Raw genomic sequence first — 141619 nt, forward strand, 5'->3', positions numbered from 1 at the left:
GCATTGCTGGGAGCCCGTGGGCAGCCCTGGGACCCCCTTAAAGCCCACGGAGAGCCCCGGGGCCCCCTTGTCTCCCCCGGAGCCGACGGGGAGCCGTAGCTGTGGAGTCAGCTTAAGGAGTCTGCCCTAAGGACTGCTGCTTTTTGGAGCGTTGGGGGAGGGGGAGGGTTGCGGTGTGGGGAGTGGAGGTGTGTGGGAGGAGTCCCGTGTCTTGAGGGAGCTTTGGAGGTGTTGGGCAGATTTGGAGGAGTGGGGGAGGGGTCCCCTCCTTTGGAGCTCCCTGGTTCTTTTCTTCTAGACTGTGGGAGGCAGCGGGCGAAGGGGGAAGGCAATAGAGTGAGTTGCTGTACTTCAGTCCTTGGTTGAGAGTCAGCGACTCTGCTCCCTTGCTGCTCAGCAGACTCTTAGCTCCGTGGGGCTGTTTCTCCAGGCAGGCTACGACAACAGAAACGGCCCCACTTCCTCGGAAGAGTTGTTAGCAGTGAAGTCTCCTGGGAACGTACTGCCTGACGTTGGATAGACCTGGCACCACGGAGCAGCTCAGAGCCCCGCAGCGTATGCTGCCGCTCTCAGTTGGCTCCATCAAATCCTCCGACCTGAGAATGCCAGAGGTACAGAGCTGAAACGGGCCCTTCCTCACCCACTGAGTCAGATGAACCTTTTTGCGCCCAAGTTGGCTGGAGACTGCTTCTGCCTCGCCGCCTTCAGGCGGAGCATGGCTGTGAGCAGGGGAGCTCAACACAGAGTGCTTGCTGATTGCAGCCTGCTCCCTCGGGGGAGCACCCGCAGCCGTGGGACGGGAGGAGGAAGGACAGCACGAGGGCTAGAGACAAACATTTTATTTCTTTAACGTTTCACATAGGGGGTACCCCATAGGGGTTCCTGGCCCCACACCCCACAGCTGCTCAGTATTCGGGGCACTGTTGGTCTTCTGGGCCTGGTGCTGTCACCGCTTGCAGGGCTGGCAGAAGCAGACACGGCTAGTGGCATCTCCACCAGCCCTTCAAGTAGCCCCACAGCCAGGCGCAGCCCTGCTGCGGGCACCTTCCTGTCCTGCACAGCCCTGGGTCTGCCTGGCCACACTCCCTGCCCGTGGTCTTGCAGGACTCCTCCGTCTTTGCCTTCAAGGCCTGGAAAGTGCGGGTGATCTCCAGCACCCGCTCCACCTGGTCCATGTCCATGGCTGGGGGCCTTCCGGGGGACAGGTGCTTGTCCGTGGGCCTCTGTGTCCTGTCCATCCCCTACCTGGGAACCCACTCTTTCTCGGTCCCTGCTGGCAGCTCCTGGCTGAGGACCAGCCCGTTTCCCCACTGCCCCACCAGCAGCCATGGGAGAGCGGGGTTGTCCTGAGTGTGTGAGCACCACTGGCTCTGTTGCTGCACTGGGCCAGGGCTCCAGGAAGTGGTAGAGGGAGCTGTGGGAAGAGGAGCTGCTCCTCAACAGGCTGCTGCAGTCCTCCGAGTTGGCCAGCGAGCACAGGCTGCAGGGGCTCTTGCGGTGGCCCTCGGGGGGCCCAGGAGCCCGGGGGGTGCCTGGACCAGAAGGAGCTGTCCCCACTGATAGGACCTATAGGCGGCAGAGGAGGGCAGGGGGACCTGGGGGCTTGGTGGGGGGGGGCAGGGGGTAGAGAGAGGCATCACTGCTCAGATGGTATATGGTTGGCAGGGAGCCCAGTGGGTCCTGTGGGGCCTGGTGCTCCCTCCTCGCTGCCTCCTTGGTTGCCCTGCAGAGGAGGAGAGAGAAGAGACCCGCTGCACACCGTCTCCTCCGCTGGAGCCCGTGGGCAGCACCCCCTCCTCAGCAGGCGGGCAGGGCTGCCCAGCGCAGGCAGGGCAGGGCACGGGCTGAGGGTCTGGGGCAGGATCTGGGGGTCTCCCCCACACTCCCTGCTTCTCCTGTGTCGACTTGAGCTCCCATCCTTCATCCGCTAGCCGAGAAGCTGCTGAGGGAGGGGACGGAGTGAGCGGCCGGCAGCCCCTGGCACAGCCCCGGCTCAGGGCTGCCGTGGGGTGTGGGCTGTTTGCACGGTGCTCGGTGCCAGGGCCACTCACCTCTCTGCTCCTGCGCGTGGGCTCTTGCATCCGTTATCCCTTGATTCGGCTTCTTCCAGTCCCTCTGCAGGACCCCGGGAGCTGGGTGAGACAGGAGCAGCTCCCAGCCCCGTGCCGCAGCCCCCCACACCACCCCACGCTGCGGCACAGTGCGGTGCAGCAGTCGCCTACCTGGAGCCGCTTGGTCCGTAGCACAGAAGAGACCGCGCTGAGCCCCATCAAAAGCATCACGAGCGGAGCCAGGTGAGCTGCGGGGGGGACGTTGGAGTCCCTCCTGGCACCAGCTGCGGTGCAGCCGCGCAACCCTGGGGTGCCCCCCATGGGAAATGTTAAAGAAATAAAATGTTGGTCTCTATCCCTGGTGCTGTGGTTCCTCCTGCCATCCCGCGGCTGGGGCTGTGCCCCCCTCAGTGCCCGACCCAGTGGGACAGGCTGGCACTGCTGGCACCCGCCAACCTGGGGGGGTGGTGGTGTCGGGGGAGCTGGGTGGGCTGGAGAAAGGGAGGAAGCACCTCTTGAAACCAGCTGGGCCCTCCCCAGCCACAAAACCCTCCCCAGAGGCACCAGAGGGGACCCCCAGATCCTTGAAGGGCTGCCCCAGACTCCCTCTGGCCTGCAAGACTCCCCCCCCCCCCCCCCCCCCCCCCCAGGACCCCATAAGGGCAGCCCAGGACCCCTTATGGACACCCCAGTGGCGTCCCAAATCTGGGTTCTTTACCTGCTGGGCAAGCCAGTAACACACTGTGTGGGAGCAGCCAGCCAAGCCGGTTTCAGAGCACCAGAGGTGAGAGGCAGGGAGCTGCCATCCCACTCAGCTCCATCCCCGCCGTGCCTTGGCTGTGCAGAGAGAACTTGGGGGAGCTGCAAAACAGCTCAGCCCGGGCTTATCTCAAGATGGCACAGAACAACCAAAACCAAATGGCCCTTAACAAACAAAATGCCCCGAGTCCCATCCCACCACTCTTCCCGTGACGTTGAGCACCGGACGTCACAAATTGGCAACAGAGACTTCGCTATGGCACCACCAGAGGGAAATATCCCAGACAGTGTAATCCACTCGGGCATAATCCTGCACCCTCACCGAGTCAGGAAATATAAACCGCAGGGTCTGGGGAGACAAATGGGGAATCCTCCAAGGATACAGCTGGCCCCTCGGAGATCTGTCCCCCCCATCCAGGACGCTGGAGGGGAGCATTTACATCTGAGCACGGCCTTTCCTTTAACCTCTAGAAAAGCCGGCATTTGCTAAAAAACAAATGTTCCCCTCCCGCCCCGGCCCCCTCTGAAATGAAATGAAATAAATAAATAAATAAAATCCTTACAAAACTTAAAAATCACCCTTAGTTTCGTTAGTGTTATATTAATTCTAAAAACTGATGAGCCGCTGCGCTGTGCGCCGCAGCCCAACCTCCCCTCCTCAACGCTGGGCGAGCTCCTCTGGCCATGCCTGGGATGAAAACCCGGTGGCTTTTTGGAAATAAAAAATAAAAAATTAAAAAAAAAAGAATAATAAAACCTCTCTTTCTCTCTCTCTCTGCCTGTGTTAGTCCAACGAAAGGGATAGCGTCGGGAGGTGAGGGAGGAGGAAGGGGGAGGCTGTGGGATGGAGAGAGCCCTCCCCGTTCCCCTCGGCTGTGCATCCTCGCAGCGCTGCGGGGAATGGGGGGAGTGGGGTGTGTTTGGGGGGTCTTTGGTTTGCACAGGGTGGCCGTGGTGGGGGCTCAGCCCCATCCTTACAGTGCTGGGGCGCACGGGGCTACCAGGCACATTGTCCCTCCCCCAGTGAGGTGCTTTGGTGCGTTGAGGTGTTAGATGGGGTGGCACAGCCCCTGCCCGCCCCGGGAGGGGGGACACCGCCTCTCTGGTGGCACTGGATGGGTGGGAGGGATCAGAGCTGTGGGAGCCATGGAGAAAGGCGTGGGGGTGTCCCTCGTCATGGCAGCCCCCAACAGCCCTAACCCGCCACCCCAAGGGACACCCAAGCCCCATCTTCGTCCTCTCCCCGTTGGGTGACGCCCTTCCACCCACCCCGGAGGTGCGCTCCTCTCCTGCGGGGGGGACGCCCAGCGCTCGCCTGGCTAGAGAAGCACCGGGGGGGGGTTGGTTAGGGGGCATCTGAGCTTCCCCATTACACGGGCCTAATTACTGTGCTGTTAATAACCATTAGTAACCACTTTGGCTCTGCTAACCAACTGCGGCGAGGCCCCCACCCCGCTTTAGCACAGGCTTCCTGATGCCAACGCCTCCCACAGCCACTGGGTAAAGCGATGCCTGGCAAAAAACCACCACCCCCCAAAAAAACCCCCACACCACATCCCCCACTCCCCACCCACCCCTTCTCCCCCCATCACAGCCATGGGGCAAACTCCCACCATCACCACCCCCCAATCTCAGCTCGGCCGTGACCCCCCCCGAGACACTGGAAAGAGAGCAACGGAGAGCGAGCTCAGGCTCCTGTGAGCTGGAGAGATTTCTCTTTGGGTTTTGATGTTGTCGTTGGGTGGGATTTGGTTGTTTTTTTCACAGAACACTTTGCAGTAGAGGACAAAAAATTGGTGTCGCAGCCCCCGGGGCCGGCGCTGGCACCGCCACCTCCCCCCACGCCCCGACCCCCCGGCTCCTGTCCCTCCTCCTGCCCGGCGGCTGTTCCCACTTTCCTTCCTTGGTTTGTTTGGTTTTTCCTTTCTACCATTCTTTTTTAATATGTGGGGGTTTTCTTCTTTCTCCCTTTTGTTTTTTGCTTCCCCCTCCTTTATTCTCTTTTTCCCCTTTTTTTCTTTTTCCCTTTTTTTTTGCTTTTTCCCCCTTTTTTCTGTTTCCCCTTTTCCCCATATTTTTTTCTCCTTTTTTTTCACTTCTTTTCCCCCTTTTCTCTTTTCCCCTTTTTCCTTTTCCCCCTTTTTTTTCTTTTCCCCCCTTTTTCTGTTTCCCGTTCCCCCCGTTTTACTTTTTCTCTTTTTTTACTGTTTTCCTCTTTTTCCCCTTTGTTTTTTCCCTTTTTTTTTGCCTTTTCCCCCTTTTTTCTCTGTTTCCCCCTTTTCCCCCGTTTTCACTTTTCTCTTTTTTTACTTTTCTCCCCTTTTTTCTTTTCCCCCCCTTTTTTTTTCCACTTTTTTTTTTCCCTTTCCCCCCCTCCCTTTTTTTTTTTTTTTTTATTTCTTCTCTTTTTAAACAAGCTCTCTCCCGAAGGAGCGGCCCCTGGCTCTCCGCTGGCAGAAGGAGCCTACGGAAGAGCTCTGGCACTGACACGGGCGGGAACACCCACTCACACATCGCAACACAGCAGTTAGTTTGGCAACACCCCCACCCCCTGTCACAAGTGAGACCTGCACAGACAAAAGGCTCCTGAGTGAGGGCACTGGGGCAGCCCCACCTTAGAAGCAGCAGAGGAGCAGAGCCGTCCGGAGCCATCAAGACCACAGAAGGGCTATTCAGGGCCTCATTGTCTGCGCCGAGTGACCGTCTGCTGAGAACCGCTCTGGCGGCTCAGAGCTCAGCCCCAGCAGCAGTCTGGAGCCAACGGGGAAAAGTACACTGGGAGGAAGACTGGCAGCCTTCCTCCACAACGCCCCGGAGAGAATGACCACAGTGCTGCCTATTCCCATCGTTTTGTCCAACTCGTTTCTTTTTTTATTAGAAAATTAATAAAAAAACCCTCCAACTCTCAGGTTTCCAAGGCACACAAAATCTCTAAAAGGGAGACACAAGCGTGAGGTGCTGAGGTACCCAAACCTGCCCACGTTAGTCCAACGAAAGGGAGAGCGTCGGGAGGCGAGGGAGGAGGAAGGGGGAGGCTGTGGGATGGAGAGAGCCCTCCCCGTACCCCTCGGCTGTGCATCCTCGCAGCGCCGCGGGGAATGGGGGGCTGTGTGTTTGGGGGGGTCTTTGGTTTGCTCCCCTGACCTGCTGGGGGTGGGGGAGGAGGATTTGGGAGGGGGGGATGTCCGGCGGCGGGGTTACATTCATCGGGCGGTGCTGGGCGGCACGGCGGGAGCCTCCCTTGCTGTGCTGCGAGGCCGGGGCTCCCGGAGCGTGTTTCTGCTCCTGCTGCTTCACCTGCTGGAGCATTTCCCTCATCTTGCGCTGTGCAGTTATGGAAGATGCACCCAGGTGGGATGCGGGTGGCTTTGCCTGCACAGAGGAGTCCATTCACACCCTGGGCGCTGCTCTGCACGGCCTCCAGAACACACATTTTTAGCTCAATCGAGCCAATCTTCAATTTCAGCACTTGCACAGCTGGGGGGAAGCTACCGAAACACCTTCAGTGCCTCTTGGGGGCACAGAGACCACCCAAAAGAAGAGCAGCAGGTCGCTCGGGTGCTGCTGGGCTCAGCAAGCCCCACGCCTTTCCTCGGTGGATGAAAGCGGCCGGGGAATATCGGGTAACACCACGGCCAAACCGTACCTGACTGGCAAAGAAATGCCCAATGATTTTAACGATGACCTCCTCGTTCTCGTCTGGGGTTTGGTCTCGTGGCACAATGACTGCCGCGCTGGTTAAGTTTTGCAGTTCGTTTACCTGGAGCGAACCACAAGAGGGTGATGCCCTTCCACCCACCCCGGAGGTGCGCTCCTCTCCTGCGGGGGGGACGCCCAGCGCTCGCCTGGCTAGAGAAGCACCGGGGGGGTGGGGTGGTTAGGGGGCATCTGAGCTTCCGCATTACACGGGCGTAATTAGTGTGCCACTAACCACCATTAATAACCACTTTGGCTTTGCTAACCAACTGCCCCCACCCCGCTTTAGTGCGGGCTTCGTGATGCACACGCCTCCCTGTGTGGGAGCAGCCAGCCAAGCCGGTTTCGGAGCACCAGAGGTGAGAGGCAGGGAGCTGCCATCCCACTCAGCTCCATCTCCGCCGTGCCTTGGCTGTGCAGAGAGAACTTGGGGGAGCTGCAAAACAGCTCAGCCCGGGCTTATCTCAAGATGGCACAGAACAACCAAAACCAAATGGCCCTTAACAAACAAAATGCCCCGAGTCCCATCCCACCACTCTTCCCGTGACGTTGAGCGCTGGACATCACAAACTGGCAACAGAGACTTCGCTATGGCACCACCAGAGGGAAATATCCCAGACAGTGTAATCCACTCGGGCATAATCCTGCACCCTCACCGAGTCAGGAAATATAAACCGCAGGGTCTGGGGAGACAAATGGGGAATCCTCCAAGGATACAGCTGGCCCCTCGGAGATCCGCCCCCCCCATCCAGGACGCTGTACAGGGTAACTTCCCCGGGATGGAGCGACCTCACCTGAGAGAGAGAGGGTAAGTGACTAAGAAACATCCGTACGGTATAGGGCATGCGATTGAGTTTGTGACTGGTGCGCTCTTCTAAGGCATTAATATCTAGCGCCCTTGTGGTTTGTGTTGCTACTTGTCGGGGGCATTTGTAGCTCGCAATAGTGGATCCCGCTAGTTGCTTCTAAACCGCAATAGTGTAATCGCCATCGCACACACAGAACTTGCAATAGTGACGTATTGGACCTGTGAGAGAAGTCCAAAGAAATTGTTAATTTGAACCTCTCAGTGAAGCCCTTTTTCCCGTTTTGTCACACACACAGAGCAGAGGTATTTCTAAGTTTATGCCATTAATGCGCAGAAATGGGCTGCTTGTCCCAAAACAGGAGTGCTCACACCTTAGTTCCAAAAATCTCCACTTTCATTCATTGATTATTACATATTCGAACAATTAATACATATTCCCTGTCATTCCCTCTAATGACTGGTCGAGATTTCTTTGCTTCCCACGTAAAGGAGTGCGCAGACTCTGTCTTTTTTTTCCTTCTTTTGAGTAGGTGGTACCGTTTGGGGAGGTGGTCAATGAGTGGGTGGTCACCATCTCCGCCTGCCGGAACTCCCTTTTACCTGCTTTTCCTCTCATCTTGGCACTTCCGAGTGGCTTTCGGGGTTTGCTGACCAGGCCTACAGTTCATGGCTCTCTCGACAGGAACCCCCTGCTTCTCAACAGTGCTCCATCGCCTGCTGGGTAGTTCCTTAACTGAACCATAGATAAATCGTGTCCAGTAACTATTTCTCTATGTGAAGATGAGGTCAAGAAATGGCGTTGGGGCAGTAGAGAGGACTTGAGCAGCAGCAGGTTTCCTTTGTTGCTTCAATGACATTTAATTTTCCTAGTTGATGTCCGTTTTACTACAACAATTCCCCCCTTTGAGACTTATCCAAGTCTTTCTGTACTTGGATGAGCCTCATTTTCTATCCCGTATCACTAATACATAAGATTGAGATAATTGCTTGATAGCGAGACTCTTAAGACATTCGAACAAAACTCACTATGATGACAAAAACCTTTGCAGCCATCCGGTCAGGGAAAACTCAAATGTCGTTCCCTGAACTAACCCGACTGCCATTTTCACTGCCGAAAGCCGCGTTATTTGTGCAATCAAACACCGATGGGCGCTACAGTGCAGCACGAAAGGCCAACGCCGACTCTGACGGATAACCGAGAGGCCTCGCGGCCATCCAACGCCTTCACCCACCCCAATCCTGCTGCCAGCTCTGCCACGGTGGTGCAACGGTGCTCTCCAGTGGGAAAACCAACCAGGGAACAGCACCACGCGGCGCGGACCCAGGTTCTCCTTCACTTTGCACCACCAACCGTGTGGAACGGGTTTTGACGGCTTCAGTTATTTACAGCACAAACCCAGCAAGAGCAGCCCCAGGACTGGAACGTTCAACAACCCAATGTAATAAATTAAGGAGAACAACACATAACCCCCCCCCCACTTACTCCTATAACAAGATAAACATCCTGACTCGTACCAGAACAACAAACCTCACTCCTATCAGAAGAACACTAAAGCCTAAAACTAAGACCTAAAGGATGGCTAGCTAAGACCTAAAACCTACACGGGACTATTACCTAAGGGGGAAACACTATTAAATATAACTCTTTCTCTGCCATTCTCATCTTGTGGGTCTTTCGTGAGTGGGGGCGACCTCGTGGTGGTGGACCCTCCGCAGAGCTCAGGTGCTGCCGGAGGCGAGAGATGGTGGGTGGGTTTTCCCAGAGCAGGAAAGGGACCTGGTTGCTGGGCTGAACCGGCAGTTGCCCAGTTGCCAACTAGAGGCGGTCACCCTCTGGGCTTCTGCCGGCTTCGCCGCCCTTTAAAGACTCCTCTGGGGCCTTCCGATCCTCCTGCAGGCGATGGTATTTCACGTGCGCATTCCTCCCGTTGACTGTCCCAAACACCCTGGAAGGGAGAAAACAAACAGGGATTTTGAATTCCTTTTTTTTTTTTTTTAAAAAAAAAAATAATCATTAGATGACATTTCATTATTTCTACTTTTGTGAGCTTCTGGTCTGTTTTGCTGCGTGGTGCCATACAGCTTGTGCCAGTACCCCCGGGTGGGTGGGACCTCGGTGGTTAAACACGGCAGATCATTAGGGATTAAAATAAGAGAAGTAACGGCGAGACGGCTTAAAATCGGGTCAGACTGAAACTCAAGTGGCTCTGCGTGGCACAAGCGACCGTAGCGCGGGAGCCCTCGGGCCGCAAACCGCAAGAAGGAACTTCAGTGGAACCTTTTTCTCAGCCAAAAAAAACGAGAAACGCTGGGATTCTCGCCCGAGGAGATGAACCGCCCCAGGCCTGTAATGGGAGGAAAGGGCCTTCAAAGGGAGAGAGAGACCCTTGTGGCTGCAGTCAGCGGGAGACGGAGGAGCTCCGAGTGCGGAGGAGATGGGAGGAGGATGGAAATGCCGAGTCTCCATCGGTTTGAGCCCAGATCAGCAGGTTTCGAGAAGAAAAAACGAGCGGCTCACCTTCCACACCACACTGCCCGCAGGGAAACCCAGCCACATCGCCTGCGCCTCCAGCCCCGCACGGAGCGTCCCCGGGATGGCGGGAGGGACTGCCTGTGCCACGGGGTGTCTTTTCGCTGCTCTTCTGCTTCTTGGTGGACCCGAGCCGGCGCCTCTTCTTCGGGCTGCAACCAGCCTGTAAAGAAGACAACCTGTGCTCATTTCTCCTTCTCCTCAGCAAGGGGGACAGCTAAAGTGAAAAACTGGCTGGAAACATCCCCAGACGGCCCAGACACTGAGGGGTTTATTTGTGTGCTGGGTGGAACGCGTTCTATCTGCCCCAGCCTGCCCCAGTGAGCTCCTCCGAACACTAAAACAGCCCAAAAAATGCTGAAACTCGACGGGGAGGATGGGGTGCAAAGACAGATGGTGAAAGAAAAACCGTATTATTTCTACCGTCCTCAGCGGAACAGCACTTTCCTCCACAAAAGTCTGTAAAATGGGTTTAAAACGTAGAATTACTGAGCACTGAAGGGACATGGTTACCCGGTGTCTACCACCAAAAAAAACCCTAAATAATATGTGTTTCTGTGAGCCAAAGTCCCATTTCCTGTCAAGGAAGGTTTTGGCAACACCCGCGCAGAGGTGGGTCACCAACAGTTCCTTTGACGGAGCACTGGGACGTTACGAAACATCCCCAAAAATCAGCAGCAGCAAGTTTAACGCAAAGGGGATCGTTTCCCAGAGCCCGGGACAATGCGTCCATGGAGGAGCGGCATCTCGCACCCACCCCCGGCAGTTTTCCTACCTTCTCTTCAGCCTCCTCCACCTCATCCGTGCCTCGCTGCAGCCTTTTGGCTGTCCATCCTGGTCGGGTGGCGCCAAACCTGACGTGTTTTTTCCAGGTGTAGTAATATTCCACGCACTGGGCCACGGTCTTCGTCTGAATCTGTCGGGAGAAAACCAGAAGCGATCGATGAGGGAAATACCACAGGAAAACAATGAAGGCACAGACCCAGGACGGATCTATCCAGCGCTGTTTGTCCTCCCCTGTGTCTGCGGTTCCCACAGCACAACGCACGGGTGAGATCAGGCCGAAAACGAGCCCCCTTCTTCTGAAAGGGCCGTAAAGAAGCCTTGGGAGGGCAGAACTGTACGTTTCGTGCCGATGGTCAGCGGAACGTGTCAGTTTTCTTCTAGTATTTCCTGTATTTTGTACTGGAGAGATTAAATATTCGCTTGATATTCGGGCAAATTCGGTAGACATTAGAGCCAATTATGTCTTGTACTGGTATCTTTTTAGCATGAAGCAGCATCCCAAGGACAGGATTCCAACGCACCATTCAAAAGACGACTTTTCTGGGTTAAAACTCCCCTCCACGCTACCAACACGTGACCCGCCTCGGTCTAACGGCTTTACCTTCTTCTGGATCAGGTGGAAATTCTTCTTATGCACATAAAAAGCCTCTTTAAACAACTGCTCCTCCAGGGGCGTCCAAGTGTCTGAGCCTGGGAAGAAACAGCCACGTGCAAACGATTAGACCCCTTGCAACCTCACGGAAACGCGCACGATGTATTCGTCACGCGTCCACATGTCTCCTCCTTCGGAAAGCAATTAGCCAACACTGCAGGCAGTTTGTTAGCACGAGCAGTTATGGCTGCCAGCAGAGCAAGCCCTGCACGCAGTAAAGCCGGGGCGCGAGGGAAAGGAGGAGCGTTGGGCGGCGTGGGGTGTCACCGCAAGGGACAGCAGCAGGCTAGAACACAGGGACGAGGCATTCCCCGTGCCAAAAGGCCCCCAGAACAGATTAAAAAGACTACTTCCCTGCCCCAAAGAACACGAGCCACTGCTCGCACGTTTCTAAAAATCACTTCTTTCAATCAGAACAAAGGGAACGGCAGTACCCGCTCGCATTCCCGGAGAAGGAACAAGCTCTGCTTCCACTTTACCTGCGTAATGATAATCAGCCAGGGGATGGGATTCAGGTCGCTGGGGTGCCCCAGACTGCAACATCTCCAGACCCTCCTGCGGGAGTTCAGAGAACAAGACTTAGATTCCCCCTCAGCAGGGGCCAAAAGATCAACTCTTCAGCCCACTGTGGGAAGATGGTACTCAGTCGACGCTCAGCAACAGCGTGTCGGGGTCACCTCCACCCACGGCAGTTGATGAGAATATTTCCTAGTCCAGTAGGAATTCGAAAAGAGCTGCTTCTTACCAGAGCTTCATGCAGGCGGTGCAAGGCGTGCTCCAGGTTGGCTCTTCCCCCCGGCATGACATTGGAGCAGGCGAAGTTGAGCAGATTTGTCACTAGAAATGCAACAAAAACCAACAGAAAGTCAGCTTTCGTCAAGAAAGGAGAAAAAGTGCGATACAAGGCAGAGGGCAAACAGAGCAGACAGACTGGAGACCCAGAAAAGGCACCGAAAAAAAGGCAGGTTATCCGGTATCGCTCTCTCCCTTCAGAGCAGCTTTGGGACCGGTAGCTCCAGAGACAGATCTCCCCTCTCCCGAGGTCGCTGCAGCTGACGGGGGACAGCTACAAACGCCCCTGACCGTCTCTCCCAGAGGACGCGACTCAGAGCACCACCGGTTGTTATCTGTTCACTGTCCCACCAGATCTGAGCCACCCTCGGGTGCTACCAGCCACGAATGCTGTCAAGGAAAAGAGGGAGAGGGTCCCAACGGACAAACAGCTGCTGTGAAAACGTGCAGTTTTCGACCCTTAGTATCTCGGGGGGGACCTGGGAAGAAAAGCGTTAAGAGAAACCTCTGTCCTGTGTTTCCGGGTTCGTTGCGATGTCTCCCCAGGGCTTCCACACTAGCGATGCTCCCTCCTCCTCCTCCTCCAACCGGGATCTGTCCTGGAGGTCTGGGATCTCGGCCTGAAATTCACTGCCGACGTTGACGTGTCTGAAATTGTTAAGGCAGAGGAGGTGAGGAAGGAGAGCTGGGAACAGCACGCTAGCACGCACCCGCTTCGAAGGAGGGGACGTGTCAGGTACGGCAGTTATTTCCCAGCACAGCGTCACCAGCTGCCCTCTAACAACTCCCACAGCCCCTTCTCGCCACCAACAGCATTACCGTTCCACCACGTGAGCCCTTTTGCGCCCCATCGGGCAAGAAAATTGCCACTTCCTTCCTCAAACGCTGAGCAAACTGGCGAGGTTCACTCTGAGACCGACAGCCAGCAGCAGAAGAGCTGCGACGGTGGGCCAAGACCACCGTTGGAATGTTGTGTAGAAGGCGGGAGGCCGGCAACCGGCATCATGAGGTCAGCCTGAGTGGCAAGCCCAGCCTGGGCTAGCACTGGCCATTTCTGGCAAGCACGGGGGTATACTCCAGCCAAAATAACCCCTCTGTTACCCTCTGCAGCGCTGCGGGGCAGTGGGAGAACTGGCCAAGCCATGGGGAGCAGGTCAACAGCAACAGCAAGGACTGGCAGAGCCCCGGTGCCGAACCAACCGTGCACCCGCTCCTCAGCCCCCTTTCCCCAGGGTTTGCGGTTATTCTGACCGCTGGGCCGGAGCTCACGGCCCAACGCTGATTTAGGGTTATCCTTCTTCGGCTAAACCCAAAGTCCCCATCCATTCTGCCCAAAAGATGTATAGAAAAAACAGCACAAGTTAAAATCATCGAGATCATCCTTTAGCCTTCCTCGCCGCCCTCATCATCACACACCGCTCCCCATTCTCCCAGAATTTCCCTCCTTTCGGGGAAACTGCTCACTGGACACGGAAGCTGTGGAGATGGACCCTCTGGATCTCCTGGCACAGCTGCCCCTCACCCTGCTCAGAGTTGGCCCCACAGGGATCAAACCGTTCAGGGCTTTTTCCAAGCCAAAGCCAGGAGCGGAGCAAAACCCCCGTGGGTTGTTTCCATCCCCTCTGCCACAACAGCAATCCCAAAGGAGAAAGGCACCTCCTTTTTCACTTTTCCAGGCTTTCATTAAAAGGAGGAACCTCTGAACAACGTAGTTTAATTCCCGTCAACGTTGGATCCGCGCTCACATTCCTGCGTAGAGCTCACTGCCTGTCTAGCTGGGAAATCTCTGCCGCTCATTTAGTGGCAAAAGGTGGGAACTGGAGAAAAATCTCCAGCGCGACATCAATCCCCGGCATTATCACGATACAGCCTAAAATCAGAAATGCGGTTAAGATCCCTTCTCCTTTGAGCGGCTACGTGAATTGTACCCATTGACAGATGCATACAAATATTCGTTTCAAAGTTACAGACGTCACATTTTAACCGCGACACCAAAAAAGAATGACCTGCATTAAAAACTCCAGGAGCGTTTTCTTTCCATAACATGCTGGAATTTCTGAAAAGTCCATTTCCTGCACGGAAAAACACGTCGTTTGTGGATAACAAATGGCAAACTCAGCGTTTGGGGAAGGTGAGCTCCCAAGTGCTGCGGATCCATCTCTCCATCTGGAAGACAGCAAAGGCAGTCAAAGCTCCCCAGCACAGCATCCTTACTGCCTCCCCTTTCCTACAGCCCAGGAGATCCTCGGAGCCTTCCCACAGGGAAAGGGAGGAGCGGACTGATCACCAAGGCTGGCTGGACCAGGTCACCATTGTCACCACATTCGTTTGTTGCCAAAGAACGATGCAATTCGTCCACCTAACGATATAGCAGGTCCCTTCCCTGCCATGGTTCCAGCGCTGGAGGAAAGGTGCCTCTCCCGAGGCCGCATTGGGACGGCACTGCTGCACAGAAGGATAGAGATTTTTAAATCTCTTTATTTCTTCCAGGGAAAAACTTGCTTTCTCACTCAGTAAAGGACAAGCTCCCCAGGCCGGGCAGGAAGGCGGCACAGCCACAATTTACTTACCGAGAAACGTGCAGAGGGCTGTGTGGTCCCTGTGCCCAAGGAAAGCGGCCACTGCCAAAGCAGAGGGAAGGACGTGTCTCATCTTCAGCACAGAGAACCGATTCACAGACTCACTCTGAAAAAAAAAAAAGCATTAACCACAAAATTAGCTAATGGCTTCCCAAACCTGAATTCAGGGCCTCCCTCCGTGATTATAAAGTAATAATGGTCTTAACAGGCAGGCAGCTCACCAGGAATGAGATGGAGAGTGACCCCCATATTCCCCTGGAAACCCTTCGATGAGGCAAATCCCTGAACGCCCTCCCAGATTGTCGGTTCTTTACCTCCACGAGGAACTCGTGGCCTTTTATTGTCATAGTGTGTGACCAGAACAAGCCCCGCCATTCCTTATTCCAGCCTTAACAGCCTTCAGCGTTTCACTCCGGTCACCTCCCTGTCCCACTTCCGTCCCTGCACAATTTTTAAGATGGCGACTGAGAAATTAGGTCTTGTGGTTCCCATTGAAACACCCATTAATTCATACAACCAAAAGCTAGGCAAATGAAAAGGCCGTGTTAAACCTCAGCCCCCAGGGAAAAGAAATGTGCCCGACGAGGTGCTAAAAGGCGCTCTGGCAAACCACCCCCCTCTCCAAACTGCAGTTTGCTCCAGGAAACTGACAAGTTTTCTTCCTCTGCGGCCTTAGCCAGGCTGTAGATTTTCCCACCCTGCAGGGAAAGAAACAATCCTCAAAAGCAGATGTTATTCTGCCTGCAAGGAAAGCTTTAAAATATTTTTCTTTTTTTAAAGGCAGAATGCCTAAACAGAACATCTGAGCTGGTTTCTCCATGAAAATAACACTTTGCACTTGCACAGCAAAGCAACGCTCATTAACCAATCTCGTAAATCTTCGCAGGCATTAAGAAACACTCCACGTAACACACATGCGTGCACCCTGTAAGCACATGTGCAAAGAGGAATCCCCGTTTACGCACCCCGGCTATATCAAACCGCACTATTTCCCTCACAAGCTGTGATGGAAATGGGCCACGCTCCCATTCCTTGGCTCCAGAGCTCCGGCGATGCCGGGATCATGCCGACCCTCAGCCGCTGCGGGCATCAGCTCTGCTAACACCCCGCTGACGGGTCAGTGACAGGAATCTGGGAGCAGGAAGGGGATTGTACCACACAGGCTCCCCAAAATCCCCCGCAGTTAAGAGGAATGCAAATCTCAGGCTCCCCTAAGCCAACACATTTCTCACCGTGACCGCCGCACTAACACCCAGAGCAGTTTTTAAGCAGCACGCACCAGGTTTAACCTCCGCGCCTGAGAAAGTCCCTGTCCTGAGGGCTGCCGGTCCCCTCGGCCCAATGCAGGAGGCAGCAGCAAACCCCTCCAGACAGGGCAAGAGGTGCTTCTAAGAGTGACATCCAGCTAATAACCAAAAAGCACTTAAACCAATCCCAAACTTTGGAGACATTTAGTCTCGGGCCAGCAGCAGCATGTTGCTCAGTAAGGCACACTTCCACGACTCCCCTCAATTAACCATCACCTCCAGAGCGCGACCTCTGAAGGTGAGAAGTTCCTTTAGGTTGACTCTTGACGTCCCTTTCCCTCCCACAGGCAATGAGACCCCAAGTATTTCCACTTGAGAGTGCGGTTCCCCTTCCACGGGCACCCAGCTCGCTCTGCAGTTTTGGATTATCACCGACCTCTGTGCCAGCTCCACCAAGAAGCCAGGTGAGAGGCTCCGAATCACGTTACTAAAGATCCCAAGGCTTGACCTTGTTCCATTTATTTCTAAACCTTTGGCCCTGGATCAATGAGTTCATTGTTTTCAGGGAGTTCCAGATGTAAGCGCTGAGCACTGTTATTGGTGAATCCAGAACTGTCAACAGTGATAAAAAAACAGAGCGCAGGAAGACAGTAAGGCCTCCGAGTCCCAAACTCAAATAACAGATGGCTAAAAAGGAAGGAGGAGCACACAGACATACTCGAATCCTGCTGAAAATAGTCAGCCATGGCCAACAGGAGCCGAGGAGGCAGTGGCCGTGGACACCTGGCTCGGGGGAGCCGCGCAGCTCTGCACGTATTTCGAGAGCTTTTCAGAACAAGTAATAAAAGCTTGACAGCAGCAGGGAGTGCGGGAGTCGCGGCAGCAGTTGCATCGATAAGCAATCTGCGCAACAGTTCCTAAAACAGGGGCTGCCCACAATCAGAAGTTGACTCTTTGGTACAAACTCCCTCCACACCAGTCATCACACAGGGGAAAAAAAACAACCAAGCTATTGTAGGGCTCAGTATTACCCATTTCTCTGCAGCTGGACAGAAATACACACTTCTGCGGCTTTTCCCACACTGGAAAATTCAAAGCACCCAAACAGGGCGCGCTTTTAGAGACATCAGCAATTAAGTTCTCCATCCCCTCCAGAAAAGCCTTTTCCTAAAGGCGCTCTCCTCCCAAGGGCAGACCCACAAAAAGAAGCCCTCTCTGCTTAATCCATTTCACAGAGAATTTGAAATGCAAACAAGAATTAAACAGGACGTCTTTTCCCCGCTTCAGGGAAAGCCACTAATATAGACCTTTGCAACAGATTTAGCAAATCTATCATTGTAATGCCTTTGCATTGCCCATTTCCACCTGGAGAGCAGGCTGAAAGGACTCATAAAAAAACCTCAAACCAACCACAAAACATATTCCTGTCTAGGGGGTAATTTTATGAAACGATTTGAACACCTTAACGATTTGAACATCTTTTTACAGGTACAAGGCAACAAGAAACATTCTCGAGGTGAAAAAAAAACAAACCACCTATTCACCTCTTTACCCCAAAGATCTTTTCACCACACGGATTCCACCACCAATACACAGCTGCTAAATATCCCCGGCTGCTGCCGATCCGTAAGAAACCCTTCAAAATACAAGAGAACGCTGAGCCCAGCGCGTTGACGGTGCTGCCAGGGCTGTGAGTCGGAGCCCCTGAGGACAGAGTCGCAGCCCCTGAGGTTGAAATCAGCCCCACACTTAGGCACAACCCGGGGTTTTAAGCCTCACTACAAACCAGCCCCCCGCTTTTCAAGAAAAACAGGGAGATTCACCTCAAAATAAACCACGTTCTCGACGCCAAAGGGGCGCTGGTCCATGGCCGCCGCCGCCCTTAGGGCCAGTTCCATGGGGCTTCGCTTGACCTGGAGCAGAACTCGCGGGCGTGAGGACAACGAGCCCCCTACACAAAATCTGAAAAAAAGGAAAAGTTCAATAAGATTTGCTGTTACTCACCCACCAAAGCCTAACCACTACAACTGGCCCTTTCACAACCATTCCTGATCGCAGAAGAAAACTGAAATATCCCAATTCCCGCTTCAAACACAAGGCGTGGAGCTGCCCACACCCCACGTGTGGGCTGGGAAGACAGGGGGCTCTTCTCAAAACCCGCAGGAAGAGAAAGGGCAGGAGTGTTTTCCCAGCCCTGGAAGAGCTGTGGGGAGAAGGTGGGAGGGAGGAAAAGGCTGCCCAGGAGTGGGGTAGGGGGAAGGAGAGGGCTCCATCCATGGGGGAAACGCCGTTCCTGGCCACACAGGCGGCTGTGGGACCACCCTGGGGATGGATTTGGGGGCTCTCCCTGAGGGAAACACTGCTCCCAGCCATGCAGGAGGCTGTGGGACCACCCTGGGGATAGGTTTGGGGATGAGGGGGGATCTATCCCTGAGGGAATCACTGCTCCCGGCCATGCAGGAGGCTGTAGGGCAATGACAGAGATGGATTTGGGGGCTCTCCCTGAGGGAAACCCCATTCCCGGACACACAGGAGGCTGTGGAGCCGCCCAGGGGACAGATTTGGGGGCTCTCCCTGAGGAGAGCCTGTGGGGAGGAGGGAGGCGGGGGCCGCCCCAGGGCCGGGGCCACTCCTGGAAGGGGAGGGGGGGATCTCCAGCCGCCCACGCGGGGCTGCCCGAAGCCTGAGGAGATGAAATGAAGAGGAGAAAAGCCGAAAATTCCCTCACCGCCATCGCCTCTCACAGCCCCGGCCCTCCCCGCCGCGCCTCATGGCGGCTGTGTGCGGTGTCACCTGAGCGGGGGGCGGGGGCTGAGGCAGGAAAAGGCGAGAGGGGGAGGGAAGGGCCATTTTGAATGGGAGGAGAGGGGAAGGGGGGGCGAGAGATGGGGGGAGGGGGAGGAGAGAGGAAGAGAGGATGGTGGGGGGGGTGGGAGCGAGTGTGTGAGGGGAAGAGGTGTTGCGTGAGGGGGGAGTGAGGGGGGAATGGCTTTTCGGGAGAGGGAGGTTTGCAGGGCTGTGAGGTGCCTGTGAGAGAGGAGGCCCCGGAGGGAGGTGAGTGGAAAGGGCTGTGTGTGGAAAGAAAAGCTTTAAGGACAGGCTGGGCTGGGGAAAGGTGGCGGGCCCCGAGGGAGGGATTGGGGAGCGGGGCTAGAAGCGTGGGTTTGGGGCAAAACTCTGGGAAAGAAACTGCAGGAAAGGGCCAATCTGAGTATACAGTTTTAGCGAAGCTTCAAGCAAAAGGTGACCAAAGGTGCCTCTTGCCCTTTTGTGGGCGGGTTCTGTCTAAGTTATTCATGCGAGTGGACTTTTGCCACACGGGATGGGAACGTTCGCTTCCCGGGATAGCTGATGCCCCTGGATAAGCACTGCCCGCGAAGCACTGCGAAACCCCGCGTTCAAAAATGAGAACAAAGGCCGGGTTTTGCCTCTCGGAAGGATCTCTAAGCACCGTCTCCACGTTATTTTCAGTACCTTTCTGGTTGTTTTCTTTGCCCCCATCCCCGTGATGTCCGTCGGGGGGGCTGGCGGAGCTCTGCAGGCGGACGTCCGTCTCATTTTGGAGAAGGCTGGGCTGGTTTCGGGCGGTCCCGGCTGATTTTGGGGAGGGCAGGGATGGTTTCGAACTCGCAGTGCCCGGTGCGGGGCTGCGGTGGGGCCCGGCCCCCTCGTTCTCCTCGGCGCGGCCCCGCCCCTCTCGCCCGCTTTCGCCGCGGCGACGCTGGGGGGCGTGGCCCGGGTTTGCCCTTCGGCGCATGCGCGGTTGGGCGGACGCGAAGGAGAACGTTTCCGGTGTGCGTCGGCGGTCGGTACCGGGAGAGACGGGGGGGACCGGGGCCGAGGAGAGCAGGAGCGGGAGAAGGAGAGTGGGCGGGCGGGCGGGGCGGCGGCGGTGGCAGGAGCGGTGGTGCGGAGGTGTCCAGGGCCAGTTCGGGGGATTGTGGGGTGTCGGGACCGGGCTGGGGGGCTCGGGGGGCGGCCTGGGCCTTTTTGGGGGGGAGCAGAGCCGAGTGGGGGGTCCCCGGGGGGAACAGGGCCGATTTAGCTCCCCCCCCCCCCCGTCCTCCGCTGCCGCCCCCTCACCCCCCGCTCGCTCCCCGCAGATGGCGGCAGCCCCGGCCGCAGCGCAGGGTGCCCGGGGCCGGCCTGGCCGGGCGCTTGGCTCCGCTCTGGGCTCCGCTCTCAGCCCCCCCCGGCAGGTCAGCCCGGCCGTGCCCCATTCGCCCGCCTCCAGCCCACGGCCGAGTCCCCCCAGGTACCCCCGAGATGGGTCGGGGGGTGTCAGCGCTGGGCCCCCTGAAGCGGGGGTGGGTGGTGGGCACGGGCATTGCTGGGAGCCCGTGGGCAGCCCTGGGACCCCCTTAAAGCCCACGGAGAGCCCCGGGGCCCCCTTGTCTCCCCCGGAGCCGACGGGGAGCCGTAGCTGTGGAGTCAGCTTAAGGAATCTGCCCTAAGAACTGCTGCTTTTTGGAGCGTTGGGGGAGGGGGAGGGTTGTCGGTGTGGGGAGTGGAGGTGTGTGGGAGGAGTCCCGTGTCTTGAGGGAGCTTTGGAGGTGTTGGGCAGATTTGGAGGAGTGGGGGAGGGGTCCCCTCCTTTGGAGCTCCCTGGTTCTTTTCTTCTAGACTGTGGGAGGCAGCGGGCGAAGGGGGAAGGCAATAGAGTGAGTTGCTGTACTTCAGTCCTTGGTTGAGAGTCAGTGACTCTGCTCCCTTGCTGCTCAGCAGACTCTTAGCTCCGTGGGGCTGTTTCTCCAGGCAGGCTACGACAACAGAAACGGCCCCACTTCCTCGGAAGAGTTGTTAGCAGTGAAGTCTCCTGGGAACGTACTGCCTGACGTTGGATAGACCTGGCACCACGGAGCAGCTCAGAGCCCCGCAGCGTATGCTGCCGCTCTCAGTTGGCTCCATCAAATCCTCCGACCTGAGAATGCCAGAGGTACAGAGCTGAAACGGGCCCTTCCTCACCCACTGAGTCAGATGAACCTTTTTGCGCCCAAGTTGGCTGGAGACTGCTTCTGCCTCGCCGCCTTCAGGCGGAGCATGGCTGTGAGCAGGGGAGCTCAACACACAGTGCTTGCTGATTGCAGCCTGCTCCCTCGGGGGAGCACCCGCAGCCGTGGGACGGGAGGAGGAAGGACAGCACGAGGGCTAGAGACAAACATTTTATTTCTTTAACGTTTCACATAGGGGGTACCCCATAGGGGTTCCTGGCCCCACACCCCACAGCTGCTCAGTATTCGGGGCACTGTTGGTCTTCTGGGCCTGGTGCTGTCACCGCTTGCAGGGCTGGCAGAAGCAGACACGGCTAGTGGCATCTCCACCAGCCCTTCAAGTAGCCCCACAGCCAGGCGCAGCCCTGCCGCGGGCACCTTCCTGTCCTGCACAGCCCTGGGTCTGCCTGGCCACACTCCCTGCCCGTGGTCTTGCAGGACTCCTCCGTCTTTGCCTTCAAGGCCTAGAAAGTGCGGGTGATCTCCAGCACCCGCTCCACCTGGTCCATGTCCATGGCTGGGGGCCTTCCGGGGGACAGGTGCTTGTCCGTGGGCCTCTGTGTCCTGTCCATCCCCTACCTGGGAACCCACTCTTTCTCGGTCCCTGCTGGCAGCTCCTGGCTGAGGACCAGCCCGTTTCCCCACTGCCCCACCAGCAGCCATGGGAGAGCGGGGTTGTCCTGAGAGTGTGAGCACCACTGGCTCTGTTGCTGCACTGGGCCAGGGCTCCAGGAAGTGGTAGAGGGAGCTGTGGGAAGAGGAGCTGCTCCTCAACAGGCTGCTGCAGTCCTCCGAGTTGGCCAGCGAGCACAGGCTGCAGGGGCTCTTGCGGTGGCCCTTGGGGGGCCCAGGAGCCCGGGGGGTGCCTGGACCAGAAGGAGCTGTCCCCACTGATAGGACCTATAGGCGGCAGAGGAGGGCAGGGGGACCTGGGGGCTTGGTGGGGGGGGGCAGGGGGTAGAGAGAAGCATCACTGCTCAGATGGTATATGGTTGGCAGGGAGCCCAGTGGGTCCTGTGGGGCCTGGTGCTCCCTCCTCGCTGCCTCCTTGGTTGCCCTGCAGAGGAGGAGAGAGAAGAGACCCGCTGCACACCGTCTCCTCCGCTGGAGCCCGTGGGCGGCACCCCCTCCTCAGCAGGCGGGCAGGGCTGCCCAGCGCAGGCAGGGCAGGGCACGGGCTGAGGGTCTGGGGCAGGATCTGGGGGTCTCCCCCACACTCCCTGCTTCTCCTGTGTCTGCTTGAGCTCCCATCCTTCATCCGCTAGCCGAGAAGCTGCTGAGGGAGGGGACGGAGTGAGCGGCCGGCAGCCCCTGGCACAGCCCCGGCTCAGGGCTGCCGTGGGGTGTGGGCTGTTTGCACGGTGCTCGGTGCCAGGGCCACTCACCTCTCTGCTCCTGCGCGTGGGCTCTTGCATCCGTTATCCCTTGATTCGGCTTCTTCCAGTCCCTCTGCAGGACCCCGGGAGCTGGGTGAGACAGGAGCAGCTCCCAGCCCCGTGCCGCAGCCCCCCACACCACCCCACGCTGCGGCACAGTGCGGTGCAGCAGTCGCCTACCTGGAGCCGCTTGGTCCGTAGCACAGAAGAGACCGCGCTGAGCCCCATCAAAAGCATCACGAGCGGAGCCAGGTGAGCTGCGGGGGGGACGTTGAGTCCCTCCTGGCACCAGCTGCGGTGCAGCCGCGCAACCCTGGGGTGCCCCCCATGGGAAATGTTAAAGAAATAAAATGTTGGTCTCTATCCCTGGTGCTGTGGTTCCTCCTGCCATCCCGCGGCTGGGGCTGTGCCCCCCTCAGTGCCCGACCCAGTGGGACAGGCTGGCACTGCTGGCACCCGCCAACCTGGGGGGGTGGTGGTGTCGGGGGAGCTGGGTGGGCTGGAGAAAGGGAGGAAGCACCTCTTGAAACCAGCTGGGCCCTCCCCAGCCACAAAACCCTCCCCAGAGGCACCAGAGGGGACCCCCAGATCCTTGAAGGGCTGCCCCAGACTCCCTCTGGCCTGCAAGACTCCCCCCCCCCCCCCCCCCCCCCAGGACCCCATAAGGGCAGCCCAGGACCCCTTATGGACACCCCAGTGGCGTCCCAAATCTGGGTTCTTTACCTGCTGGGCAAGCCAGTAACACACTGTGTGGGAGCAGCCAGCCAAGCCGGTTTCAGAGCACCAGAGGTGAGAGGCAGGGAGCTGCCATCCCACTCAGCTCCATCCCCGCCGTGCCTTGGCTGTGCAGAGAGAACTTGGGGGAGCTGCAAAACAGCTCAGCCCGGGCTTATCTCAAGATGGCACAGAACAACCAAAACCAAATGGCCCTTAACAATCAAAATGCCCCGAGTCCCATCCCACCACTCTTCCCGTGACGTTGAGCACCGGACGTCACAAATTGGCAACAGAGACTTCGCTATGGCACCACCAGAGGGAAATATCCCAGACAGTGTAATCCACTCGGGCATAATCCTGCACCCTCACCGAGTCAGGAAATATAAACCGCAGGGTCTGGGGAGACAAATGGGGAATCCTCCAAGGATACAGCTGGCCCCTCGGAGATCTGTCCCCCCCATCCAGGACGCTGGAGGGGAGCATTTACATCTGAGCACGGCCTTTCCTTTAACCTCTAGAAAAGCCGGCATTTGCTAAAAAACAAATGTTCCCCTCCCGCCCCGGCCCCCTCTGAAATGAAATAAATAAATAAATAAATAAAATCCTTACAAAACTTAAAAATCACCCTTAGTTTCGTTAGTGTTATATTAATTCTAAAAACTGATGAGCCGCTGCGCTGTGCGCCGCAGCCCAACCTCCCCTCCTCAACGCTGGGCGAGCTCCTCTGGCCATGCCTGGGATGAAAACCCGGTGGCTTTTTGGAAATAAAAAATAAAAAATTAAAAAAAAAAGAATAATAAAACCTCTCTTTCTCTCTCTCTCTGCCTGTGTTAGTCCAACGAAAGGGATAGCGTCGGGAGGTGAGGGAGGAGGAAGGGGGAGGCTGTGGGATGGAGAGAGCCCTCCCCGTTCCCCTCGGCTGTGCATCCTCGCAGCGCTGCGGGGAATGGGGGGAGTGGGGTGTGTTTGGGGGGTCTTTGGTTTGCACAGGGTGGCCGTGGTGGGGGCTCAGCCCCATCCTTACAGTGCTGGGGCGCACGGGGCTACCAGGCACATTGTCCCTCCCCCAGTGAGGTGCTTTGGTGCATTGAGGTGTTAGATGGGGTGGCACAGCCCCTGCCCGCCCCGGGAGGGGGGACACCGCCTCTCTGGTGGCACTGGATGGGTGGGAGGGATCAGAGCTGTGGGAGCCATGGAGAAAGGCGTGGGGGTGTCCCTCGTCATGGCAGCCCCCAACAGCCCTAACCCGCCACCCCAAGGGACACCCAAGCCCCATCTTGGTCCTCTCCCCGTTGGGTGACGCCCTTCCACCCACCCGGGAGGTGCGCTCCTCTCCTGTGGGGGGGACGCCCAGCGCTCGCCTGGCTAGAGAAGCACCGGGGGGGGGTTGGTTAGGGGGCATCTGAGCTTCCCCATTACACGGGCCTAATTACTGTGCTGTTAATAACCATTAATAACCACTTTGGCTCTGCTAACCAACTGCGGCGAGGCCCCCACCCCGCTTTAGCACAGGCTTCCTGATGCCAACGCCTCCCACAGCCACTGGGTAAAGCGATGCCTGGCAAAAAACCACCACCCCCCAAAAAAACCCCCACACCACATCCCCCACTCCCCACCCACCCCTTCTCCCCCCATCACAGCCATGGGGCAAACTCCCACCACCACCACCCCCCAATCTCAGCTCGGCCGTGACCCCCCCCCGAGACACTGGAAAGAGAGCAACGGAGAGCGAGCTCAGGCTCGTGTGAGCTGGAGAGATTTCTCTTTGGGTTTTGATGTTGTCGTTGGGTGGGATTTGGTTGTTTTTTTCACAGAACACTTTGCAGTAGAGGACAAAAACGTGGTGTCGCAGCCCCCGGGGCCGGCGCTGGCACCGCCACCTCCCCCCACGCCCCGACCCCCCGGCTCCTGTCCCTCCTCCTGCCCGGCGGCTGTTCCCACTTTCCTTCCTTGGTTTGTTTGGTTTTTCCTTTCTACCATTCTTTTTTAATATGTGGGGGTTTTCTTCTTTCTCCCTTTTGTTTTTTGCTTCCCCCTCCTTTATTCTCTTTTTCCCCTTTTTTTCTTTTTCCCTTTTTTTTTGCTTTTTCCCCCTTTTTTCTGTTTCCCCTTTTCCCCATATTTTTTTCTCCTTTTTTTTCACTTCTTTTCCCCCTTTTCTCTTTTCCCCTTTTTCCTTTTTCCCCTTTTTTTTCTTTTCCCCCCTTTTTCTGTTTCCCGTTCCCCCCGTTTTACTTTTTCTCTTTTTTTACTTTTTTCCTCTTTTTCCCCTTTGTTTTTTCCCTTTTTTTTTGCCTTTTCCCCCTTTTTTCTCTGTTTCCCCCTTTTCCCCCGTTTTCACTTTTCTCTTTTTTTACTTTTCTCCCCTTTTTTCTTTCCCCCCCCTTTTTTTTTCCACTTTTTTTTCCCTTTCCCCCCCTCCCTTTTTTTTTTTTATTTCTTCTCTTTTTAAACAAGCTCTCTCCCGAAGGAGCGGCCCCTGGCTCTCCGCTGGCAGAAGGAGCCTACGGAAGAGCTCTGGCACTGACACGGGCGGGAACACCCACTCACACATCGCAACACAGCAGTTAGTTTGGCAACACCCCCACCCCCTGTCACAAGTGAGACCTGCACAGACAAAGGGCTCCTGAGTGAGGGCACTGGGGCAGCCCCACCTTAGAAGCAGCAGAGGAGCAGAGCCGTCCGGAGCCATCAAGAGCACAGGAAGGGCTATTCAGGGCCTCATTGTCTGCGCCGAGTGACCGTCTGCTGAGAACCGCTCTGGCGGCTCAGAGCTCAGCCCCAGCAGCAGTCTGGAGCCAACGGGGAAAAGTACACTGGGAGGAAGACTGGCAGCCTTCCTCCACAACGCCCCAGAGAGAATGACCACAGTGCTGCCTATCCCCATCGCTTTGTCCAACTCGGTTCTTTTTTTATTAGAAAATTAATAAAAAAACCCTCCAACTCTCAGGTTTCCAAGGCATACAGAATCTCTAAAAGGGAGACACAAGCGCGAGGTGCTGAGGTACCCAAACCTGCCCACGTTAGTCCAACGAAAGGGAGAGCGTCGGGAGGCGAGGGAGGAGGAAGGGGGAGGCTGTGGGATGGAGAGAGCCCTCCCCGTACCCCTCGGCTGTGCATCCTCGCAGCGCCGCGGGGAATGGGGGGCTGTGTGTTTGGGGGGGTCTTTGGTTTGCTCCCCTGACCTGCTGGGGGTGGGGGAGGAGGATTTGGGAGGGGGGGATGTCCGGCGGCGGGGTTACATTCATCGGGCGGTGCTGGGCGGCACGGCGGGAGCCTCCCTTGCTGTGCTGCGAGGCCGGGGCTCCCGGAGCGTGTTTCTGCTCCTGCTGCTTCACCTGCTGGAGCATTTCCCTCATCTTGCGCTGTGCAGTTATGGAAGATGCACCCAGGTGGGATGCGGGTGGCTTTGCCTGCACAGAGGAGTCCATTCACACCCTGGGCGCTGCTCTGCACGGCCTCCAGAACACACATTTTTAGCTCAATCGAGCCAATCTTCAATTTCAGCACTTGCACAGCTGGGGGGAAGCTACCGAAACACCTTCAGTGCCTCTTGGGGGCACAGAGACCACCCAAAAGAAGAGCAGCAGGTCGCTCGGGTGCTGCTGGGCTCAGCAAGCCCCACGCCTTTCCTCGGTGGATGAAAGCGGCCGGGGAATATCGGGTAACACCACGGCCAAACCGTACCTGACTGGCAAAGAAATGCCCAATGATTTTAACGATGACCTCCTCGTTCTCGTCTGGGGTTTGGTCTCGTGGCACAATGACTGCCGCGCTGGTTAAGTTTTGCAGTTCGTTTACCTGGAGCGAACCACAAGAGGGTGATGCCCTTCCACCCACCCCGGAGGTGCGCTCCTCTCCTGCGGGGGGGACGCCCAGCGCTCGCCTGGCTAGAGAAGCACCGGGGGGGTGGGGTGGTTAGGGGGCATCTGAGCTTCCGCATTACACGGGCGTAATTAGTGTGCCATTAACCACCATTAATAACCACTTTGGCTTTGCTAACCAACTGCCCCCACCCCGCTTTAGTGCGGGCTTCGTGATGCACACGCCTCCCTGTGTGGGAGCAGCCAGCCAAGCCGGTTTCAGAGCACCAGAGGTGAGAGGCAGGGAGCTGCCATCCCACTCAGCTCCATCCCCGCCGTGCCTTGGCTGTGCAGAGAGAACTTGGGGGAGCTGCAAAACAGCTCAGCCCGGGCTTATCTCAAGATGGCACAGAACAACCAAAACCAAATGGCCCTTAACAAACAAAATGCCCCGAGTCCCATCCCACCACTCTTCCCGTGACGTTGAGCGCTGGACATCACAAACTGGCAACAGAGACTTCGCTATGGCACCACCAGAGGGAAATATCCCAGACAGTGTAATCCACTCGGGCATAATCCTGCACCCTCACCGAGTCAGGAAATATAAACCGCGGGGTCTGGGGAGACAAATGGGGAATCCTCCAAGGATACAGCTGGCCCCTCGGAGATCCGTCCCCCCCATCCAGGACGCTGTGCAGGGTAACTTCCCCGGGATGGAGCGACCTCACCTGAGAGAGAGAGGGTAAGTGACTAAGAAACATCCGTACGGTATAGGGCATGCGATTGAGTTTGTGACTGGTGCACTCTTCTAAGGCATTAATATCTAGCGCCCTTGTGGTTTGTGTTGCTACTTGTCGGGGGCATTTGTAGCTCACAATAGTGGATCCCGCTAGTTGCTTCTAAACTGCGATAGTGTAATCGCCATCGCACACACAGAACTTGCAATAGTGACGTATTGGACCTGTGAGAGAAGTCCAAATAAATTGTTAATTTGAACCTCTCAGTGAAGCCCTTTTCCCCTTTTTTCACACACACAGAGCAGAGGTATTTCTAAGTTTATGCCATTAATGCGCAGAAATGGGCTGCTTGTCCCAAAACAGGAGCGCTCACACCTTAGTTCCAAAAATCTCCACTTTCATTCATTGATTATTACATATTCGAACAATTAATACATATTCCCTGTCATTCCCTCTAATGACTGGTCGAGATTTCTTTGCTTCCCACGTAAAGGAGTGCGCAGACTCTGTCTTTTTTTTCCTTCTTTTGAGTAGGTGGTACCGTTTGGGGAGGTGGTCAATGAGTGGGTGGTCACCATCTCCCCCTGCCGGAACTCCCTTTTACCTGCTTTTCCTCTCATCTTGGCACTTCCGAGTGGTTTTCGGGGTTTGCTGACCAGGCCTACAGTTCATGGCTCTCTCGACAGGAACCCCCTGCTTCTCAACAGTGCTCCATCGCCTGCTGGGTAGTTCCTTAACTGAACCATAGATAAATCGTGTCCAGTAACTATTTCTCTATGTGAAGATGAGGTCAAGAAATGGCGTTGGGGCAGTAGAGAGGACTTGAGCAGCAGCAGGTTTCCTTTGTTGCTTCAATGACATTTAATTTTCCTAGTTGATGTCCGTTTTACTACAACAATTCCCCCCTTTGAGACTTATCCAAGTCTTTCTGTACTTGGACGAGCCTCATTTTCTATCCCGTATCACTAATACATAAGATTGAGATAATTGCTTGATAACGAGACTCTTAAGACATTCGAACAAAACTCACTATGATGACAAAAACCTTTGCAGCCATCCGGTCAGGGAAAACTCCAATGTCATTCCCTGGACTAATCCAACTGCCATTTTCACTGCCGAAAGCCGCGTTATTTGTGCAATCAAACACCGATGGGCGCTACAGCGCAGCACGAAAGGCCAACACCGACTCTGGCAGATAACCCAGAGGCCTCACGACCATCCAATGCCTTTACCGGCCCCAATCCTGCTGCCGGCTCTGTCACGGCGGTGCCGTGGCGCTCTCCGGTGGGAAAACCGACCAAGGAACAGCACAACACGGCACGGGCCCGGGTTCTCCTTCACTTTGCACCACCAACCGTGTGGAACGGGTTTGGACGGCTTCAGTTATTTACAGCACAAACCCAGCAAGAGCAGCCCCAGGACTGGAACGTTCAACAACCCAATGTAATAAATTAAGGAGAACAACACATAACCCCCCCCCCACTTACTCCTATAACAAGATAAACATCCTGACTCGTACCAGAACAACAAACCTCACTCCTATCAGAAGAACACTAAAGCCTAAAACTAAGACCTAAAGGATGGCTAGCTAAGACCTAAAACCTACACGGGACTATTACCTAAGGGGGAAACACTATTAAATATAACTCTTTCTCTGCCATTCTCATCTTGTGGGTCTTTCGTGAGTGGGGGCGACCTCGTGGTGGTGGACCCTCCGCAGAGCTCAGGTGCTGCCGGAGGCGAGAGATGGTGGGTGGGTTTTCCCAGAGCAGGAAAGGGACCTGGTTGCCGGGCTGAACCGGCAGTTGCCCAGTTGCCAACTAGAGGCGGTCACCCTCTGGGCTTCTGCCGGCTTCGCCGCCCTTTAAAGACTCCTCTGGGGCCTTCCGATCCTCCTGCAGGCGATGGTATTTCACGTGCGCATTCCTCCCGTTGACTGTCCCAAACACCCTGGAAGGGAGAAAACAAACAGGGATTTTTAATTCCTTTTTTTTTTTAAAAAAAAAAAAAAAATCATTAGATGACATTTCATTATTTCTACTTTTGTGAGCTTCTGGTCTGTTTTGCTGCGTGGTGCCATACAGCTTGTGCCAGTACCCCCGGGTGGGTGGGACCTCGGTGGTTAAACACGGCAGATCATTAGGGATTAAAATAAGAGAAGTAACGGCGAGACGGCTTAAAATCGGGTCAGACTGAAACTCAAGTGGCTCTGCGTGGCACAAGCGACTGTAGCGCGGGAGCCCTCGGGCCGCAAACCGCAAGAAGGAACTTCAGTGGAACCTTTTTCTCAGCCAAAAAAAACCGAGAAACGCTGGGATTCTCGCCCGAGGAGATGAACCGCCCCAGGCCTGTAATGGGAGGAAAGGGCCTTCAAAGGGAGAGAGAGACCCTTGTGGCTGCAGTCAGCGGGAGACGGAGGAGCTCCGAGTGCGGAGGAGATGGGAGGAGGATGGAAATGCCGAGTCTCCATCGGTTTGAGCCCAGATCAGCAGGTTTCGAGAAGAAAAAACGAGCGGCTCACCTTCCACACCACACTGCCCGCAGGGAAACCCAGCCACATCGCCTGCGCCTCCAGCCCCGCACGGAGCGTCCCCGGGATGGCGGGAGGGACTGCCTGTGCCACGGGGTGTCTTTTCGCTGCTCTTCTGCTTCTTGGTGGACCCGAGCCGGCGCCTCTTCTTCGGGCTGCAACCAGCCTGTAAAGAAGACAACCTGTGCTCATTTCTCCTTCTCCTCAGCAAGGGGGACAGCTAAAGTGAAAAACTGGCTGGAAACATCCCCAGACGGCCCAGACACTGAGGGGTTTATTTGTGTGCTGGGTGGAACGCGTTCTATCTGCCCCAGCCTGCCCCAGTGAGCTCCTCCGAACACTAAAACAGCCCAAAAAATGCTGAAACTCGACGGGGAGGATGGGGTGCAAAGACAGATGGTGAAAGAAAAACCGTATTATTTCTACCGTCCTCAGCGGAACAGCACTTTCCTCCACAAAAGTCTGTAAAATGGGTTTAAAACGTAGAATTACTGAGCACTGAAGGGACATGGTTACCCGGTGTCTACCACCAAAAAAAACCCTAAATAATATGTGTTTCTGTGAGCCAAAGTCCCATTTCCTGTCAAGGAAGGTTTTGGCAACACCCGCGCAGAGGTGGGTCACCAACAGTTCCTTTGACGGAGTACTGGGACGTTACAGAACATCCCCAAAAATCAGCAGCAGCAAGTTTAATGCAAAGGGGATCGTTTCCCAGAGCCCGGGACAATGCGTCCATGGAGGAGCAGCATCTCGCACCCACCCCAGCAGTTTTCCTACCTTCTCTTCAGCCTCCTCCACCTCATCCGTGCCTCGCTGCAGCCTTTTGGCTGTCCATCCTGGTCGGGTGGCGCCAAACCTGACGTGTTTTTTCCAGGTGTAGTAATATTCCACGCACTGGGCCACGGTCTTCGTCTGAATCTGTCGGGAGAAAACCAGAAGCGATCGATGAGGGAAATACCACAGGAAAACAATGAAGGCACAGACCCAGGACGGATCTATCCAGCGCTGTTTGTCCTCCCCTGTGTCTGCGGTTCCCACAGCACAACGCACGGGTGAGATCAGGCCGAAAACGAGCCCCCTTCTTCTGAAAGGGCCGTAAAGAAGCCTTGGGAGGGCAGAACTGTACGTTTCGTGCCGATGGTCAGCGGAACGTGTCAGTTTTCTTCTAGTATTTCCTGTATTTTGTACTGGAGAGATTAAATATTCGCTTGATATTCGGGCAAATTCGGTAGACATTAGAGCCAATTATGTCTTGTACTGGTATCTTTTTAGCATGAAGCAGCATCCCAAGGACAGGATTCCAACGCACCATTCAAAAGACGACTTTTCTGGGTTAAAACTCCCCTCCACGCTACCAACACGTGACCCGCCTCGGTCTAACGGCTTTACCTTCTTCTGGATCAGGTGGAAATTCTTCTTATGCACATAAAAAGCCTCTTTAAACAACTGCTCCTCCAGGGGCGTCCAAGTGTCTGAGCCTGGGAAGAAACAGCCACGTGCAAACGATTAGACCCCTTGCAACCTCACGGAAACGCGCACGATGTATTCGTCACGCGTCCACATGTCTCCTCCTTCGGAAAGCAATTAGCCAACACCGCAGGCAGTTTGTTAGCACGAGCAGTTATGGCTGCCAGCAGAGCAAGCCCTGCACGCAGTAAAGCCGGGGCGCGAGGGAAAGGAGGAGCGTTGGGCGGCGTGGGGTGTCACCGCAAGGGACAGCAGCAGGCTAGAACACAGGGACGAGGCATTCCCCGCGCCAAAAGGCCCCCAGAACAGATTAAAAAGACTACTTCCCTGCCCCAAAGAACACAAACCGCTGCTCGCACGTTTCTAAAAATCACTTCTTTCAATCAGAACAAAGGGAACGGCAGTACCCGCTCGCATTCCCGGAGAAGCAACAAGCTCTGCTTCCACTTTACCTGCGTAATGATAATCAGCCAGGGGATGGGATTCAGGTCGCTGGGGTGCCCCAGACTGCAACACCTCCAGACCCTCCTGCGGGAGTTCAGAGAACAAGACTTAGATTCCCCCTCAGCAGGGGCCAAAAGGTCAACTCTTCAGCCCACTGTGGGAAGATGGTACTCAGTCGACGCTCAGCAACAGCGTGTCGGGGTCACCTCCGCCCACGGCAGTTGATGAGAATATTTCCTAGTCCAGTAGGAATTCGAAAAGAGCTGCTTCTTACCAGAGCTTCATGCAGGCGGTGCAAGGCGTGCTCCAGGTTGGCTCTTCCCCCCGGCATGACATTGGAGCAGGCGAAGTTGAGCAGATTTGTCACTAGAAATGCAACAAAAACCAACAGAAAGTCAGCTTTCGTCAAGAAAGGAGAAAAAGTGCGATACAAGGCAGAGGGCAAACAGAGCAGACAGACTGGAGACCCAGAAAAGGCACCGAAAAAAAGGCAGGTTATCCGGTATCGCTCTCTCTCCCTTCAGAGCAGCTTTGGGACCGGTAGCTCCAGAGACAGATCTCCCCTCTCCCGAGGTCGCTGCAGCTGACGTGGGACAGCTACAAACGCCCCTGACCGTCTCTCCCAGAGGACGCGACTCAGAGCACCACCGGTTGTTATCTGTTCACTGTCCCACCAGATCTGAGCCACCCTCGGGTGCTACCAGCCACGAATGCTGTCAAGGAAAAGAGGGAGAGGGTCCCAACGGACAAACAGCTGCGGTGAAAACGTGCAGTTTTCGACCCTTAGTATCTCGGGGGGGACCTGGGAAGAAAAGCGTTAAGAGAAACCTCTGTCCTGTGTTTCCGGGTTCGTTGCGATGTCTCCCCAGGGCTTCCACACTAGCGACGCTCCCTCCTCCTCCTCCTCCAACCGGGATCTGTCCCGGAGGTCTGGGATCTCGGCCTGAAATTCACTGCCGACGTTGACGTGTCTGAAATTGTTAAGGCAGAGGAGGTGAGGAAGGAGAGCTGGGAACAGCACGCTAGCACGCACCCGCTTCGAAGGAGGGGACGTGTCAGGTAGGGCAGTTATTTCCCAGCACAGCGTCACCAGCTGCCCTCTAACAACTCCCACAGCCCCTTCTCGCCACCAACAGCATTACCGTTCCACCACGTGAGCCCTTTTGCGCCCCATCGGGCAAGAAAATTGCCGCTTCCTTCCTCAAACCCTGAGCAAACTGGCGAGGTTCACTCTGAGACCGACAGCCAGCAGCAGAAGAGCTGCGACGGTGGGCCAAGACCACCGTTGGAATGTTGTGTAGAAGGCGGGAGGCCGGCAACCGGCATCATGAGGTCAGCCTGAGTGGCAAGCCCAGCCTGGGCTAGCACTGGCCATTTCTGGCAAGCACGGGGGTATACTCCAGCCAAAATAACCCCTCTGTTACCCTCTGCAGCGCTGCGGGGCAGTGGGAGAACTGGCCAAGCCACGGGGAGCAGGTCAACAGCAACAGCAAGGACTGGCAGAGCCCCGGTGCCGAACCAACCGTGCACCCGCTCCTCAGCCCCCTTTCCCCAGGGTTTGCGGTTATTCTGACCGCTGGGCCGGAACTCACGGCCCAACGCTGATTTTAGGGTTATCCTTCTTCGGCTAAACCCAAAGTCCCCATCCATTCTGCCCAAAAGATGTATAGAAAAAACAGCACAAGTTAAGATCGTTGAGATCATCCTTTAGCCTTCCTCACCGCCCTCATCATCACACACCGCTCCCCATTCTCCCAGAATTTCCCTCCTTTCGGGGAAACTGCTCACTGGACACGGAAGCTGTGGAGATGGACCCTCTGGATCTCCTGGCACAGCTGCCCCTCACCCTGCTCAGAGTTGGCCCCACAGGGATCAAACCGTTCAGGGCTTTTTCCAAGCCAAAGCCAGGAGCGGAGCAAAACCCCCGTGGGTTGTTTCCATCCCCTCTGCCACAACAGCAATCCCAAAGGAGAAAGGCACCTCCTTTTTCACTTTTCCAGGCTTTCATTAAAAGGAGGAACCTCTGAACAACGTAATTTAATTCCCGTCAACGTTGGATCCGCGCTCACATTCCTGCGTAGAGCTCACTGCCTGTCTAGCTGGGAAATCTCTGCCGCTCATTTAGTGGCAAAAGGTGGAAACTGGAGAAAAATCTCCAGCGCGACATCAATCCCCGGCATTATCACGATACAGCCTAAAATCAGAAATGCGGTTAAGATCCCTTCTCCTGTGAGCGGCTATGTGAATTGTACCCGTTGACAGATGCATACAAATATTCATTTCAAAGTTACAGACATCACGTTTTAACCGCTACACCAAAAAAGAATGACCTGCATTAAAAACTCCAGGAGCGTTTTCTTTCCATAACATGCTGGAATTTCTGAAAAATCCATTTCCTGCACGGAAAAACACGTTGTTTGTGGATAACAAATGGCAAACTCAGCGTTTGGGGAAGGTGAGCTCCCAAGTGCTGCGGATCCATCTCTCCATCTGGAAGACAGCAAAGGCAGTCAAAGCTCCCCAGCACAGCATCCTTACTGCCTCCCCTTTCCTACAGCCCAGGAGATCCTCGGAGCCTTCCCACAGGGAAAGGGAGGAGCGGACTGATCACCAAGGCTGGCTGGACCAGGTCACCATTGTCACCACATTCGTTTGTTGCCAAAGAACGATGCAATTCGTCCACCTAACGATATAGCAGGTCCCTTCCCTGCCATGGTTCCAGCGCTGGAGGAAAGGTGCCTCTCCCGAGGCCGCATTGGGACGGCACTGCTGCACAGAAGGATAGAGATTTTTAAATCTCTTTATTTCTTCCAGGGAAAAACTTGCTTTCTCACTCAGTAAAGGACAAGCTCCCCAGGCCGGGCAGGAAGGCGGCACAGCCACAATTTACTTACCGAGAAACGTGCAGAGGGCTGTGTGGTCCCTGTGCCCAAGGAAAGCGGCCACTGCCAAAGCAGAGGGAAGGACGTGTCTCATCTTCAGCACAGAGAACCGATTCACAGACTCACTCTGAAAAAAAAAAAAGCATTAACCACAAAATTAGCTAATGGCTTCCCAAACCTGAATTCAGGGCCTCCCTCCGTGATTATAAAGTAATAATGGTCTTAACAGGCAGGCAGCTCACCAGGAATGAGATGGAGAGTGACCCCCATATTCCCCTGGAAACCCTTCGATGAGGCAAATCCCTGAACGCCCTCCCAGATTGTCGGTTCTTTACCTCCACGAGGAACTCGTGGCCTTTTATTGTCATAGTGTGTGACCAGAACAAGCCCCGCCATTCCTTATTCCAGCCTTAACAGCCTTCAGCGTTTCACTCCGGTCACCTCCCTGTCCCACTTCCGTCCCTGCACAATTTTTAAGATGGCGACTGAGAAATTAGGTCTTGTGGTTCCCATTGAAACACCCATTAATTCATACAACCAAAAGCTAGGCAAATGAAAAGGCCGTGTTAAACCTCAGCCCCCAGGGAAAAGAAATGTGCCCGACGAGGTGCTAAAAGGCGCTCTGGCAAACCACCCCCCTCTCCAAACTGCAGTTTGCTCCAGGAAACTGACAAGTTTTCTTCCTCTGCGGCCTTAGCGAGGCTGTAGATTTTCCCACCCTGCAGGGAAAGAAACAATCCTCAAAAGCAGATGTTATTCTGCCTGCAAGGAAAGCTTTAAAATATTTTTCTTTTTTTAAAGGCAGAATGCCTAAACAGAACATCTGAGCTGGTTTCTCCATGAAAATAACACTTTGCACTTGCACAGCAAAGCAACGCTCATTAACCAATCTCGTAAATCTTCGCAGGCATTAAGAAACACTCCACGTAACACACATGCGTGCACCCTGTAAGCACATGTGCAAAGAGGAATCCCCGTTTACGCACCCCGGCTATATCAAACCGCACTATTTCCCTCACAAGCTGTGATGGAAATGGGCCACGCTCCCATTCCTTGGCTCCAGAGCTCCGGCGATGCCGGGATCATGCCGACCCTCAGCCGCTGCGGGCATCAGCTCTGCTAACACCCCGCTGACGGGTCAGTGACAGGAATCTGGGAGCAGGAAGGGGATTGTACCACACAGGCTCCCCAAAATCCCCCGCAGTTAAGAGGAATGCAAATCTCAGGCTCCCCTAAGCCAACACATTTCTCACCGTGACCGCCGCACTAACACCCAGAGCAGTTTTTAAGCAGCACGCACCAGGTTTAACCTCCGCGCCTGAGAAAGTCCCTGTCCTGAGGGCTGCCGGTCCCCTCGGCCCAATGCAGGAGGCAGCAGCAAACCCCTCCAGACAGGGCAAGAGGTGCTTCTAAGAGTGACATCCAGCTAATAACCAAAAAGCACTTAAACCAATCCCAAACTTTGGAGACATTTAGTCTCGGGCCAGCAGCAGCATGTTGCTCAGTAAGGCACACTTCCACGACTCCCCTCAATTAACCATCACCTCCAGAGCGCGACCTCTGAAGGTGAGAAGTTCCTTTAGGTTGACTCTTGACGTCCCTTTCCCTCCCACAGGCAATGAGACCCCAAGTATTTCCACTTGAGAGTGCGGTTCCCCTTCCACGGGCACCCAGCTCGCTCTGCAGTTTTGGATTATCACCGACCTCTGTGCCAGCTCCACCAAGAAGCCAGGTGAGAGGCTCCGAATCACGTTACTAAAGATCCCAAGGCTTGACCTTGTTCCATTTATTTCTAAACCTTTGGCCCTGGATCAATGAGTTCATTGTTTTCAGGGAGTTCCAGATGTAAGCGCTGAGCACTGTTATTGGTGAATCCAGAACTGTCAACAGTGATAAAAAAACAGAGCGCAGGAAGACAGTAAGGCCTCCGAGTCCCAAACTCAAATAACAGATGGCTAAAAAGGAAGGAGGAGCACACAGACATACTCGAATCCTGCTGAAAATAGTCAGCCATGGCCAACAGGAGCCGAGGAGGCAGTGGCCGTGGACACCTGGCTCGGGGGAGCCGCGCAGCTCTGCACGTATTTCGAGAGCTTTTCAGAACAAGTAATAAAAGCTTGACAGCAGCAGGGAGTGCGGGAGTCGCGGCAGCAGTTGCATCGATAAGCAATCTGCGCAACAGTTCCTAAAACAGGGGCTGCCCACAATCAGAAGTTGACTCTTTGGTACAAACTCCCTCCACACCAGTCATCACACAGGGGAAAAAAAACAACCAAGCTATTGTAGGGCTCAGTATTACCCATTTCTCTGCAGCTGGACAGAAATACACACTTCTGCGGCTTTTCCCACACTGGAAAATTCAAAGCACCCAAACAGGGCGCGCTTTTAGAGACATCAGCAATTAAGTTCTCCATCCCCTCCAGAAAAGCCTTTTCCTAAAGGCGCTCTCCTCCCAAGGGCAGACCCACAAAAAGAAGCCCTCTCTGCTTAATCCATTTCACAGAGAATTTGAAATGCAAACAAGAATTAAACAGGACGTCTTTTCCCCGCTTCAGGGAAAGCCACTAATATAGACCTTTGCAACAGATTTAGCAAATCTATCATTGTAATGCCTTTGCATTGCCCATTTCCACCTGGAGAGCAGGCTGAAAGGACTCATAAAAAAACCTCAAACCAACCACAAAACATATTCCTGTCTAGGGGGTAATTTTATGAAACGATTTGAACACCTTAACGATTTGAACATCTTTTTACAGGTACAAGGCAACAAGAAACATTCTCGAGGTGAAAAAAAAACAAACCACCTATTCACCTCTTTACCCCAAAGATCTTTTCACCACACGGATTCCACCACCAATACACAGCTGCTAAATATCCCCGGCTGCTGCCGATCCGTAAGAAACCCTTCAAAATACAAGAGAACGCTGAGCCCAGCGCGTTGACGGTGCTGCCAGGGCTGTGAGTCGGAGCCCCTGAGGACAGAGTCGCAGCCCCTGAGGTTGAAATCAGCCCCACACTTAGGCACAACCCGGGGTTTTAAGCCTCACTACAAACCAGCCCCCCGCTTTTCAAGAAAAACAGGGAGATTCACCTCAAAATAAACCACGTTCTCGACGCCAAAGGGGCGCTGGTCCATGGCCGCCGCCGCCCTTAGGGCCAGTTCCATGGGGCTTCGCTTGACCTGGAGCAGAACTCGCGGGCGTGAGGACAACGAGCCCCCTACACAAAATCTGAAAAAAAGGAAAAGTTCAATAAGATTTGCTGTTACTCACCCACCAAAGCCTAACCACTACAACTGGCCCTTTCACAACCATTCCTGATCGCAGAAGAAAACTGAAATATCCCAATTCCCGCTTCAAACACAAGGCGTGGAGCTGCCCACACCCCACGTGTGGGCTGGGAAGACAGGGGGCTCTTCTCAAAACCCGCAGGAAGAGAAAGGGCAGGAGTGTTTTCCCAGCCCTGGAAGAGCTGTGGGGAGAAGGTGGGAGGGAGGAAAAGGCTGCCCAGGAGTGGGGTAGGGGGAAGGAGAGGGCTCCATCCATGGGGGAAACGCCGTTCCTGGCCACACAGGCGGCTGTGGGACCACCCTGGGGATGGATTTGGGGGCTCTCCCTGAGGGAAACACTGCTCCCAGCCATGCAGGAGGCTGTGGGACCACCCTGGGGATAGGTTTGGGGATGAGGGGGGATCTATCCCTGAGGGAATCACTGCTCCCAGCCATGCAGGAGGCTGTAGGGCAATGACAGAGATGGATTTGGGGGCTCTCCCTGAGGGAAACCCCATTCCCGGACACACAGGAGGCTGTGGAGCCGCCCAGGGGACAGATTTGGGGGCTCCCCCTGAGGAGAGCCTGTGGGGAGGAGGGAGGCGGGGGCCGCCCCAGGGCCGGGGCCACTCCTGGAAGGGGAGGGGGGGAATCTCCAGCCGCCCACGCGGGGCTGCCCGAAGCCTGAGGAGATGAAAAGAAGAGGAGAAAAGAGGAAAATTCCCTCACTGCAATCGCCTCTCACAGCCCCGGCCCTCCCCGCCGCGCCTCATGGCGGCTGTGTGCGGTGTCACCTGAGCGGGGGGCGGGGGCTGAGGCAGGAAAAGGCGAGAGGGGGAGGGAAGGGCCATTTTGAATGGGAGGAGAGGGGAAGGGGGGGCGAAAGATGGGGGGAGGGGGAGGAGAGAGGAAGAGAGGATGGTGGGGGGGGTGGGAGCGAGTGTGTGAGGGGAAGAGGTGTTGCGTGAGGGGGGAGTGAGGGGGGAATGGCTTTTCGGGAGAGGGAGGTTTGCAGGGCTGTGAGGTGCCTGTGAGAGAGGAGGCCCCGGAGGGAGGTGAGTGGAAAGGGCTGTGTGTGGAAAGAAAAGCTTTAAGGACAGGCTGGGCTGGGGAAAGGTGGCGGGCCCCGAGGGAGGGCTTGGGGAGCGGGGCTAGAAGCGTGGGTTTGGGGCAAAACTCTGGGAAAGAAACTGCAGGAAAGGGCCAATCTGAGTATACAGTTTTAGCGAAGCTTCAAGCAAAAGGTGACCAAAGGTGCCTCTTGTCCTTTTGTGGGCGGGTTCTGTCTAAGTTATTCATGCGAGTGGACTTTTGCCACACGGGATGGGAACGTTCGCTTCCCGGGATAGCTGATGCCCCTGGATAAGCACTGCCCGCGAAGCACTGCGAAACCCCGTGTTCAAAAATGAGAACAAAGGCCGGGTTTTGCCTCTCGGAAGGATCTCTAAGCACCGTCTCCACGTTATTTTCAGTACCTTTCTGGTTGTTTTCTTTGCCCCCATCCCCGTGATGTCCGTCGGGGGGGCTGGCGGAGCTCTGCAGGCGGACGTCCGTCTCATTTTGGAGAAGGCTGGGCTGGTTTCGGGCGGTCCCGGCTGATTTTGGGGAGGGCAGGGATGGTTTCGAACTCGCAGTGCCCGGTGCGGGGCTGCGGTGGGGCCCGGCCCCCTCGTTCTCCTCGGCGCGGCCCCGCCCCTCTCGCCCGCTTTCGCCGCGGCGACGCTGGGGGGCGTGGCCCGGGTTTGCCCTTCGGCGCGTGCGCGGTTGGGCGGACGCGAAGGAGAACGTTTCCGGTGTGTGTCGGCGGTCGGGAGCTGCGGCGGTCGGTACCGGGAGAGACGGGGGGGACCGGGGCCGAGGAGAGCAGGAGCGGGAGAAGAAGAGTAGGAGCGGGGGAAGGAGAGTGGGCGGGCGGGGCGGCGGCGGCGGCAGGAGCGGTGGTGCGGAGGTGTCCAGGGCCAGTTCGGGGGATTGTGGGGTGTCGGGACCGGGCTGGGGGGCGCGGGGGGCGGCCTGGGCCTTTTTGGGGGGGAGCAGAGCCGAGTGGGGGGTCCCCGGGGGGAACAGGGCCGATTTAGCTCCCCCCCCCCCCCGTCCTCCGCTGCCGCCCCCTCACCCCCCGCTCGCTCCCCGCAGATGGCGGCAGCCCCGGCCGCAGCGCAGGGTGCCCGGGGCCGGCCTGGCCGGGCGCTTGGCTCCGCTCTGGGCTCCGCTCTCAGCCTCCCCCGGCAGGTCAGCCCGGCCGTGCCCCCTTCGCCCGCCTCCAGCCCACGGCCGAGCCCCCCCAGGTACCCCCGAGATGGGTCGGGGGGTGTCAGCGCTGGGCCCCCTGAAGCGGGGGTGGGTGGTGGGCACGGGCATTGCTGGGAGCCCGTGGGCAGCCCTGGGACCCCCTTAAAGCCCACGGAGAGCCCCGGGGCCCCCTTGTCTCCCCCGGAGCCGACGGGGAGCCGTAGCTGTGGAGTCAGCTTAAGGAGTCTGCCCTAAGGACTGCTGCTTTTTGGAGCGTTGGGGGAGGGGGAGGGTTGCGGTGTGGGGAGTGGAGGTGTGTGGGAGGAGTCCCGTGTCTTGAGGGAGCTTTGGAGGTGTTGGGCAGATTTGGAGGAGTGGGGGAGGGGTCCCCTCCTTTGGAGCTCCCTGGTTCTTTTCTTCTAGACTGTGGGAGGCAGCGGGCGAAGGGGGAAGGCAATAGAGTGAGTTGCTGTACTTCAGTCCTTGGTTGAGAGTCAGCGACTCTGCTCCCTTGCTGCTCAGCAGACTCTTAGCTCCGTGGGGCTGTTTCTCCAGGCAGGCTACGACAACAGAAACGGCCCCACTTCCTCGGAAGAGTTGTTAGCAGTGAAGTCTCCTGGGAACGTACTGCCTGACGTTGGATAGACCTGGCACCACGCAGCAGCTCAGAGCCCCGCAGCGTATGCTGCCGCTCTCAGTTGGCTCCATCAAATCCTCCGACCTGAGAATGCCAGAGGTACAGAGCTGAAACGGGCCCTTCCTCACCCACTGAGTCAGATGAACCTTTTTGCGCCCAAGTTGGCTGGAGACTGCTTCTGCCTCGCCGCCTTCAGGCGGAGCATGGCTGTGAGCAGGGGAGCTCAACACAGAGTGCTTGCTGATTGCAGCCTGCTCCCTCGGGGGAGCACCCGCAGCCGTGGGACGGGAGGAGGAAGGACAGCACGAGGGCTAGAGACAAACATTTTATTTCTTTAACGTTTCACATAGGGGGTACCCCATAGGGGTTCCTGGCCCCACACCCCACAGCTGCTCAGTATTCGGGGCACTGTTGGTCTTCTGGGCCTGGTGCTGTCACCGCTTGCAGGGCTGGCAGAAGCAGACACGGCTAGTGGCATCTCCACCAGCCCTTCAAGTAGCCCCACAGCCAGGCGCAGCCCTGCTGCGGGCACCTTCCTGTCCTGCACAGCCCTGGGTCTGCCTGGCCACACTCCCTGCCCGTGGTCTTGCAGGACTCCTCCGTCTTTGCCTTCAAGGCCTGGAAAGTGCGGGTGATCTCCAGCACCCGCTCCACCTGGTCCATGTCCATGGCTGGGGGCCTTCCGGGGGACAGGTGCTTGTCCGTGGGCCTCTGTGTCCTGTCCATCCCCTACCTGGGAACCCACTCTTTCTCGGTCCCTGCTGGCAGCTCCTGGCTGAGGACCAGCCCGTTTCCCCACTGCCCCACCAGCAGCCATGGGAGAGCGGGGTTGTCCTGAGTGTGTGAGCACCACTGGCTCTGTTGCTGCACTGGGCCAGGGCTCCAGGAAGTGGTAGAGGGAGCTGTGGGAAGAGGAGCTGCTCCTCAACAGGCTGCTGCAGTCCTCCGAGTTGGCCAGCGAGCACAGGCTGCAGGGGCTCTTGCGGTGGCCCTCGGGGGGCCCAGGAGCCCGGGGGGTGCCTGGACCAGAAGGAGCTGTCCCCACTGATAGGACCTATAGGCGGCAGAGGAGGGCAGGGGGACCTGGGGGCTTGGTGGGGGGGGGCAGGGGGTAGAGAGAGGCATCACTGCTCAGATGGTATATGGTTGGCAGGGAGCCCAGTGGGTCCTGTGGGGCCTGGTGCTCCCTCCTCGCTGCCTCCTTGGTTGCCCTGCAGAGGAGGAGAGAGAAGAGACCCGCTGCACACCGTCTCCTCCGCTGGAGCCCGTGGGCGGCACCCCCTCCTCAGCAGGCGGGCAGGGCTGCCCAGCGCAGGCAGGGCAGGGCACGGGCTGAGGGTCTGGGGCAGGATCTGGGGGTCTCCCCCACACTCCCTGCTTCTCCTGTGTCGACTTGAGCTCCCATCCTTCATCCGCTAGCCGAGAAGCTGCTGAGGGAGGGGACGGAGTGAGCGGCCGGCAGCCCCTGGCACAGCCCCGGCTCAGGGCTGCCGTGGGGTGTGGGCTGTTTGCACGGTGCTCGGTGCCAGGGCCACTCACCTCTCTGCTCCTGCGCGTGGGCTCTTGCATCCGTTATCCCTTGATTCGGCTTCTTCCAGTCCCTCTGCAGGACCCCGGGAGCTGGGTGAGACAGGAGCAGCTCCCAGCCCCGTGCCGCAGCCCCCCACCCCTCCCCACGCTGCGGCACAGTGCGGTGCAGCAGTCGCCTACCTGGAGCCGCTTGGTCCGTAGCACAGAAGAGACCGCGCTGAGCCCCATCAAAAGCATCACGAGCGGAGCCAGGTGAGCTGCGGGGGGGACGTTGGAGTCCCTCCTGGCACCAGCTGCGGTGCAGCCGCGCAACCCTGGGGTGCCCCCCATGGGAAATGTTAAAGAAATAAAATGTTGGTCTCTATCCCTGGTGCTGTGGTTCCTCCTGCCATCCCGCGGCTGGGGCTGTGCCCCCCTCAGTGCCCGACCCAGTGGGACAGGCTGGCACTGCTGGCACCCGCCAACCTGGGGGGGTGGTGGTGTCGGGGGAGCTGGGTGGGCTGGAGAAAGGGAGGAAGCACCTCTTGAAACCAGCTGGGCCCTCCCCAGCCACAAAACCCTCCCCAGAGGCACCAGAGGGGACCCCCAGATCCTTGAAGGGCTGCCCCAGACTCCCTCTGGCCTGCAAGACTCCCCCCCCCCCCCCCCCCCCCCCCAGGACCCCATAAGGGCAGCCCAGGACCCCTTATGGACACCCCAGTGGCGTCCCAAATCTGGGTTCTTTACCTGCTGGGCAAGCCAGTAACACACTGTGTGGGAGCAGCCAGCCAAGCCGGTTTCAGAGCACCAGAGGTGAGAGGCAGGGAGCTGCCATCCCACTCAGCTCCATCCCCGCCGTGCCTTGGCTGTGCAGAGAGAACTTGGGGGAGCTGCAAAACAGCTCAGCCCGGGCTTATCTCAAGATGGCACAGAACAACCAAAACCAAATGGCCCTTAACAAACAAAATGCCCCGAGTCCCATCCCACCACTCTTCCCGTGACGTTGAGCACCGGACGTCACAAATTGGCAACAGAGACTTCGCTATGGCACCACCAGAGGGAAATATCCCAGACAGTGTAATCCACTCGGGCATAATCCTGCACCCTCACCGAGTCAGGAAATATAAACCGCAGGGTCTGGGGAGACAAATGGGGAATCCTCCAAGGATACAGCTGGCCCCTCGGAGATCTGTCCCCCCCATCCAGGACGCTGGAGGGGAGCATTTACATCTGAGCACGGCCTTTCCTTTAACCTCTAGAAAAGCCGGCATTTGCTAAAAAACAAATGTTCCCCTCCCGCCCCGGCCCCCTCTGAAATGAAATGAAATAAATAAATAAATAAAATCCTTACAAAACTTAAAAATCACCCTTAGTTTCGTTAGTGTTATATTAATTCTAAAAACTGATGAGCCGCTGCGCTGTGCGCCGCAGCCCAACCTCCCCTCCTCAACGCTGGGCGAGCTCCTCTGGCCATGCCTGGGATGAAAACCCGGTGGCTTTTTGGAAATAAAAAATAAAAAATTAAAAAAAAAAGAATAATAAAACCTCTCTTTCTCTCTCTCTCTGCCTGTGTTAGTCCAACGAAAGGGATAGCGTCGGGAGGTGAGGGAGGAGGAAGGGGGAGGCTGTGGGATGGAGAGAGCCCTCCCCGTTCCCCTCGGCTGTGCATCCTCGCAGCGCTGCGGGGAATGGGGGGAGTGGGGTGTGTTTGGGGGGTCTTTGGTTTGCACAGGGTGGCCGTGGTGGGGGCTCAGCCCCATCCTTACAGTGCTGGGGCGCACGGGGCTACCAGGCACATTGTCCCTCCCCCAGTGAGGTGCTTTGGTGCATTGAGGTGTTAGATGGGGTGGCACAGCCCCTGCCCGCCCCGGGAGGGGGGACACCGCCTCTCTGGTGGCACTGGATGGGTGGGAGGGATCAGAGCTGTGGGAGCCATGGAGAAAGGCGTGGGGGTGTCCCTCGTCATGGCAGCCCCCAACAGCCCTAACCCGCCACCCCAAGGGACACCCAAGCCCCATCTTCGTCCTCTCCCCGTTGGGTGACGCCCTTCCACCCACCCCGGAGGTGCGCTCCTCTCCTGCGGGGGGGACGCCCAGCGCTCGCCTGGCTAGAGAAGCACCGGGGGGGGGTTGGTTAGGGGGCATCTGAGCTTCCCCATTACACGGGCCTAATTACTGTGCTGTTAATAACCATTAGTAACCACTTTGGCTCTGCTAACCAACTGCGGCGAGGCCCCCACCCCGCTTTAGCACAGGCTTCCTGATGCCAACGCCTCCCACAGCCACTGGGTAAAGCGATGCCTGGCAAAAAACCACCACCCCCCAAAAAAACCCCCACACCACATCCCCCACTCCCCACCCACCCCTTCTCCCCCCATCACAGCCATGGGGCAAACTCCCACCATCACCACCCCCCAATCTCAGCTCGGCCGTGACCCCCCCCGAGACACTGGAAAGAGAGCAACGGAGAGCGAGCTCAGGCTCCTGTGAGCTGGAGAGATTTCTCTTTGGGTTTTGATGTTGTCGTTGGGTGGGATTTGGTTGTTTTTTTCACAGAACACTTTGCAGTAGAGGACAAAAAATTGGTGTCGCAGCCCCCGGGGCCGGCGCTGGCACCGCCACCTCCCCCCACGCCCCGACCCCCCGGCTCCTGTCCCTCCTCCTGCCCGGCGGCTGTTCCCACTTTCCTTCCTTGGTTTGTTTGGTTTTTCCTTTCTACCATTCTTTTTTAATATGTGGGGGTTTTCTTCTTTCTCCCTTTTGTTTTTTGCTTCCCCCTCCTTTATTCTCTTTTTCCCCTTTTTTTCTTTTTCCCTTTTTTTTTGCTTTTTCCCCCTTTTTTCTGTTTCCCCTTTTCCCCATATTTTTTTCTCCTTTTTTTTCACTTCTTTTCCCCCTTTTCTCTTTTCCCCTTTTTCCTTTTCCCCCTTTTTTTTCTTTTCCCCCCTTTTTCTGTTTCCCGTTCCCCCCGTTTTACTTTTTCTCTTTTTTTACTGTTTTCCTCTTTTTCCCCTTTGTTTTTTCCCTTTTTTTTTGCCTTTTCCCCCTTTTTTCTCTGTTTCCCCCTTTTCCCCCGTTTTCACTTTTCTCTTTTTTTACTTTTCTCCCCTTTTTTCTTTTCCCCCCCTTTTTTTTTCCACTTTTTTTTTTCCCTTTCCCCCCCTCCCTTTTTTTTTTTTTTTTTATTTCTTCTCTTTTTAAACAAGCTCTCTCCCGAAGGAGCGGCCCCTGGCTCTCCGCTGGCAGAAGGAGCCTACGGAAGAGCTCTGGCACTGACACGGGCAGGAACACCCACTCCCACATCGCAACACAGCAGTTAGTTTGGCAACACCCCCACCCCCTGTCACAAGTGAGACCTGCACAGACAAAAGGCTCCTGAGTGAGGGCACTGGGGCAGCCCCACCTTAGAAGCAGCAGAGGAGCAGAGCCGTCCGGAGCCATCAAGACCACAGAAGGGCTATTCAGGGCCTCATTGTCTGCGCCGAGTGACCGTCTGCTGAGAACCGCTCTGGCGGCTCAGAGCTCAGCCCCAGCAGCAGTCTGGAGCCAACGGGGAAAAGTACACTGGGAGGAAGACTGGCAGCCTTCCTCCACAACGCCCCGGAGAGAATGACCACAGTGCTGCCTATTCCCATCGTTTTGTCCAACTCGTTTCTTTTTTTATTAGAAAATTAATAAAAAAACCCTCCAACTCTCAGGTTTCCAAGGCACACAAAATCTCTAAAAGGGAGACACAAGCGCGAGGTGCTGAGGTACCCAAACCTGCCCACGTTAGTCCAACGAAAGGGAGAGCGTCGGGAGGCGAGGGAGGAGGAAGGGGGAGGCTGTGGGATGGAGAGAGCCCTCCCCGTACCCCTCGGCTGTGCATCCTCGCAGCGCCGCGGGGAATGGGGGGCTGTGTGTTTGGGGGGGTCTTTGGTTTGCTCCCCTGACCTGCTGGGGGTGGGGGAGGAGGATTTGGGAGGGGGGGATGTCCGGCGGCGGGGTTACATTCATCGGGCGGTGCTGGGCGGCACGGCGGGAGCCTCCCTTGCTGTGCTGCGAGGCCGGGGCTCCCGGAGCGTGTTTCTGCTCCTGCTGCTTCACCTGCTGGAGCATTTCCCTCATCTTGCGCTGTGCAGTTATGGAAGATGCACCCAGGTGGGATGCGGGTGGCTTTGCCTGCACAGAGGAGTCCATTCACACCCTGGGCGCTGCTCTGCACGGCCTCCAGAACACACATTTTTAGCTCAATCGAGCCAATCTTCAATTTCAGCACTTGCACAGCTGGGGGGAAGCTACCGAAACACCTTCAGTGCCTCTTGGGGGCACAGAGACCACCCAAAAGAAGAGCAGCAGGTCGCTCGGGTGCTGCTGGGCTCAGCAAGCCCCACGCCTTTCCTCGGTGGATGAAAGCGGCCGGGGAATATCGGGTAACACCACGGCCAAACCGTACCTGACTGGCAAAGAAATGCCCAATGATTTTAACGATGACCTCCTCGTTCTCGTCTGGGGTTTGGTCTCGTGGCACAATGACTGCCGCGCTGGTTAAGTTTTGCAGTTCGTTTACCTGGAGCGAACCACAAGAGGGTGATGCCCTTCCACCCACCCCGGAGGTGCGCTCCTCTCCTGCGGGGGGGACGCCCAGCGCTCGCCTGGCTAGAGAAGCACCGGGGGGGTGGGGTGGTTAGGGGGCATCTGAGCTTCCGCATTACACGGGCGTAATTAGTGTGCCACTAACCACCATTAATAACCACTTTGGCTTTGCTAACCAACTGCCCCCACCCCGCTTTAGTGCGGGCTTCGTGATGCACACGCCTCCCTGTGTGGGAGCAGCCAGCCAAGCCGGTTTCGGAGCACCAGAGGTGAGAGGCAGGGAGCTGCCATCCCACTCAGCTCCATCTCCGCCGTGCCTTGGCTGTGCAGAGAGAACTTGGGGGAGCTGCAAAACAGCTCAGCCCGGGCTTATCTCAAGATGGCACAGAACAACCAAAACCAAATGGCCCTTAACAAACAAAATGCCCCGAGTCCCATCCCACCACTCTTCCCGTGACGTTGAGCGCTGGACATCACAAACTGGCAACAGAGACTTCGCTATGGCACCACCAGAGGGAAATATCCCAGACAGTGTAATCCACTCGGGCATAATCCTGCACCCTCACCGAGTCAGGAAATATAAACCGCAGGGTCTGGGGAGACAAATGGGGAATCCTCCAAGGATACAGCTGGCCCCTCGGAGATCCGCCCCCCCCATCCAGGACGCTGTACAGGGTAACTTCCCCGGGATGGAGCGACCTCACCTGAGAGAGAGAGGGTAAGTGACTAAGAAACATCCGTACGGTATAGGGCATGCGATTGAGTTTGTGACTGGTGCGCTCTTCTAAGGCATTAATATCTAGCGCCCTTGTGGTTTGTGTTGCTACTTGTCGGGGGCATTTGTAGCTCGCAATAGTGGATCCCGCTAGTTGCTTCTAAACCGCAATAGTGTAATCGCCATCGCACACACAGAACTTGCAATAGTGACGTATTGGACCTGTGAGAGAAGTCCAAAGAAATTGTTAATTTGAACCTCTCAGTGAAGCCCTTTTTCCCGTTTTGTCACACACACAGAGCAGAGGTATTTCTAAGTTTATGCCATTAATGCGCAGAAATGGGCTGCTTGTCCCAAAACAGGAGTGCTCACACCTTAGTTCCAAAAATCTCCACTTTCATTCATTGATTATTACATATTCGAACAATTAATACATATTCCCTGTCATTCCCTCTAATGACTGGTCGAGATTTCTTTGCTTCCCACGTAAAGGAGTGCGCAGACTCTGTCTTTTTTTTCCTTCTTTTGAGTAGGTGGTACCGTTTGGGGAGGTGGTCAATGAGTGGGTGGTCACCATCTCCGCCTGCCGGAACTCCCTTTTACCTGCTTTTCCTCTCATCTTGGCACTTCCGAGTGGCTTTCGGGGTTTGCTGACCAGGCCTACAGTTCATGGCTCTCTCGACAGGAACCCCCTGCTTCTCAACAGTGCTCCATCGCCTGCTGGGTAGTTCCTTAACTGAACCATAGATAAATCGTGTCCAGTAACTATTTCTCTATGTGAAGATGAGGTCAAGAAATGGCGTTGGGGCAGTAGAGAGGACTTGAGCAGCAGCAGGTTTCCTTTGTTGCTTCAATGACATTTAATTTTCCTAGTTGATGTCCGTTTTACTACAACAATTCCCCCCTTTGAGACTTATCCAAGTCTTTCTGTACTTGGATGAGCCTCATTTTCTATCCCGTATCACTAATACATAAGATTGAGATAATTGCTTGATAGCGAGACTCTTAAGACATTCGAACAAAACTCACTATGATGACAAAAACCTTTGCAGCCATCCGGTCAGGGAAAACTCAAATGTCGTTCCCTGAACTAACCCGACTGCCATTTTCACTGCCGAAAGCCGCGTTATTTGTGCAATCAAACACCGATGGGCGCTACAGTGCAGCACGAAAGGCCAACGCCGACTCTGACGGATAACCGAGAGGCCTCGCGGCCATCCAACGCCTTCACCCACCCCAATCCTGCTGCCAGCTCTGCCACGGTGGTGCAACGGTGCTCTCCAGTGGGAAAACCAACCAGGGAACAGCACCACGCGGCGCGGACCCAGGTTCTCCTTCACTTTGCACCACCAACCGTGTGGAACGGGTTTTGACGGCTTCAGTTATTTACAGCACAAACCCAGCAAGAGCAGCCCCAGGACTGGAACGTTCAACAACCCAATGTAATAAATTAAGGAGAACAACACATAACCCCCCCCCCACTTACTCCTATAACAAGATAAACATCCTGACTCGTACCAGAACAACAAACCTCACTCCTATCAGAAGAACACTAAAGCCTAAAACTAAGACCTAAAGGATGGCTAGCTAAGACCTAAAACCTACACGGGACTATTACCTAAGGGGGAAACACTATTAAATATAACTCTTTCTCTGCCATTCTCATCTTGTGGGTCTTTCGTGAGTGGGGGCGACCTCGTGGTGGTGGACCCTCCGCAGAGCTCAGGTGCTGCCGGAGGCGAGAGATGGTGGGTGGGTTTTCCCAGAGCAGGAAAGGGACCTGGTTGCTGGGCTGAACCGGCAGTTGCCCAGTTGCCAACTAGAGGCGGTCACCCTCTGGGCTTCTGCCGGCTTCGCCGCCCTTTAAAGACTCCTCTGGGGCCTTCCGATCCTCCTGCAGGCGATGGTATTTCACGTGCGCATTCCTCCCGTTGACTGTCCCAAACACCCTGGAAGGGAGAAAACAAACAGGGATTTTGAATTCCTTTTTTTTTTTTTTTAAAAAAAAAAATAATCATTAGATGACATTTCATTATTTCTACTTTTGTGAGCTTCTGGTCTGTTTTGCTGCGTGGTGCCATACAGCTTGTGCCAGTACCCCCGGGTGGGTGGGACCTCGGTGGTTAAACACGGCAGATCATTAGGGATTAAAATAAGAGAAGTAACGGCGAGACGGCTTAAAATCGGGTCAGACTGAAACTCAAGTGGCTCTGCGTGGCACAAGCGACCGTAGCGCGGGAGCCCTCGGGCCGCAAACCGCAAGAAGGAACTTCAGTGGAACCTTTTTCTCAGCCAAAAAAAACGAGAAACGCTGGGATTCTCGCCCGAGGAGATGAACCGCCCCAGGCCTGTAATGGGAGGAAAGGGCCTTCAAAGGGAGAGAGAGACCCTTGTGGCTGCAGTCAGCGGGAGACGGAGGAGCTCCGAGTGCGGAGGAGATGGGAGGAGGATGGAAATGCCGAGTCTCCATCGGTTTGAGCCCAGATCAGCAGGTTTCGAGAAGAAAAAACGAGCGGCTCACCTTCCACACCACACTGCCCGCAGGGAAACCCAGCCACATCGCCTGCGCCTCCAGCCCCGCACGGAGCGTCCCCGGGATGGCGGGAGGGACTGCCTGTGCCACGGGGTGTCTTTTCGCTGCTCTTCTGCTTCTTGGTGGACCCGAGCCGGCGCCTCTTCTTCGGGCTGCAACCAGCCTGTAAAGAAGACAACCTGTGCTCATTTCTCCTTCTCCTCAGCAAGGGGGACAGCTAAAGTGAAAAACTGGCTGGAAACATCCCCAGACGGCCCAGACACTGAGGGGTTTATTTGTGTGCTGGGTGGAACGCGTTCTATCTGCCCCAGCCTGCCCCAGTGAGCTCCTCCGAACACTAAAACAGCCCAAAAAATGCTGAAACTCGACGGGGAGGATGGGGTGCAAAGACAGATGGTGAAAGAAAAACCGTATTATTTCTACCGTCCTCAGCGGAACAGCACTTTCCTCCACAAAAGTCTGTAAAATGGGTTTAAAACGTAGAATTACTGAGCACTGAAGGGACATGGTTACCCGGTGTCTACCACCAAAAAAAACCCTAAATAATATGTGTTTCTGTGAGCCAAAGTCCCATTTCCTGTCAAGGAAGGTTTTGGCAACACCCGCGCAGAGGTGGGTCACCAACAGTTCCTTTGACGGAGCACTGGGACGTTACGAAACATCCCCAAAAATCAGCAGCAGCAAGTTTAACGCAAAGGGGATCGTTTCCCAGAGCCCGGGACAATGCGTCCATGGAGGAGCGGCATCTCGCACCCACCCCCGGCAGTTTTCCTACCTTCTCTTCAGCCTCCTCCACCTCATCCGTGCCTCGCTGCAGCCTTTTGGCTGTCCATCCTGGTCGGGTGGCGCCAAACCTGACGTGTTTTTTCCAGGTGTAGTAATATTCCACGCACTGGGCCACGGTCTTCGTCTGAATCTGTCGGGAGAAAACCAGAAGCGATCGATGAGGGAAATACCACAGGAAAACAATGAAGGCACAGACCCAGGACGGATCTATCCAGCGCTGTTTGTCCTCCCCTGTGTCTGCGGTTCCCACAGCACAACGCACGGGTGAGATCAGGCCGAAAACGAGCCCCCTTCTTCTGAAAGGGCCGTAAAGAAGCCTTGGGAGGGCAGAACTGTACGTTTCGTGCCGATGGTCAGCGGAACGTGTCAGTTTTCTTCTAGTATTTCCTGTATTTTGTACTGGAGAGATTAAATATTCGCTTGATATTCGGGCAAATTCGGTAGACATTAGAGCCAATTATGTCTTGTACTGGTATCTTTTTAGCATGAAGCAGCATCCCAAGGACAGGATTCCAACGCACCATTCAAAAGACGACTTTTCTGGGTTAAAACTCCCCTCCACGCTACCAACACGTGACCCGCCTCGGTCTAACGGCTTTACCTTCTTCTGGATCAGGTGGAAATTCTTCTTATGCACATAAAAAGCCTCTTTAAACAACTGCTCCTCCAGGGGCGTCCAAGTGTCTGAGCCTGGGAAGAAACAGCCACGTGCAAACGATTAGACCCCTTGCAACCTCACGGAAACGCGCACGATGTATTCGTCACGCGTCCACATGTCTCCTCCTTCGGAAAGCAATTAGCCAACACTGCAGGCAGTTTGTTAGCACGAGCAGTTATGGCTGCCAGCAGAGCAAGCCCTGCACGCAGTAAAGCCGGGGCGCGAGGGAAAGGAGGAGCGTTGGGCGGCGTGGGGTGTCACCGCAAGGGACAGCAGCAGGCTAGAACACAGGGACGAGGCATTCCCCGTGCCAAAAGGCCCCCAGAACAGATTAAAAAGACTACTTCCCTGCCCCAAAGAACACGAGCCACTGCTCGCACGTTTCTAAAAATCACTTCTTTCAATCAGAACAAAGGGAACGGCAGTACCCGCTCGCATTCCCGGAGAAGGAACAAGCTCTGCTTCCACTTTACCTGCGTAATGATAATCAGCCAGGGGATGGGATTCAGGTCGCTGGGGTGCCCCAGACTGCAACATCTCCAGACCCTCCTGCGGGAGTTCAGAGAACAAGACTTAGATTCCCCCTCAGCAGGGGCCAAAAGATCAACTCTTCAGCCCACTGTGGGAAGATGGTACTCAGTCGACGCTCAGCAACAGCGTGTCGGGGTCACCTCCACCCACGGCAGTTGATGAGAATATTTCCTAGTCCAGTAGGAATTCGAAAAGAGCTGCTTCTTACCAGAGCTTCATGCAGGCGGTGCAAGGCGTGCTCCAGGTTGGCTCTTCCCCCCGGCATGACATTGGAGCAGGCGAAGTTGAGCAGATTTGTCACTAGAAATGCAACAAAAACCAACAGAAAGTCAGCTTTCGTCAAGAAAGGAGAAAAAGTGCGATACAAGGCAGAGGGCAAACAGAGCAGACAGACTGGAGACCCAGAAAAGGCACCGAAAAAAAGGCAGGTTATCCGGTATCGCTCTCTCCCTTCAGAGCAGCTTTGGGACCGGTAGCTCCAGAGACAGATCTCCCCTCTCCCGAGGTCGCTGCAGCTGACGGGGGACAGCTACAAACGCCCCTGACCGTCTCTCCCAGAGGACGCGACTCAGAGCACCACCGGTTGTTATCTGTTCACTGTCCCACCAGATCTGAGCCACCCTCGGGTGCTACCAGCCACGAATGCTGTCAAGGAAAAGAGGGAGAGGGTCCCAACGGACAAACAGCTGCTGTGAAAACGTGCAGTTTTCGACCCTTAGTATCTCGGGGGGGACCTGGGAAGAAAAGCGTTAAGAGAAACCTCTGTCCTGTGTTTCCGGGTTCGTTGCGATGTCTCCCCAGGGCTTCCACACTAGCGATGCTCCCTCCTCCTCCTCCTCCAACCGGGATCTGTCCTGGAGGTCTGGGATCTCGGCCTGAAATTCACTGCCGACGTTGACGTGTCTGAAATTGTTAAGGCAGAGGAGGTGAGGAAGGAGAGCTGGGAACAGCACGCTAGCACGCACCCGCTTCGAAGGAGGGGACGTGTCAGGTACGGCAGTTATTTCCCAGCACAGCGTCACCAGCTGCCCTCTAACAACTCCCACAGCCCCTTCTCGCCACCAACAGCATTACCGTTCCACCACGTGAGCCCTTTTGCGCCCCATCGGGCAAGAAAATTGCCACTTCCTTCCTCAAACGCTGAGCAAACTGGCGAGGTTCACTCTGAGACCGACAGCCAGCAGCAGAAGAGCTGCGACGGTGGGCCAAGACCACCGTTGGAATGTTGTGTAGAAGGCGGGAGGCCGGCAACCGGCATCATGAGGTCAGCCTGAGTGGCAAGCCCAGCCTGGGCTAGCACTGGCCATTTCTGGCAAGCACGGGGGTATACTCCAGCCAAAATAACCCCTCTGTTACCCTCTGCAGCGCTGCGGGGCAGTGGGAGAACTGGCCAAGCCATGGGGAGCAGGTCAACAGCAACAGCAAGGACTGGCAGAGCCCCGGTGCCGAACCAACCGTGCACCCGCTCCTCAGCCCCCTTTCCCCAGGGTTTGCGGTTATTCTGACCGCTGGGCCGGAGCTCACGGCCCAACGCTGATTTAGGGTTATCCTTCTTCGGCTAAACCCAAAGTCCCCATCCATTCTGCCCAAAAGATGTATAGAAAAAACAGCACAAGTTAAAATCATCGAGATCATCCTTTAGCCTTCCTCGCCGCCCTCATCATCACACACCGCTCCCCATTCTCCCAGAATTTCCCTCCTTTCGGGGAAACTGCTCACTGGACACGGAAGCTGTGGAGATGGACCCTCTGGATCTCCTGGCACAGCTGCCCCTCACCCTGCTCAGAGTTGGCCCCACAGGGATCAAACCGTTCAGGGCTTTTTCCAAGCCAAAGCCAGGAGCGGAGCAAAACCCCCGTGGGTTGTTTCCATCCCCTCTGCCACAACAGCAATCCCAAAGGAGAAAGGCACCTCCTTTTTCACTTTTCCAGGCTTTCATTAAAAGGAGGAACCTCTGAACAACGTAGTTTAATTCCCGTCAACGTTGGATCCGCGCTCACATTCCTGCGTAGAGCTCACTGCCTGTCTAGCTGGGAAATCTCTGCCGCTCATTTAGTGGCAAAAGGTGGGAACTGGAGAAAAATCTCCAGCGCGACATCAATCCCCGGCATTATCACGATACAGCCTAAAATCAGAAATGCGGTTAAGATCCCTTCTCCTTTGAGCGGCTACGTGAATTGTACCCATTGACAGATGCATACAAATATTCGTTTCAAAGTTACAGACGTCACATTTTAACCGCGACACCAAAAAAGAATGACCTGCATTAAAAACTCCAGGAGCGTTTTCTTTCCATAACATGCTGGAATTTCTGAAAAGTCCATTTCCTGCACGGAAAAACACGTCGTTTGTGGATAACAAATGGCAAACTCAGCGTTTGGGGAAGGTGAGCTCCCAAGTGCTGCGGATCCATCTCTCCATCTGGAAGACAGCAAAGGCAGTCAAAGCTCCCCAGCACAGCATCCTTACTGCCTCCCCTTTCCTACAGCCCAGGAGATCCTCGGAGCCTTCCCACAGGGAAAGGGAGGAGCGGACTGATCACCAAGGCTGGCTGGACCAGGTCACCATTGTCACCACATTCGTTTGTTGCCAAAGAACGATGCAATTCGTCCACCTAACGATATAGCAGGTCCCTTCCCTGCCATGGTTCCAGCGCTGGAGGAAAGGTGCCTCTCCCGAGGCCGCATTGGGACGGCACTGCTGCACAGAAGGATAGAGATTTTTAAATCTCTTTATTTCTTCCAGGGAAAAACTTGCTTTCTCACTCAGTAAAGGACAAGCTCCCCAGGCCGGGCAGGAAGGCGGCACAGCCACAATTTACTTACCGAGAAACGTGCAGAGGGCTGTGTGGTCCCTGTGCCCAAGGAAAGCGGCCACTGCCAAAGCAGAGGGAAGGACGTGTCTCATCTTCAGCACAGAGAACCGATTCACAGACTCACTCTGAAAAAAAAAAAAGCATTAACCACAAAATTAGCTAATGGCTTCCCAAACCTGAATTCAGGGCCTCCCTCCGTGATTATAAAGTAATAATGGTCTTAACAGGCAGGCAGCTCACCAGGAATGAGATGGAGAGTGACCCCCATATTCCCCTGGAAACCCTTCGATGAGGCAAATCCCTGAACGCCCTCCCAGATTGTCGGTTCTTTACCTCCACGAGGAACTCGTGGCCTTTTATTGTCATAGTGTGTGACCAGAACAAGCCCCGCCATTCCTTATTCCAGCCTTAACAGCCTTCAGCGTTTCACTCCGGTCACCTCCCTGTCCCACTTCCGTCCCTGCACAATTTTTAAGATGGCGACTGAGAAATTAGGTCTTGTGGTTCCCATTGAAACACCCATTAATTCATACAACCAAAAGCTAGGCAAATGAAAAGGCCGTGTTAAACCTCAGCCCCCAGGGAAAAGAAATGTGCCCGACGAGGTGCTAAAAGGCGCTCTGGCAAACCACCCCCCTCTCCAAACTGCAGTTTGCTCCAGGAAACTGACAAGTTTTCTTCCTCTGCGGCCTTAGCGAGGCTGTAGATTTTCCCACCCTGCAGGGAAAGAAACAATCCTCAAAAGCAGATGTTATTCTGCCTGCAAGGAAAGCTTTAAAATATTTTTCTTTTTTTAAAGGCAGAATGCCTAAACAGAACATCTGAGCTGGTTTCTCCATGAAAATAACACTTTGCACTTGCACAGCAAAGCAACGCTCATTAACCAATCTCGTAAATCTTCGCAGGCATTAAGAAACACTCCACGTAACACACATGCGTGCACCCTGTAAGCACATGTGCAAAGAGGAATCCCCGTTTACGCACCCCGGCTATATCAAACCGCACTATTTCCCTCACAAGCTGTGATGGAAATGGGCCACGCTCCCATTCCTTGGCTCCAGAGCTCCGGCGATGCCGGGATCATGCCGACCCTCAGCCGCTGCGGGCATCAGCTCTGCTAACACCCCGCTGACGGGTCAGTGACAGGAATCTGGGAGCAGGAAGGGGATTGTACCACACAGGCTCCCCAAAATCCCCCGCAGTTAAGAGGAATGCAAATCTCAGGCTCCCCTAAGCCAACACATTTCTCACCGTGACCGCCGCACTAACACCCAGAGCAGTTTTTAAGCAGCACGCACCAGGTTTAACCTCCGCGCCTGAGAAAGTCCCTGTCCTGAGGGCTGCCGGTCCCCTCGGCCCAATGCAGGAGGCAGCAGCAAACCCCTCCAGACAGGGCAAGAGGTGCTTCTAAGAGTGACATCCAGCTAATAACCAAAAAGCACTTAAACCAATCCCAAACTTTGGAGACATTTAGTCTCGGGCCAGCAGCAGCATGTTGCTCAGTAAGGCACACTTCCACGACTCCCCTCAATTAACCATCACCTCCAGAGCGCGACCTCTGAAGGTGAGAAGTTCCTTTAGGTTGACTCTTGACGTCCCTTTCCCTCCCACAGGCAACGAGACCCCAAGTATTTCCACTTGAGAGTGCGGTTCCCCTTCCACGGGCACCCAGCTCGCTCTGCAGTTTTGGATTATCACCGACCTCTGTGCCAGCTCCACCAAGAAGCCAGGTGAGAGGCTCCGAATCACGTTACTAAAGATCCCAAGGCTTGACCTTGTTCCATTTATTTCTAAACCTTTGGCCCTGGATCAATGAGTTCATTGTTTTCAGGGAGTTCCAGATGTAAGCGCTGAGCACTGTTATTGGTGAATCCAGAACTGTCAACAGTGATAAAAAAACAGAGCGCAGGAAGACAGTAAGGCCTCCGAGTCCCAAACTCAAATAACAGATGGCTAAAAAGGAAGGAGGAGCACACAGACATACTCGAATCCTGCTGAAAATAGTCAGCCATGGCCAACAGGAGCCGAGGAGGCAGTGGCCGTGGACACCTGGCTCGGGGGAGCCGCGCAGCTCTGCACGTATTTCGAGAGCTTTTCAGAACAAGTAATAAAAGCTTGACAGCAGCAGGGAGTGCGGGAGTCGCGGCAGCAGTTGCATCGATAAGCAATCTGCGCAACAGTTCCTAAAACAGGGGCTGCCCACAATCAGAAGTTGACTCTTTGGTACAAACTCCCTCCACACCAGTCATCACACAGGGGAAAAAAAACAACCAAGCTATTGTAGGGCTCAGTATTACCCATTTCTCTGCAGCTGGACAGAAATACACACTTCTGCGGCTTTTCCCACACTGGAAAATTCAAAGCACCCAAACAGGGCGCGCTTTTAGAGACATCAGCAATTAAGTTCTCCATCCCCTCCAGAAAAGCCTTTTCCTAAAGGCGCTCTCCTCCCAAGGGCAGACCCACAAAAAGAAGCCCTCTCTGCTTAATCCATTTCACAGAGAATTTGAAATGCAAACAAGAATTAAACAGGACGTCTTTTCCCCGCTTCAGGGAAAGCCACTAATATAGACCTTTGCAACAGATTTAGCAAATCTATCATTGTAATGCCTTTGCATTGCCCATTTCCACCTGGAGAGCAGGCTGAAAGGACTCATAAAAAAACCTCAAACCAACCACAAAACATATTCCTGTCTAGGGGGTAATTTTATGAAACGATTTGAACACCTTAACGATTTGAACATCTTTTTACAGGTACAAGGCAACAAGAAACATTCTCGAGGTGAAAAAAAAACAAACCACCTATTCACCTCTTTACCCCAAAGATCTTTTCACCACACGGATTCCACCACCAATACACAGCTGCTAAATATCCCCGGCTGCTGCCGATCCGTAAGAAACCCTTCAAAATACAAGAGAACGCTGAGCCCAGCGCGTTGACGGTGCTGCCAGGGCTGTGAGTCGGAGCCCCTGAGGACAGAGTCGCAGCCCCTGAGGTTGAAATCAGCCCCACACTTAGGCACAACCCGGGGTTTTAAGCCTCACTACAAACCAGCCCCCCGCTTTTCAAGAAAAACAGGGAGATTCACCTCAAAATAAACCACGTTCTCGACGCCAAAGGGGCGCTGGTCCATGGCCGCCGCCGCCCTTAGGGCCAGTTCCATGGGGCTTCGCTTGACCTGGAGCAGAACTCGCGGGCGTGAGGACAACGAGCCCCCTACACAAAATCTGAAAAAAAGGAAAAGTTCAATAAGATTTGCTGTTACTCACCCACCAAAGCCTAACCACTACAACTGGCCCTTTCACAACCATTCCTGATCGCAGAAGAAAACTGAAATATCCCAATTCCCGCTTCAAACACAAGGCGTGGAGCTGCCCACACCCCACGTGTGGGCTGGGAAGACAGGGGGCTCTTCTCAAAACCCGCAGGAAGAGAAAGGGCAGGAGTGTTTTCCCAGCCCTGGAAGAGCTGTGGGGAGAAGGTGGGAGGGAGGAAAAGGCTGCCCAGGAGTGGGGTAGGGGGAAGGAGAGGGCTCCATCCATGGGGGAAACGCCGTTCCTGGCCACACAGGCGGCTGTGGGACCACCCTGGGGATGGATTTGGGGGCTCTCCCTGAGGGAAACACTGCTCCCAGCCATGCAGGAGGCTGTGGGACCACCCTGGGGATAGGTTTGGGGATGAGGGGGGATCTATCCCTGAGGGAATCACTGCTCCCGGCCATGCAGGAGGCTGTAGGGCAATGACAGAGATGGATTTGGGGGCTCTCCCTGAGGGAAACCCCATTCCCGGACACACAGGAGGCTGTGGAGCCGCCCAGGGGACAGATTTGGGGGCTCTCCCTGAGGAGAGCCTGTGGGGAGGAGGGAGGCGGGGGCCGCCCCAGGGCCGGGGCCACTCCTGGAAGGGGAGGGGGGGATCTCCAGCCGCCCACGCGGGGCTGCCCGAAGCCTGAGGAGATGAAATGAAGAGGAGAAAAGCCGAAAATTCCCTCACCGCCATCGCCTCTCACAGCCCCGGCCCTCCCCGCCGCGCCTCATGGCGGCTGTGTGCGGTGTCACCTGAGCGGGGGGCGGGGGCTGAGGCAGGAAAAGGCGAGAGGGGGAGGGAAGGGCCATTTTGAATGGGAGGAGAGGGGAAGGGGGGGCGAGAGATGGGGGGAGGGGGAGGAGAGAGGAAGAGAGGATGGTGGGGGGGGTGGGAGCGAGTGTGTGAGGGGAAGAGGTGTTGCGTGAGGGGGGAGTGAGGGGGGAATGGCTTTTCGGGAGAGGGAGGTTTGCAGGGCTGTGAGGTGCCTGTGAGAGAGGAGGCCCCGGAGGGAGGTGAGTGGAAAGGGCTGTGTGTGGAAAGAAAAGCTTTAAGGACAGGCCGGGCTGGGGAAAGGTGGCGGGCCCCGAGGGAGGGATTGGGGAGCGGGGCTAGAAGCGTGGGTTTGGGGCAAAACTCTGGGAAAGAAACTGCAGGAAAGGGCCAATCTGAGTATACAGTTTTAGCGAAGCTTCAAGCAAAAGGTGACCAAAGGTGCCTCTTGCCCTTTTGTGGGCGGGTTCTGTCTAAGTTATTCATGCGAGTGGACTTTTGCCACACGGGATGGGAACGTTCGCTTCCCGGGATAGCTGATGCCCCTGGATAAGCACTGCCCGCGAAGCACTGCGAAACCCCGCGTTCAAAAATGAGAACAAAGGCCGGGTTTTGCCTCTCGGAAGGATCTCTAAGCACCGTCTCCACGTTATTTTCAGTACCTTTCTGGTTGTTTTCTTTGCCCCCATCCCCGTGATGTCCGTCGGGGGGGCTGGCGGAGCTCTGCAGGCGGACGTCCGTCTCATTTTGGAGAAGGCTGGGCTGGTTTCGGGCGGTCCCGGCTGATTTTGGGGAGGGCAGGGATGGTTTCGAACTCGCAGTGCCCGGTGCGGGGCTGCGGTGGGGCCCGGCCCCCTCGTTCTCCTCGGCGCGGCCCCGCCCCTCTCGCCCGCTTTCGCCGCGGCGACGCTGGGGGGCGTGGCCCGGGTTTGCCCTTCGGCGCATGCGCGGTTGGGCGGACGCGAAGGAGAACGTTTCCGGTGTGCGTCGGCGGTCGGTACCGGGAGAGACGGGGGGGACCGGGGCCGAGGAGAGCAGGAGCGGGAGAAGGAGAGTGGGCGGGCGGGCGGGGCGGCGGCGGTGGCAGGAGCGGTGGTGCGGAGGTGTCCAGGGCCAGTTCGGGGGATTGTGGGGTGTCGGGACCGGGCTGGGGGGCTCGGGGGGCGGCCTGGGCCTTTTTGGGGGGGAGCAGAGCCGAGTGGGGGGTCCCCGGGGGGAACAGGGCCGATTTAGCTCCCCCCCCCCCCCGTCCTCCGCTGCCGCCCCCTCACCCCCCGCTCGCTCCCCGCAGATGGCGGCAGCCCCGGCCGCAGCGCAGGGTGCCCGGGGCCGGCCTGGCCGGGCGCTTGGCTCCGCTCTGGGCTCCGCTCTCAGCCCCCCCCGGCAGGTCAGCCCGGCCGTGCCCCATTCGCCCGCCTCCAGCCCACGGCCGAGTCCCCCCAGGTACCCCCGAGATGGGTCGGGGGGTGTCAGCGCTGGGCCCCCTGAAGCGGGGGTGGGTGGTGGGCACGGGCATTGCTGGGAGCCCGTGGGCAGCCCTGGGACCCCCTTAAAGCCCACGGAGAGCCCCGGGGCCCCCTTGTCTCCCCCGGAGCCGACGGGGAGCCGTAGCTGTGGAGTCAGCTTAAGGAATCTGCCCTAAGAACTGCTGCTTTTTGGAGCGTTGGGGGAGGGGGAGGGTTGTCGGTGTGGGGAGTGGAGGTGTGTGGGAGGAGTCCCGTGTCTTGAGGGAGCTTTGGAGGTGTTGGGCAGATTTGGAGGAGTGGGGGAGGGGTCCCCTCCTTTGGAGCTCCCTGGTTCTTTTCTTCTAGACTGTGGGAGGCAGCGGGCGAAGGGGGAAGGCAATAGAGTGAGTTGCTGTACTTCAGTCCTTGGTTGAGAGTCAGCGACTCTGCTCCCTTGCTGCTCAGCAGACTCTTAGCTCCGTGGGGCTGTTTCTCCAGGCAGGCTACGACAACAGAAACGGCCCCACTTCCTCGGAAGAGTTGTTAGCAGTGAAGTCTCCTGGGAACGTACTGCCTGACGTTGGATAGACCTGGCACCACGGAGCAGCTCAGAGCCCCGCAGCGTATGCTGCCGCTCTCAGTTGGCTCCATCAAATCCTCCGACCTGAGAATGCCAGAGGTACAGAGCTGAAACGGGCCCTTCCTCACCCACTGAGTCAGATGAACCTTTTTGCGCCCAAGTTGGCTGGAGACTGCTTCTGCCTCGCCGCCTTCAGGCGGAGCATGGCTGTGAGCAGGGGAGCTCAACACACAGTGCTTGCTGATTGCAGCCTGCTCCCTCGGGGGAGCACCCGCAGCCGTGGGACGGGAGGAGGAAGGACAGCACGAGGGCTAGAGACAAACATTTTATTTCTTTAACGTTTCACATAGGGGGTACCCCATAGGGGTTCCTGGCCCCACACCCCACAGCTGCTCAGTATTCGGGGCACTGTTGGTCTTCTGGGCCTGGTGCTGTCACCGCTTGCAGGGCTGGCAGAAGCAGACACGGCTAGTGGCATCTCCACCAGCCCTTCAAGTAGCCCCACAGCCAGGCGCAGCCCTGCCGCGGGCACCTTCCTGTCCTGCACAGCCCTGGGTCTGCCTGGCCACACTCCCTGCCCGTGGTCTTGCAGGACTCCTCCGTCTTTGCCTTCAAGGCCTAGAAAGTGCGGGTGATCTCCAGCACCCGCTCCACCTGGTCCATGTCCATGGCTGGGGGCCTTCCGGGGGACAGGTGCTTGTCCGTGGGCCTCTGTGTCCTGTCCATCCCCTACCTGGGAACCCACTCTTTCTCGGTCCCTGCTGGCAGCTCCTGGCTGAGGACCAGCCCGTTTCCCCACTGCCCCACCAGCAGCCATGGGAGAGCGGGGTTGTCCTGAGAGTGTGAGCACCACTGGCTCTGTTGCTGCACTGGGCCAGGGCTCCAGGAAGTGGTAGAGGGAGCTGTGGGAAGAGGAGCTGCTCCTCAACAGGCTGCTGCAGTCCTCCGAGTTGGCCAGCGAGCACAGGCTGCAGGGGCTCTTGCGGTGGCCCTTGGGGGGCCCAGGAGCCCGGGGGGTGCCTGGACCAGAAGGAGCTGTCCCCACTGATAGGACCTATAGGCGGCAGAGGAGGGCAGGGGGACCTGGGGGCTTGGTGGGGGGGGGCAGGGGGTAGAGAGAAGCATCACTGCTCAGATGGTATATGGTTGGCAGGGAGCCCAGTGGGTCCTGTGGGGCCTGGTGCTCCCTCCTCGCTGCCTCCTTGGTTGCCCTGCAGAGGAGGAGAGAGAAGAGACCCGCTGCACACCGTCTCCTCCGCTGGAGCCCGTGGGCGGCACCCCCTCCTCAGCAGGCGGGCAGGGCTGCCCAGCGCAGGCAGGGCAGGGCACGGGCTGAGGGTCTGGGGCAGGATCTGGGGGTCTCCCCCACACTCCCTGCTTCTCCTGTGTCTGCTTGAGCTCCCATCCTTCATCCGCTAGCCGAGAAGCTGCTGAGGGAGGGGACGGAGTGAGCGGCCGGCAGCCCCTGGCACAGCCCCGGCTCAGGGCTGCCGTGGGGTGTGGGCTGTTTGCACGGTGCTCGGTGCCAGGGCCACTCACCTCTCTGCTCCTGCGCGTGGGCTCTTGCATCCGTTATCCCTTGATTCGGCTTCTTCCAGTCCCTCTGCAGGACCCCGGGAGCTGGGTGAGACAGGAGCAGCTCCCAGCCCCGTGCCGCAGCCCCCCACACCACCCCACGCTGCGGCACAGTGCGGTGCAGCAGTCGCCTACCTGGAGCCGCTTGGTCCGTAGCACAGAAGAGACCGCGCTGAGCCCCATCAAAAGCATCACGAGCGGAGCCAGGTGAGCTGCGGGGGGGACGTTGAGTCCCTCCTGGCACCAGCTGCGGTGCAGCCGCGCAACCCTGGGGTGCCCCCCATGGGAAATGTTAAAGAAATAAAATGTTGGTCTCTATCCCTGGTGCTGTGGTTCCTCCTGCCATCCCGCGGCTGGGGCTGTGCCCCCCTCAGTGCCCGACCCAGTGGGACAGGCTGGCACTGCTGGCACCCGCCAACCTGGGGGGGTGGTGGTGTCGGGGGAGCTGGGTGGGCTGGAGAAAGGGAGGAAGCACCTCTTGAAACCAGCTGGGCCCTCCCCAGCCACAAAACCCTCCCCAGAGGCACCAGAGGGGACCCCCAGATCCTTGAAGGGCTGCCCCAGACTCCCTCTGGCCTGCAAGACTCCCCCCCCCCCCCCCCCCCCCCCCAGGACCCCATAAGGGCAGCCCAGGACCCCTTATGGACACCCCAGTGGCGTCCCAAATCTGGGTTCTTTACCTGCTGGGCAAGCCAGTAACACACTGTGTGGGAGCAGCCAGCCAAGCCGGTTTCAGAGCACCAGAGGTGAGAGGCAGGGAGCTGCCATCCCACTCAGCTCCATCCCCGCCGTGCCTTGGCTGTGCAGAGAGAACTTGGGGGAGCTGCAAAACAGCTCAGCCCGGGCTTATCTCAAGATGGCACAGAACAACCAAAACCAAATGGCCCTTAACAATCAAAATGCCCCGAGTCCCATCCCACCACTCTTCCCGTGACGTTGAGCACCGGACGTCACAAATTGGCAACAGAGACTTCGCTATGGCACCACCAGAGGGAAATATCCCAGACAGTGTAATCCACTCGGGCATAATCCTGCACCCTCACCGAGTCAGGAAATATAAACCGCAGGGTCTGGGGAGACAAATGGGGAATCCTCCAAGGATACAGCTGGCCCCTCGGAGATCTGTCCCCCCCATCCAGGACGCTGGAGGGGAGCATTTACATCTGAGCACGGCCTTTCCTTTAACCTCTAGAAAAGCCGGCATTTGCTAAAAAACAAATGTTCCCCTCCCGCCCCGGCCCCCTCTGAAATGAAATAAATAAATAAATAAATAAAATCCTTACAAAACTTAAAAATCACCCTTAGTTTCGTTAGTGTTATATTAATTCTAAAAACTGATGAGCCGCTGCGCTGTGCGCCGCAGCCCAACCTCCCCCCCTCAACGCTGGGCGAGCTCCTCTGGCCATGCCTGGGATGAAAACCCGGTGGCTTTTTGGAAATAAAAAATAAAAAATTAAAAAAAAAAGAATAATAAAACCTCTCTTTCTCTCTCTCTCTGCCTGTGTTAGTCCAACGAAAGGGATAGCGTCGGGAGGTGAGGGAGGAGGAAGGGGGAGGCTGTGGGATGGAGAGAGCCCTCCCCGTTCCCCTCGGCTGTGCATCCTCGCAGCGCTGCGGGGAATGGGGGGAGTGGGGTGTGTTTGGGGGGTCTTTGGTTTGCACAGGGTGGCCGTGGTGGGGGCTCAGCCCCATCCTTACAGTGCTGGGGCGCACGGGGCTACCAGGCACATTGTCCCTCCCCCAGTGAGGTGCTTTGGTGCATTGAGGTGTTAGATGGGGTGGCACAGCCCCTGCCCGCCCCGGGAGGGGGGACACCGCCTCTCTGGTGGCACTGGATGGGTGGGAGGGATCAGAGCTGTGGGAGCCATGGAGAAAGGCGTGGGGGTGTCCCTCGTCATGGCAGCCCCCAACAGCCCTAACCCGCCACCCCAAGGGACACCCAAGCCCCATCTTGGTCCTCTCCCCGTTGGGTGACGCCCTTCCACCCACCCGGGAGGTGCGCTCCTCTCCTGTGGGGGGGACGCCCAGCGCTCGCCTGGCTAGAGAAGCACCGGGGGGGGGTTGGTTAGGGGGCATCTGAGCTTCCCCATTACACGGGCCTAATTACTGTGCTGTTAATAACCATTAATAACCACTTTGGCTCTGCTAACCAACTGCGGCGAGGCCCCCACCCCGCTTTAGCACAGGCTTCCTGATGCCAACGCCTCCCACAGCCACTGGGTAAAGCGATGCCTGGCAAAAAACCACCACCCCCCAAAAAAACCCCCACACCACATCCCCCACTCCCCACCCACCCCTTCTCCCCCCATCACAGCCATGGGGCAAACTCCCACCACCACCACCCCCCAATCTCAGCTCGGCCGTGACCCCCCCCCGAGACACTGGAAAGAGAGCAACGGAGAGCGAGCTCAGGCTCGTGTGAGCTGGAGAGATTTCTCTTTGGGTTTTGATGTTGTCGTTGGGTGGGATTTGGTTGTTTTTTTCACAGAACACTTTGCAGTAGAGGACAAAAACGTGGTGTCGCAGCCCCCGGGGCCGGCGCTGGCACCGCCACCTCCCCCCACGCCCCGACCCCCCGGCTCCTGTCCCTCCTCCTGCCCGGCGGCTGTTCCCACTTTCCTTCCTTGGTTTGTTTGGTTTTTCCTTTCTACCATTCTTTTTTAATATGTGGGGGTTTTCTTCTTTCTCCCTTTTGTTTTTTGCTTCCCCCTCCTTTATTCTCTTTTTCCCCTTTTTTTCTTTTTCCCTTTTTTTTTGCTTTTTCCCCCTTTTTTCTGTTTCCCCTTTTCCCCATATTTTTTTCTCCTTTTTTTTCACTTCTTTTCCCCCTTTTCTCTTTTCCCCTTTTTCCTTTTTCCCCTTTTTTTTCTTTTCCCCCCTTTTTCTGTTTCCCGTTCCCCCCGTTTTACTTTTTCTCTTTTTTTACTGTTTTCCTCTTTTTCCCCTTTGTTTTTTCCCTTTTTTTTTGCCTTTTCCCCCTTTTTTCTCTGTTTCCCCCTTTTCCCCCGTTTTCACTTTTCTCTTTTTTTACTTTTCTCCCCTTTTTTCTTTTCCCCCCCTTTTTTTTTCCACTTTTTTTTTTCCCTTTCCCCCCCTCCCTTTTTTTTTTTTTTTTTATTTCTTCTCTTTTTAAACAAGCTCTCTCCCGAAGGAGCGGCCCCTGGCTCTCCGCTGGCAGAAGGAGCCTACGGAAGAGCTCTGGCACTGACACGGGCGGGAACACCCACTCACACATCGCAACACAGCAGTTAGTTTGGCAACACCCCCACCCCCTGTCACAAGTGAGACCTGCACAGACAAAGGGCTCCTGAGTGAGGGCACTGGGGCAGCCCCACCTTAGAAGCAGCAGAGGAGCAGAGCCGTCCGGAGCCATCAAGAGCACAGGAAGGGCTATTCAGGGCCTCATTGTCTGCGCCGAGTGACCGTCTGCTGAGAACCGCTCTGGCGGCTCAGAGCTCAGCCCCAGCAGCAGTCTGGAGCCAACGGGGAAAAGTACACTGGGAGGAAGACTGGCAGCCTTCCTCCACAACGCCCCGGAGAGAATGACCACAGTGCTGCCTATCCCCATCGCTTTGTCCAACTCGGTTCTTTTTTTATTAGAAAATTAATAAAAAAACCCTCCAACTCTCAGGTTTCCAAGGCATACAGAATCTCTAAAAGGGAGACACAAGCGCGAGGTGCTGAGGTACCCAAACCTGCCCACGTTAGTCCAACGAAAGGGAGAGCGTCGGGAGGCGAGGGAGGAGGAAGGGGGAGGCTGTGGGATGGAGAGAGCCCTCCCCGTACCCCTCGGCTGTGCATCCTCGCAGCGCCGCGGGGAATGGGGGGCTGTGTGTTTGGGGGGGTCTTTGGTTTGCTCCCCTGACCTGCTGGGGGTGGGGGAGGAGGATTTGGGAGGGGGGGATGTCCGGCGGCGGGGTTACATTCATCGGGCGGTGCTGGGCGGCACGGCGGGAGCCTCCCTTGCTGTGCTGCGAGGCCGGGGCTCCCGGAGCGTGTTTCTGCTCCTGCTGCTTCACCTGCTGGAGCATTTCCCTCATCTTGCGCTGTGCAGTTATGGAAGATGCACCCAGGTGGGATGCGGGTGGCTTTGCCTGCACAGAGGAGTCCATTCACACCCTGGGCGCTGCTCTGCACGGCCTCCAGAACACACATTTTTAGCTCAATCGAGCCAATCTTCAATTTCAGCACTTGCACAGCTGGGGGGAAGCTACCGAAACACCTTCAGTGCCTCTTGGGGGCACAGAGACCACCCAAAAGAAGAGCAGCAGGTCGCTCGGGTGCTGCTGGGCTCAGCAAGCCCCACGCCTTTCCTCGGTGGATGAAAGCGGCCGGGGAATATCGGGTAACACCACGGCCAAACCGTACCTGACTGGCAAAGAAATGCCCAATGATTTTAACGATGACCTCCTCGTTCTCGTCTGGGGTTTGGTCTCGTGGCACAATGACTGCCGCGCTGGTTAAGTTTTGCAGTTCGTTTACCTGGAGCGAACCACAAGAGGGTGATGCCCTTCCACCCACCCCGGAGGTGCGCTCCTCTCCTGCGGGGGGGACGCCCAGCGCTCGCCTGGCTAGAGAAGCACCGGGGGGGTGGGGTGGTTAGGGGGCATCTGAGCTTCCGCATTACACGGGCGTAATTAGTGTGCCATTAACCACCATTAATAACCACTTTGGCTTTGCTAACCAACTGCCCCCACCCCGCTTTAGTGCGGGCTTCGTGATGCACACGCCTCCCTGTGTGGGAGCAGCCAGCCAAGCCGGTTTCAGAGCACCAGAGGTGAGAGGCAGGGAGCTGCCATCCCACTCAGCTCCATCCCCGCCGTGCCTTGGCTGTGCAGAGAGAACTTGGGGGAGCTGCAAAACAGCTCAGCCCGGGCTTATCTCAAGATGGCACAGAACAACCAAAACCAAATGGCCCTTAACAAACAAAATGCCCCGAGTCCCATCCCACCACTCTTCCCGTGACGTTGAGCGCTGGACATCACAAACTGGCAACAGAGACTTCGCTATGGCACCACCAGAGGGAAATATCCCAGACAGTGTAATCCACTCGGGCATAATCCTGCACCCTCACCGAGTCAGGAAATATAAACCGCGGGGTCTGGGGAGACAAATGGGGAATCCTCCAAGGATACAGCTGGCCCCTCGGAGATCCGTCCCCCCCATCCAGGACGCTGTGCAGGGTAACTTCCCCGGGATGGAGCGACCTCACCTGAGAGAGAGAGGGTAAGTGACTAAGAAACATCCGTACGGTATAGGGCATGCGATTGAGTTTGTGACTGGTGCACTCTTCTAAGGCATTAATATCTAGCGCCCTTGTGGTTTGTGTTGCTACTTGTCGGGGGCATTTGTAGCTCACAATAGTGGATCCCGCTAGTTGCTTCTAAACTGCGATAGTGTAATCGCCATCGCACACACAGAACTTGCAATAGTGACGTATTGGACCTGTGAGAGAAGTCCAAATAAATTGTTAATTTGAACCTCTCAGTGAAGCCCTTTTCCCCTTTTTTCACACACACAGAGCAGAGGTATTTCTAAGTTTATGCCATTAATGCGCAGAAATGGGCTGCTTGTCCCAAAACAGGAGCGCTCACACCTTAGTTCCAAAAATCTCCACTTTCATTCATTGATTATTACATATTCGAACAATTAATACATATTCCCTGTCATTCCCTCTAATGACTGGTCGAGATTTCTTTGCTTCCCACGTAAAGGAGTGCGCAGACTCTGTCTTTTTTTTCCTTCTTTTGAGTAGGTGGTACCGTTTGGGGAGGTGGTCAATGAGTGGGTGGTCACCATCTCCCCCTGCCGGAACTCCCTTTTACCTGCTTTTCCTCTCATCTTGGCACTTCCGAGTGGCTTTCGGGGTTTGCTGACCAGGCCTACAGTTCATGGCTCTCTCGACAGGAACCCCCTGCTTCTCAACAGTGCTCCATCGCCTGCTGGGTAGTTCCTTAACTGAACCATAGATAAATCGTGTCCAGTAACTATTTCTCTATGTGAAGATGAGGTCAAGAAATGGCGTTGGGGCAGTAGAGAGGACTTGAGCAGCAGCAGGTTTCCTTTGTTGCTTCAATGACATTTAATTTTCCTAGTTGATGTCCGTTTTACTACAACAATTCCCCCCTTTGAGACTTATCCAAGTCTTTCTGTACTTGGACGAGCCTCATTTTCTATCCCGTATCACTAATACATAAGATTGAGATAATTGCTTGATAACGAGACTCTTAAGACATTCGAACAAAACTCACTATGATGACAAAAACCTTTGCAGCCATCCGGTCAGGGAAAACTCCAATGTCATTCCCTGGACTAATCCAACTGCCATTTTCACTGCCGAAAGCCGCGTTATTTGTGCAATCAAACACCGATGGGCGCTACAGCGCAGCACGAAAGGCCAACACCGACTCTGGCAGATAACCCAGAGGCCTCACGACCATCCAATGCCTTTACCGGCCCCAATCCTGCTGCCGGCTCTGTCACGGCGGTGCCGTGGCGCTCTCCGGTGGGAAAACCGACCAAGGAACAGCACAACACGGCACGGGCCCGGGTTCTCCTTCACTTTGCACCATCAACCGTGTGGAACGGGTTTGGACGGCTTCAGTTATTTACAGCACAAACCCAGCAAGAGCAGCCCCAGGACTGGAACGTTCAACAACCCAATGTAATAAATTAAGGAGAACAACACATAACCCCCCCCCCACTTACTCCTATAACAAGATAAACATCCTGACTCGTACCAGAACAACAAACCTCACTCCTATCAGAAGAACACTAAAGCCTAAAACTAAGACCTAAAGGATGGCTAGCTAAGACCTAAAACCTACACGGGACTATTACCTAAGGGGGAAACACTATTAAATATAACTCTTTCTCTGCCATTCTCATCTTGTGGGTCTTTCGTGAGTGGGGGCGACCTCGTGGTGGTGGACCCTCCGCAGAGCTCAGGTGCTGCCGGAGGCGAGAGATGGTGGGTGGGTTTTCCCAGAGCAGGAAAGGGACCTGGTTGCCGGGCTGAACCGGCAGTTGCCCAGTTGCCAACTAGAGGCGGTCACCCTCTGGGCTTCTGCCGGCTTCGCCGCCCTTTAAAGACTCCTCTGGGGCCTTCCGATCCTCCTGCAGGCGATGGTATTTCACGTGCGCATTCCTCCCGTTGACTGTCCCAAACACCCTGGAAGGGAGAAAACAAACAGGGATTTTTAATTCCTTTTTTTTTTTTAAAAAAAAAAAATAATCATTAGATGACATTTCATTATTTCTACTTTTGTGAGCTTCTGGTCTGTTTTGCTGCGTGGTGCCATACAGCTTGTGCCAGTACCCCCGGGTGGGTGGGACCTCGGTGGTTAAACACGGCAGATCATTAGGGATTAAAATAAGAGAAGTAACGGCGAGACGGCTTAAAATCGGGTCAGACTGAAACTCAAGTGGCTCTGCGTGGCACAAGCGACTGTAGCGCGGGAGCCCTCGGGCCGCAAACCGCAAGAAGGAACTTCAGTGGAACCTTTTTCTCAGCCAAAAAAAACGAGAAACGCTGGGATTCTCGCCCGAGGAGATGAACCGCCCCAGGCCTGTAATGGGAGGAAAGGGCCTTCAAAGGGAGAGAGAGACCCTTGTGGCTGCAGTCAGCGGGAGACGGAGGAGCTCCGAGTGCGGAGGAGATGGGAGGAGGATGGAAATGCCGAGTCTCCATCGGTTTGAGCCCAGATCAGCAGGTTTCGAGAAGAAAAAACGAGCGGCTCACCTTCCACACCACACTGCCCGCAGGGAAACCCAGCCACATCGCCTGCGCCTCCAGCCCCGCACGGAGCGTCCCCAGGATGGCGGGAGGGACTGCCTGTGCCACGGGGTGTCTTTTCGCTGCTCTTCTGCTTCTTGGTGGACCCGAGCCGGCGCCTCTTCTTCGGGCTGCAACCAGCCTGTAAAGAAGACAACCTGTGCTCATTTCTCCTTCTCCTCAGCAAGGGGGACAGCTAAAGTGAAAAACTGGCTGGAAACATCCCCAGACGGCCCAGACACTGAGGGGTTTATTTGTGTGCTGGGTGGAACGCGTTCTATCTGCCCCAGCCTGCCCCAGTGAGCTCCTCCGAACACTAAAACAGCCCAAAAAATGCTGAAACTCGACGGGGAGGATGGGGTGCAAAGACAGATGGTGAAAGAAAAACCGTATTATTTCTACCGTCCTCAGCGGAACAGCACTTTCCTCCACAAAAGTCTGTAAAATGGGTTTAAAACGTAGAATTACTGAGCACTGAAGGGACATGGTTACCCGGTGTCTACCACCAAAAAAAACCCTAAATAATATGTGTTTCTGTGAGCCAAAGTCCCATTTCCTGTCAAGGAAGGTTTTGGCAACACCCGCGCAGAGGTGGGTCACCAACAGTTCCTTTGACGGAGTACTGGGACGTTACAGAACATCCCCAAAAATCAGCAGCAGCAAGTTTAATGCAAAGGGGATCGTTTCCCAGAGCCCGGGACAATGCGTCCATGGAGGAGCAGCATCTCGCACCCACCCCAGCAGTTTTCCTACCTTCTCTTCAGCCTCCTCCACCTCATCCGTGCCTCGCTGCAGCCTTTTGGCTGTCCATCCTGGTCGGGTGGCGCCAAACCTGACGTGTTTTTTCCAGGTGTAGTAATATTCCACGCACTGGGCCACGGTCTTCGTCTGAATCTGTCGGGAGAAAACCAGAAGCGATCGATGAGGGAAATACCACAGGAAAACAATGAAGGCACAGACCCAGGACGGATCTATCCAGCGCTGTTTGTCCTCCCCTGTGTCTGCGGTTCCCACAGCACAACGCACGGGTGAGATCAGGCCGAAAACGAGCCCCCTTCTTCTGAAAGGGCCGTAAAGAAGCCTTGGGAGGGCAGAACTGTACGTTTCGTGCCGATGGTCAGCGGAACGTGTCAGTTTTCTTCTAGTATTTCCTGTATTTTGTACTGGAGAGATTAAATATTCGCTTGATATTCGGGCAAATTCGGTAGACATTAGAGCCAATTATGTCTTGTACTGGTATCTTTTTAGCATGAAGCAGCATCCCAAGGACAGGATTCCAACGCACCATTCAAAAGACGACTTTTCTGGGTTAAAACTCCCCTCCACGCTACCAACACGTGACCCGCCTCGGTCTAACGGCTTTACCTTCTTCTGGATCAGGTGGAAATTCTTCTTATGCACATAAAAAGCCTCTTTAAACAACTGCTCCTCCAGGGGCGTCCAAGTGTCTGAGCCTGGGAAGAAACAGCCACGTGCAAACGATTAGACCCCTTGCAACCTCACGGAAACGCGCACGATGTATTCGTCACGCGTCCACATGTCTCCTCCTTCGGAAAGCAATTAGCCAACACCGCAGGCAGTTTGTTAGCACGAGCAGTTATGGCTGCCAGCAGAGCAAGCCCTGCACGCAGTAAAGCCGGGGCGCGAGGGAAAGGAGGAGCGTTGGGCGGCGTGGGGTGTCACCGCAAGGGACAGCAGCAGGCTAGAACACAGGGACGAGGCATTCCCCGCGCCAAAAGGCCCCCAGAACAGATTAAAAAGACTACTTCCCTGCCCCAAAGAACACAAACCGCTGCTCGCACGTTTCTAAAAATCACTTCTTTCAATCAGAACAAAGGGAACGGCAGTACCCGCTCGCATTCCCGGAGAAGCAACAAGCTCTGCTTCCACTTTACCTGCGTAATGATAATCAGCCAGGGGATGGGATTCAGGTCGCTGGGGTGCCCCAGACTGCAACACCTCCAGACCCTCCTGCGGGAGTTCAGAGAACAAGACTTAGATTCCCCCTCAGCAGGGGCCAAAAGGTCAACTCTTCAGCCCACTGTGGGAAGATGGTACTCAGTCGACGCTCAGCAACAGCGTGTCGGGGTCACCTCCGCCCACGGCAGTTGATGAGAATATTTCCTAGTCCAGTAGGAATTCGAAAAGAGCTGCTTCTTACCAGAGCTTCATGCAGGCGGTGCAAGGCGTGCTCCAGGTTGGCTCTTCCCCCCGGCATGACATTGGAGCAGGCGAAGTTGAGCAGATTTGTCACTAGAAATGCAACAAAAACCAACAGAAAGTCAGTTTTCGTCAAGAAAGGAGAAAAAGTGCGATACAAGGCAGAGGGCAAACAGAGCAGACAGACTGGAGACCCAGAAAAGGCACCGAAAAAAAGGCAGGTTATCCGGTATCGCTCTCTCTCCCTTCAGAGCAGCTTTGGGACCGGTAGCTCCAGAGACAGATCTCCCCTCTCCCGAGGTCGCTGCAGCTGACGTGGGACAGCTACAAACGCCCCTGACCGTCTCTCCCAGAGGACGCGACTCAGAGCACCACCGGTTGTTATCTGTTCACTGTCCCACCAGATCTGAGCCACCCTCGGGTGCTACCAGCCACGAATGCTGTCAAGGAAAAGAGGGAGAGGGTCCCAACGGACAAACAGCTGCGGTGAAAACGTGCAGTTTTCGACCCTTAGTATCTCGGGGGGGACCTGGGAAGAAAAGCGTTAAGAGAAACCTCTGTCCTGTGTTTCCGGGTTCGTTGCGATGTCTCCCCAGGGCTTCCACACTAGCGACGCTCCCTCCTCCTCCTCCTCCAACCGGGATCTGTCCCGGAGGTCTGGGATCTCGGCCTGAAATTCACTGCCGACGTTGACGTGTCTGAAATTGTTAAGGCAGAGGAGGTGAGGAAGGAGAGCTGGGAACAGCACGCTAGCACGCACCCGCTTCGAAGGAGGGGACGTGTCAGGTAGGGCAGTTATTTCCCAGCACAGCGTCACCAGCTGCCCTCTAACAACTCCCACAGCCCCTTCTCGCCACCAACAGCATTACCGTTCCACCACGTGAGCCCTTTTGCGCCCCATCGGGCAAGAAAATTGCCGCTTCCTTCCTCAAACCCTGAGCAAACTGGCGAGGTTCACTCTGAGACCGACAGCCAGCAGCAGAAGAGCTGCGACGGTGGGCAAGACCACCGTTGGAATGTTGTGTAGAACGCGGGAGGCCGGCAACCGGCATCATGAGGTCAGCCTGAGTGGCAAGCCCAGCCTGGGCTAGCACTGGCCATTTCTGGCAAGCACGGGGGTATACTCCAGCCAAAATAACCCCTCTGTTACCCTCTGCAGCGCTGCGGGGCAGTGGGAGAACTGGCCAAGCCACGGGGAGCAGGTCAACAGCAACAGCAAGGACTGGCAGAGCCCCGGTGCCGAACCAACCGTGCACCCGCTCCTCAGCCCCCTTTCCCCAGGGTTTGCGGTTATTCTGACCGCTGGGCCGGAACTCACGGCCCAACGCTGATTTTAGGGTTATCCTTCTTCGGCTAAACCCAAAGTCCCCATCCATTCTGCCCAAAAGATGTATAGAAAAAACAGCACAAGTTAAAATCATCGAGATCATCCTTTAGCCTTCCTCACCGCCCTCATCATCACACACCGCTCCCCATTCTCCCAGAATTTCCCTCCTTTCGGGGAAACTGCTCACTGGACACGGAAGCTGTGGAGATGGACCCTCTGGATCTCCTGGCACAGCTGCCCCTCACCCTGCTCAGAGTTGGCCCCACAGGGATCAAACCGTTCAGGGCTTTTTCCAAGCCAAAGCCAGGAGCGGAGCAAAACCCCCGTGGGTTGTTTCCATCCCCTCTGCCACAACAGCAATCCCAAAGGAGAAAGGCACCTCCTTTTTCACTTTTCCAGGCTTTCATTAAAAGGAGGAACCTCTGAACAACGTAATTTAATTCCCGTCAACGTTGGATCCGCGCTCACATTCCTGCGTAGAGCTCACTGCCTGTCTAGCTGGGAAATCTCTGCCGCTCATTTAGTGGCAAAAGGTGGAAACTGGAGAAAAATCTCCAGCGCGACATCAATCCCCGGCATTATCACGATACAGCCTAAAATCAGAAATGCGGTTAAGATCCCTTCTCCTGTGAGCGGCTATGTGAATTGTACCCGTTGACAGATGCATACAAATATTCATTTCAAAGTTACAGACATCACGTTTTAACCGCTACACCAAAAAAGAATGACCTGCATTAAAAACTCCAGGAGCGTTTTCTTTCCATAACATGCTGGAATTTCTGAAAAATCCATTTCCTGCACGGAAAAACACGTTGTTTGTGGATAACAAATGGCAAACTCAGCGTTTGGGGAAGGTGAGCTCCCAAGTGCTGCGGATCCATCTCTCCATCTGGAAGACAGCAAAGGCAGTCAAAGCTCCCCAGCACAGCATCCTTACTGCCTCCCCTTTCCTACAGCCCAGGAGATCCTCGGAGCCTTCCCACAGGGAAAGGGAGGAGCGGACTGATCACCAAGGCTGGCTGGACCAGGTCACCATTGTCACCACATTCGTTTGTTGCCAAAGAACGATGCAATTCGTCCACCTAACGATATAGCAGGTCCCTTCCCTGCCATGGTTCCAGCGCTGGAGGAAAGGTGCCTCTCCCGAGGCCGCATTGGGACGGCACTGCTGCACAGAAGGATAGAGATTTTTAAATCTCTTTATTTCTTCCAGGGAAAAACTTGCTTTCTCACTCAGTAAAGGACAAGCTCCCCAGGCCGGGCAGGAAGGCGGCACAGCCACAATTTACTTACCGAGAAACGTGCAGAGGGCTGTGTGGTCCCTGTGCCCAAGGAAAGCGGCCACTGCCAAAGCAGAGGGAAGGACGTGTCTCATCTTCAGCACAGAGAACCGATTCACAGACTCACTCTGAAAAAAAAAAAAGCATTAACCACAAAATTAGCTAATGGCTTCCCAAACCTGAATTCAGGGCCTCCCTCCGTGATTATAAAGTAATAATGGTCTTAACAGGCAGGCAGCTCACCAGGAATGAGATGGAGAGTGACCCCCATATTCCCCTGGAAACCCTTCGATGAGGCAAATCCCTGAACGCCCTCCCAGATTGTCGGTTCTTTACCTCCACGAGGAACTCGTGGCCTTTTATTGTCATAGTGTGTGACCAGAACAAGCCCCGCCATTCCTTATTCCAGCCTTAACAGCCTTCAGCGTTTCACTCCGGTCACCTCCCTGTCCCACTTCCGTCCCTGCACAATTTTTAAGATGGCGACTGAGAAATTAGGTCTTGTGGTTCCCATTGAAACACCCATTAATTCATACAACCAAAAGCTAGGCAAATGAAAAGGCCGTGTTAAACCTCAGCCCCCAGGGAAAAGAAATGTGCCCGACGAGGTGCTAAAAGGCGCTCTGGCAAACCACCCCCCTCTCCAAACTGCAGTTTGCTCCAGGAAACTGACAAGTTTTCTTCCTCTGCGGCCTTAGCGAGGCTGTAGATTTTCCCACCCTGCAGGGAAAGAAACAATCCTCAAAAGCAGATGTTATTCTGCCTGCAAGGAAAGCTTTAAAATATTTTTCTTTTTTTAAAGGCAGAATGCCTAAACAGAACATCTGAGCTGGTTTCTCCATGAAAATAACACTTTGCACTTGCACAGCAAAGCAACGCTCATTAACCAATCTCGTAAATCTTCGCAGGCATTAAGAAACACTCCACGTAACACACATGCGTGCACCCTGTAAGCACATGTGCAAAGAGGAATCCCCGTTTACGCACCCCGGCTATATCAAACCGCACTATTTCCCTCACAAGCTGTGATGGAAATGGGCCACGCTCCCATTCCTTGGCTCCAGAGCTCCGGCGATGCCGGGATCATGCCGACCCTCAGCCGCTGCGGGCATCAGCTCTGCTAACACCCCGCTGACGGGTCAGTGACAGGAATCTGGGAGCAGGAAGGGGATTGTACCACACAGGCTCCCCAAAATCCCCCGCAGTTAAGAGGAATGCAAATCTCAGGCTCCCCTAAGCCAACACATTTCTCACCGTGACCGCCGCACTAACACCCAGAGCAGTTTTTAAGCAGCACGCACCAGGTTTAACCTCCGCGCCTGAGAAAGTCCCTGTCCTGAGGGCTGCCGGTCCCCTCGGCCCAATGCAGGAGGCAGCAGCAAACCCCTCCAGACAGGGCAAGAGGTGCTTCTAAGAGTGACATCCAGCTAATAACCAAAAAGCACTTAAACCAATCCCAAACTTTGGAGACATTTAGTCTCGGGCCAGCAGCAGCATGTTGCTCAGTAAGGCACACTTCCACGACTCCCCTCAATTAACCATCACCTCCAGAGCGCGACCTCTGAAGGTGAGAAGTTCCTTTAGGTTGACTCTTGACGTCCCTTTCCCTCCCACAGGCAACGAGACCCCAAGTATTTCCACTTGAGAGTGCGGTTCCCCTTCCACGGGCACCCAGCTCGCTCTGCAGTTTTGGATTATCACCGACCTCTGTGCCAGCTCCACCAAGAAGCCAGGTGAGAGGCTCCGAATCACGTTACTAAAGATCCCAAGGCTTGACCTTGTTCCATTTATTTCTAAACCTTTGGCCCTGGATCAATGAGTTCATTGTTTTCAGGGAGTTCCAGATGTAAGCGCTGAGCACTGTTATTGGTGAATCCAGAACTGTCAACAGTGATAAAAAAACAGAGCGCAGGAAGACAGTAAGGCCTCCGAGTCCCAAACTCAAATAACAGATGGCTAAAAAGGAAGGAGGAGCACACAGACATACTCGAATCCTGCTGAAAATAGTCAGCCATGGCCAACAGGAGCCGAGGAGGCAGTGGCCGTGGACACCTGGCTCGGGGGAGCCGCGCAGCTCTGCACGTATTTCGAGAGCTTTTCAGAACAAGTAATAAAAGCTTGACAGCAGCAGGGAGTGCGGGAGTCGCGGCAGCAGTTGCATCGATAAGCAATCTGCGCAACAGTTCCTAAAACAGGGGCTGCCCACAATCAGAAGTTGACTCTTTGGTACAAACTCCCTCCACACCAGTCATCACACAGGGGAAAAAAAACAACCAAGCTATTGTAGGGCTCAGTATTACCCATTTCTCTGCAGCTGGACAGAAATACACACTTCTGCGGCTTTTCCCACACTGGAAAATTCAAAGCACCCAAACAGGGCGCGCTTTTAGAGACATCAGCAATTAAGTTCTCCATCCCCTCCAGAAAAGCCTTTTCCTAAAGGCGCTCTCCTCCCAAGGGCAGACCCACAAAAAGAAGCCCTCTCTGCTTAATCCATTTCACAGAGAATTTGAAATGCAAACAAGAATTAAACAGGACGTCTTTTCCCCGCTTCAGGGAAAGCCACTAATATAGACCTTGGCAACAGATTTAGCAAATCTATCATTGTAATGCCTTTGCATTGCCCATTTCCACCTGGAGAGCAGGCTGAAAGGACTCATAAAAAAACCTCAAACCAACCACAAAACATATTCCTGTCTAGGGGGTAATTTTATGAAACGATTTGAACACCTTAACGATTTGAACATCTTTTTACAGGTACAAGGCAACAAGAAACATTCTCGAGGTGAAAAAAAAACAAACCACCTATTCACCTCTTTACCCCAAAGATCTTTTCACCACACGGATTCCACCACCAATACACAGCTGCTAAATATCCCCGGCTGCTGCCGATCCGTAAGAAACCCTTCAAAATACAAGAGAACGCTGAGCCCAGCGCGTTGACGGTGCTGCCAGGGCTGTGAGTCGGAGCCCCTGAGGACAGAGTCGCAGCCCCTGAGGTTGAAATCAGCCCCACACTTAGGCACAACCCGGGGTTTTAAGCCTCACTACAAACCAGCCCCCCGCTTTTCAAGAAAAACAGGGAGATTCACCTCAAAATAAACCACGTTCTCGACGCCAAAGGGGCGCTGGTCCATGGCCGCCGCCGCCCTTAGGGCCAGTTCCATGGGGCTTCGCTTGACCTGGAGCAGAACTCGCGGGCGTGAGGACAACGAGCCCCCTACACAAAATCTGAAAAAAAGGAAAAGTTCAATAAGATTTGCTGTTACTCACCCACCAAAGCCTAACCACTACAACTGGCCCTTTCACAACCATTCCTGATCGCAGAAGAAAACTGAAATATCCCAATTCCCGCTTCAAACACAAGGCGTGGAGCTGCCCACACCCCACGTGTGGGCTGGGAAGACAGGGGGCTCTTCTCAAAACCCGCAGGAAGAGAAAGGGCAGGAGTGTTTTCCCAGCCCTGGAAGAGCTGTGGGGAGAAGGTGGGAGGGAGGAAAAGGCTGCCCAGGAGTGGGGTAGGGGGAAGGAGAGGGCTCCATCCATGGGGGAAACGCCGTTCCTGGCCACACAGGCGGCTGTGGGACCACCCTGGGGATGGATTTGGGGGCTCTCCCTGAGGGAAACACTGCTCCCAGCCATGCAGGAGGCTGTGGGACCACCCTGGGGATAGGTTTGGGGATGAGGGGGGATCTATCCCTGAGGGAATCACTGCTCCCAGCCATGCAGGAGGCTGTAGGGCAATGACAGAGATGGATTTGGGGGCTCTCCCTGAGGGAAACCCCATTCCCGGACACACAGGAGGCTGTGGAGCCGCCCAGGGGACAGATTTGGGGGCTCCCCCTGAGGAGAGCCTGTGGGGAGGAGGGAGGCGGGGGCCGCCCCAGGGCCGGGGCCACTCCTGGAAGGGGAGGGGGGGAATCTCCAGCCGCCCACGCGGGGCTGCCCGAAGCCTGAGGAGATGAAAAGAAGAGGAGAAAAGAGGAAAATTCCCTCACTGCAATCGCCTCTCACAGCCCCGGCCCTCCCCGCCGCGCCTCATGGCGGCTGTGTGCGGTGTCACCTGAGCGGGGGGCGGGGGCTGAGGCAGGAAAAGGCGAGAGGGGGAGGGAAGGGCCATTTTGAATGGGAGGAGAGGGGAAGGGGGGGCGAAAGATGGGGGGAGGGGGAGGAGAGAGGAAGAGAGGATGGTGGGGGGGGTGGGAGCGAGTGTGTGAGGGGAAGAGGTGTTGCGTGAGGGGGGAGTGAGGGGGGAATGGCTTTTCGGGAGAGGGAGGTTTGCAGGGCTGTGAGGTGCCTGTGAGAGAGGAGGCCCCGGAGGGAGGTGAGTGGAAAGGGCTGTGTGTGGAAAGAAAAGCTTTAAGGACAGGCTGGGCTGGGGAAAGGTGGCGGGCCCCGAGGGAGGGCTTGGGGAGCGGGGCTAGAAGCGTGGGTTTGGGGCAAAACTCTGGGAAAGAAACTGCAGGAAAGGGCCAATCTGAGTATACAGTTTTAGCGAAGCTTCAAGCAAAAGGTGACCAAAGGTGCCTCTTGTCCTTTTGTGGGCGGGTTCTGTCTAAGTTATTCATGCGAGTGGACTTTTGCCACACGGGATGGGAACGTTCGCTTCCCGGGATAGCTGATGCCCCTGGATAAGCACTGCCCGCGAAGCACTGCGAAACCCCGTGTTCAAAAATGAGAACAAAGGCCGGGTTTTGCCTCTCGGAAGGATCTCTAAGCACCGTCTCCACGTTATTTTCAGTACCTTTCTGGTTGTTTTCTTTGCCCCCATCCCCGTGATGTCCGTCGGGGGGGCTGGCGGAGCTCTGCAGGCGGACGTCCGTCTCATTTTGGAGAAGGCTGGGCTGGTTTCGGGCGGTCCCGGCTGATTTTGGGGAGGGCAGGGATGGTTTCGAACTCGCAGTGCCCGGTGCGGGGCTGCGGTGGGGCCCGGCCCCCTCGTTCTCCTCGGCGCGGCCCCGCCCCTCTCGCCCGCTTTCGCCGCGGCGACGCTGGGGGGCGTGGCCCGGGTTTGCCCTTCGGCGCGTGCGCGGTTGGGCGGACGCGAAGGAGAACGTTTCCGGTGTGTGTCGGCGGTCGGGAGCTGCGGCGGTCGGTACCGGGAGAGACGGGGGGGGACCGGGGCCGAGGAGAGCAGGAGCGGGAGAAGAAGAGTAGGAGCGGGGGAAGGAGAGTGGGCGGGCGGGGCGGCGGCGGCGGCAGGAGCGGTGGTGCGGAGGTGTCCAGGGCCAGTTCGGGGGATTGTGGGGTGTCGGGACCGGGCTGGGGGGCGCGGGGGGCGGCCTGGGCCTTTTTGGGGGGGAGCAGAGCCGAGTGGGGGGTCCCCGGGGGGAACAGGGCCGATTTAGCTCCCCCCCCCCCCCGTCCTCCGCTGCCGCCCCCTCACCCCCCGCTCGCTCCCCGCAGATGGCGGCAGCCCCGGCCGCAGCGCAGGGTGCCCGGGGCCGGCCTGGCCGGGCGCTTGGCTCCGCTCTGGGCTCCGCTCTCAGCCTCCCCCGGCAGGTCAGCCCGGCCGTGCCCCATTCGCCCGCCTCCAGCCCACGGCCGAGCCCCCCCAGGTACCCCCGAGATGGGTCGGGGGGTGTCAGCGCTGGGCCCCCTGAAGCGGGGGTGGGTGGTGGGCACGGGCATTGCTGGGAGCCCGTGGGCAGCCCTGGGACCCCCTTAAAGCCCACGGAGAGCCCCGGGGCCCCCTTGTCTCCCCCGGAGCCGACGGGGAGCCGTAGCTGTGGAGTCAGCTTAAGGAGTCTGCCCTAAGGACTGCTGCTTTTTGGAGCGTTGGGGGAGGGGGAGGGTTGCGGTGTGGGGAGTGGAGGTGTGTGGGAGGAGTCCCGTGTCTTGAGGGAGCTTTGGAGGTGTTGGGCAGATTTGGAGGAGTGGGGGAGGGGTCCCCTCCTTTGGAGCTCCCTGGTTCTTTTCTTCTAGACTGTGGGAGGCAGCGGGCGAAGGGGGAAGGCAATAGAGTGAGTTGCTGTACTTCAGTCCTTGGTTGAGAGTCAGTGACTCTGCTCCCTTGCTGCTCAGCAGACTCTTAGCTCCGTGGGGCTGTTTCTCCAGGCAGGCTACGACAACAGAAACGGCCCCACTTCCTCGGAAGAGTTGTTAGCAGTGAAGTCTCCTGGGAACGTACTGCCTGACGTTGGATAGACCTGGCACCACGCAGCAGCTCAGAGCCCCGCAGCGTATGCTGCCGCTCTCAGTTGGCTCCATCAAATCCTCCGACCTGAGAATGCCAAAGGTACGGAGTTGAAACGGGCCCTTCCTCACCCGCTGAGTCAGATGAACCTTTTTGCGCCCAAGTTGGCTGGAGACTGCTTCTGCCTCGCCGCCTTCAGGCGGAGCATGGCTGTGAGCAGGGGAGCTCAACACAGAGTGCTTGCTGATTGCAGCCTGCTCCCTCGGGGGAGCACCCGCAGCCGTGGGACGGGAGGAGGAAGGACAGCACGAGGGCTAGAGACAAACATTTTATATCTTTAATGTTTCACATAGGGGGTACCCCATAGGGGTTCCTGGCCCCACACCCCACAGCTGCTCAGTATTCGGGGCACTGTTGGTCTTCTGGGCCTGGTGCTGTCACCGCTTGCAGGGCTGGCAGAAGCAGACACGGCTAGTGGCATCTCCACCAGCCCTTCAAGTAGCCCCACAGCCAGGCGCAGCCCTGCCGCGGGCACCTTCCTGTCCTGCACAGCCCTGGGTCTGCCTGGCCACACTCCCTGCCCGTGGTCTTGCAGGACTCCTCCGTCTTTGCCTTCAAGGCCTGGAAAGTGCGGGTGATCTCCAGCACCCGCTCCACCTGGTCCATGTCCATGGCTGGGGGCCTTCCGGGGGACAGGTGCTTGTCCGTGGGCCTCTGTGTCCTGTCCATCCCCTACCTGGGAACCCACTCTTTCTCGGTCCCTGCTGGCAGCTCCTGGCTGAGGACCAGCCCGTTTCCCCACTGCCCCACCAGCAGCCATGGGAGAGCGGGGTTGTCCTGAGTGTGTGAGCACCACTGGCTCTGTTGCTGCACTGGGCCAGGGCTCCAGGAAGTGGTAGAGGGAGCTGTGGGAAGAGGAGCTGCTCCTCAACAGGCTGCTGCAGTCCTCCGAGTTGGCCAGCGAGCACAGGCTGCAGGGGCTCTTGCGGTGGCCCTCGGGGGGCCCAGGAGCCCGGGGGGTTCCCTGGACCAGAAGGAGCTGTCCCCACTGATAGGACCTATAGGCGGCAGAGGAGGGCAGGGGGACCTGGGGGCTTGGTGGGGGGGGGCAGGGGGTAGAGAGAAGCATCACTGCTCAGATGGTATATGGTTGGCAGGGAGCCCAGTGGGTCCTGTGGGGCCTGGTGCTCCCTCCTCGCTGCCTCCTTGGTTGCCCTGCAGAGGAGGAGAGAGAAGAGACCCGCTGCACACCGTCTCCTCCGCTGGAGCCCGTGGGCAGCACCCCCTCCTCAGCAGGCGGGCAGGGCTGCCCAGCGCAGGCAGGGCAGGGCACGGGCTGAGGGTCTGGGGCAGGATCTGGGGGTCTCCCCCACACTCCCTGCTTCTCCTGTGTCGACTTGAGCTCCCATCCTTCATCCGCTAGCCGAGAAGCTGCTGAGGGAGGGGACGGAGTGAGCGGCCGGCAGCCCCTGGCACAGCCCCGGCTCAGGGCTGCCGTGGGGTGTGGGCTGTTTGCATGGTGCTCGGTGCCAGGGCCACTCACCTCTCTGCTCCTGCGTGTGGGCTCTTGCATCCGTTATCCCTTGATTCAGCTTCTTCCAGTCCCTCTGCAGGACCCCGGGAGCTGGGTGAGACAGGAGCAGCTCCCAGCCCCGTGCCGCAGCCCCCCACACCACCCCACGCTGCGGCACAGTGCGGTGCAGCAGTCGCCTACCTGGAGCCGCTTGGTCCGTAGCACAGAACCTGGGGGGGTGGTGGTGTCGGGGGAGCTGGGTGGGCTGGAGAAAGGGAGGAAGCACCTCTTGAAACCAGCTGGGCCCTCCCCAGCCACAAAACCCTCCCCAGAGGCACCAGAGGGGACCCCCAGATCCTTGAAGGGCTGCCCCAGACTCCCTCTGGCCTGCAAGACTCCCCCCCCCCCCCCCCCCCCCCAGGACCCCTTATGGACACCCCAGTGGCGTCCCAAATCTGGGTTCTTTACCTGCTGGGCAAGCCAGTAACACACTGTGTGGGAGCAGCCAGCCAAGCCGGTTTCAGAGCACCAGAGGTGAGAGGCAGGGAGCTGCCATCCCACTCAGCTCCATCCCCGCCGTGCCTTGGCTGTGCAGAGAGAACTTGGGGGAGCTGCAAAACAGCTCAGCCCGGGCTTATCTCAAGATGGCACAGAACAACCAAAACCAAATGGCCCTTAACAATCAAAATGCCCCGAGTCCCATCCCACCACTCTTCCCGTGACGTTGAGCACCGGACGTCACAAATTGGCAACAGAGACTTCGCTATGGCACCACCAGAGGGAAATATCCCAGACAGTGTAATCCACTCGGGCATAATCCTGCACCCTCACCGAGTCAGGAAATATAAACCGCAGGGTCTGGGGAGACAAACGGGGAATCCTCCAAGGATACAGCTGGCCCCTCGGAGATCCGTCCCCCCCATCCAGGACGCTGGAGGGGAGCATTTACATCTGAGCACGGCCTTTCCTTTAACCTCTAGAAAAGCCGGCTTTTGCTAAAAAACAAATGTTCCCCTCCCGCCCCGGCCCCCTCTGAAATGAAATAAATAAATAAATAATTAAAATCCTTACAAAACTTAAAAATCACCCTTAGTTTCGTTAGTGTTATATTAATTCTAAAAACTGATGAGCCGCTGCGCTGTGCGCCGCAGCCCAACCTCCCCCCCTCAACGCTGGGCGAGCTCCTCTGGCCATGCCTGGGATGAAAACCCGGTGGCTTTTTGGAAATAAAAAATAAAAAATTAAAAAAAAAAGAATAATAAAACCTCTCTTTCTCTCTCTCTCTGCCTGTGTTAGTCCAACGAAAGGGATAGCGTCGGGAGGCGAGGGAGGAGGAAGGGGGAGGCTGTGGGATGGAGAGAGCCCTCCCCGTACCCCTCGGCTGTGCATCCTCGCAGCGCTGCGGGGAATGGGGGGAGTGGGGTGTGTTTGGGGGGTCTTTGGTTTGTACAGGGTGGCCGTGGTGGGGGCTCAGCCCCATCCTTACAGTGCTGGGGCGCACGGGGCTACCAGGCACAGGGTCCCTCCCCCAGTGAGGTGCTTTGGTGCGTTGAGGTGTTAGATGGGGTGGCACAGCCCCTGCCCGCCCCGGGAGGGGGGACACCGCCTCTCTGGTGGCACTGGATGGGTGGGAGGGATCAGAGCTGTGGGAGCCATGGAGAAAGGCGTGGGGGTGTCCCTCGTCATGGCAGCCCCCAACAGCCCTAACCCGCCACCCCAAGGGACACCCAAGCCCCATCTTGGTCCTCTCCCCGTTGGGTGACGCCCTTCCACCCACCCGGGAGGTGCGCTCCTCTCCTGTGGGGGGGACGCCCAGCGCTCGCCTGGCTAGAGAAGCACCGGGGGGGGGTTGGTTAGGGGGCATCTGAGCTTCCCCATTACACGGGCCTAATTACTGTGCTGTTAATAACCATTAATAACCACTTTGGCTCTGCTAACCAACTGCGGCGAGGCCCCCACCCCGCTTTAGCACAGGCTTCCTGATGCCAACGCCTCCCACAGCCACTGGGTAAAGCGATGCCTGGCAAAAAACCACCACCCCCCAAAAAAACCCCCACACCACATCCCCCACTCCCCACCCACCCCTTCTCCCCCCATCACAGCCATGGGGCAAACTCCCACCACCACCACCCCCCAATCTCAGCTCGGCCGTGACCCCCCCCGAGACACTGGAAAGAGAGCAACGGAGAGCGAGCTCAGGCTCCTGTGAGCTGGAGAGATTTCTCTTTGGGTTTTGATGTTGTCGTTGGGTGGGATTTGGTTGTTTTTTTCACAGAACACTTTGCAGTAGAGGACAAAAACGTGGTGTCGCAGCCCCCGGGGCCGGCGCTGGCACCGCCACCTCCCCCCACGCCCCGACCCCCCGGCTCCTGTCCCTCCTCCTGCCCGGCGGCTGTTCCCACTTTCCTTCCTTGGTTTGTTTGGTTTTTCCTTTCTACCATTCTTTTTTAATATGTGGGGGTTTTCTTCTTTCTCCCTTTTGTTTTTTGCTTCCCCCTCCTTTATTCTCTTTTTCCCCTTTTTTTCTTTTTCCCTTTTTTTTTGCTTTTTCCCCCTTTTTTCTGTTTCCCCTTTTCCCCATATTTTTTTCTCCTTTTTTTTCACTTCTTTTCCCCCTTTTCTCTTTTCCCCTTTTTCCTTTTTCCCTTTTTTTTCTTTTCCCCCCTTTTTCTGTTTCCCGTTCCCCCCGTTTTACTTTTTCTCTTTTTTTACTGTTTTCCTCTTTTTCCCCTTTGTTTTTTCCCTTTTTTTTTTGCCTTTCCCCCCTTTTTTCTCTGTTTCCCCCTTTTCCCCCGTTTTCACTTTTCTCTTTTTTTACTTTTCTCCCCTTTTTTCTTCCCCCCCCTTTTTTTTTCCACTTTTTTTTTCCCTTTCCCCCCCTCCCTTTTTTTTTTTTATTTTTTCTCTTTTTAAACAAGCTCTCTCCCGAAGGAGCGGCCCCTGGCTCTCCGCTGGCAGAAGGAGCCTACGGAAGAGCTCTGGCACTGACACGGGCAGGAACACCCACTCACACATCGCAACACAGCAGTTAGTTTGGCAACACCCCCACCCCCTGTCACAAGTGAGACCTGCACAGACAAAAGGCTCCTGAGTGAGGGCACTGGGGCAGCCCCACCTTAGAAGCAGCAGAGGAGCAGAGCCGTCCGGAGCCATCAAGAGCACAGGAAGGGCTATTCAGGGCCTCATTATCTGCGCCGAGTGACCGTCTGCTGAGAACCGCTCTGGCGGCTCAGAGCTCAGCCCCAGCAGCAGTCTGGAGCCAACGGGGAAAAGTACACTGGGAGGAAGACTGGCAGCCTTCCTCCACAACGCCCCGGAGAGAATGACCACAGTGCTGCCTATCCCCATCGTTTTGTCCAACTCGTTTCTTTTTTTATTAGAAAATTAATAAAAAAACCCTCCAACTCTCAGGTTTCCAAGGCATACAAAATCTCTAAAAGGGAGACACAAGCGTGAGGTGCTGAGGTACCCAAACCTGCCCACGTTAGTCCAACGAAAGGGAGAGCGTCGGGAGGCGAGGGAGGAGGAAGGGGGAGGCTGTGGGATGGAGAGAGCCCTCCCCGTACCCCTCGGCTGTGCATCCTCGCAGCGCCGCGGGGAATGGGGGGCTGTGTGTTTGGGGGGGTCTTTGGTTTGCTCCCCTGACCTGCTGGGGGTGGGGGAGGAGGATTTGGGAGGGGGGGATGTCCGGCGGCGGGGTTACATTCATCGGGCGGTGCTGGGCGGCACGGCGGGAGCCTCCCTTGCTGTGCTGCGAGGCCGGGGCTCCCGGAGCGTGTTTCTGCTCCTGCTGCTTCACCTGCTGGAGCATTTCCCTCATCTTGCGCTGTGCAGTTATGGAAGATGCACCCAGGTGGGATGCGGGTGGCTTTGCCTGCACAGAGGAGTCCATTCACACCCTGGGCGCTGCTCTGCACGGCCTCCAGAACACACATTTTTAGCTCAATCGAGCCAATCTTCAATTTCAGCACTTGCACAGCCGGGGGGAAGCTACCGAAACACCTTCAGTGCCTCTTGGGGGCACAGAGACCACCCAAAAGAAGAGCAGCAGGTCGCTCGGGTGCTGCTGGGCTCAGCAAGCCCCACGCCTTTCCTCGGTGGATGAAAGCGGCCGGGGAATATCGGGTAACACCACGGCCAAACCGTACCTGACTGGCAAAGAAATGCCCAATGATTTTAACGATGACCTCCTCGTTCTCGTCTGGGGTTTGGTCTCGTGGCACAATGACTGCCGCGCTGGTTAAGTTTTGCAGTTCGTTTACCTGGAGCGAACCACAAGAGGGTGATGCCCTTCCACCCACCCCGGAGGTGCGCTCCTCTCCTGCGGGGGGGACGCCCAGCGCTCGCCTGGCTAGAGAAGCACCGGGGGGGTGGGGTGGTTAGGGGGCATCTGAGCTTCCGCATTACACGGGCGTAATTAGTGTGCCATTAACCACCATTAATAACCACTTTGGCTTTGCTAACCAACTGCCCCCACCCCGCTTTAGTGCGGGCTTCGTGATGCACACGCCTCCCTGTGTGGGAGCAGCCAGCCAAGCCGGTTTCAGAGCACCAGAGGTGAGAGGCAGGGAGCTGCCATCCCACTCAGCTCCATCCCCGCCGTGCCTTGGCTGTGCAGAGAGAACTTGGGGGAGCTGCAAAACAGCTCAGCCCGGGCTTATCTCAAGATGGCACAGAACAACCAAAACCAAATGGCCCTTAACAAACAAAATGCCCCGAGTCCCATCCCACCACTCTTCCCGTGACGTTGAGCGCTGGACATCACAAACTGGCAACAGAGACTTCGCTATGGCACCACCAGAGGGAAATATCCCAGACAGTGTAATCCACTCGGGCATAATCCTGCACCCTCACCGAGTCAGGAAATATAAACCGCGGGGTCTGGGGAGACAAATGGGGAATCCTCCAAGGATACAGCTGGCCCCTCGGAGATCCGTCCCCCCCATCCAGGACGCTGTGCAGGGTAACTTCCCCGGGATGGAGCGACCTCACCTGAGAGAGAGAGGGTAAGTGACTAAGAAACATCCGTACGGTATAGGGCATGCGATTGAGTTTGTGACTGGTGCACTCTTCTAAGGCATTAATATCTAGCGCCCTTGTGGTTTGTGTTGCTACTTGTCGGGGGCATTTGTAGCTCACAATAGTGGATCCCGCTAGTTGCTTCTAAACTGCGATAGTGTAATCGCCATCGCACACACAGAACTTGCAATAGTGACGTATTGGACCTGTGAGAGAAGTCCAAATAAATTGTTAATTTGAACCTCTCAGTGAAGCCCTTTTCCCCTTTTTTCACACACACAGAGCAGAGGTATTTCTAAGTTTATGCCATTAATGCGCAGAAATGGGCTGCTTGTCCCAAAACAGGAGCGCTCACACCTTAGTTCCAAAAATCTCCACTTTCATTCATTGATTATTACATATTCGAACAATTAATACATATTCCCTGTCATTCCCTCTAATGACTGGTCGAGATTTCTTTGCTTCCCACGTAAAGGAGTGCGCAGACTCTGTCTTTTTTTTCCTTCTTTTGAGTAGGTGGTACCGTTTGGGGAGGTGGTCAATGAGTGGGTGGTCACCATCTCCCCCTGCCGGAACTCCCTTTTACCTGCTTTTCCTCTCATCTTGGCACTTCCGAGTGGCTTTCGGGGTTTGCTGACCAGGCCTACAGTTCATGGCTCTCTCGACAGGAACCCCCTGCTTCTCAACAGTGCTCCATCGCCTGCTGGGTAGTTCCTTAACTGAACCATAGATAAATCGTGTCCAGTAACTATTTCTCTATGTGAAGATGAGGTCAAGAAATGGCGTTGGGGCAGTAGAGAGGACTTGAGCAGCAGCAGGTTTCCTTTGTTGCTTCAATGACATTTAATTTTCCTAGTTGATGTCCGTTTTACTACAACAATTCCCCCCTTTGAGACTTATCCAAGTCTTTCTGTACTTGGACGAGCCTCATTTTCTATCCCGTATCACTAATACATAAGATTGAGATAATTGCTTGATAACGAGACTCTTAAGACATTCGAACAAAACTCACTATGATGACAAAAACCTTTGCAGCCATCCGGTCAGGGAAAACTCCAATGTCATTCCCTGGACTAATCCAACTGCCATTTTCACTGCCGAAAGCCGCGTTATTTGTGCAATCAAACACCGATGGGCGCTACAGCGCAGCACGAAAGGCCAACACCGACTCTGGCAGATAACCCAGAGGCCTCACGACCATCCAATGCCTTTACCGGCCCCAATCCTGCTGCCGGCTCTGTCACGGCGGTGCCGTGGCGCTCTCCGGTGGGAAAACCGACCAAGGAACAGCACAACACGGCACGGGCCCGGGTTCTCCTTCACTTTGCACCACCAACCGTGTGGAACGGGTTTTGACGGCTTCAGTTATTTACAGCACAAACCCAGCAAGAGCAGCCCCAGGACTGGAACGTTCAACAACCCAATGTAATAAATTAAGGAGAACAACACATAACCCCCCCCCCACTTACTCCTATAACAAGATAAACATCCTGACTCGTACCAGAACAACAAACCTCACTCCTATCAGAAGAACACTAAAGCCTAAAACTAAGACCTAAAGGATGGCTAGCTAAGACCTAAAACCTACACGGGACTATTACCTAAGGGGGAAACACTATTAAATATAACTCTTTCTCTGCCATTCTCATCTTGTGGGTCTTTCGTGAGTGGGGGCGACCTCGTGGTGGTGGACCCTCCGCAGAGCTCAGGTGCTGCCGGAGGCGAGAGATGGTGGGTGGGTTTTCCCAGAGCAGGAAAGGGACCTGGTTGCCGGGCTGAACCGGCAGTTGCCCAGTTGCCAACTAGAGGCGGTCACCCTCTGGGCTTCTGCCGGCTTCGCCGCCCTTTAAAGACTCCTCTGGGGCCTTCCGATCCTCCTGCAGGCGATGGTATTTCACGTGCGCATTCCTCCCGTTGACTGTCCCAAACACCCTGGAAGGGAGAAAACAAACAGGGATTTTTAATTCCTTTTTTTTTTTAAAAAAAAAAAAAAAATCATTAGATGACATTTCATTATTTCTACTTTTGTGAGCTTCTGGTCTGTTTTGCTGCGTGGTGCCATACAGCTTGTGCCAGTACCCCCGGGTGGGTGGGACCTCGGTGGTTAAACACGGCAGATCATTAGGGATTAAAATAAGAGAAGTAACGGCGAGACGGCTTAAAATCGGGTCAGACTGAAACTCAAGTGGCTCTGCGTGGCACAAGCGACTGTAGCGCGGGAGCCCTCGGGCCGCAAACCGCAAGAAGGAACTTCAGTGGAACCTTTTTCTCAGCCAAAAAAAACCGAGAAACGCTGGGATTCTCGCCCGAGGAGATGAACCGCCCCAGGCCTGTAATGGGAGGAAAGGGCCTTCAAAGGGAGAGAGAGACCCTTGTGGCTGCAGTCAGCGGGAGACGGAGGAGCTCCGAGTGCGGAGGAGATGGGAGGAGGATGGAAATGCCGAGTCTCCATCGGTTTGAGCCCAGATCAGCAGGTTTCGAGAAGAAAAAACGAGCGGCTCACCTTCCACACCACACTGCCCGCAGGGAAACCCAGCCACATCGCCTGCGCCTCCAGCCCCGCACGGAGCGTCCCCGGGATGGCGGGAGGGACTGCCTGTGCCACGGGGTGTCTTTTCGCTGCTCTTCTGCTTCTTGGTGGACCCGAGCCGGCGCCTCTTCTTCGGGCTGCAACCAGCCTGTAAAGAAGACAACCTGTGCTCATTTCTCCTTCTCCTCAGCAAGGGGGACAGCTAAAGTGAAAAACTGGCTGGAAACATCCCCAGACGGCCCAGACACTGAGGGGTTTATTTGTGTGCTGGGTGGAACGCGTTCTATCTGCCCCAGCCTGCCCCAGTGAGCTCCTCCGAACACTAAAACAGCCCAAAAAATGCTGAAACTCGACGGGGAGGATGGGGTGCAAAGACAGATGGTGAAAGAAAAACCGTATTATTTCTACCGTCCTCAGCGGAACAGCACTTTCCTCCACAAAAGTCTGTAAAATGGGTTTAAAACGTAGAATTACTGAGCACTGAAGGGACATGGTTACCCGGTGTCTACCACCAAAAAAAACCCTAAATAATATGTGTTTCTGTGAGCCAAAGTCCCATTTCCTGTCAAGGAAGGTTTTGGCAACACCCGCGCAGAGGTGGGTCACCAACAGTTCCTTTGACGGAGTACTGGGACGTTACAGAACATCCCCAAAAATCAGCAGCAGCAAGTTTAATGCAAAGGGGATCGTTTCCCAGAGCCCGGGACAATGCGTCCATGGAGGAGCAGCATCTCGCACCCACCCCCGGCAGTTTTCCTACCTTCTCTTCAGCCTCCTCCACCTCATCCGTGCCTCGCTGCAGCCTTTTGGCTGTCCATCCTGGTCGGGTGGCGCCAAACCTGACGTGTTTTTTCCAGGTGTAGTAATATTCCACGCACTGGGCCACGGTCTTCGTCTGAATCTGTCGGGAGAAAACCAGAAGCGATCGATGAGGGAAATACCACAGGAAAACAATGAAGGCACAGACCCAGGACGGATCTATCCAGCGCTGTTTGTCCTCCCCTGTGTCTGCGGTTCCCACAGCACAACGCACGGGTGAGATCAGGCCGAAAACGAGCCCCCTTCTTCTGAAAGGGCCGTAAAGAAGCCTTGGGAGGGCAGAACTGTACGTTTCGTGCCGATGGTCAGCGGAACGTGTCAGTTTTCTTCTAGTATTTCCTGTATTTTGTACTGGAGAGATTAAATATTCGCTTGATATTCGGGCAAATTCGGTAGACATTAGAGCCAATTATGTCTTGTACTGGTATCTTTTTAGCATGAAGCAGCATCCCAAGGACAGGATTCCAACGCACCATTCAAAAGACGACTTTTCTGGGTTAAAACTCCCCTCCACGCTACCAACACGTGACCCGCCTCGGTCTAACGGCTTTACCTTCTTCTGGATCAGGTGGAAATTCTTCTTATGCACATAAAAAGCCTCTTTAAACAACTGCTCCTCCAGGGGCGTCCAAGTGTCTGAGCCTGGGAAGAAACAGCCACGTGCAAACGATTAGACCCCTTGCAACCTCACGGAAACGCGCACGATGTATTCGTCACGCGTCCACATGTCTCCTCCTTCGGAAAGCAATTAGCCAACACTGCAGGCAGTTTGTTAGCACGAGCAGTTATGGCTGCCAGCAGAGCAAGCCCTGCACGCAGTAAAGCCGGGGCGCGAGGGAAAGGAGGAGCGTTGGGCGGCGTGGGGTGTCACCGCAAGGGACAGCAGCAGGCTAGAACACAGGGACGAGGCATTCCCCGCGCCAAAAGGCCCCCAGAACAGATTAAAAAGACTACTTCCCTGCCCCAAAGAACACAAACCGCTGCTCGCACGTTTCTAAAAATCACTTCTTTCAATCAGAACAAAGGGAACGGCAGTACCCGCTCGCATTCCCGGAGAAGCAACAAGCTCTGCTTCCACTTTACCTGCGTAATGATAATCAGCCAGGGGATGGGATTCAGGTCGCTGGGGTGCCCCAGACTGCAACACCTCCAGACCCTCCTGCGGGAGTTCAGAGAACAAGACTTAGATTCCCCCTCAGCAGGGGCCAAAAGGTCAACTCTTCAGCCCACTGTGGGAAGATGGTACTCAGTCGACGCTCAGCAACAGCGTGTCGGGGTCACCTCCGCCCACGGCAGTTGATGAGAATATTTCCTAGTCCAGTAGGAATTCGAAAAGAGCTGCTTCTTACCAGAGCTTCATGCAGGCGGTGCAAGGCGTGCTCCAGGTTGGCTCTTCCCCCCGGCATGACATTGGAGCAGGCGAAGTTGAGCAGATTTGTCACTAGAAATGCAACAAAAACCAACAGAAAGTCAGTTTTCGTCAAGAAAGGAGAAAAAGTGCGATACAAGGCAGAGGGCAAACAGAGCAGACAGACTGGAGACCCAGAAAAGGCACCGAAAAAAAGGCAGGTTATCCGGTATCGCTCTCTCTCCCTTCAGAGCAGCTTTGGGACCGGTAGCTCCAGAGACAGATCTCCCCTCTCCCGAGGTCGCTGCAGCTGACGTGGGACAGCTACAAACGCCCCTGACCGTCTCTCCCAGAGGACGCGACTCAGAGCACCACCGGTTGTTATCTGTTCACTGTCCCACCAGATCTGAGCCACCCTCGGGTGCTACCAGCCACGAATGCTGTCAAGGAAAAGAGGGAGAGGGTCCCAACGGACAAACAGCTGCGGTGAAAACGTGCAGTTTTCGACCCTTAGTATCTCGGGGGGGACCTGGGAAGAAAAGCGTTAAGAGAAACCTCTGTCCTGTGTTTCCGGGTTCGTTGCGATGTCTCCCCAGGGCTTCCACACTAGCGACGCTCCCTCCTCCTCCTCCTCCAACCGGGATCTGTCCCGGAGGTCTGGGATCTCGGCCTGAAATTCACTGCCGACGTTGACGTGTCTGAAATTGTTAAGGCAGAGGAGGTGAGGAAGGAGAGCTGGGAACAGCACGCTAGCACGCACCCGCTTCGAAGGAGGGGACGTGTCAGGTAGGGCAGTTATTTCCCAGCACAGCGTCACCAGCTGCCCTCTAACAACTCCCACAGCCCCTTCTCGCCACCAACAGCATTACCGTTCCACCACGTGAGCCCTTTTGCGCCCCATCGGGCAAGAAAATTGCCGCTTCCTTCCTCAAACCCTGAGCAAACTGGCGAGGTTCACTCTGAGACCGACAGCCAGCAGCAGAAGAGCTGCGACGGTGGGCAAGACCACCGTTGGAATGTTGTGTAGAACGCGGGAGGCCGGCAACCGGCATCATGAGGTCAGCCTGAGTGGCAAGCCCAGCCTGGGCTAGCACTGGCCATTTCTGGCAAGCACGGGGGTATACTCCAGCCAAAATAACCCCTCTGTTACCCTCTGCAGCGCTGCGGGGCAGTGGGAGAACTGGCCAAGCCATGGGGAGCAGGTCAACAGCAACAGCAAGGACTGGCAGAGCCCCGGTGCCGAACCAACCGTGCACCCGCTCCTCAGCCCCCTTTCCCCAGGGTTTGCGGTTATTCTGACCGCTGGGCCGGAACTCACGGCCCAACGCTGATTTTAGGGTTATCCTTCTTCGGCTAAACCCAAAGTCCCCATCCATTCTGCCCAAAAGATGTATAGAAAAAACAGCACAAGTTAAGATCGTTGAGATCATCCTTTAGCCTTCCTCACCGCCCTCATCATCACACACCGCTCCCCATTCTCCCAGAATTTCCCTCCTTTCGGGGAAACTGCTCACTGGACACGGAAGCTGTGGAGATGGACCCTCTGGATCTCCTGGCACAGCTGCCCCTCACCCTGCTCAGAGTTGGCCCCACAGGGATCAAACCGTTCAGGGCTTTTTCCAAGCCAAAGCCAGGAGCGGAGCAAAACCCCCGTGGGTTGTTTCCATCCCCTCTGCCACAACAGCAATCCCAAAGGAGAAAGGCACCTCCTTTTTCACTTTTCCAGGCTTTCATTAAAAGGAGGAACCTCTGAACAACGTAATTTAATTCCCGTCAACGTTGGATCCGCGCTCACATTCCTGCGTAGAGCTCACTGCCTGTCTAGCTGGGAAATCTCTGCCGCTCATTTAGTGGCAAAAGGTGGAAACTGGAGAAAAATCTCCAGCGCGACATCAATCCCCGGCATTATCACGATACAGCCTAAAATCAGAAATGCGGTTAAGATCCCTTCTCCTGTGAGCGGCTATGTGAATTGTACCCGTTGACAGATGCATACAAATATTCATTTCAAAGTTACAGACATCACGTTTTAACCGCTACACCAAAAAAGAATGACCTGCATTAAAAACTCCAGGAGCGTTTTCTTTCCATAACATGCTGGAATTTCTGAAAAATCCATTTCCTGCACGGAAAAACACGTTGTTTGTGGATAACAAATGGCAAACTCAGCGTTTGGGGAAGGTGAGCTCCCAAGTGCTGCGGATCCATCTCTCCATCTGGAAGACAGCAAAGGCAGTCAAAGCTCCCCAGCACAGCATCCTTACTGCCTCCCCTTTCCTACAGCCCAGGAGATCCTCGGAGCCTTCCCACAGGGAAAGGGAGGAGCGGACTGATCACCAAGGCTGGCTGGACCAGGTCACCATTGTCACCACATTCGTTTCTTGCCAAAGAACGATGAAATTCGTCCACCTAACGATATAGCAGGTCCCTTCCCTGCCATGGTTCCAGCGCTGGAGGAAAGGTGCCTCTCCCGAGGCCGCATTGGGACGGCACTGCTGCACAGAAGGATAGAGATTTTTAAATCTCTTTATTTCTTCCAGGGAAAAACTTGCTTTCTCACTCAGTAAAGGACAAGCTCCCCAGGCCGGGCAGGAAGGCGGCACAGCCACAATTTACTTACCGAGAAACGTGCAGAGGGCTGTGTGGTCCCTGTGCCCAAGGAAAGCGGCCACTGCCAAAGCAGAGGGAAGGACGTGTCTCATCTTCAGCACAGAGAACCGATTCACAGACTCACTCTGAAAAAAAAAAAAGCATTAACCACAAAATTAGCTAATGGCTTCCCAAACCTGAATTCAGGGCCTCCCTCCGTGATTATAAAGTAATAATGGTCTTAACAGGCAGGCAGCTCACCAGGAATGAGATGGAGAGTGACCCCCATATTCCCCTGGAAACCCTTCGATGAGGCAAATCCCTGAACGCCCTCCCAGATTGTCGGTTCTTTACCTCCACGAGGAACTCGTGGCCTTTTATTGTCATAGTGTGTGACCAGAACAAGCCCCGCCATTCCTTATTCCAGCCTTAACAGCCTTCAGCGTTTCACTCCGGTCACCTCCCTGTCCCACTTCCGTCCCTGCACAATTTTTAAGATGGCGACTGAGAAATTAGGTCTTGTGGTTCCCATTGAAACACCCATTAATTCATACAACCAAAAGCTAGGCAAATGAAAAGGCCGTGTTAAACCTCAGCCCCCAGGGAAAAGAAATGTGCCCGACGAGGTGCTAAAAGGCGCTCTGGCAAACCACCCCCCTCTCCAAACTGCAGTTTGCTCCAGGAAACTGACAAGTTTTCTTCCTCTGCGGCCTTAGCGAGGCTGTAGATTTTCCCACCCTGCAGGGAAAGAAACAATCCTCAAAAGCAGATGTTATTCTGCCTGCAAGGAAAGCTTTAAAATATTTTTCTTTTTTTAAAGGCAGAATGCCTAAACAGAACATCTGAGCTGGTTTCTCCATGAAAATAACACTTTGCACTTGCACAGCAAAGCAACGCTCATTAACCAATCTCGTAAATCTTCGCAGGCATTAAGAAACACTCCACGTAACACACATGCGTGCACCCTGTAAGCACATGTGCAAAGAGGAATCCCCGTTTACGCACCCCGGCTATATCAAACCGCACTATTTCCCTCACAAGCTGTGATGGAAATGGGCCACGCTCCCATTCCTTGGCTCCAGAGCTCCGGCGATGCCGGGATCATGCCGACCCTCAGCCGCTGCGGGCATCAGCTCTGCTAACACCCCGCTGACGGGTCAGTGACAGGAATCTGGGAGCAGGAAGGGGATTGTACCACACAGGCTCCCCAAAATCCCCCGCAGTTAAGAGGAATGCAAATCTCAGGCTCCCCTAAGCCAACACATTTCTCACCGTGACCGCCGCACTAACACCCAGAGCAGTTTTTAAGCAGCACGCACCAGGTTTAACCTCCGCGCCTGAGAAAGTCCCTGTCCTGAGGGCTGCCGGTCCCCTCGGCCCAATGCAGGAGGCAGCAGCAAACCCCTCCAGACAGGGCAAGAGGTGCTTCTAAGAGTGACATCCAGCTAATAACCAAAAAGCACTTAAACCAATCCCAAACTTTGGAGACATTTAGTCTCGGGCCAGCAGCAGCATGTTGCTCAGTAAGGCACACTTCCACGACTCCCCTCAATTAACCATCACCTCCAGAGCGCGACCTCTGAAGGTGAGAAGTTCCTTTAGGTTGACTCTTGACGTCCCTTTCCCTCCCACAGGCAACGAGACCCCAAGTATTTCCACTTGAGAGTGCGGTTCCCCTTCCACGGGCACCCAGCTCGCTCTGCAGTTTTGGATTATCACCGACCTCTGTGCCAGCTCCACCAAGAAGCCAGGTGAGAGGCTCCGAATCACGTTACTAAAGATCCCAAGGCTTGACCTTGTTCCATTTATTTCTAAACCTTTGGCCCTGGATCAATGAGTTCATTGTTTTCAGGGAGTTCCAGATGTAAGCGCTGAGTACTGTTATTGGTGAATCCAGAACTGTCAACAGTGATAAAAAACAGAGCGCAGGAAGACAGTAAGGCCTCCGAGTCCCAAACTCAAATAACAGATGGCTAAAAAGGAAGGAGGAGCACACAGACATACTCGAATCCTGCTGAAAATAGTCAGCCATGGCCAACAGGAGCCGAGGAGGCAGTGGCCGTGGACACCTGGCTCGGGGGAGCCGCGCAGCTCTGCACGTATTTCGAGAGCTTTTCAGAACAAGTAATAAAAGCTTGACAGCAGCAGGGAGTGCGGGAGTCGCGGCAGCAGTTGCATCGATAAGCAATCTGCGCAACAGTTCCTAAAACAGGGGCTGCCCACAATCAGAAGTTGACTCTTTGGTACAAACTCCCTCCACACCAGTCATCACACAGGGGAAAAAAAACAACCAAGCTATTGTAGGGCTCAGTATTACCCATTTCTCTGCAGCTGGACAGAAATACACACTTCTGCGGCTTTTCCCACACTGGAAAATTCAAAGCACCCAAACAGGGCGCGCTTTTAGAGACATCAGCAATTAAGTTCTCCATCCCCTCCAGAAAAGCCTTTTCCTAAAGGCGTTCTCCTCCCAAGGGCAGACCCACAAAAAGAAGCCCTCTCTGCTTAATCCATTTCACAGAGAATTTGAAATGCAAACAAGAATTAAACAGGACGTCTTTTCCCCGCTTCAGGGAAAGCCACTAATATAGACCTTGGCAACAGATTTAGCAAATCTATCATTGTAATGCCTTTGCATTGCCCATTTCCACCTGGAGAGCAGGCTGAAAGGACTCATAAAAAAACCTCAAACCAACCACAAAACATATTCCTGTCTAGGGGGTAATTTTATGAAACGATTTGAACACCTTAACGATTTGAACATCTTTTTACAGGTACAAGGCAACAAGAAACATTCTCGAGGTGAAAAAAAAACAAACCACCTATTCACCTCTTTACCCCAAAGATCTTTTCACCACACGGATTCCACCACCAATACACAGCTGCTAAATATCCCCGGCTGCTGCCGATCCGTAAGAAACCCTTCAAAATACAAGAGAACGCTGAGCCCAGCGCGTTGACGGTGCTGCCAGGGCTGTGAGTCGGAGCCCCTGAGGACGGAGTCGCAGCCCCTGAGGTTGAAATCAGCCCCACACTTAGGCACAACCCGGGGTTTTAAGCCTCACTACAAACCAGCCCCCCGCTTTTCAAGAAAAACAGGGAGATTCACCTCAAAATAAACCACGTTCTCGACGCCAAAGGGGCGCTGGTCCATGGCCGCCGCCGCCCTTAGGGCCAGTTCCATGGGGCTTCGCTTGACCTGGAGCAGAACTCGCGGGCGTGAGGACAACGAGCCCCCTACACAAAATCTGAAAAAAAGGAAAAGTTCAATAAGATTTGCTGTTACTCACCCACCAAAGCCTAACCACTACAACTGGCCCTTTCACAACCATTCCTGATCGCAGAAGAAAACTGAAATATCCCAATTCCCGCTTCAAACACAAGGCGTGGAGCTGCCCACACCCCACGTGTGGGCTGGGAAGACAGGGGGCTCTTCTCAAAACCCGCAGGAAGAGAAAGGGCAGGAGTGTTTTCCCAGCCCTGGAAGAGCTGTGGGGAGAAGGTGGGAGGGAGGAAAAGGCTGCCCAGGAGTGGGGTAGGGGGAAGGAGAGGGCTCCATCCATGGGGGAAACGCCGTTCCTGGCCACACAGGCGGCTGTGGGACCACCCTGGGGATGGATTTGGGGGCTCTCCCTGAGGGAAACACTGCTCCCAGCCATGCAGGAGGCTGTGGGACCACCCTGGGGATAGGTTTGGGGATGAGGGGGGATCTATCCCTGAGGGAATCACTGCTCCCAGCCATGCAGGAGGCTGTAGGGCAATGACAGAGATGGATTTGGGGGCTCTCCCTGAGGGAAACCCCATTCCCGGACACACAGGAGGCTGTGGAGCCGCCCAGGGGACAGATTTGGGGGCTCCCCCTGAGGAGAGCCTGTGGGGAGGAGGGAGGCGGGGGCCGCCCCAGGGCCGGGGCCACTCCTGGAAGGGGAGGGGGGGATCTCCAGCCGCCCACGCGGGGCTGCCCGAAGCCTGAGGAGATGAAAAGAAGAGGAGAAAAGAGGAAAATTCCCTCACTGCAATCGCCTCTCACAGCCCCGGCCCTCCCCGCCGCGCCTCATGGCGGCTGTGTGCGGTGTCACCTGAGCGGGGGGCGGGGGCTGAGGCAGGAAAAGGCGAGAGGGGGAGGGAAGGGCCATTTTGAATGGGAGGAGAGGGGAAGGGGGGGCGAAAGATGGGGGGAGGGGGAGGAGAGAGGAAGAGAGGATGGTGGGGGGGGTGGGAGCGAGTGTGTGAGGGGAACAGGTGTTGCGTGAGGGGGGAGTGAGGGGGGAATGGCTTTTCGGGAGAGGGAGGTTTGCAGGGCTGTGAGGTGCCTGTGAGAGAGGAGGCCCCGGAGGGAGGTGAGTGGAAAGGGCTGTGTGTGGAAAGAAAAGCTTTAAGGACAGGCTGGGCTGGGGAAAGGTGGCGGGCCCCGAGGGAGGGCTTGGGGAGCGGGGCTAGAAGCGTGGGTTTGGGGCAAAACTCTGGGAAAGAAACTGCAGGAAAGGGCCAATCTGAGTATACAGTTTTAGCGAAGCTTCAAGCAAAAGGTGACCAAAGGTGCCTCTTGTCCTTTTGTGGGCGGGTTCTGTCTAAGTTATTCATGCGAGTGGACTTTTGCCACACGGGATGGGAACGTTCGCTTCCCGGGATAGCTGATGCCCCTGGATAAGCACTGCCCGCGAAGCACTGCGAAACCCCGTGTTCAAAAATGAGAACAAAGGCCGGGTTTTGCCTCTCGGAAGGATCTCTAAGCACCGTCTCCACGTTATTTTCAGTACCTTTCTGGTTGTTTTCTTTCCCCCCATCCCCGTGATGTCCGTCGGGGGGGCTGGCGGAGCTCTGCAGGCGGACGTCCGTCTCATTTTGGAGAAGGCTGGGCTGGTTTCGGGCGGTCCCGGCTGATTTTGGGGAGGGCAGGGATGGTTTCGAACTCGCAGTGCCCGGTGCGGGGCTGCGGTGGGGCCCGGCCCCCTCGTTCTCCTCGGCGCGGCCCCGCCCCTCTCGCCCGCTTTCGCCGCGGCGACGCTGGGGGGCGTGGCCCGGGTTTGCCCTTCGGCGCGTGCGCGGTTGGACGGACGCGAAGGAGAACGTTTCCGGTGTGTGTCGGCGGTCGGGAGCTGCGGCGGTCGGTACCGGGAGAGACGGGGGGGACCGGGGCCGAGGAGAGCAGGAGCGGGAGAAGAAGAGTAGGAGCGGGGGAAGGAGAGTGGGCGGGCGGGGCGGCGGCGGCGGCAGGAGCGGTGGTGCGGAGGTGTCCAGGGCCAGTTCGGGGGATTGTGGGGTGTCGGGACCGGGCTGGGGGGCGCGGGGGGCGGCCTGGGCCTTTTTGGGGGGGAGCAGAGCCGAGTGGGGGGTCCCCGGGGGGAACAGGGCCGATTTAGCTCCCCCCCCCCCCGTCCTCCGCTGCCGCCCCCTCACCCCCCGCTCGCTCCCCGCAGGTGGCGGCAGCCCCGGCCGCAGCGCAGGGTGCCCGGGGCCGGCCTGGCCGGGCGCTTGGCTCCGCTCTGGGCTCCGCTCTCAGCCTCCCCCGGCAGGTCAGCCCGGCCGTGCCCCCTTCGCCCGCCTCCAGCCCACGGCCGAGCCCCCCCAGGTACCCCCGAGATGGGTCGGGGGGTGTCAGCGCTGGGCCCCCTGAAGCGGGGGTGGGTGGTGGGCACGGGCATTGCTGGGAGCCCGTGGGCAGCCCTGGGACCCCCTTAAAGCCCACGGAGAGCCCCGGGGCCCCCTTGTCTCCCCCGGAGCCGACGGGGAGCCGTAGCTGTGGAGTCAGCTTAAGGAGTCTGCCCTAAGGACTGCTGCTTTTTGGAGCGTTGGGGGAGGGGGAGGGTTGCGGTGTGGGGAGTGGAGGTGTGTGGGAGGAGTCCCGTGTCTTGAGGGAGCTTTGGAGGTGTTGGGCAGATTTGGAGGAGTGGGGGAGGGGTCCCCTCCTTTGGAGCTCCCTGGTTCTTTTCTTCTAGACTGTGGGAGGCAGCGGGCGAAGGGGGAAGGCAATAGAGTGAGTTGCTGTACTTCAGTCCTTGGTTGAGAGTCAGCGACTCTGCTCCCTTGCTGCTCAGCAGACTCTTAGCTCCGTGGGGCTGTTTCTCCAGGCAGGCTACGACAACAGAAACGGCCCCACTTCCTCGGAAGAGTTGTTAGCAGTGAAGTCTCCTGGGAACGTACTGCCTGACGTTGGATAGACCTGGCACCACGCAGCAGCTCAGAGCCCCGCAGCGTATGCTGCCGCTCTCAGTTGGCTCCATCAAATCCTCCGACCTGAGAATGCCAAAGGTACGGAGTTGAAACGGGCCCTTCCTCACCCGCTGAGTCAGATGAACCTTTTTGCGCCCAAGTTGGCTGGAGACTGCTTCTGCCTCGCCGCCTTCAGGCGGAGCATGGCTGTGAGCAGGGGAGCTCAACACAGAGTGCTTGCTGATTGCAGCCTGCTCCCTCGGGGGAGCACCCGCAGCCGTGGGACGGGAGGAGGAAGGACAGCACGAGGGCTAGAGACAAACATTTTATATCTTTAATGTTTCACATAGGGGGTACCCCATAGGGGTTCCTGGCCCCACACCCCACAGCTGCTCAGTATTCGGGGCACTGTTGGTCTTCTGGGCCTGGTGCTGTCACCGCTTGCAGGGCTGGCAGAAGCAGACACGGCTAGTGGCATCTCCACCAGCCCTTCAAGTAGCCCCACAGCCAGGCGCAGCCCTGCCGCGGGCACCTTCCTGTCCTGCACAGCCCTGGGTCTGCCTGGCCACACTCCCTGCCCGTGGTCTTGCAGGACTCCTCCGTCTTTGCCTTCAAGGCCTGGAAAGTGCGGGTGATCTCCAGCACCCGCTCCACCTGGTCCATGTCCATGGCTGGGGGCCTTCCGGGGGACAGGTGCTTGTCCGTGGGCCTCTGTGTCCTGTCCATCCCCTACCTGGGAACCCACTCTTTCTCGGTCCCTGCTGGCAGCTCCTGGCTGAGGACCAGCCCGTTTCCCCACTGCCCCACCAGCAGCCATGGGAGAGCGGGGTTGTCCTGAGTGTGTGAGCACCACTGGCTCTGTTGCTGCACTGGGCCAGGGCTCCAGGAAGTGGTAGAGGGAGCTGTGGGAAGAGGAGCTGCTCCTCAACAGGCTGCTGCAGTCCTCCGAGTTGGCCAGCGAGCACAGGCTGCAGGGGCTCTTGCGGTGGCCCTCGGGGGGCCCAGGAGCCCGGGGGGTTCCCTGGACCAGAAGGAGCTGTCCCCACTGATAGGACCTATAGGCGGCAGAGGAGGGCAGGGGGACCTGGGGGCTTGGTGGGGGGGGGCAGGGGGTAGAGAGAAGCATCACTGCTCAGATGGTATATGGTTGGCAGGGAGCCCAGTGGGTCCTGTGGGGCCTGGTGCTCCCTCCTCGCTGCCTCCTTGGTTGCCCTGCAGAGGAGGAGAGAGAAGAGACCCGCTGCACACCGTCTCCTCCGCTGGAGCCCGTGGGCAGCACCCCCTCCTCAGCAGGCGGGCAGGGCTGCCCAGCGCAGGCAGGGCAGGGCACGGGCTGAGGGTCTGGGGCAGGATCTGGGGGTCTCCCCCACACTCCCTGCTTCTCCTGTGTCGACTTGAGCTCCCATCCTTCATCCGCTAGCCGAGAAGCTGCTGAGGGAGGGGACGGAGTGAGCGGCCGGCAGCCCCTGGCACAGCCCCGGCTCAGGGCTGCCGTGGGGTGTGGGCTGTTTGCATGGTGCTCGGTGCCAGGGCCACTCACCTCTCTGCTCCTGCGTGTGGGCTCTTGCATCCGTTATCCCTTGATTCAGCTTCTTCCAGTCCCTCTGCAGGACCCCGGGAGCTGGGTGAGACAGGAGCAGCTCCCAGCCCCGTGCCGCAGCCCCCCACACCACCCCACGCTGCGGCACAGTGCGGTGCAGCAGTCGCCTACCTGGAGCCGCTTGGTCCGTAGCACAGAACCTGGGGGGGTGGTGGTGTCGGGGGAGCTGGGTGGGCTGGAGAAAGGGAGGAAGCACCTCTTGAAACCAGCTGGGCCCTCCCCAGCCACAAAACCCTCCCCAGAGGCACCAGAGGGGACCCCCAGATCCTTGAAGGGCTGCCCCAGACTCCCTCTGGCCTGCAAGACTCCCCCCCCCCCCCCCCCCCCAGGACCCCTTATGGACACCCCAGTGGCGTCCCAAATCTGGGTTCTTTACCTGCTGGGCAAGCCAGTAACACACTGTGTGGGAGCAGCCAGCCAAGCCGGTTTCAGAGCACAAGAGGTGAGAGGCAGGGAGCTGCCATCCCACTCAGCTCCATCCCCGCCGTGCCTTGGCTGTGCAGAGAGAACTTGGGGGAGCTGCAAAACAGCTCAGCCCGGGCTTATCTCAAGATGGCACAGAACAACCAAAACCAAATGGCCCTTAACAATCAAAATGCCCCGAGTCCCATCCCACCACTCTTCCCGTGACGTTGAGCACCGGACGTCACAAATTGGCAACAGAGACTTCGCTATGGCACCACCAGAGGGAAATATCCCAGACAGTGTAATCCACTCGGGCATAATCCTGCACCCTCACCGAGTCAGGAAATATAAACCGCAGGGTCTGGGGAGACAAACGGGGAATCCTCCAAGGATACAGCTGGCCCCTCGGAGATCCGTCCCCCCCATCCAGGACGCTGGAGGGGAGCATTTACATCTGAGCACGGCCTTTCCTTTAACCTCTAGAAAAGCCGGCTTTTGCTAAAAAACAAATGTTCCCCTCCCGCCCCGGCCCCCTCTGAAATGAAATAAATAAATAAATAATTAAAATCCTTACAAAACTTAAAAATCACCCTTAGTTTCGTTAGTGTTATATTAATTCTAAAAACTGATGAGCCGCTGCGCTGTGCGCCGCAGCCCAACCTCCCCCCCTCAACGCTGGGCGAGCTCCTCTGGCCATGCCTGGGATGAAAACCCGGTGGCTTTTTGGAAATAAAAAATAAAAAATTAAAAAAAAAAGAATAATAAAACCTCTCTTTCTCTCTCTCTCTGCCTGTGTTAGTCCAACGAAAGGGATAGCGTCGGGAGGCGAGGGAGGAGGAAGGGGGAGGCTGTGGGATGGAGAGAGCCCTCCCCGTACCCCTCGGCTGTGCATCCTCGCAGCGCTGCGGGGAATGGGGGGAGTGGGGTGTGTTTGGGGGGTCTTTGGTTTGCACAGGGTGGCCGTGGTGGGGGCTCAGCCCCATCCTTACAGTGCTGGGGCGCACGGGGCTACCAGGCACAGGGTCCCTCCCCCAGTGAGGTGCTTTGGTGCGTTGAGGTGTTAGATGGGGTGGCACAGCCCCTGCCCGCCCCGGGAGGGGGGACACCGCCTCTCTGGTGGCACTGGATGGGTGGGAGGGATCAGAGCTGTGGGAGCCATGGAGAAAGGCGTGGGGGTGTCCCTCGTCATGGCAGCCCCCAACAGCCCTAACCCGCCACCCCAAGGGACACCCAAGCCCCATCTTGGTCCTCTCCCCGTTGGGTGACGCCCTTCCACCCACCCGGGAGGTGCGCTCCTCTCCTGTGGGGGGGACGCCCAGCGCTCGCCTGGCTAGAGAAGCACCGGGGGGGGGTTGGTTAGGGGGCATCTGAGCTTCCCCATTACACGGGCCTAATTACTGTGCTGTTAATAACCATTAATAACCACTTTGGCTCTGCTAACCAACTGCGGCGAGGCCCCCACCCCGCTTTAGCACAGGCTTCCTGATGCCAACGCCTCCCACAGCCACTGGGTAAAGCGATGCCTGGCAAAAAACCACCACCCCCCAAAAAAACCCCCACACCACATCCCCCACTCCCCACCCACCCCTTCTCCCCCCATCACAGCCATGGGGCAAACTCCCACCACCACCACCCCCCAATCTCAGCTCGGCCGTGACCCCCCCCCGAGACACTGGAAAGAGAGCAACGGAGAGCGAGCTCAGGCTCGTGTGAGCTGGAGAGATTTCTCTTTGGGTTTTGATGTTGTCGTTGGGTGGGATTTGGTTGTTTTTTTCACAGAACACTTTGCAGTAGAGGACAAAAACGTGGTGTCGCAGCCCCCGGGGCCGGCGCTGGCACCGCCACCTCCCCCCACGCCCCGACCCCCCGGCTCCTGTCCCTCCTCCTGCCCGGCGGCTGTTCCCACTTTCCTTCCTTGGTTTGTTTGGTTTTTCCTTTCTACCATTCTTTTTTAATATGTGGGGGTTTTCTTCTTTCTCCCTTTTGTTTTTTGCTTCCCCCTCCTTTATTCTCTTTTTCCCCTTTTTTTCTTTTTCCCTTTTTTTTTGCTTTTTCCCCCTTTTTTCTGTTTCCCCTTTTCCCCATATTTTTTTCTCCTTTTTTTTCACTTCTTTTCCCCCTTTTCTCTTTTCCCCTTTTTCCTTTTTCCCTTTTTTTTTCTTTTCCCCCCTTTTTCTGTTTCCCGTTCCCCCCGTTTTACTTTTTCTCTTTTTTTACTGTTTTCCTCTTTTTCCCCTTTGTTTTTTCCCTTTTTTTTTTGCCTTTCCCCCCTTTTTTCTCTGTTTCCCCCTTTTCCCCCGTTTTCACTTTTCTCTTTTTTTACTTTTCTCCCCTTTTTTCTTCCCCCCCCTTTTTTTTTCCCTTTCCCCCCCTCCCTTTTTTTTTTTTATTTTTTCTCTTTTTAAACAAGCTCTCTCCCGAAGGAGCGGCCCCTGGCTCTCCGCTGGCAGAAGGAGCCTACGGAAGAGCTCTGGCACTGACACGGGCAGGAACACCCACTCACACATCGCAACACAGCAGTTAGTTTGGCAACACCCCCACCCCCTGTCACAAGTGAGACCTGCACAGACAAAAGGCTCCTGAGTGAGGGCACTGGGGCAGCCCCACCTTAGAAGCAGCAGAGGAGCAGAGCCGTCCGGAGCCATCAAGACCACAGAAGGGCTATTCAGGGCCTCATTGTCTGCGCCGAGTGACCGTCTGCTGAGAACCGCTCTGGCGGCTCAGAGCTCAGCCCCAGCAGCAGTCTGGAGCCAACGGGGAAAAGTACACTGGGAGGAAGACTGGCAGCCTTCCTCCACAACGCCCCGGAGAGAATGACCACAGTGCTGCCTATCCCCATCGTTTTGTCCAACTCGTTTCTTTTTTTATTAGAAAATTAATAAAAAAACCCTCCAACTCTCAGGTTTCCAAGGCATACAAAATCTCTAAAAGGGAGACACAAGCGTGAGGTGCTGAGGTACCCAAACCTGCCCACGTTAGTCCAACGAAAGGGAGAGCGTCGGGAGGCGAGGGAGGAGGAAGGGGGAGGCTGTGGGATGGAGAGAGCCCTCCCCGTACCCCTCGGCTGTGCATCCTCGCAGCGCCGCGGGGAATGGGGGGCTGTGTGTTTGGGGGGGTCTTTGGTTTGCTCCCCTGACCTGCTGGGGGTGGGGGAGGAGGATTTGGGAGGGGGGGATGTCCGGCGGCGGGGTTACATTCATCGGGCGGTGCTGGGCGGCACGGCGGGAGCCTCCCTTGCTGTGCTGCGAGGCCGGGGCTCCCGGAGCGTGTTTCTGCTCCTGCTGCTTCACCTGCTGGAGCATTTCCCTCATCTTGCGCTGTGCAGTTATGGAAGATGCACCCAGGTGGGATGCGCGTGGCTTTGCCTGCACAGAGGAGTCCATTCACACCCTGGGCGCTGCTCTGCACGGCCTCCAGAACACACATTTTTAGCTCAATCGAGCCAATCTTCAATTTCAGCACTTGCACAGCCGGGGGGAAGCTACCGAAACACCTTCAGTGCCTCTTGGGGGCACAGAGACCACCCAAAAGAAGAGCAGCAGGTCGCTCGGGTGCTGCTGGGCTCAGCAAGCCCCACGCCTTTCCTCGGTGGATGAAAGCGGCCGGGGAATATCGGGTAACACCACGGCCAAACCGTACCTGACTGGCAAAGAAATGCCCAATGATTTTAACGATGACCTCCTCGTTCTCGTCTGGGGTTTGGTCTCGTGGCACAATGACTGCCGCGCTGGTTAAGTTTTGCAGTTCGTTTACCTGGAGCGAACCACAAGAGGGTGATGCCCTTCCACCCACCCCGGAGGTGCGCTCCTCTCCTGCGGGGGGGACGCCCAGCGCTCGCCTGGCTAGAGAAGCACCGGGGGGGTGGGGTGGTTAGGGGGCATCTGAGCTTCCGCATTACACGGGCGTAATTAGTGTGCCATTAACCACCATTAATAACCACTTTGGCTTTGCTAACCAACTGCCCCCACCCCGCTTTAGTGCGGGCTTCGTGATGCACACGCCTCCCTGTGTGGGAGCAGCCAGCCAAGCCGGTTTCAGAGCACCAGAGGTGAGAGGCAGGGAGCTGCCATCCCACTCAGCTCCATCCCCGCCGTGCCTTGGCTGTGCAGAGAGAACTTGGGGGAGCTGCAAAACAGCTCAGCCCGGGCTTATCTCAAGATGGCACAGAACAACCAAAACCAAATGGCCCTTAACAAACAAAATGCCCCGAGTCCCATCCCACCACTCTTCCCGTGACGTTGAGCGCTGGACATCACAAACTGGCAACAGAGACTTCGCTATGGCACCACCAGAGGGAAATATCCCAGACAGTGTAATCCACTCGGGCATAATCCTGCACCCTCACCGAGTCAGGAAATATAAACCGCGGGGTCTGGGGAGACAAATGGGGAATCCTCCAAGGATACAGCTGGCCCCTCGGAGATCCGTCCCCCCCATCCAGGACGCTGTGCAGGGTAACTTCCCCGGGATGGAGCGACCTCACCTGAGAGAGAGAGGGTAAGTGACTAAGAAACATCCGTACGGTATAGGGCATGCGATTGAGTTTGTGACTGGTGCACTCTTCTAAGGCATTAATATCTAGCGCCCTTGTGGTTTGTGTTGCTACTTGTCGGGGGCATTTGTAGCTCACAATAGTGGATCCCGCTAGTTGCTTCTAAACTGCGATAGTGTAATCGCCATCGCACACACAGAACTTGCAATAGTGACGTATTGGACCTGTGAGAGAAGTCCAAATAAATTGTTAATTTGAACCTCTCAGTGAAGCCCTTTTCCCCTTTTTTCACACACACAGAGCAGAGGTATTTCTAAGTTTATGCCATTAATGCGCAGAAATGGGCTGCTTGTCCCAAAACAGGAGCGCTCACACCTTAGTTCCAAAAATCTCCACTTTCATTCATTGATTATTACATATTCGAACAATTAATACATATTCCCTGTCATTCCCTCTAATGACTGGTCGAGATTTCTTTGCTTCCCACGTAAAGGAGTGCGCAGACTCTGTCTTTTTTTTCCTTCTTTTGAGTAGGTGGTACCGTTTGGGGAGGTGGTCAATGAGTGGGTGGTCACCATCTCCCCCTGCCGGAACTCCCTTTTACCTGCTTTTCCTCTCATCTTGGCACTTCCGAGTGGCTTTCGGGGTTTGCTGACCAGGCCTACAGTTCATGGCTCTCTCGACAGGAACCCCCTGCTTCTCAACAGTGCTCCATCGCCTGCTGGGTAGTTCCTTAACTGAACCATAGATAAATCGTGTCCAGTAACTATTTCTCTATGTGAAGATGAGGTCAAGAAATGGCGTTGGGGCAGTAGAGAGGACTTGAGCAGCAGCAGGTTTCCTTTGTTGCTTCAATGACATTTAATTTTCCTAGTTGATGTCCGTTTTACTACAACAATTCCCCCCTTTGAGACTTATCCAAGTCTTTCTGTACTTGGACGAGCCTCATTTTCTATCCCGTATCACTAATACATAAGATTGAGATAATTGCTTGATAACGAGACTCTTAAGACATTCGAACAAAACTCACTATGATGACAAAAACCTTTGCAGCCATCCGGTCAGGGAAAACTCCAATGTCATTCCCTGGACTAATCCAACTGCCATTTTCACTGCCGAAAGCCGCGTTATTTGTGCAATCAAACACCGATGGGCGCTACAGCGCAGCACGAAAGGCCAACACCGACTCTGGCAGATAACCCAGAGGCCTCACGACCATCCAATGCCTTTACCGGCCCCAATCCTGCTGCCGGCTCTGTCACGGCGGTGCCGTGGCGCTCTCCGGTGGGAAAACCGACCAAGGAACAGCACAACACGGCACGGGCCCGGGTTCTCCTTCACTTTGCACCACCAACCGTGTGGAACGGGTTTGGACGGCTTCAGTTATTTACAGCACAAACCCAGCAAGAGCAGCCCCAGGACTGGAACGTTCAACAACCCAATGTAATAAATTAAGGAGAACAACACATAACCCCCCCCCCACTTACTCCTATAACAAGATAAACATCCTGACTCGTACCAGAACAACAAACCTCACTCCTATCAGAAGAACACTAAAGCCTAAAACTAAGACCTAAAGGATGGCTAGCTAAGACCTAAAACCTACACGGGACTATTACCTAAGGGGGAAACACTATTAAATATAACTCTTTCTCTGCCATTCTCATCTTGTGGGTCTTTCGTGAGTGGGGGCGACCTCGTGGTGGTGGACCCTCCGCAGAGCTCAGGTGCTGCCGGAGGCGAGAGATGGTGGGTGGGTTTTCCCAGAGCAGGAAAGGGACCTGGTTGCCGGGCTGAACCGGCAGTTGCCCAGTTGCCAACTAGAGGCGGTCACCCTCTGGGCTTCTGCCGGCTTCGCCGCCCTTTAAAGACTCCTCTGGGGCCTTCCGATCCTCCTGCAGGCGATGGTATTTCACGTGCGCATTCCTCCCGTTGACTGTCCCAAACACCCTGGAAGGGAGAAAACAAACAGGGATTTTTAATTCCTTTTTTTTTTTAAAAAAAAAAAAAAAATCATTAGATGACATTTCATTATTTCTACTTTTGTGAGCTTCTGGTCTGTTTTGCTGCGTGGTGCCATACAGCTTGTGCCAGTACCCCCGGGTGGGTGGGACCTCGGTGGTTAAACACGGCAGATCATTAGGGATTAAAATAAGAGAAGTAACGGCGAGACGGCTTAAAATCGGGTCAGACTGAAACTCAAGTGGCTCTGCGTGGCACAAGCGACTGTAGCGCGGGAGCCCTCGGGCCGCAAACCGCAAGAAGGAACTTCAGTGGAACCTTTTTCTCAGCCAAAAAAAACCGAGAAACGCTGGGATTCTCGCCCGAGGAGATGAACCGCCCCAGGCCTGTAATGGGAGGAAAGGGCCTTCAAAGGGAGAGAGAGACCCTTGTGGCTGCAGTCAGCGGGAGACGGAGGAGCTCCGAGTGCGGAGGAGATGGGAGGAGGATGGAAATGCCGAGTCTCCATCGGTTTGAGCCCAGATCAGCAGGTTTCGAGAAGAAAAAACGAGCGGCTCACCTTCCACACCACACTGCCCGCAGGGAAACCCAGCCACATCGCCTGCGCCTCCAGCCCCGCACGGAGCGTCCCCGGGATGGCGGGAGGGACTGCCTGTGCCACGGGGTGTCTTTTCGCTGCTCTTCTGCTTCTTGGTGGACCCGAGCCGGCGCCTCTTCTTCGGGCTGCAACCAGCCTGTAAAGAAGACAACCTGTGCTCATTTCTCCTTCTCCTCAGCAAGGGGGACAGCTAAAGTGAAAAACTGGCTGGAAACATCCCCAGACGGCCCAGACACTGAGGGGTTTATTTGTGTGCTGGGTGGAACGCGTTCTATCTGCCCCAGCCTGCCCCAGTGAGCTCCTCCGAACACTAAAACAGCCCAAAAAATGCTGAAACTCGACGGGGAGGATGGGGTGCAAAGACAGATGGTGAAAGAAAAACCGTATTATTTCTACCGTCCTCAGCGGAACAGCACTTTCCTCCACAAAAGTCTGTAAAATGGGTTTAAAACGTAGAATTACTGAGCACTGAAGGGACATGGTTACCCGGTGTCTACCACCAAAAAAAACCCTAAATAATATGTGTTTCTGTGAGCCAAAGTCCCATTTCCTGTCAAGGAAGGTTTTGGCAACACCCGCGCAGAGGTGGGTCACCAACAGTTCCTTTGACGGAGTACTGGGACGTTACAGAACATCCCCAAAAATCAGCAGCAGCAAGTTTAATGCAAAGGGGATCGTTTCCCAGAGCCCGGGACAATGCGTCCATGGAGGAGCAGCATCTCGCACCCACCCCCGGCAGTTTTCCTACCTTCTCTTCAGCCTCCTCCACCTCATCCGTGCCTCGCTGCAGCCTTTTGGCTGTCCATCCTGGTCGGGTGGCGCCAAACCTGACGTGTTTTTTCCAGGTGTAGTAATATTCCACGCACTGGGCCACGGTCTTCGTCTGAATCTGTCGGGAGAAAACCAGAAGCGATCGATGAGGGAAATACCACAGGAAAACAATGAAGGCACAGACCCAGGACGGATCTATCCAGCGCTGTTTGTCCTCCCCTGTGTCTGCGGTTCCCACAGCACAACGCACGGGTGAGATCAGGCCGAAAACGAGCCCCCTTCTTCTGAAAGGGCCGTAAAGAAGCCTTGGGAGGGCAGAACTGTACGTTTCGTGCCGATGGTCAGCGGAACGTGTCAGTTTTCTTCTAGTATTTCCTGTATTTTGTACTGGAGAGATTAAATATTCGCTTGATATTCGGGCAAATTCGGTAGACATTAGAGCCAATTATGTCTTGTACTGGTATCTTTTTAGCATGAAGCAGCATCCCAAGGACAGGATTCCAACGCACCATTCAAAAGACGACTTTTCTGGGTTAAAACTCCCCTCCACGCTACCAACACGTGACCCGCCTCGGTCTAACGGCTTTACCTTCTTCTGGATCAGGTGGAAATTCTTCTTATGCACATAAAAAGCCTCTTTAAACAACTGCTCCTCCAGGGGCGTCCAAGTGTCTGAGCCTGGGAAGAAACAGCCACGTGCAAACGATTAGACCCCTTGCAACCTCACGGAAACGCGCACGATGTATTCGTCACGCGTCCACATGTCTCCTCCTTCGGAAAGCAATTAGCCAACACTGCAGGCAGTTTGTTAGCACGAGCAGTTATGGCTGCCAGCAGAGCAAGCCCTGCACGCAGTAAAGCCGGGGCGCGAGGGAAAGGAGGAGCGTTGGGCGGCGTGGGGTGTCACCGCAAGGGACAGCAGCAGGCTAGAACACAGGGACGAGGCATTCCCCGCGCCAAAAGGCCCCCAGAACAGATTAAAAAGACTACTTCCCTGCCCCAAAGAACACAAACCGCTGCTCGCACGTTTCTAAAAATCACTTCTTTCAATCAGAACAAAGGGAACGGCAGTACCCGCTCGCATTCCCGGAGAAGCAACAAGCTCTGCTTCCACTTTACCTGCGTAATGATAATCAGCCAGGGGATGGGATTCAGGTCGCTGGGGTGCCCCAGACTGCAACATCTCCAGACCCTCCTGCGGGAGTTCAGAGAACAAGACTTAGATTCCCCCTCAGCAGGGGCCAAAAGGTCAACTCTTCAGCCCACTGTGGGAAGATGGTACTCAGTCGACGCTCAGCAACAGCGTGTCGGGGTCACCTCCGCCCACGGCAGTTGATGAGAATATTTCCTAGTCCAGTAGGAATTCGAAAAGAGCTGCTTCTTACCAGAGCTTCATGCAGGCGGTGCAAGGCGTGCTCCAGGTTGGCTCTTCCCCCCGGCATGACATTGGAGCAGGCGAAGTTGAGCAGATTTGTCACTAGAAATGCAACAAAAACCAACAGAAAGTCAGTTTTCGTCAAGAAAGGAGAAAAAGTGCGATACAAGGCAGAGGGCAAACAGAGCAGACAGACTGGAGACCCAGAAAAGGCACCGAAAAAAAGGCAGGTTATCCGGTATCGCTCTCTCTCCCTTCAGAGCAGCTTTGGGACCGGTAGCTCCAGAGACAGATCTCCCCTCTCCCGAGGTCGCTGCAGCTGACGTGGGACAGCTACAAACGCCCCTGACCGTCTCTCCCAGAGGACGCGACTCAGAGCACCACCGGTTGTTATCTGTTCACTGTCCCACCAGATCTGAGCCACCCTCGGGTGCTACCAGCCACGAATGCTGTCAAGGAAAAGAGGGAGAGGGTCCCAACGGACAAACAGCTGCGGTGAAAACGTGCAGTTTTCGACCCTTAGTATCTCGGGGGGGACCTGGGAAGAAAAGCGTTAAGAGAAACCTCTGTCCTGTGTTTCCGGGTTCGTTGCGATGTCTCCCCAGGGCTTCCACACTAGCGACGCTCCCTCCTCCTCCTCCTCCAACCGGGATCTGTCCCGGAGGTCTGGGATCTCGGCCTGAAATTCACTGCCGACGTTGACGTGTCTGAAATTGTTAAGGCAGAGGAGGTGAGGAAGGAGAGCTGGGAACAGCACGCTAGCACGCACCCGCTTCGAAGGAGGGGACGTGTCAGGTAGGGCAGTTATTTCCCAGCACAGCGTCACCAGCTGCCCTCTAACAACTCCCACAGCCCCTTCTCGCCACCAACAGCATTACCGTTCCACCACGTGAGCCCTTTTGCGCCCCATCGGGCAAGAAAATTGCCGCTTCCTTCCTCAAACCCTGAGCAAACTGGCGAGGTTCACTCTGAGACCGACAGCCAGCAGCAGAAGAGCTGCGACGGTGGGCAAGACCACCGTTGGAATGTTGTGTAGAACGCGGGAGGCCGGCAACCGGCATCATGAGGTCAGCCTGAGTGGCAAGCCCAGCCTGGGCTAGCACTGGCCATTTCTGGCAAGCACGGGGGTATACTCCAGCCAAAATAACCCCTCTGTTACCCTCTGCAGCGCTGCGGGGCAGTGGGAGAACTGGCCAAGCCACGGGGAGCAGGTCAACAGCAACAGCAAGGACTGGCAGAGCCCCGGTGCCGAACCAACCGTGCACCCGCTCCTCAGCCCCCTTTCCCCAGGGTTTGCGGTTATTCTGACCGCTGGGCCGGAACTCACGGCCCAACGCTGATTTTAGGGTTATCCTTCTTCGGCTAAACCCAAAGTCCCCATCCATTCTGCCCAAAAGATGTATAGAAAAAACAGCACAAGTTAAGATCGTTGAGATCATCCTTTAGCCTTCCTCACCGCCCTCATCATCACACACCGCTCCCCATTCTCCCAGAATTTCCCTCCTTTCGGGGAAACTGCTCACTGGACACGGAAGCTGTGGAGATGGACCCTCTGGATCTCCTGGCACAGCTGCCCCTCACCCTGCTCAGAGTTGGCCCCACAGGGATCAAACCGTTCAGGGCTTTTTCCAAGCCAAAGCCAGGAGCGGAGCAAAACCCCCGTGGGTTGTTTCCATCCCCTCTGCCACAACAGCAATCCCAAAGGAGAAAGGCACCTCCTTTTTCACTTTTCCAGGCTTTCATTAAAAGGAGGAACCTCTGAACAACGTAATTTAATTCCCGTCAACGTTGGATCCGCGCTCACATTCCTGCGTAGAGCTCACTGCCTGTCTAGCTGGGAAATCTCTGCCGCTCATTTAGTGGCAAAAGGTGGAAACTGGAGAAAAATCTCCAGCGCGACATCAATCCCCGGCATTATCACGATACAGCCTAAAATCAGAAATGCGGTTAAGATCCCTTCTCCTGTGAGCGGCTATGTGAATTGTACCCGTTGACAGATGCATACAAATATTCATTTCAAAGTTACAGACATCACGTTTTAACCGCTACACCAAAAAAGAATGACCTGCATTAAAAACTCCAGGAGCGTTTTCTTTCCATAACATGCTGGAATTTCTGAAAAATCCATTTCCTGCACGGAAAAACACGTTGTTTGTGGATAACAAATGGCAAACTCAGCGTTTGGGGAAGGTGAGCTCCCAAGTGCTGCGGATCCATCTCTCCATCTGGAAGACAGCAAAGGCAGTCAAAGCTCCCCAGCACAGCATCCTTACTGCCTCCCCTTTCCTACAGCCCAGGAGATCCTCGGAGCCTTCCCACAGGGAAAGGGAGGAGCGGACTGATCACCAAGGCTGGCTGGACCAGGTCACCATTGTCACCACATTCGTTTCTTGCCAAAGAACGATGAAATTCGTCCACCTAACGATATAGCAGGTCCCTTCCCTGCCATGGTTCCAGCGCTGGAGGAAAGGTGCCTCTCCCGAGGCCGCATTGGGACGGCACTGCTGCACAGAAGGATAGAGATTTTTAAATCTCTTTATTTCTTCCAGGGAAAAACTTGCTTTCTCACTCAGTAAAGGACAAGCTCCCCAGGCCGGGCAGGAAGGCGGCACAGCCACAATTTACTTACCGAGAAACGTGCAGAGGGCTGTGTGGTCCCTGTGCCCAAGGAAAGCGGCCACTGCCAAAGCAGAGGGAAGGACGTGTCTCATCTTCAGCACAGAGAACCGATTCACAGACTCACTCTGAAAAAAAAAAAAGCATTAACCACAAAATTAGCTAATGGCTTCCCAAACCTGAATTCAGGGCCTCCCTCCGTGATTATAAAGTAATAATGGTCTTAACAGGCAGGCAGCTCACCAGGAATGAGATGGAGAGTGACCCCCATATTCCCCTGGAAACCCTTCGATGAGGCAAATCCCTGAACGCCCTCCCAGATTGTCGGTTCTTTACCTCCACGAGGAACTCGTGGCCTTTTATTGTCACAGTGTGTGACCAGAACAAGCCCCGCCATTCCTTATTCCAGCCTTAACAGCCTTCAGCGTTTCACTCCGGTCACCTCCCTGTCCCACTTCCGTCCCTGCACAATTTTTAAGATGGCGACTGAGAAATTAGGTCTTGTGGTTCCCATTGAAACACCCATTAATTCATACAACCAAAAGCTAGGCAAATGAAAAGGCCGTGTTAAACCTCAGCCCCCAGGGAAAAGAAATGTGCCCGACGAGGTGCTAAAAGGCGCTCTGGCAAACCACCCCCCTCTCCAAACTGCAGTTTGCTCCAGGAAACTGACAAGTTTTCTTCCTCTGCGGCCTTAGCGAGGCTGTAGATTTTCCCACCCTGCAGGGAAAGAAACAATCCTCAAAAGCAGATGTTATTCTGCCTGCAAGGAAAGCTTTAAAATATTTTTCTTTTTTTAAAGGCAGAATGCCTAAACAGAACATCTGAGCTGGTTTCTCCATGAAAATAACACTTTGCACTTGCACAGCAAAGCAACGCTCATTAACCAATCTCGTAAATCTTCGCAGGCATTAAGAAACACTCCACGTAACACACATGCGTGCACCCTGTAAGCACATGTGCAAAGAGGAATCCCCGTTTACGCACCCCGGCTATATCAAACCGCACTATTTCCCTCACAAGCTGTGATGGAAATGGGCCACGCTCCCATTCCTTGGCTCCAGAGCTCCGGCGATGCCGGGATCATGCCGACCCTCAGCCGCTGCGGGCATCAGCTCTGCTAACACCCCGCTGACGGGTCAGTGACAGGAATCTGGGAGCAGGAAGGGGATTGTACCACACAGGCTCCCCAAAATCCCCCGCAGTTAAGAGGAATGCAAATCTCAGGCTCCCCTAAGCCAACACATTTCTCACCGTGACCGCCGCACTAACACCCAGAGCAGTTTTTAAGCAGCACGCACCAGGTTTAACCTCCGCGCCTGAGAAAGTCCCTGTCCTGAGGGCTGCCGGTCCCCTCGGCCCAATGCAGGAGGCAGCAGCAAACCCCTCCAGACAGGGCAAGAGGTGCTTCTAAGAGTGACATCCAGCTAATAACCAAAAAGCACTTAAACCAATCCCAAACTTTGGAGACATTTAGTCTCGGGCCAGCAGCAGCATGTTGCTCAGTAAGGCACACTTCCACGACTCCCCTCAATTAACCATCACCTCCAGAGCGCGACCTCTGAAGGTGAGAAGTTCCTTTAGGTTGACTCTTGACGTCCCTTTCCCTCCCACAGGCAACGAGACCCCAAGTATTTCCACTTGAGAGTGCGGTTCCCCTTCCACGGGCACCCAGCTCGCTCTGCAGTTTTGGATTATCACCGACCTCTGTGCCAGCTCCACCAAGAAGCCAGGTGAGAGGCTCCGAATCACGTTACTAAAGATCCCAAGGCTTGACCTTGTTCCATTTATTTCTAAACCTTTGGCCCTGGATCAATGAGTTCATTGTTTTCAGGGAGTTCCAGATGTAAGCGCTGAGTACTGTTATTGGTGAATCCAGAACTGTCAACAGTGATAAAAAACAGAGCGCAGGAAGACAGTAAGGCCTCCGAGTCCCAAACTCAAATAACAGATGGCTAAAAAGGAAGGAGGAGCACACAGACATACTCGAATCCTGCTGAAAATAGTCAGCCATGGCCAACAGGAGCCGAGGAGGCAGTGGCCGTGGACACCTGGCTCGGGGGAGCCGCGCAGCTCTGCACGTATTTCGAGAGCTTTTCAGAACAAGTAATAAAAGCTTGACAGCAGCAGGGAGTGCGGGAGTCGCGGCAGCAGTTGCATCGATAAGCAATCTGCGCAACAGTTCCTAAAACAGGGGCTGCCCACAATCAGAAGTTGACTCTTTGGTACAAACTCCCTCCACACCAGTCATCACACAGGGGAAAAAAAACAACCAAGCTATTGTAGGGCTCAGTATTACCCATTTCTCTGCAGCTGGACAGAAATACACACTTCTGCGGCTTTTCCCACACTGGAAAATTCAAAGCACCCAAACAGGGCGCGCTTTTAGAGACATCAGCAATTAAGTTCTCCATCCCCTCCAGAAAAGCCTTTTCCTAAAGGCGTTCTCCTCCCAAGGGCAGACCCACAAAAAGAAGCCCTCTCTGCTTAATCCATTTCACAGAGAATTTGAAATGCAAACAAGAATTAAACAGGACGTCTTTTCCCCGCTTCAGGGAAAGCCACTAATATAGACCTTGGCAACAGATTTAGCAAATCTATCATTGTAATGCCTTTGCATTGCCCATTTCCACCTGGAGAGCAGGCTGAAAGGACTCATAAAAAAACCTCAAACCAACCACAAAACATATTCCTGTCTAGGGGGTAATTTTATGAAACGATTTGAACACCTTAACGATTTGAACATCTTTTTACAGGTACAAGGCAACAAGAAACATTCTCGAGGTGAAAAAAAAACAAACCACCTATTCACCTCTTTACCCCAAAGATCTTTTCACCACACGGATTCCACCACCAATACACAGCTGCTAAATATCCCCGGCTGCTGCCGATCCGTAAGAAACCCTTCAAAATACAAGAGAACGCTGAGCCCAGCGCGTTGACGGTGCTGCCAGGGCTGTGAGTCGGAGCCCCTGAGGACGGAGTCGCAGCCCCTGAGGTTGAAATCAGCCCCACACTTAGGCACAACCCGGGGTTTTAAGCCTCACTACAAACCAGCCCCCCGCTTTTCAAGAAAAACAGGGAGATTCACCTCAAAATAAACCACGTTCTCGACGCCAAAGGGGCGCTGGTCCATGGCCGCCGCCGCCCTTAGGGCCAGTTCCATGGGGCTTCGCTTGACCTGGAGCAGAACTCGCGGGCGTGAGGACAACGAGCCCCCTACACAAAATCTGAAAAAAAGGAAAAGTTCAATAAGATTTGCTGTTACTCACCCACCAAAGCCTAACCACTACAACTGGCCCTTTCACAACCATTCCTGATCGCAGAAGAAAACTGAAATATCCCAATTCCCGCTTCAAACACAAGGCGTGGAGCTGCCCACACCCCACGTGTGGGCTGGGAAGACAGGGGGCTCTTCTCAAAACCCGCAGGAAGAGAAAGGGCAGGAGTGTTTTCCCAGCCCTGGAAGAGCTGTGGGGAGAAGGTGGGAGGGAGGAAAAGGCTGCCCAGGAGTGGGGTAGGGGGAAGGAGAGGGCTCCATCCATGGGGGAAACGCCGTTCCTGGCCACACAGGCGGCTGTGGGACCACCCTGGGGATGGATTTGGGGGCTCTCCCTGAGGGAAACACTGCTCCCAGCCATGCAGGAGGCTGTGGGACCACCCTGGGGATAGGTTTGGGGATGAGGGGGGATCTATCCCTGAGGGAATCACTGCTCCCAGCCATGCAGGAGGCTGTAGGGCAATGACAGAGATGGATTTGGGGGCTCTCCCTGAGGGAAACCCCATTCCCGGACACACAGGAGGCTGTGGAGCCGCCCAGGGGACAGATTTGGGGGCTCCCCCTGAGGAGAGCCTGTGGGGAGGAGGGAGGCGGGGGCCGCCCCAGGGCCGGGGCCACTCCTGGAAGGGGAGGGGGGGATCTCCAGCCGCCCACGCGGGGCTGCCCGAAGCCTGAGGAGACGAAAAGAAGAGGAGAAAAGAGGAAAATTCCCTCACTGCAATCGCCTCTCACAGCCCCGGCCCTCCCCGCCGCGCCTCATGGCGGCTGTGTGCGGTGTCACCTGAGCGGGGGGCGGGGGCTGAGGCAGGAAAAGGCGAGAGGGGGAGGGAAGGGCCATTTTGAATGGGAGGAGAGGGGAAGGGGGGGCGAAAGATGGGGGGAGGGGGAGGAGAGAGGAAGAGAGGATGGTGGGGGGGGTGGGAGCGAGTGTGTGAGGGGAACAGGTGTTGCGTGAGGGGGGAGTGAGGGGGGAATGGCTTTTCGGGAGAGGGAGGTTTGCAGGGCTGTGAGGTGCCTGTGAGAGAGGAGGCCCCGGAGGGAGGTGAGTGGAAAGGGCTGTGTGTGGAAAGAAAAGCTTTAAGGACAGGCTGGGCTGGGGAAAGGTGGCGGGCCCCGAGGGAGGGCTTGGGGAGCGGGGCTAGAAGCGTGGGTTTGGGGCAAAACTCTGGGAAAGAAACTGCAGGAAAGGGCCAATCTGAGTATACAGTTTTAGCGAAGCTTCAAGCAAAAGGTGACCAAAGGTGCCTCTTGTCCTTTTGTGGGCGGGTTCTGTCTAAGTTATTCATGCGAGTGGACTTTTGCCACACGGGATGGGAACGTTCGCTTCCCGGGATAGCTGATGCCCCTGGATAAGCACTGCCCGCGAAGCACTGCGAAACCCCGCGTTCAAAAATGAGAACAAAGGCCGGGTTTTGCCTCTCGGAAGGATCTCTAAGCACCGTCTCCACGTTATTTTCAGTACCTTTCTGGTTGTTTTCTTTGCCCCCATCCCCGTGATGTCCGTCGGGGGGGCTGGCGGAGCTCTGCAGGCGGACGTCCGTCTCATTTTGGAGAAGGCTGGGCTGGTTTCGGGCGGTCCCGGCTGATTTTGGGGAGGGCAGGGATGGTTTCGAACTCGCAGTGCCCGGTGCGGGGCTGCGGTGGGGCCCGGCCCCCTCGTTCTCCTCGGCGCGGCCCCGCCCCTCTCGCCCGCTTTCGCCGCGGCGACGCTGGGGGGCGTGGCCCGGGTTTGCCCTTCGGCGCGTGCGCGGTTGGGCGGACGCGAAGGAGAACGTTTCCGGTGTGTGTCGGCGGTCGGGAGCTGCGGCGGTCGGTACCGGGAGAGACGGGGGGGACCGGGGCCGAGGAGAGCAGGAGCGGGAGAAGAAGAGTAGGAGCGGGGGAAGGAGAGTGGGCGGGCGGGGCGGCGGCGGCGGCAGGAGCGGTGGTGCGGAGGTGTCCAGGGCCAGTTCGGGGGATTGTGGGGTGTCGGGACCGGGCTGGGGGGCGCGGGGGGCGGCCTGGGCCTTTTTGGGGGGGAGCAGAGCCGAGTGGGGGGTCCCCGGGGGGAACAGGGCCGATTTAGCTCCCCCCCCCCCCGTCCTCCGCTGCCGCCCCCTCACCCCCCGCTCGCTCCCCGCAGGTGGCGGCAGCCCCGGCCGCAGCGCAGGGTGCCCGGGGCCGGCCTGGCCGGGCGCTTGGCTCCGCTCTCAGCTCCCCCCGGCAGGTCAGCCCGGCCGTGCCCCCTTCGCCCGCCTCCAGCCCACGGCCGAGTCCCCCCAGGTACCCCCGAGATGGGTCGGGGGGTGTCAAGCGCTGGGCCCCCTGAAGCGGGGGTGGGTGGTGGGCACGGGCATTGCTGGGAGCCCGTGGGCAGCCCTGGGACCCCCTTAAAGCCCACGGAGAGCCCCGGGGCCCCCTTGTCTCCCCCGGAGCCGACGGGGAGCCGTAGCTGTGGAGTCAGCTTAAGGAGTCTGCCCTAAGGACTGCTGCTTTTTGGAGCGTTGGGGGAGGGGGAGGGTTGTCGGTGTGGGGAGTGGAGGTGTGTGGGAGGAGTCCCGTGTCGTGAGGGAGCTTTGGGGATGTTGGGCAGATTTGGGGGAGTGGGGGAGGGGTCCCCTCCTTTGGAGCTCCCTGGTTCTTTTCTTCTAGACTGTGGGAGGCAGCGGGCGAAGGGGGAAGGCAATAGAGTGGGTTGCTGTATTTCAGTCCTTGGTTGAGAGTCAGCGACTCTGCTCCCTTGCTGCTCAGCAGACTCTTAGCTCCGTGGGGCTGTTTCTCCAGGCAGGCTACGACAACAGAAACGGCCCCACTTCCTCGGAAGAGTTGTTAGCAGTGAAGTCTCCTGGGAACGTACTGCCTGACGTTGGATAGACCTGGCACCACGCAGCAGCTCAGAGCCCCGCAGCGTATGCTGCCGCTCTCAGTTGGCTCCATCAAATCCTCCGACCTGAGAATGCCAAAGGTACGGAGTTGAAACGGGCCCTTCCTCACCCGCTGAGTCAGATGAACCTTTTTGCGCCCAAGTTGGCTGGAGACTGCTTCTGCCTCGCCGCCTTCAGGCGGAGCATGGCTGTGAGCAGGGGAGCTCAACACAGAGTGCTTGCTGATTGCAGCCTGCTCCCTCGGGGGAGCACCCGCAGCCGTGGGACGGGAGGAGGAAGGACAGCACGAGGGCTAGAGACAAACATTTTATATCTTTAATGTTTCACATAGGGGGTACCCCATAGGGGTTCCTGGCCCCACACCCCACAGCTGCTCAGTATTCGGGGCACTGTTGGTCTTCTGGGCCTGGTGCTGTCACCGCTTGCAGGGCTGGCAGAAGCAGACACGGCTAGTGGCATCTCCACCAGCCCTTCAAGTAGCCCCACAGCCAGGCGCAGCCCTGCCGCGGGCACCTTCCTGTCCTGCACAGCCCTGGGTCTGCCTGGCCACACTCCCTGCCCGTGGTCTTGCAGGACTCCTCCGTCTTTGCCTTCAAGGCCTGGAAAGTGCGGGTGATCTCCAGCACCCGCTCCACCTGGTCCATGTCCATGGCTGGGGGCCTTCCGGGGGACAGGTGCTTGTCCGTGGGCCTCTGTGTCCTGTCCATCCCCTACCTGGGAACCCACTCTTTCTCGGTCCCTGCTGGCAGCTCCTGGCTGAGGACCAGCCCGTTTCCCCACTGCCCCACCAGCAGCCATGGGAGAGCGGGGTTGTCCTGAGTGTGTGAGCACCACTGGCTCTGTTGCTGCACTGGGCCAGGGCTCCAGGAAGTGGTAGAGGGAGCTGTGGGAAGAGGAGCTGCTCCTCAACAGGCTGCTGCAGTCCTCCGAGTTGGCCAGCGAGCACAGGCTGCAGGGGCTCTTGCGGTGGCCCTCGGGGGGCCCAGGAGCCCGGGGGGTTCCCTGGACCAGAAGGAGCTGTCCCCACTGATAGGACCTATAGGCGGCAGAGGAGGGCAGGGGGACCTGGGGGCTTGGGGGGGGGGGGCAGGGGGTAGAGAGAAGCATCACTGCTCAGATGGTATATGGTTGGCAGGGAGCCCAGTGGGTCCTGTGGGGCCTGGTGCTCCCTCCTCGCTGCCTCCTTGGTTGCCCTGCAGAGGAGGAGAGAGAAGAGACCCGCTGCACACCGTCTCCTCCGCTGGAGCCCGTGGGCAGCACCCCCTCCTCAGCAGGCGGGCAGGGCTGCCCAGCGCAGGCAGGGCAGGGCACGGGCTGAGGGTCTGGGGCAGGATCTGGGGGTCTCCCCCACACTCCCTGCTTCTCCTGTGTCGACTTGAGCTCCCATCCTTCATCCGCTAGCCGAGAAGCTGCTGAGGGAGGGGACGGAGTGAGCGGCCGGCAGCCCCTGGCACAGCCCCGGCTCAGGGCTGCCGTGGGGTGTGGGCTGTTTGCATGGTGCTCGGTGCCAGGGCCACTCACCTCTCTGCTCCTGCGTGTGGGCTCTTGCATCCGTTATCCCTTGATTCGGCTTCTTCCAGTCCCTCTGCAGGACCCCGGGAGCTGGGTGAGACAGGAGCAGCTCCCAGCCCCGTGCCGCAGCCCCCCACACCACCCCACGCTGCGGCACAGTGCGGTGCAGCAGTCGCCTACCTGGAGCCGCTTGGTCCGTAGCACAGAACCTGGGGGGGTGGTGGTGTCGGGGGAGCTGGGTGGGCTGGAGAAAGGGAGGAAGCACCTCTTGAAACCAGCTGGGCCCTCCCCAGCCACAAAACCCTCCCCAGAGGCACCAGAGGGGACCCCCAGATCCTTGAAGGGCTGCCCCAGACTCCCTCTGGCCTGCAAGACTCCCCCCCCCCCCCCCCCCCCCAGGACCCCTTACGGACACCCCAGTGGCGTCCCAAATCTGGGTTCTTTACCTGCTGGGCAAGCCAGTAACACACTGTGTGGGAGCAGCCAGCCAAGCCGGTTTCAGAGCACCAGAGGTGAGAGGCAGGGAGCTGCCATCCCACTCAGCTCCATCCCCGCCGTGCCTTGGCTGTGCAGAGAGAACTTGGGGGAGCTGCAAAACAGCTCAGCCCGGGCTTATCTCAAGATGGCACAGAACAACCAAAACCAAATGGCCCTTAACAATCAAAATGCCCCGAGTCCCATCCCACCACTCTTCCCGTGACGTTGAGCACCGGACGTCACAAATTGGCAACAGAGACTTCGCTATGGCACCACCAGAGGGAAATATCCCAGACAGTGTAATCCACTCGGGCATAATCCTGCACCCTCACCGAGTCAGGAAATATAAACCGCAGGGTCTGGGGAGACAAACGGGGAATCCTCCAAGGATACAGCTGGCCCCTCGGAGATCCGTCCCCCCCATCCAGGACGCTGGAGGGGAGCATTTACATCTGAGCACGGCCTTTCCTTTAACCTCTAGAAAAGCCGGCTTTTGCTAAAAAACAAATGTTCCCCTCCCGCCCCGGCCCCCTCTGAAATGAAATAAATAAATAAATAATTAAAATCCTTACAAAACTTAAAAATCACCCTTAGTTTCGTTAGTGTTATATTAATTCTAAAAACTGATGAGCCGCTGCGCTGTGCGCCGCAGCCCAACCTCCCCCCCTCAACGCTGGGCGAGCTCCTCTGGCCATGCCTGGGATGAAAACCCGGTGGCTTTTTGGAAATAAAAAATAAAAAATTAAAAAAAAAAGAATAATAAAACCTCTCTTTCTCTCTCTCTCTGCCTGTGTTAGTCCAACGAAAGGGATAGCGTCGGGAGGCGAGGGAGGAGGAAGGGGGAGGCTGTGGGATGGAGAGAGCCCTCCCCGTACCCCTCGGCTGTGCATCCTCGCAGCGCTGCGGGGAATGGGGGGAGTGGGGTGTGTTTGGGGGGTCTTTGGTTTGCACAGGGTGGCCGTGGTGGGGGCTCAGCCCCATCCTTACAGTGCTGGGGCGCACGGGGCTACCAGGCACAGGGTCCCTCCCCCAGTGAGGTGCTTTGGTGCGTTGAGGTGTTAGATGGGGTGGCACAGCCCCTGCCCGCCCCGGGAGGGGGGACACCGCCTCTCTGGTGGCACTGGATGGGTGGGAGGGATCAGAGCTGTGGGAGCCATGGAGAAAGGCGTGGGGGTGTCCCTCGTCATGGCAGCCCCCAACAGCCCTAACCCGCCACCCCAAGGGACACCCAAGCCCCATCTTGGTCCTCTCCCCGTTGGGTGACGCCCTTCCACCCACCCGGGAGGTGCGCTCCTCTCCTGTGGGGGGGACGCCCAGCGCTCGCCTGGCTAGAGAAGCACCGGGGGGGGGTTGGTTAGGGGGCATCTGAGCTTCCCCATTACACGGGCCTAATTACTGTGCTGTTAATAACCATTAATAACCACTTTGGCTCTGCTAACCAACTGCGGCGAGGCCCCCACCCCGCTTTAGCACAGGCTTCCTGATGCCAACGCCTCCCACAGCCACTGGGTAAAGCGATGCCTGGCAAAAAACCACCACCCCCCAAAAAAACCCCCACACCACATCCCCCACTCCCCACCCACCCCTTCTCCCCCCATCACAGCCATGGGGCAAACTCCCACCACCACCACCCCCCAATCTCAGCTCGGCCGTGACCCCCCCCCGAGACACTGGAAAGAGAGCAACGGAGAGCGAGCTCAGGCTCCTGTGAGCTGGAGAGATTTCTCTTTGGGTTTTGATGTTGTCGTTGGGTGGGATTTGGTTGTTTTTTTCACAGAACACTTTGCAGTAGAGGACAAAAACGTGGTGTCGCAGCCCCCGGGGCCGGCGCTGGCACCGCCACCTCCCCCCACGCCCCGACCCCCCGGCTCCTGTCCCTCCTCCTGCCCGGCGGCTGTTCCCACTTTCCTTCCTTGGTTTGTTTGGTTTTTCCTTTCTACCATTCTTTTTTAATATGTGGGGGTTTTCTTCTTTCTCCCTTTTGTTTTTTGCTTCCCCCTCCTTTATTCTCTTTTTCCCCTTTTTTTCTTTTTCCCTTTTTTTTTGCTTTTTCCCCCTTTTTTCTGTTTCCCCTTTTCCCCATATTTTTTTCTCCTTTTTTTTCACTTCTTTTCCCCCTTTTCTCTTTTCCCCTTTTTCCTTTTTCCCTTTTTTTTTCTTTTCCCCCCTTTTTCTGTTTCCCGTTCCCCCCGTTTTACTTTTTCTCTTTTTTTACTGTTTTCCTCTTTTTCCCCTTTGTTTTTTCCCTTTTTTTTTTGCCTTTCCCCCCTTTTTTCTCTGTTTCCCCCTTTTCCCCCGTTTTCACTTTTCTCTTTTTTTACTTTTCTCCCCTTTTTTCTTCCCCCCCCTTTTTTTTTCCACTTTTTTTTTCCCTTTCCCCCCCTCCCTTTTTTTTTTTTATTTTTTCTCTTTTTAAACAAGCTCTCTCCCGAAGGAGCGGCCCCTGGCTCTCCGCTGGCAGAAGGAGCCTACGGAAGAGCTCTGGCACTGACACGGGCGGGAACACCCACTCACACATCGCAACACAGCAGTTAGTTTGGCAACACCCCCACCCCCTGTCACAAGTGAGACCTGCACAGACAAAAGGCTCCTGAGTGAGGGCACTGGGGCAGCCCCACCTTAGAAGCAGCAGAGGAGCAGAGCCGTCCGGAGCCATCAAGACCACAGAAGGGCTATTCAGGGCCTCATTGTCTGCGCCGAGTGACCGTCTGCTGAGAACCGCTCTGGCGGCTCAGAGCTCAGCCCCAGCAGCAGTCTGGAGCCAACGGGGAAAAGTACACTGGGAGGAAGACTGGCAGCCTTCCTCCACAACGCCCCGGAGAGAATGACCACAGTGCTGCCTATCCCCATCGTTTTGTCCAACTCGTTTCTTTTTTTATTAGAAAATTAATAAAAAAACCCTCCAACTCTCAGGTTTCCAAGGCATACAAAATCTCTAAAAGGGAGACACAAGCGTGAGGTGCTGAGGTACCCAAACCTGCCCACGTTAGTCCAACGAAAGGGAGAGCGTCGGGAGGCGAGGGAGGAGGAAGGGGGAGGCTGTGGGATGGAGAGAGCCCTCCCCGTACCCCTCGGCTGTGCATCCTCGCAGCGCCGCGGGGAATGGGGGGCTGTGTGTTTGGGGGGGTCTTTGGTTTGCTCCCCTGACCTGCTGGGGGTGGGGGAGGAGGATTTGGGAGGGGGGGATGTCCGGCGGCGGGGTTACATTCATCGGGCGGTGCTGGGCGGCACGGCGGGAGCCTCCCTTGCTGTGCTGCGAGGCCGGGGCTCCCGGAGCGTGTTTCTGCTCCTGCTGCTTCACCTGCTGGAGCATTTCCCTCATCTTGCGCTGTGCAGTTATGGAAGATGCACCCAGGTGGGATGCGGGTGGCTTTGCCTGCACAGAGGAGTCCATTCACACCCTGGGCGCTGCTCTGCACGGCCTCCAGAACACACATTTTTAGCTCAATCGAGCCAATCTTCAATTTCAGCACTTGCACAGCTGGGGGGAAGCTACCGAAACACCTTCAGTGCCTCTTGGGGGCACAGAGACCACCCAAAAGAAGAGCAGCAGGTCGCTCGGGTGCTGCTGGGCTCAGCAAGCCCCACGCCTTTCCTCGGTGGATGAAAGCGGCCGGGGAATATCGGGTAACACCACGGCCAAACCGTACCTGACTGGCAAAGAAATGCCCAATGATTTTAACGATGACCTCCTCGTTCTCGTCTGGGGTTTGGTCTCGTGGCACAATGACTGCCGCGCTGGTTAAGTTTTGCAGTTCGTTTACCTGGAGCGAACCACAAGAGGGTGATGCCCTTCCACCCACCCCGGAGGTGCGCTCCTCTCCTGCGGGGGGGACGCCCAGCGCTCGCCTGGCTAGAGAAGCACCGGGGGGGTGGGGTGGTTAGGGGGCATCTGAGCTTCCGCATTACACGGGCGTAATTAGTGTGCCATTAACCACCATTAATAACCACTTTGGCTTTGCTAACCAACTGCCCCCACCCCGCTTTAGTGCGGGCTTCGTGATGCACACGCCTCCCTGTGTGGGAGCAGCCAGCCAAGCCGGTTTCAGAGCACCAGAGGTGAGAGGCAGGGAGCTGCCATCCCACTCAGCTCCATCCCCGCTGTGCCTTGGCTGTGCAGAGAGAACTTGGGGGAGCTGCAAAACAGCTCAGCCCGGGCTTATCTCAAGATGGCACAGAACAACCAAAACCAAATGGCCCTTAACAAACAAAATGCCCCGAGTCCCATCCCACCACTCTTCCCGTGACGTTGAGCGCTGGACATCACAAACTGGCAACAGAGACTTCGCTATGGCACCACCAGAGGGAAATATCCCAGACAGTGTAATCCACTCGGGCATAATCCTGCACCCTCACCGAGTCAGGAAATATAAACCGCGGGGTCTGGGGAGACAAATGGGGAATCCTCCAAGGATACAGCTGGCCCCTCGGAGATCCGTCCCCCCCATCCAGGACGCTGTGCAGGGTAACTTCCCCGGGATGGAGCGACCTCACCTGAGAGAGAGAGGGTAAGTGACTAAGAAACATCCGTACGGTATAGGGCATGCGATTGAGTTTGTGACTGGTGCACTCTTCTAAGGCATTAATATCTAGCGCCCTTGTGGTTTGTGTTGCTACTTGTCGGGGGCATTTGTAGCTCACAATAGTGGATCCCGCTAGTTGCTTCTAAACTGCGATAGTGTAATCGCCATCGCACACACAGAACTTGCAATAGTGACGTATTGGACCTGTGAGAGAAGTCCAAATAAATTGTTAATTTGAACCTCTCAGTGAAGCCCTTTTCCCCTTTTTTCACACACACAGAGCAGAGGTATTTCTAAGTTTATGCCATTAATGCGCAGAAATGGGCTGCTTGTCCCAAAACAGGAGCGCTCACACCTTAGTTCCAAAAATCTCCACTTTCATTCATTGATTATTACATATTCGAACAATTAATACATATTCCCTGTCATTCCCTCTAATGACTGGTCGAGATTTCTTTGCTTCCCACGTAAAGGAGTGCGCAGACTCTGTCTTTTTTTTCCTTCTTTTGAGTAGGTGGTACCGTTTGGGGAGGTGGTCAATGAGTGGGTGGTCACCATCTCCCCCTGCCGGAACTCCCTTTTACCTGCTTTTCCTCTCATCTTGGCACTTCCGAGTGGCTTTCGGGGTTTGCTGACCAGGCCTACAGTTCATGGCTCTCTCGACAGGAACCCCCTGCTTCTCAACAGTGCTCCATCGCCTGCTGGGTAGTTCCTTAACTGAACCATAGATAAATCGTGTCCAGTAACTATTTCTCTATGTGAAGATGAGGTCAAGAAATGGCGTTGGGGCAGTAGAGAGGACTTGAGCAGCAGCAGGTTTCCTTTGTTGCTTCAATGACATTTAATTTTCCTAGTTGATGTCCGTTTTACTACAACAATTCCCCCCTTTGAGACTTATCCAAGTCTTTCTGTACTTGGACGAGCCTCATTTTCTATCCCGTATCACTAATACATAAGATTGAGATAATTGCTTGATAACGAGACTCTTAAGACATTCGAACAAAACTCACTATGATGACAAAAACCTTTGCAGCCATCCGGTCAGGGAAAACTCCAATGTCATTCCCTGGACTAATCCAACTGCCATTTTCACTGCCGAAAGCCGCGTTATTTGTGCAATCAAACACCGATGGGCGCTACAGCGCAGCACGAAAGGCCAACACCGACTCTGGCAGATAACCCAGAGGCCTCACGACCATCCAATGCCTTTACCGGCCCCAATCCTGCTGCCGGCTCTGTCACGGCGGTGCCGTGGCGCTCTCCGGTGGGAAAACCGACCAAGGAACAGCACAACACGGCACGGGCCCGGGTTCTCCTTCACTTTGCACCATCAACCGTGTGGAACGGGTTTGGACGGCTTCAGTTATTTACAGCACAAACCCAGCAAGAGCAGCCCCAGGACTGGAACGTTCAACAACCCAATGTAATAAATTAAGGAGAACAACACATAACCCCCCCCACTTACTCCTATAACAAGATAAACATCCTGACTCGTACCAGAACAACAAACCTCACTCCTATCAGAAGAACACTAAAGCCTAAAACTAAGACCTAAAGGATGGCTAGCTAAGACCTAAAACCTACACGGGACTATTACCTAAGGGGGAAACACTATTAAATATAACTCTTTCTCTGCCATTCTCATCTTGTGGGTCTTTCGTGAGTGGGGGCGACCTCGTGGTGGTGGACCCTCCGCAGAGCTCAGGTGCTGCCGGAGGCGAGAGATGGTGGGTGGGTTTTCCCAGAGCAGGAAAGGGACCTGGTTGCCGGGCTGAACCGGCAGTTGCCCAGTTGCCAACTAGAGGCGGTCACCCTCTGGGCTTCTGCCGGCTTCGCCGCCCTTTAAAGACTCCTCTGGGGCCTTCCGATCCTCCTGCAGGCGATGGTATTTCACGTGCGCATTCCTCCCGTTGACTGTCCCAAACACCCTGGAAGGGAGAAAACAAACAGGGATTTTTAATTCCTTTTTTTTTTTAAAAAAAAAAAAAAAAAAATCATTAGATGACATTTCATTATTTCTACTTTTGTGAGCTTCTGGTCTGTTTTGCTGCGTGGTGCCATACAGCTTGTGCCAGTACCCCCGGGTGGGTGGGACCTCGGTGGTTAAACACGGCAGATCATTAGGGATTAAAATAAGAGAAGTAACGGCGAGACGGCTTAAAATCGGGTCAGACTGAAACTCAAGTGGCTCTGCGTGGCACAAGCGACCGTAGCGCGGGAGCCCTCGGGCCGCAAACCGCAAGAAGGAACTTCAGTGGAACCTTTTTCTCAGCCAAACAAAACCGAGAAACGCTGGGATTCTCGCCCGAGGAGATGAACCGCCCCAGGCCTGTAATGGGAGGAAAGGGCCTTCAAAGGGAGAGAGAGAGAGAGAGACCCTTGTGGCTGCAGTCAGCGGGAGACGGAGGAGCTCCGAGTGCGGAGGAGATGGGAGGAGGATGGAAATGCCGAGTCTCCATCGGTTTGAGCCCAGATCAGCAGGTTTCGAGAAGAAAAAACGAGCGGCTCACCTTCCACACCACACTGCCCGCAGGGAAACCCAGCCACATCGCCTGCGCCTCCAGCCCCGCACGGAGCGTCCCCGGGATGGCGGGAGGGACTGCCTGTGCCACGGGGTGTCTTTTCGCTGCTCTTCTGCTTCTTGGTGGACCCGAGCCGGCGCCTCTTCTTCGGGCTGCAACCAGCCTGTAAAGAAGACAACCTGTGCTCATTTCTCCTTCTCCTCAGCAAGGGGGACAGCTAAAGTGAAAAACTGGCTGGAAACATCCCCAGACGGCCCAGACACTGAGGGGTTTATTTGTGTGCTGGGTGGAACGCGTTCTATCTGCCCCAGCCTGCCCCAGTGAGCTCCTCCGAACACTAAAACAGCCCAAAAAATGCTGAAACTCGACGGGGAGGATGGGGTGCAAAGACAGATGGTGAAAGAAAAACCGTATTATTTCTACCGTCCTCAGCGGAACAGCACTTTCCTCCACAAAAGTCTGTAAAATGGGTTTAAAACGTAGAATTACTGAGCACTGAAGGGACATGGTTACCCGGTGTCTACCACCAAAAAAAACCCTAAATAATATGTGTTTCTGTGAGCCAAAGTCCCATTTCCTGTCAAGGAAGGTTTTGGCAACACCCGCGCAGAGGTGGGTCACCAACAGTTCCTTTGACGGAGCACTGGGACGTTACGAAACATCCCCAAAAATCAGCAGCAGCAAGTTTAACGCAAAGGGGATCGTTTCCCAGAGCCCGGGACAATGCGTCCATGGAGGAGCAGCATCTCGCACCCACCCCAGCAGTTTTCCTACCTTCTCTTCAGCCTCCTCCACCTCATCCGTGCCTCGCTGCAGCCTTTTGGCTGTCCATCCTGGTCGGGTGGCGCCAAACCTGACGTGTTTTTTCCAGGTGTAGTAATATTCCACGCACTGGGCCACGGTCTTCGTCTGAATCTGTCGGGAGAAAACCAGAAGCGATCGATGAGGGAAATACCGCAGGAAAACGCTGAAGGCACAGACCCAGGACGGATCTATCCAGCGCTGTTTGTCCTCCCCTGTGTCTGCGGTTCCCACAGCACAACGCACGGGTGAGATCAGGCCGAAAACGAGCCCCCTTCTTCTGAAAGGGCCGTAAAGAAGCCTTGGGAGGGCAGAACTGTACGTTTCGTGCCGATGGTCAGCGGAACGTGTCAGTTTTCTTCTAGTATTTCCTGTATTTTGTACTGGAGAGATTAAATATTCGCTTGATATTCGGGCAAATTCGGTAGACATTAGAGCCAATTATGTCTTGTACTGGTATCTTTTTAGCATGAAGCAGCATCCCAAGGACAGGATTCCAACGCACCATTCAAAAGACGACTTTTCTGGGTTAAAACTCCCCTCCACGCTACCAACACGTGACCCGCCTCGGTCTAACGGCTTTACCTTCTTCTGGATCAGGTGGAAATTCTTCTTATGCACATAAAAAGCCTCTTTAAACAACTGCTCCTCCAGGGGCGTCCAAGTGTCTGAGCCTGGGAAGAAACAGCCACGTGCAAACGATTAGACCCCTTGCAACCTCACGGAAACGCGCACGATGTATTTGTCACGCGTCCACATGTCTCCTCCTTCGCAAAGCAATTAGCCAACACCGCAGGCAGTTTTTAGCACGAGCAGTTATGGCTGCCAGCAGAGCAAGCCCTGCACGCAGTAAAGCCGGGGCGCGAGGGAAAGGAGGAGCGTTGGGCGGCGTGGGGTGTCACCGCAAGGGACAGCAGCAGGCTAGAACACAGGGACGAGGCATTCCCCGTGCCAAAAGGCCCCCAGAACAGATTAAAAAGACTACTTCCCTGCCCCAAAGAACACGAGCCACTGCTCGCACGTTTCTAAAAATCACTTCTTTCAATCAGAACAAAGGGAACGGCAGTACCCGCTCGCATTCCCGGAGAAGGAACAAGCTCTGCTTCCACTTTACCTGCGTAATGATAATCAGCCAGGGGATGGGATTCAGGTCGCTGGGGTGCCCCAGACTGCAACACCTCCAGACCCTCCTGCGGGAGTTCAGAGAACAAGACTTAGATTCCCCCTCAGCAGGGGCCAAAAGGTCAACTCTTCAGCCCACTGTGGGAAGATGGTACTCAGTCGACGCTCAGCAACAGCGTGTCGGGGTCACCTCCGCCCACGGCAGTTGATGAGAATATTTCCTAGTCCAGTAGGAATTCGAAAAGAGCTGCTTCTTACCAGAGCTTCATGCAGGCGGTGCAAGGCGTGCTCCAGGTTGGCTCTTCCCCCCGGCATGACATTGGAGCAGGCGAAGTTGAGCAGATTTGTCACTAGAAATGCAACAAAAACCAACAGAAAGTCAGTTTTCGTCAAGAAAGGAGAAAAAGTGCGATACAAGGCAGAGGGCAAACAGAGCAGACAGACTGGAGACCCAGAAAAGGCACCGAAAAAAAGGCAGGTTATCCGGTATCGCTCTCTCTCCCTTCAGAGCAGCTTTGGGACCGGTAGCTCCAGAGACAGATCTCCCCTCTCCCGAGGTCGCTGCAGCTGACGTGGGACAGCTACAAACGCCCCTGACCGTCTCTCCCAGAGGACGCGACTCAGAGCACCACCGGTTGTTATCTGTTCACTGTCCCACCAGATCTGAGCCACCCTCGGGTGCTACCAGCCACGAATGCTGTCAAGGAAAAGAGGGAGAGGGTCCCAACGGACAAACAGCTGCGGTGAAAACGTGCAGTTTTCGACCCTTAGTATCTCGGGGGGGACCTGGGAAGAAAAGCGTTAAGAGAAACCTCTGTCCTGTGTTTCCGGGTTCGTTGCGATGTCTCCCCAGGGCTTCCACACTAGCGACGCTCCCTCCTCCTCCTCCTCCAACCGGGATCTGTCCCGGAGGTCTGGGATCTCGGCCTGAAATTCACTGCCGACGTTGACGTGTCTGAAATTGTTAAGGCAGAGGAGGTGAGGAAGGAGAGCTGGGAACAGCACGCTAGCACGCACCCGCTTCGAAGGAGGGGACGTGTCAGGTAGGGCAGTTATTTCCCAGCACAGCGTCACCAGCTGCCCTCTAACAACTCCCACAGCCCCTTCTCGCCACCAACAGCATTACCGTTCCACCACGTGAGCCCTTTTGCGCCCCATCGGGCAAGAAAATTGCCGCTTCCTTCCTCAAACCCTGAGCAAACTGGCGAGGTTCACTCTGAGACCGACAGCCAGCAGCAGAAGAGCTGCGACGGTGGGCAAGACCACCGTTGGAATGTTGTGTAGAACGCGGGAGGCCGGCAACCGGCATCATGAGGTCAGCCTGAGTGGCAAGCCCAGCCTGGGCTAGCACTGGCCATTTCTGGCAAGCACGGGGGTATACTCCAGCCAAAATAACCCCTCTGTTACCCTCTGCAGCGCTGCGGGGCAGTGGGAGAACTGGCCAAGCCACGGGGAGCAGGTCAACAGCAACAGCAAGGACTGGCAGAGCCCCGGTGCCGAACCAACCGTGCACCCGCTCCTCAGCCCCCTTTCCCCAGGGTTTGCGGTTATTCTGACCGCTGGGCCGGAACTCACGGCCCAACGCTGATTTTAGGGTTATCCTTCTTCGGCTAAACCCAAAGTCCCCATCCATTCTGCCCAAAAGATGTATAGAAAAAACAGCACAAGTTAAGATCGTTGAGATCATCCTTTAGCCTTCCTCACCGCCCTCATCATCACACACCGCTCCCCATTCTCCCAGAATTTCCCTCCTTTCGGGGAAACTGCTCACTGGACACGGAAGCTGTGGAGATGGACCCTCTGGATCTCCTGGCACAGCTGCCCCTCACCCTGCTCAGAGTTGGCCCCACAGGGATCAAACCGTTCAGGGCTTTTTCCAAGCCAAAGCCAGGAGCGGAGCAAAACCCCCGTGGGTTGTTTCCATCCCCTCTGCCACAACAGCAATCCCAAAGGAGAAAGGCACCTCCTTTTTCACTTTTCCAGGCTTTCATTAAAAGGAGGAACCTCTGAACAACGTAATTTAATTCCCGTCAACGTTGGATCCGCGCTCACATTCCTGCGTAGAGCTCACTGCCTGTCTAGCTGGGAAATCTCTGCCGCTCATTTAGTGGCAAAAGGTGGAAACTGGAGAAAAATCTCCAGCGCGACATCAATCCCCGGCATTATCACGATACAGCCTAAAATCAGAAATGCGGTTAAGATCCCTTCTCCTGTGAGCGGCTATGTGAATTGTACCCGTTGACAGATGCATACAAATATTCGTTTCAAAGTTACAGACGTCACATTTTAACCGCGACACCAAAAAAGAATGACCTGCATTAAAAACTCCAGGAGCGTTTTCTTTCCATAACATGCTGGAATTTCTGAAAAGTCCATTTCCTGCACGGAAAAACACGTCGTTTGTGGATAACAAATGGCAAACTCAGCGTTTGGGGAAGGTGAGCTCCCAAGTGCTGCGGATCCATCTCTCCATCTGGAAGACAGCAAAGGCAGTCAAAGCTCCCCAGCACAGCATCCTTACTGCCTCCCCTTTCCTACAGCCCAGGAGATCCTCGGAGCCTTCCCACAGGGAAAGGGAGGAGCGGACTGATCACCAAGGCTGGCTGGACCAGGTCACCATTGTCACCACATTCGTTTCTTGCCAAAGAACGATGCAATTCGTCCACCTAACGATATAGCAGGTCCCTTCCCTGCCATGGTTCCAGCGCTGGAGGAAAGGTGCCTCTCCCGAGGCCGCATTGGGACGGCACTGCTGCACAGAAGGATAGAGATTTTTAAATCTCTTTATTTCTTCCAGGGAAAAACTTGCTTTCTCACTCAGTAAAGGACAAGCTCCCCAGGCCGGGCAGGAAGGCGGCACAGCCACAATTTACTTACCGAGAAACGTGCAGAGGGCTGTGTGGTCCCTGTGCCCAAGGAAAGCGGCCACTGCCAAAGCAGAGGGAAGGACGTGTCTCATCTTCAGCACAGAGAACCGATTCACAGACTCACTCTGAAAAAAAAAAAAGCATTAACCACAAAATTAGCTAATGGCTTCCCAAACCTGAATTCAGGGCCTCCCTCCGTGATTATAAAGTAATAATGGTCTTAACAGGCAGGCAGCTCACCAGGAATGAGATGGAGAGTGACCCCCATATTCCCCTGGAAACCCTTCGATGAGGCAAATCCCTGAACGCCCTCCCAGATTGTCGGTTCTTTACCTCCACGAGGAACTCGTGGCCTTTTATTGTCATAGTGTGTGACCAGAACAAGCCCCGCCATTCCTTATTCCAGCCTTAACAGCCTTCAGCGTTTCACTCCGGTCACCTCCCTGTCCCACTTCCGTCCCTGCACAATTTTTAAGATGGCGACTGAGAAATTAGGTCTTGTGGTTCCCATTGAAACACCCATTAATTCATACAACCAAAAGCTAGGCAAATGAAAAGGCCGTGTTAAACCTCAGCCCCCAGGGAAAAGAAATGTGCCCGACGAGGTGCTAAAAGGCGCTCTGGCAAACCACCCCCCTCTCCAAACTGCAGTTTGCTCCAGGAAACTGACAAGTTTTCTTCCTCTGCGGCCTTAGCGAGGCTGTAGATTTTCCCACCCTGCAGGGAAAGAAACAATCCTCAAAAGCAGATGTTATTCTGCCTGCAAGGAAAGCTTTAAAATATTTTTCTTTTTTTAAAGGCAGAATGCCTAAACAGAACATCTGAGCTGGTTTCTCCATGAAAATAACACTTTGCACTTGCACAGCAAAGCAACGCTCATTAACCAATCTCGTAAATCTTCGCAGGCATTAAGAAACACTCCACGTAACACACATGCGTGCACCCTGTAAGCACATGTGCAAAGAGGAATCCCCGTTTACGCACCCCGGCTATATCAAACCGCACTATTTCCCTCACAAGCTGTGATGGAAATGGGCCACGCTCCCATTCCTTGGCTCCAGAGCTCCGGCGATGCCGGGATCATGCCGACCCTCAGCCGCTGCGGGCATCAGCTCTGCTAACACCCCGCTGACGGGTCAGTGACAGGAATCTGGGAGCAGGAAGGGGATTGTACCACACAGGCTCCCCAAAATCCCCCGCAGTTAAGAGGAATGCAAATCTCAGGCTCCCCTAAGCCAACACATTTCTCACCGTGACCGCCGCACTAACACCCAGAGCAGTTTTTAAGCAGCACGCACCAGGTTTAACCTCCGCGCCTGAGAAAGTCCCTGTCCTGAGGGCTGCCGGTCCCCTCGGCCCAATGCAGGAGGCAGCAGCAAACCCCTCCAGACAGGGCAAGAGGTGCTTCTAAGAGTGACATCCAGCTAATAACCAAAAAGCACTTAAACCAATCCCAAACTTTGGAGACATTTAGTCTCGGGCCAGCAGCAGCATGTTGCTCAGTAAGGCACACTTCCACGACTCCCCTCAATTAACCATCACCTCCAGAGCGCGACCTCTGAAGGTGAGAAGTTCCTTTAGGTTGACTCTTGACGTCCCTTTCCCTCCCACAGGCAACGAGACCCCAAGTATTTCCACTTGAGAGTGCGGTTCCCCTTCCACGGGCACCCAGCTCGCTCTGCAGTTTTGGATTATCACCGACCTCTGTGCCAGCTCCACCAAGAAGCCAGGTGAGAGGCTCCGAATCACGTTACTAAAGATCCCAAGGCTTGACCTTGTTCCATTTATTTCTAAACCTTTGGCCCTGGATCAATGAGTTCATTGTTTTCAGGGAGTTCCAGATGTAAGCGCTGAGTACTGTTATTGGTGAATCCAGAACTGTCAACAGTGATAAAAAACAGAGCGCAGGAAGACAGTAAGGCCTCCGAGTCCCAAACTCAAATAACAGATGGCTAAAAAGGAAGGAGGAGCACACAGACATACTCGAATCCTGCTGAAAATAGTCAGCCATGGCCAACAGGAGCCGAGGAGGCAGTGGCCGTGGACACCTGGCTCGGGGGAGCCGCGCAGCTCTGCACGTATTTCGAGAGCTTTTCAGAACAAGTAATAAAAGCTTGACAGCAGCAGGGAGTGCGGGAGTCGCGGCAGCAGTTGCATCGATAAGCAATCTGCGCAACAGTTCCTAAAACAGGGGCTGCCCACAATCAGAAGTTGACTCTTTGGTACAAACTCCCTCCACACCAGTCATCACACAGGGGAAAAAAAACAACCAAGCTATTGTAGGGCTCAGTATTACCCATTTCTCTGCAGCTGGACAGAAATACACACTTCTGCGGCTTTTCCCACACTGGAAAATTCAAAGCACCCAAACAGGGCGCGCTTTTAGAGCCATCAGCAATTAAGTTCTCCGTCCCCTCCAGAAAAGCCTTTTCCTAAAGGCGTTCTCCTCCCAAGGGCAGACCCACAAAAAGAAGCCCTCTCTGCTTAATCCATTTCACAGAGAATTTGAAATGCAAACAAGAATTAAACAGGACGTCTTTTCCCCGCTTCAGGGAAAGCCACTAATATAGACCTTGGCAACAGATTTAGCAAATCTATCATTGTAATGCCTTTGCATTGCCCATTTCCACCTGGAGAGCAGGCTGAAAGGACTCATAAAAAAACCTCAAACCAACCACAAAACATATTCCTGTCTAGGGGGTAATTTTATGAAACGATTTGAACACCTTAACGATTTGAACATCTTTTTACAGGTACAAGGCAACAAGAAACATTCTCGAGGTGAAAAAAAAACAAACCACCTATTCACCTCTTTACCCCAAAGATCTTTTCACCACACGGATTCCACCACCAATACACAGCTGCTAAATATCCCCGGCTGCTGCCGATCCGTAAGAAACCCTTCAAAATACAAGAGAACGCTGAGCCCAGCGCGCTGACGGTGCTGCCAGGGCTGTGAGTCGGAGCCCCTGAGGACGGAGTCGCAGCCCCTGAGGTTGAAATCAGCCCCACACTTAGGCACAACCCGGGGTTTTAAGCCTCACTACAAACCAGCCCCCCGCTTTTCAAGAAAAACAGGGAGATTCACCTCAAAATAAACCACGTTCTCGACGCCAAAGGGGCGCTGGTCCATGGCCGCCGCCGCCCTTAGGGCCAGTTCCATGGGGCTTCGCTTGACCTGGAGCAGAACTCGCGGGCGTGAGGACAACGAGCCCCCTACACAAAATCTGAAAAAAAGGAAAAGTTCAATAAGATTTGCTGTTACTCACCCACCAAAGCCTAACCACTACAACTGGCCCTTTCACAACCATTCCTGATCGCAGAAGAAAACTGAAATATCCCAATTCCCGCTTCAAACACAAGGCGTGGAGCTGCCCACACCCCACGTGTGGGCTGGGCAGGCGGGGGGCTCTTCTTCTCAAAACCCGCAGGAAGAGAAAGGGCAGGAGTGTTTTCCCAGCCCTGGAAGAGCTGTGGGGAGAAGGTGGGAGGGAGGAAAAGGCTGCCCAGGAGTGGGGTAGGGGGAAGGAGAGGGCTCCATCCATGGGGGAAACGCCGTTCCTGGCCACACAGGCGGCTGTGGGACCACCCTGGGGATGGATTTGGGGGCTCTCCCTGAGGGAAACACTGCTCCCAGCCATGCAGGAGGCTGTGGGACCACCCTGGGGATAGGTTTGGGGATGAGGGGGGATCTATCCCTGAGGGAATCACTGCTCCCGGCCATGCAGGAGGCTGTAGGGCAATGACAGAGATGGATTTGGGGGCTCTCCCTGAGGGAAACCCCATTCCCGGACACACAGGAGGCTGTGGGGCCGCCCAGGGGACAGATTTGGGGGCTCTCCCTGAGGAGAGCCTGTGGGGAGGAGGGAGGCGGGGGCCGCCCCAGGGCCGGGGCCACTCCTGGAAGGGGAGGGGGGGATCTCCAGCCGCCCACGCGGGGCTGCCCGAAGCCTGAGGAGATGAAAAGAAGAGGAAAAAAGCCGAAAATTCCCTCACCGCCATCGCCTCTCACAGCCCCGGCCCTCCCCGCCGCGCCTCATGGCGGCTGTGTGCGGTGTCACCTGAGCGGGGGGCGGGGGCTGAGGCAGGAAAAGGCGAGAGGGGAAGGGAAGGGCGGCGGCATTTTGAATGGGAGGAGAGGGGAAGGGGGGGCGAGAGATGGGGGGAGGGGGAGGAGAGAGGAAGAGAGGATGGTGGGGGGGGTGGGAGCGAGTGTGTGAGGGGAAGAGGTGTTGCGTGAGGGGGGAGTGAGGGGGGAATGGCTTTTCGGGAGAGGGAGGTTTGCAGGGCTGTGAGGTGCCTGTGAGAGAGGAGGCCCCGGAGGGAGGTGAGTGGAAAGGGCTGTGTGTGGAAAGAAAAGCTTTAAGGACAGGCTGGGCTGGGGAAAGGTGGCGGGCCCCGAGGGAGGGATTGGGGAGCGGGGCTAGAAGCGTGGGTTTGGGGCAAAACTCTGGGAAAGAAACTGCAGGAAAGGGCCAATCTGAGTATACAGTTTTAGCGAAGCTTCAAGCAAAAGGTGACCAAAGGTGCCTCTTGCCCTTTTGTGGGCGGGTTCTGTCTAAGTTATTCATGCGAGTGGACTTTTGCCACACGGGATGGGAACGTTCGCTTCCCGGGATAGCTGATGCCCCTGGATAAGCACTGCCCGCGAAGCACTGCGAAACCCCGCGTTCAAAAATGAGAACAAAGGCCGGGTTTTGCCTCTCGGAAGGATCTCTAAGCACCGTCTCCACGTTATTTTCAGTACCTTTCTGGTTGTTTTCTTTGCCCCCATCCCCGTGATGTCCGTCGGGGGGGCTGGCGGAGCTCTGCAGGCGGACGTCCGTCTCATTTTGGAGAAGGCTGGGCTGGTTTCGGGCGGTCCCGGCTGATTTTGGGGAGGGCAGGGATGGTTTCGAACTCGCAGTGCCCGGTGCGGGGCTGCGGTGGGGCCCGGCCCCCTCGTTCTCCTCGGCGCGGCCCCGCCCCTCTCGCCCGCTTTCGCCGCGGCGACGCTGGGGGGCGTGGCCCGGGTTTGCCCTTCGGCGCATGCGCGGTTGGGCGGACGCGAAGGAGAACGTTTCCGGTGTGCGTCGGCGGTCGGTACCGGGAGAGACGGGGGGGACCGGGGCCGAGGAGAGCAGGAGCGGGAGAAGGAGAGTGGGCGGGCGGGCGGGGCGGCGGCGGTGGCAGGAGCGGTGGTGCGGAGGTGTCCAGGGCCAGTTCGGGGGATTGTGGGGTGTCGGGACCGGGCTGGGGGGCTCGGGGGGCGGCCTGGGCCTTTTTGGGGGGGAGCAGAGCCGAGTGGGGGGTCCCCGGGGGGAACAGGGCCGATTTAGCTCCCCCCCCCCCCGTCCTCCGCTGCCGCCCCCTCACCCCCCGCTCGCTCCCCGCAGATGGCGGCAGCCCCGGCCGCAGCGCAGGGTGCCCGGGGCCGGCCTGGCCGGGCGCTTGGCTCCGCTCTGGGCTCCGCTCTCAGCCTCCCCCGGCAGGTCAGCCCGGCCGTGCCCCCTTCGCCCGCCTCCAGCCCACGGCCGAGCCCCCCCAGGTACCCCCGAGATGGGTCGGGGGGTGTCAGCGCTGGGCCCCCTGAAGCGGGGGTGGGTGGTGGGCACGGGCATTGCTGGGAGCCCGTGGGCAGCCCTGGGACCCCCTTAAAGCCCACGGAGAGCCCCGGGGCCCCCTTGTCTCCCCCGGAGCCGACGGGGAGCCGTAGCTGTGGAGTCAGCTTAAGGAGTCTGCCCTAAGGACTGCTGCTTTTTGGAGCGTTGGGGGAGGGGGAGGGTTGCGGTGTGGGGAGTGGAGGTGTGTGGGAGGAGTCCCGTGTCTTGAGGGAGCTTTGGAGGTGTTGGGCAGATTTGGAGGAGTGGGGGAGGGGTCCCCTCCTTTGGAGCTCCCTGGTTCTTTTCTTCTAGACTGTGGGAGGCAGCGGGCGAAGGGGGAAGGCAATAGAGTGAGTTGCTGTACTTCAGTCCTTGGTTGAGAGTCAGCGACTCTGCTCCCTTGCTGCTCAGCAGACTCTTAGCTCCGTGGGGCTGTTTCTCCAGGCAGGCTACGACAACAGAAACGGCCCCACTTCCTCGGAAGAGTTGTTAGCAGTGAAGTCTCCTGGGAACGTACTGCCTGACGTTGGATAGACCTGGCACCACGGAGCAGCTCAGAGCCCCGCAGCGTATGCTGCCGCTCCCAGTTGGCTCCATCAAATCCTCCGACCTGAGAATGCCAGAGGTACAGAGCTGAAACGGGCCCTTCCTCACCCACTGAGTCAGATGAACCTTTTTGCGCCCAAGTTGGCTGGAGACTGCTTCTGCCTCGCCGCCTTCAGGCGGAGCATGGCTGTGAGCAGGGGAGCTCAACACAGAGTGCTTGCTGATTGCAGCCTGCTCCCTCGGGGGAGCACCCGCAGCCGTGGGACGGGAGGA

Source organism: Vanellus vanellus (assembly GCF_965231255.1).
Source record: "Vanellus vanellus genome assembly, contig: HAP1_SCAFFOLD_216, whole genome shotgun sequence".
Classification (NCBI taxonomy): domain Eukaryota; kingdom Metazoa; phylum Chordata; class Aves; order Charadriiformes; family Charadriidae; genus Vanellus; species Vanellus vanellus.